The 131,885-nt window shown below is 53.7% G+C and overlaps 12 protein-coding genes, 1 long non-coding RNA gene and 1 pseudogene across 40 annotated transcripts in view; 6 read left to right on the top strand and 8 right to left on the bottom strand.

Annotated features, from left to right (window-relative positions):
- Window positions 1–290: 290 nt before the first annotated feature.
- On the top strand, window positions 291–14,031 carry P4HTM (prolyl 4-hydroxylase, transmembrane). Of its 2 annotated transcripts, none has more exons than XM_045199939.3 (9): window positions 291–644; window positions 824–905; window positions 8,822–9,012; window positions 9,648–9,744; window positions 11,049–11,211; window positions 11,763–11,948; window positions 12,679–12,769; window positions 12,966–13,089; window positions 13,601–14,031. In XM_045199939.3, exons 1-9 carry the CDS (start codon window positions 315–317, stop codon window positions 13,819–13,821), a joined length of 1,485 nt encoding a protein of 494 aa, XP_045055874.2. In that variant the 5' UTR covers window positions 291–314; the 3' UTR covers window positions 13,822–14,031. The 2 variants fall into 2 exon arrangements, with proteins under 2 accessions (XP_045055874.2, XP_071078256.1); XM_071222155.1 differs by having other exon boundaries at window positions 8,822–8,946.
- A 229-nt stretch (window positions 14,032–14,260) lies between these two features.
- Window positions 14,261–21,284, top strand: WDR6 (WD repeat domain 6). Its single transcript, XM_045199796.3, has 7 exons — window positions 14,261–14,431; window positions 17,268–19,749; window positions 19,826–19,909; window positions 20,002–20,118; window positions 20,214–20,332; window positions 20,433–21,035; window positions 21,152–21,284. Exons 1-6 carry the CDS (start codon window positions 14,332–14,334, stop codon window positions 20,891–20,893), a joined length of 3,363 nt encoding a protein of 1,120 aa, XP_045055731.2. The 5' UTR covers window positions 14,261–14,331; the 3' UTR covers window positions 20,894–21,035; window positions 21,152–21,284.
- On the top strand, window positions 14,938–16,244 carry LOC139441098 (uncharacterized). Its single transcript, XR_011651504.1, has 2 exons — window positions 14,938–15,131; window positions 15,162–16,244. It is a non-coding gene; the product is annotated as an uncharacterized lncRNA (long non-coding RNA).
- DALRD3 (DALR anticodon binding domain containing 3) lies at window positions 21,083–26,308 on the bottom strand. 4 transcript variants are annotated; one of them, XM_045199802.2, is made up of 13 exons: window positions 25,698–26,308; window positions 23,913–24,364; window positions 23,540–23,835; window positions 23,160–23,416; window positions 22,994–23,073; window positions 22,781–22,909; window positions 22,366–22,436; window positions 22,220–22,281; window positions 22,020–22,102; window positions 21,753–21,932; window positions 21,566–21,679; window positions 21,400–21,468; window positions 21,083–21,316 (listed from the first exon to the last, which is right to left on the bottom strand). In XM_045199802.2, the coding sequence occupies exons 2-13, from the start codon at window positions 24,075–24,077 to the stop codon at window positions 21,197–21,199; spliced, it is 1,626 nt and encodes a 541-aa protein (XP_045055737.2). In that variant the 5' UTR covers window positions 24,078–24,364; window positions 25,698–26,308; the 3' UTR covers window positions 21,083–21,196. The 4 variants fall into 4 exon arrangements, 3 of the variants coding, with proteins under 3 accessions (XP_045055737.2, XP_024421745.2, XP_024421744.2); XM_024565977.4 differs by lacking the exon at window positions 25,698–26,308 and having other exon boundaries at window positions 21,566–21,653; window positions 23,913–25,568; XM_024565976.3 differs by lacking the exon at window positions 25,698–26,308 and having other exon boundaries at window positions 23,913–25,568.
- A 194-nt stretch (window positions 26,309–26,502) lies between these two features.
- Window positions 26,503–30,866, top strand: NDUFAF3 (NADH:ubiquinone oxidoreductase complex assembly factor 3). 2 transcript variants are annotated; one of them, XR_011651503.1, is made up of 6 exons: window positions 26,503–27,027; window positions 27,131–27,323; window positions 27,466–27,532; window positions 27,643–27,743; window positions 27,823–28,167; window positions 28,745–30,866. XR_011651503.1 is itself a non-coding variant. In XM_024566090.4 (5 exons), the coding sequence occupies exons 1-5, from the start codon at window positions 26,951–26,953 to the stop codon at window positions 27,937–27,939; spliced, it is 555 nt and encodes a 184-aa protein (XP_024421858.1). In that variant the 5' UTR covers window positions 26,503–26,950; the 3' UTR covers window positions 27,940–30,866. The 2 variants fall into 2 exon arrangements, 1 of the variants encoding a protein (XP_024421858.1); XM_024566090.4 differs by having other exon boundaries at window positions 27,823–30,866.
- On the bottom strand, window positions 28,664–33,569 carry IMPDH2 (inosine monophosphate dehydrogenase 2). 2 transcript variants are annotated; one of them, XM_024566087.3, is made up of 15 exons: window positions 33,303–33,569; window positions 32,811–32,859; window positions 32,502–32,603; window positions 32,339–32,413; window positions 31,815–32,021; window positions 31,216–31,303; window positions 30,944–31,143; window positions 30,775–30,865; window positions 30,582–30,677; window positions 30,269–30,340; window positions 29,465–29,608; window positions 29,235–29,379; window positions 29,003–29,146; window positions 28,839–28,922; window positions 28,664–28,738 (listed from the first exon to the last, which is right to left on the bottom strand). In XM_024566087.3, exons 1-15 carry the CDS (start codon window positions 33,398–33,400, stop codon window positions 28,717–28,719), a joined length of 1,617 nt encoding a protein of 538 aa, XP_024421855.3. In that variant the 5' UTR covers window positions 33,401–33,569; the 3' UTR covers window positions 28,664–28,716. The 2 variants fall into 2 exon arrangements, with proteins under 2 accessions (XP_024421855.3, XP_024421857.3); XM_024566089.3 differs by lacking the exon at window positions 30,269–30,340.
- Window positions 33,570–33,689: 120 nt separating this feature from the next.
- On the bottom strand, window positions 33,690–71,234 carry QRICH1 (glutamine rich 1). 9 transcript variants are annotated; one of them, XM_053929589.2, is made up of 12 exons: window positions 71,069–71,234; window positions 69,574–69,633; window positions 66,279–66,504; window positions 60,735–61,064; window positions 51,224–52,273; window positions 45,244–45,421; window positions 44,480–44,634; window positions 42,136–42,250; window positions 36,907–37,015; window positions 36,403–36,554; window positions 35,980–36,070; window positions 33,690–34,632 (listed from the first exon to the last, which is right to left on the bottom strand). In XM_053929589.2, exons 4-12 carry the CDS (start codon window positions 61,041–61,043, stop codon window positions 34,440–34,442), a joined length of 2,352 nt encoding a protein of 783 aa, XP_053785564.1. In that variant the 5' UTR covers window positions 61,044–61,064; window positions 66,279–66,504; window positions 69,574–69,633; window positions 71,069–71,234; the 3' UTR covers window positions 33,690–34,439. The 9 variants fall into 9 exon arrangements, with proteins under 9 accessions (XP_053785564.1, XP_053785565.1, XP_024421503.2 ...); XM_053929590.2 differs by having other exon boundaries at window positions 69,574–69,690; XM_024565735.3 differs by lacking the exon at window positions 71,069–71,234 and adding an exon at window positions 70,269–70,718.
- Window positions 66,347–67,145, top strand: LOC112309768 (large ribosomal subunit protein eL30 pseudogene; annotated as a pseudogene).
- Window positions 71,235–72,376: 1,142 nt separating the features above from the next.
- Window positions 72,377–79,273, bottom strand: QARS1 (glutaminyl-tRNA synthetase 1). Of its 2 annotated transcripts, XM_024566102.3 has the most exons (24): window positions 78,914–79,273; window positions 78,607–78,754; window positions 78,138–78,247; window positions 77,915–77,990; window positions 77,639–77,703; window positions 76,992–77,045; window positions 76,792–76,852; window positions 76,383–76,454; window positions 76,176–76,261; window positions 75,928–76,014; window positions 75,448–75,547; window positions 75,257–75,335; window positions 75,067–75,175; window positions 74,834–74,964; window positions 74,655–74,747; window positions 74,413–74,550; window positions 74,241–74,328; window positions 74,008–74,151; window positions 73,810–73,914; window positions 73,547–73,639; window positions 73,299–73,426; window positions 73,141–73,207; window positions 72,941–73,066; window positions 72,377–72,515 (listed from the first exon to the last, which is right to left on the bottom strand). In XM_024566102.3, exons 1-24 carry the CDS (start codon window positions 79,031–79,033, stop codon window positions 72,465–72,467), a joined length of 2,331 nt encoding a protein of 776 aa, XP_024421870.1. In that variant the 5' UTR covers window positions 79,034–79,273; the 3' UTR covers window positions 72,377–72,464. The 2 variants fall into 2 exon arrangements, with proteins under 2 accessions (XP_024421870.1, XP_024421872.1); XM_024566104.2 differs by lacking the exons at window positions 78,138–78,247; window positions 78,607–78,754; window positions 78,914–79,273 and having other exon boundaries at window positions 77,639–77,725.
- Window positions 79,274–82,079: 2,806 nt separating this feature from the next.
- Window positions 82,080–93,238, bottom strand: USP19 (ubiquitin specific peptidase 19). Of its 13 annotated transcripts, none has more exons than XM_053929595.1 (27): window positions 93,128–93,238; window positions 91,473–91,732; window positions 91,197–91,235; window positions 90,956–91,084; window positions 90,737–90,870; window positions 90,361–90,663; window positions 90,025–90,241; window positions 89,738–89,894; window positions 89,574–89,645; window positions 89,342–89,457; window positions 89,019–89,239; window positions 88,739–88,934; window positions 88,521–88,654; window positions 88,253–88,411; window positions 88,058–88,168; window positions 87,493–87,603; window positions 87,310–87,411; window positions 86,453–86,593; window positions 86,241–86,359; window positions 85,874–86,011; window positions 85,463–85,776; window positions 85,248–85,358; window positions 84,949–85,165; window positions 84,713–84,865; window positions 84,454–84,614; window positions 84,194–84,372; window positions 82,080–82,562 (listed from the first exon to the last, which is right to left on the bottom strand). In XM_053929595.1, exons 2-27 carry the CDS (start codon window positions 91,594–91,596, stop codon window positions 82,446–82,448), a joined length of 3,975 nt encoding a protein of 1,324 aa, XP_053785570.1. In that variant the 5' UTR covers window positions 91,597–91,732; window positions 93,128–93,238; the 3' UTR covers window positions 82,080–82,445. The 13 variants fall into 13 exon arrangements, with proteins under 13 accessions (XP_053785570.1, XP_045055790.2, XP_045055788.2 ...); XM_045199855.2 differs by lacking the exon at window positions 93,128–93,238 and adding an exon at window positions 92,940–93,114 and having other exon boundaries at window positions 89,019–89,233; window positions 90,361–90,660; XM_045199853.3 differs by lacking the exon at window positions 93,128–93,238 and adding an exon at window positions 92,940–93,113 and having other exon boundaries at window positions 90,361–90,660.
- A 255-nt stretch (window positions 93,239–93,493) lies between these two features.
- LAMB2 (laminin subunit beta 2) lies at window positions 93,494–105,077 on the bottom strand. Its single transcript, XM_024565862.3, has 33 exons — window positions 104,984–105,077; window positions 104,821–104,906; window positions 104,530–104,702; window positions 104,305–104,440; window positions 104,150–104,223; window positions 103,561–103,749; window positions 103,405–103,468; window positions 102,965–103,167; window positions 102,749–102,869; window positions 102,228–102,416; window positions 101,850–102,029; window positions 101,618–101,730; window positions 101,280–101,359; window positions 101,062–101,194; window positions 100,729–100,887; window positions 100,525–100,652; window positions 98,685–98,817; window positions 98,307–98,499; window positions 98,084–98,227; window positions 97,640–97,871; window positions 97,393–97,556; window positions 97,089–97,313; window positions 96,785–97,002; window positions 96,577–96,673; window positions 96,116–96,488; window positions 95,836–96,020; window positions 95,526–95,767; window positions 95,097–95,445; window positions 94,559–94,766; window positions 94,340–94,481; window positions 94,078–94,254; window positions 93,827–93,986; window positions 93,494–93,747 (listed from the first exon to the last, which is right to left on the bottom strand). The coding sequence occupies exons 2-33, from the start codon at window positions 104,903–104,905 to the stop codon at window positions 93,611–93,613; spliced, it is 5,406 nt and encodes a 1,801-aa protein (XP_024421630.3). The 5' UTR covers window position 104,906; window positions 104,984–105,077; the 3' UTR covers window positions 93,494–93,610.
- A 1,252-nt stretch (window positions 105,078–106,329) lies between these two features.
- LOC112309774 (laminin subunit beta-2-like) lies at window positions 106,330–121,157 on the bottom strand. The gene is given in 40 exon segments (XM_053929270.1): window positions 106,330–106,463; window positions 106,740–106,834; window positions 107,046–107,215; window positions 107,399–107,504; window positions 107,506–107,544; window positions 107,623–107,812; window positions 108,194–108,332; window positions 108,441–108,605; window positions 108,735–108,991; window positions 109,159–109,322; window positions 109,490–109,871; window positions 110,393–110,489; window positions 111,316–111,536; window positions 111,620–111,862; window positions 112,168–112,331; window positions 112,411–112,642; window positions 112,730–112,761; window positions 112,763–112,871; window positions 112,964–113,156; window positions 113,644–113,764; window positions 114,058–114,091; window positions 114,094–114,178; window positions 114,265–114,277; window positions 114,279–114,421; window positions 114,588–114,734; window positions 114,968–115,124; window positions 115,209–115,288; window positions 115,964–116,076; window positions 116,195–116,374; window positions 116,466–116,654; window positions 116,738–116,858; window positions 116,951–116,995; window positions 116,997–117,150; window positions 117,152–117,247; window positions 117,249–117,538; window positions 118,581–118,822; window positions 118,919–119,008; window positions 119,091–119,205; window positions 119,384–119,594; window positions 121,129–121,157. Coding segments are annotated over 40 exon segments (5,787 nt in total).
- A 23-nt stretch (window positions 121,158–121,180) lies between these two features.
- Window positions 121,181–124,880, bottom strand: CCDC71 (coiled-coil domain containing 71). The gene is made up of 2 exons (XM_024566031.4): window positions 124,792–124,880; window positions 121,181–122,847 (listed from the first exon to the last, which is right to left on the bottom strand). Exon 2 carries the CDS (start codon window positions 122,793–122,795, stop codon window positions 121,347–121,349), a length of 1,449 nt encoding a protein of 482 aa, XP_024421799.2. The 5' UTR covers window positions 122,796–122,847; window positions 124,792–124,880; the 3' UTR covers window positions 121,181–121,346.
- A 3,474-nt stretch (window positions 124,881–128,354) lies between these two features.
- Window positions 128,355–131,885, top strand: part of KLHDC8B (kelch domain containing 8B) — a 4,886-nt gene continuing 1,355 nt past the window's right edge. Inside the window, exons 1-5 of the mRNA XM_053929652.1 lie at window positions 128,355–128,470; window positions 129,397–129,897; window positions 131,000–131,164; window positions 131,511–131,735; window positions 131,829–131,885. The exon at window positions 131,829–131,885 is cut by the window's right edge and continues 45 nt beyond it. Of these exons, the coding sequence (XP_053785627.1) occupies window positions 129,513–129,897; window positions 131,000–131,164; window positions 131,511–131,735; window positions 131,829–131,885 (832 nt within the window). The 5' untranslated portion in view covers window positions 128,355–128,470; window positions 129,397–129,512. The remainder of the gene's footprint in view (window positions 128,471–129,396; window positions 129,898–130,999; window positions 131,165–131,510; window positions 131,736–131,828) is intronic.

Genomic DNA, 131,885 nt, shown 5'->3' on the forward strand with positions numbered 1-131,885 from the left:
CCTTGAATGGTGCTGCTCTTGTTGCATCTACATTGGGGGAAGAGAGGGTCGGCCTCTGCCCTGAACGGTGTGTGCGTCCCCACCTTTTGACAACCCAGCTCAGGAAGACAAACTCCACTGTGGACCGGGGTCTACGGCGCGCAGAGCTACCGGGCGTAGCACTGCCGGCTCCAGGCAGGCTGGCGCAGCATCCCCAGGCACTGTCTACCACTGACCGCAGTGCGCGCAGGCTCGGCAGCGGTTGTCCCGGCGACGGCGCGGCGCGGGCATCCCCGCGGCCCCTCCCCTGGGCGCACGCGCGCGACCTGGGCGCCATGGCTGCCGCGGTGGGCCCGAGGCCTGAAGCCGTGAGGCCGCAGTGGGTACCGCCTGAGCACGACCCTGCCGAGCCTGCGGCCGGGCTGGGCAATTGCGAGGACGCACCGGTCCGGCTGCTGTGCAAACCCCGCGGCATCTGCTCGCGCGCCTACTTCCTCGTGCTGATGGTGTTCGTGCACCTGTACCTGGGCAACGTGCTGGCGCTGCTGCTCTTTGTACACTACAGCAACGGCGACGAAAGCAGCGACCCCGGGCCCCAGCGCCGCGCCCCGGAACCCGAGCCCGCGACAACCTTGGCTCCCCTCACCCGGCTCGAGGGCATCAAGGTGAGGTTCCCCACCCCCTCCCCGCACCTCGCGGCGCTCCGGGCCCAGGGTGCAGCTCCCAGCCAGCGCAGCTCCCTGGCTGCCTCACGCGCACCCCACTCTTTCCCAGGTCAGGGAGCCTTTTCCTTCGGGCCGCGCGGCCTGGCTCCCAAGCTGTCCGATGTGACCCTTTCCCTTAGGTGGGGCACGAGCAGAAGGTCCAGCTGGTCGCCGACAGGCATCACTTCATCCGAACCCTCAGCCTCAAGCCACTGCTCTTCGGTAAGTCCGCTGGAGCTCCCGGGAGGTGTCAGGGGGCTGCTTTGCGGTGGCCGTCTTGAGGCTCATTTGGACTACGTGACTTTTGTTTTGAAAATGGATGCTTTCAGGTAGCTCCCGTTTTTTTCCATCTGGAGGTTTCCCAAAGTGAAGTACCCACCCCCACCTCCATAATAGGGTTGCAGAATGACCTTTCCACACTCCCCTCTCCGACCCCTATTCTCTGTAGCTGATCCTGTGACCCTGAGGCAAGTGTTCACGCGTTTCATTGAAATTCATTGAAACTGTCCGGGGACACTCCTTGTCACCTTTAATGCTGTCACGTTCTAGAATGGGGGAAGGGTGAGAGAAACTGATAACTGGTCCTTGCTGATCTCAGGCCCTGTGATCTGATGAGAAACAGGCTTTCCAGCTGTGGATGAACTGGTGCCCAGAAACCAGCCCCACGGAGGCATCGGCCTTTGCTACCAGCACTGCAATTCTTAGGATGGAGTTGTGTGTTCAGCGGTAGTCATCAAATCCTTGCAAGGCGGCCTCATTTGGAACCAGCATTTTAGCTCATTTCCTGACCTCTTTTGTTATATGTTAGGCTTGGTGTGATTGGTTCATTCAGTTTTTACAACCTGTGTGTGAGGTGGGTGAAAACCCCCTTTACAGGCTAGTGGGTGAGAAGGTGAGGCACAGAAAGCTGCAGTTGCTTGGCCAGGTTCATGCAGGTAGTGGTGACGCTAGGGTTCAGACCCAGGCAGCCTGCTTCTAAAGCCAGCGTGCTAGCTGCGAAGCTCTGAAGTCCTTCCAGGACCACCAGTCCACAACGTGGGGGCCCCCTGACCCATGACTTTGCCCAGGATAGGTTTTCCCAGCCCAGCACTGGATGCCCAGCCTCAGTGACCCACTTACCTGCAGACCCAGACTGTTCCTGGCCACTGGAGGACGGAGTGGGCTCGGAGATTTAAGGAGGGGGCTGGGGACCATCACGGCACTGCATCTGAGCACACACCATTACCCCTGGAGCAGAGGACCCTGCTTGGGGATTATGCCTAGACCCCTGCAAACGATTTCATTTGCATGCTGTCTGAGGGGAATAGGTTATTGACCTTAGCCCTATTGTGGGAGGGGCCCTAAAAGGTTGTTGTTATCATTACTATTGCATGATGTTAAAGTCTGTGTCAAGCACTATTTTAGGCACTGGGGACACAGCATTGACCAAAATAGGAAACAAACAAAAACATTGGAAGCTGACATTCAGATGAGCAGACAGACAATAAATAAACTAATAAATAAATACGCATGGTGTGTCAGATGATAATAAGTGATCACAGACAGGTAAGGCAGAATTTCAAGTGGGGTCGAGACTCTTAATAGGATGGCCAGGGCTGTCCTCCGTGATCAAAGTATTTAAGCAAAGACCTGCAGGCGCTATGGGATCAAACCAGGCTGCAATTCGGGAAAGGGTGATTGAGGCCAAGAGAACAACGCTCACCTCACCCCGTTACCTTGACATGGCCATGACCAGACACCCCTGAGGGGGTCGTGCTTTATCTCCTCAGCCTTCTTGGGATGAGTATATACTCAATTCAGATGTGTCTTCGGTTAAGTGAGCCATGAGGACTTAATTGCCACCCCAACCCCCAAACATGCGTCTTACTGCATCAAAGTCCTGCGAAGCAGAGAATGGGAAACCCAGAACGGAAGTCACCAAGAGTAAATTACGGGAAGCAGAAGAGATGTGACAGAAGGTAAAGTGGCTATGGCTCTGAGATCTATCCGATGGATCTGTTTCTGCAAGTTACAAAGGGCACGATTAGGCGAAGTGGGAAGCTGCAGGAAGAACTTCCCTCCAGACTCTTACATCACCTTTGAGTCTATTGGTGGAAGGTGTCCCAGGTTTTACCCAGAAAGCCCTGGGGCTTGCTGCTTGTGAAATGAGGTGAGACCAGTGCAGACCAGATCACAGACTACAAGATGTCCAGCTGAGAGGGAAACCGCACAGGAGGGAGTGTCCAAGGAGGGGCAGCTCCTGACAGCTGTGGTGTTGGATGAATCCACAGAAGGAAGCCTGCCCCCTAGAAGGAGCAGCGTCTGTCTGTCTTCTGTGCCTGCCCGTCCATCCATCCACTGTCGCCCTAAAGAGTCAGGGAGGCCCAGAGGGGAGTAGGCCTGCTGTTGGCACTGCCACCTCTGCCCTGCTGCTCTTGGCTCCAAGTCTGACCCACCAGCCTCAGGGGCCCAAGATGCCAGAACTCCAAGGGCGGGGGTTCAGGATATAAGCTGGGGTATGGGGGATGGCTGGGTTCTACCCGAGGTGCCTCCATCTCCACGGAAGTGCTCCCCACCACTTGCAGCCTCCCTTTAGGGAACATTTCTTGTTTCCCGCCCTTGTTCCCAGAGACATTGAGCATGTGGGACCCAGGCCACAAAAGTTTCATCCCAATTTCCTGGCAAATGCCTGCTTGACTGTGGTAGGCATTTCCCCAGGGTTTGGACCTCTGTTCGGTGCGGAAGCCAGATGCTGCAGTTCTGAGTCATTGTCACCTCTCTGGGAACATGGCTTTCTTTCACGTGGCTCACTTCTCCCTCCACCCCACCCCACACTCATTTTGTAGCTAAATAGATCAGACCTCATCACTCCCTTCCTTAAAAGTCTCCAAGATTTCCCATTTCACTCCTAAGTCTCATTTGGCGCCCCAGGCCCTCACCTCTCTGACCTCATCTCCTACCCTCCCTGACTTACTCCCTGCTGATTCGTGGACGCCAAGCTCATTGCAGCCTCCGGGCCTTGGTGTGTGCTTTTCCCTCCACCCGCAGGCTCCACCAGGCCTCTGCTCACACATCCCCTCCTCAGAGACCTCTCTTGACCTCAAACTTGTCATAAGGGGTTTACAGGCGCTTAAGAGGTTGCATCCACTTGCGTGCTTTCTCTCAGCACTCAGCATGGTTGAAAACCGTCTTCTGTATTTAATTTGTGTCACTTGTGCCTCTGCCCCTAAAGATGAGCTGCAGGCGTAGGAGGCCGGACTTGTTCTGGCTGTGTGTCCAGCAGCCAGAGTCCTGTCTACCAATCATTACTGGCCAGCTGGAGGGGTTTCCTGGGCACTCAGCCAGTCCAGCACCTGCCTGCTTGCTCAGAGTGGCCTCCACGCCTCCCCCCACCCCGCAGGCACCCTCTTCAAGAACAGCAGGGGGCACTTCCAGTGGGCTAGCAAGAGTTTTAATCTGTTTTTTTCTTCACTGTTTAAGATAAATGAGTGGTTGACACCAGGACACAAAACTGTTTTAAAACCATGACTAGTTTATCATAGGAGTTCTCAATTTATTCTTTTGTGGCTTAAGAAAACAGTTAGGCAGCTACTTAAGACCACTGTGCTCCTGGTAAACACTGGAGGCCCAGAAGTGGGGAAGGACTGTTAGCCTGTCTGTTCGTTCAGGTTTCCAAGCAACTTGAAGCAGTTTTCTGTGTGAACACCTCCCCCGCCCCACCTGCTGTTCCCCGGGCCTGCTGCTTGGCAGAACTAGACCACTAAAGGTCAGGTGGGTGCAACTGAGTCTGTCTAGCTGGGGCCTGACCAGCAGAATCGGGCCCAGGGTACACGTAGCCCAAGGCTTCGTGCCTCCCCTGAAGCGAAGCTTGGGGTGCTGGGGCTTGTAGGCAGTAGCAGGGCATTAGCCAGGCTGTCATCCGAGGTCTAGAAAGGACAAAAAGGTCTTGCCTGCCCAGCACACATAGCCGACAGAGCGGGCCCGCCTTTGGTCTGGGTAGGGCACTACCAGCTCAGGGAGCGGCCCCTAGCCGTGACCATGGAAATGGGCTTCGGCCCTGCTTGAGCAGCTTGTGGGTGAGCCTTGGAGCTTTGCGGGACTCTGACCTGCAAATACCCGTGGGGGTAGCACAAAGAGGGCTCTGTGTCCAGGAGGGCACACAGCCAGCTTGGCTACCACAAAGGCCATGGCTACCAGGGCTCAGGCTCTCGCTGCCTGTGTTAGCCGCTGTTCTGGGCACTGGTGATGGTCCTACCTGTATACAGTCAGCTGCAGATTTTGGTGGCCCGGGCTCCAAGCATAGGCCACGGTTACCAGCAGCTGGGGCCCTGCACCTCCCCACTCAGCACATAGGTCCCTGCATGTCTTCCACGCAGGAGATTGTGCACGCATGTGGCATCCAGCTGCAGCCAGCGTCACAGAGTGGGTGCCAGCTCCGCAGGGGCCAGCGGGCCTGCCCTCAGCACCTCTAGCCGGCAGTCCAGGCCCAAGTCTAAGGGGCCAGAGGATGACCGGTTGCTCGTTCCGGGAGAGCCTAAACTTCACTGTTGAATGGGGTCAGAGGGGCAGGGTGATGAGGGGTGGTGAGGGGAGCCTCTTGAGAGCATCCCGTCTCTTCCACCATTGAACCCTGTTGTCTGAGGCTCTGCCCATGGAATCCTGGACCTGGAGAAGGGCTCTTCTCTTAAATGCCACCCCCCTCCTTAGCAGATTTTTGTTTTAGCAAAGTCCCGAGCTTATTAAAGAGATTTATTTTTTTTTTAGCTCTAACCAGGCATAGCATTTGGGTAGCCTCTCTTTTGTTGGTCTTAGCACCAAGCAGGGGGCTGGAATGAAGGCATGTGTAACGTCCGCTGTGCGCTAGGGGCTCACTGATGTCCCTGGTGCAGAGCCTGTCCAGGACCTCCTTGGAGGAACGGGCCCCCTGCAACTCACAGTCCCTGCAGCTGGCTCGGGGCACTAGTGGGGGGGGGCGGTGAAGGGGGGTAGGAGACTGAGTGAGGCTCCCACCAGGCCACAGGGGTGGGTAGGCGGTGGGGCCATCAGCGCAGGTCCCCCCCACCCCTGCCGGGCTGTGGGCGGCCCCTTTCCCACCAGAGATTCATTTGCCTGATTCCCAGGGGGAGTGACTAGAAAGGGTGGGGTTGAGGGGAGGCAAGAGCAGCCTAGAAGCCGAGCAGAGACAGGGGTGGCCAGGGCAGGAGCCCTAGGAGATGGCCGCCACGCAGAGGCCCTGGCCTGAGGGAAAGCGTCTGCAGTGCGGGATGGCCGGCCAGGGGTAGCCGTAGCAGGCTGCGACGGGAGCACAGCTGGCCTGCACGACCTTACACAGGCTGCGTGTAGATAACCCTGCGGGAAGGGAGCGGGGTGCCCTAGACCACTGGCCGGTCTTGGCACTCCGTGGTTGCTGGGCAACAACACCTGGTCACCTAGCAACAGCCCAGCACAATCGTTTTTTCTGCTTGCTGGAATCTCCACCCTCAGCCCTGCATTCCCCCAGACAACACTACTATCTTCTATCCGCCCCCCACCTCCCCGCTTGCTCCCCTAGCCTGGGCTGCTTTGCCCTTTCCAGCGGCCCCCCCTCCTCCAGCTGGGAGGACAGCTAGTGCCTGGGCGAGGTTGTGGGAGGGGTCCTGCACTCTGGGCCTCCTTTCTCGATCTTGGACTAGAAGAGCCGTGCCCTCCCTCCCACTTGTCCTGAAAGGCCTGCGGGGCACTGCGGTTTCTGGCCAAGGCTGGGGTTGGCAGAGTACTGGGCCCCCATGCTGAGGTTCTGAAAGAGTCCACCCAGTGTAGCTGCTGCTGGCAGGGTCACCCTGGGGCTCTGAGGAGGGCCCTCGCTCTGCCGAAAAGGGACTCAGGGGACTGGTATTCACAGGATAGGTTAGGCTGGGGGAGAGGGGTCAGCCCTGCCATCTCTGGGAGAAAAGGCCACCCAGGGAGCCCTGGCTCCATCTCTTGCCAGGACCCCTTGGGTAGACTGTTTCTACATTTGCTGGAGAGGGGCTCCGAGCGCCCAGCCAAAAGCAGCCTGCTGCTTGCCCAACCTTGACATTTAAGAGCCCTTGATGATTTGTGGGTCCAGACCAAGGCAGCTCACCATGGGTGGTCCTCTGGACACCTGCTCCCCTCTGCCAGGAAAACCCTGACAAAAAATCCTTCGTCTTCCTCCCTGCCCCCATCAGCACTCGGCACTGAGAGGCACCCAGCTGTGGTTAGTGAAGAGCGGCCAGCACAGGTCCTGGCTGAGGAGAGGCCCCACCCTCACCTGGAAGCCTCCCTCCCTTGAGCCCTACCTGTTGAGGCACACCAGGGCAAAGAGGGAGCAGAGGAAGAGGGGGCATCAGGGTGGCAGTCCCTGGCCAGCAGGGGCAGCCAGCTAGCTGGCTGACTGCTGGGTGGCCTCGGCCACTGTGTCATGGTCCAACAAGCTGGGGAGCCACATCTCTGTGGCCAATGTCGTGGCATAGCACTGTGGCTTGGGGGTGGGCATGCCCCTGCCACACTGTCACGTCACAGCACCACCAGTGCACCAGAAGCCACAGCCCTCCAGCCATCTCCTGCTTTCTCTGCCTTGGCCTTAATGGACTGCAGTTGAAGGCTTTAAAAGAAGAGCTGTACCCCCCACCCCAGGGGCTTGGGCCCCCCGGTGGGGCTCCAGCATGCTGGCCTGGGCTGCTGCATTTGCTTAGCATACATGGGGGCCTGTAGAAGTGGGTGGCATCTCCTTTGGGCCTGCGGATTACAGCGCCTAATAAACTGAAGAAACCTGGGCCTGTGCTTTCTTTTCTTTTTCTGGTGTATTTTTTAAGCTACCAGGAGGCAGCTCTGTTCATTGGCAATTTGCTCTGAGTCCTTGTCCTGCAGCGCTGCCCTCTCGGTGGCTGACACAGCCTTTCTGGGTTTGCCGGGGTGGGGGTCTTTGTCCTGTCCCCAGTGCCATTGCATCTGAGTCACCTATCCACGGAGCTCAGTGCGGTCATGAGCTCGGGTTCTGGAGTACCACAGCCTGGGTGGCCCTTTTGTCCTCCTCAGGCTGATGTCTCCGTGCTTGGGGTTCCTTGAGGGGAGGAAGGGCACATTAATGGGGTGTTGCTCACTTTTTAGCGCTAAGCACACAGGTTAAGGACTCGAGGGCAGCATGCCTAGGACAGGACAGAGCCTGCTTCTGAAATGTGAGCTGCAGTGGTTGCTGTTTCAAAACCTCTCCAGTCCTGGCTGAGTGGCCATTTCCCTTCCTCTCGGCAATGGCTGGAACTTCCTGCTGGGAGTGTAGCCCAGAGAAGTAGCAGACCACCCTGCAGGGGTTCTGAGGGTTGCTGGTGGCGGTGGCAGTGGTGACTGTGGCAGTGGTGGCAGCATGGTCTGTTGCTTTTGTGGCCTTCTTGTCCCTGGACTGAGGAAGTCCTCTCTCCCAGAAACACGGGAAGGAAACAAAGCCCGAGCTCCTGTTCTGGAAGTGCCTGTGGGCCTGCGGTGGGGCGTCCAGCCACTGGGACCAAGACCCAGCCTGGCTTGGGGACTTAGAGGCATGGAGCAGGCGTTCAGTTACATTTACTCCCAAAGCAAAGGACACCTGGGGTATCTTCTTAGAGCATACGCCAAACACCTGAGTGGCCCCCACTGACCTCCCGGCAGCTCGGCCCTGGCCAGATGGCCAGCGCCCACTTGTGCAGCAGAATGGAGGGCAAGGACGGGCCTAGAGCACTCAGTGTCTTGCTCTTTGTTTTTATTTGAATAATGCTGGAAAGCAAAAGTGAAAGCAAAAACCAGTCACCATCCTGCACTTTTTAAATATATACCAAGTAAGAAGTGGAGGTCAACCCTCTGCTCTTCAGGTTCGCCCTCTGGCCTTTGCCCTCCCCCCCGCCCCCCACCCAGGTGGGTTAGCCCAGACCCAGATGAGCCCCAGCTTGGCCCCTGGAAACCATGTGCTCTCGGCATCAAAGAGAGAAGCCCCGCATCCCAAATGCTGGCTGGCCTGCAGGACAGCCTGAAGTTGGTGTCACAGTCCAGAGCAGATGGGGAGGGGTGTGTGAAGTTCTCCTGACCTGGTGACCACCAGGGAGTTACCAGGAACCCTGTAGAGAGGAAGGCACAGGGTCCATCCGTGCCCTTGCTTGGTCCTTGGCCTCACGCACCTCCTCTTCTGGCAGAAGTCCCTGGCTTCCTGAGTGATGAGGAGTGCCGGCTCATCATCCACCTGGCACAGATGAAGGGGTTACAGCGCAGCCAGATCCTGCCCACTGAAGAGTACGAGGAGGCGATGGGCACCATGCAGGTCAGCCAGCTGGACCTCTTCCGGCTGCTGGACCAGAACCATGATGGTCGCCTGCAGCTCCGTGAGGTTGGGACTGAAGTAGGCATGGGGGAGGGTTAGGGGGTACAGAATTGTCTTTCTGGTGGCTAGGTCACTTGTCCCGCTCAGCCCTGGCCCCAAGTCGGGTGCCTCCTCACATCAGCATGCCCAAACCCAGGGTTTCCCTTCTTCTCTGGAGAGCTCCTTGTTGCCCTGGGACCCCAGGAGATAGCAGGAGAGTCCTCCTGGGGGTGATGGCATGTATTGCTACAGTTGCTGGGTGCTGTGCCACACCTGTGGTCTGGATTCCTGGCTGCCGTGGCAAGGAGCCCCATGGAACTCATGGTGTATGGGGTGGCGGCTCTGAGAGGCCAGGCGTCTGCACCTCTCTGCATGTCTCTCACCCAGGCTTCCCAGGAGAGGGCTCGGTGGGCTGTGGGGTCCCTTGCCTACACAGAGTGGCCCTGGCCCTCAGGGCTCTCGACTATCTCCCTGGCCTTCCCAGATGCCACCGGACCTCCCTACTTTTCCTCACCAGCTCAGGGACTGTAGGCTTTTCCTGTGTCCTCACCCACGCCCTGTCACCTGAACCCTGAGCCCCGTGGCAATTACTAGGCGCTGTCTGTGCCCTGGTGGCTCTCCATCACTGGGGCCACCCCATGGCGGGCCACCTTGTGCTTTAGGTCCTGGCCCAGACTCGCCTGGGAAGTGGGCGGTGGATGACTCCAGAGAACATTCAGGAGATGTACTCAGCGATGAAGGCTGACCCTGATGGTGACGGTGAGCTCTTACCTCTCTGCGGTCCATCCCCCAGCCAGGGTAGAGCAGCCAGAGGCAAGGAGGTGAGGATCCCGCCTTGCCCTCACCCTCAGGGAAGAGGCTGGAGCCATACCCTCCCATTCCCGTAGGTGACAGTGGAGGGCAGTTCTCTGAGACCCTTTTGACCTCATTAGTTAGAGCCCGAGGTGCGGGAGCCGCAGTTGTGGTGGGCAGAGGGCACAGTGGGTAAAGTGGGAGCAAAGGGGCACAGAGGCCAGCTTGAGCTAGGTCGTTCACCCTGCTCCATCGGCCTCTCTGCAGCCAGGCACAGGGTCCGCCCCAGAAGACTACCTCCGAGTCCGACCAAGGCCTCCCTTGCCTTCCTCTCGCCCACCTGGCGCCATTCTGACCTTCGGGGCCGATGTGGATGGGGGCTGTCATGTAGGCACCCTGCCCCACGCATGTTTAGGCATAACCCTTAGGAGGTTTCTGAAGTAGAAGCATCACTCTCATGCCCAAGTGAAGAAGATACAACAGTCAAACAGGACTTGGAAGAATGACCTTGTAGCTGGTGAACCCAGAGTGAAGAGTCTGTCCGGGACCTGCAGCTAGAGTGGCACCCTGCTGCCTCTGCCCCCGTACAGAGCTGGTGGGGTGTGCCCCATTCTCAGAGAATTCTGGGCCAAAGGGTGGAAAGTGTTTCCTCTGGGGCACACAGAATATATGGACTGAAGAGAGCAGCTTCGGTTCCAGAACCCCAGGAGGGTGGAGCCCCTGCTCCGTGGGTTGGGCAGGAACAGGGGAGCGCTCTGGCTTTCTGTGCCAAGGTCAGCTGGTAACCTGGCAGGCAGGACTGACCAGGCATAGCCATCCAGGATGGGACCTGAGGTCACGAAGAAACTTCTGGAGCCTGGCCTTACCGTACACCCTGTGGTGTGGAAGGCCCTGGACAAAGGCAGCACCGGCTGCTCTCTTCACCCTCCACAGGACCCTGGACGGCCACCACACTCTGTAGAGCCAGGTTGGAGGGCCAAGGACAGTCGGTGCCCCAGGGCCCTGGCCATAGAGTTCAGACCTCCTGTGGAGATCCTGCTCTGGCCAGCCTAGCAGGGGTTGGGCTTCTTCCTTCTGGGGGCCATATCAGGGCTCAAACTGAGGAAGTGAACTTCTCTAGGTCTTCCTGTGACAGAAAGCAGGCTCATTTGACCAGAGTCCAGTTTGGGGACAAGTGCAAAAGGCCCCCCAGGGCAGGTAGGAAAGTGCAGCCTGCTGCGGGGCCTCGCCGTGGGGGCTCCACGGGCACTGACGGTGGGTGCCCCGTGTAGGGGTGCTGAGCCTGCAGGAGTTCTCCGCCATGGACCTTCGGGATTTCCACAAGTACATGCGGAGGCACAAGGCGGAGTCCAGCGAGCTGGTGCGCAACAGCCACCACACGTGGCTCTACCAGGGGGAAGGTGCCCACCACGTCATGCGTTCCATCCGCCAGAGGTGAGCGCCTGAGGCTGTCCTCCCTGGTGCCGGGGCAGAAGGCCCTGCAGGACCCCCACAGAAGCCCTTGGCTGGGCGGAGAGGACAAAATCAATAAGCCAACTCAGGATTAAGTTCCACTTGTTAGACCAGCATTGGGACCCATTGAGAGACAGGCAATTAACAAAAGCAAATCAACCCTAACTGTGCGCAACAGTGTACATCTGGGATTAGAAATAGATTGAATGTTTGTTTTCTGCTAATTAGAGAAATGACCTCTTATCTCCATCCACCGGACCTCCTGCTCCTGAGCAGCCAGGGGTTTTAGATAAACTACCTGGGGGGTGTCCCCCACCCAATTTGGTACAAAGCACATCTTTGCCACCCAGTGGGTGTCTCTGGCAACCAGGGAGAAGGGCTCAGCATGAGTGACCTCTTCCTGCTCCTACAGAACCAGTCTGGTGTGACTTAAGGGGCTTCCGGGGGAGGTGGGCAGGGGCAGGGCTTGTGGCAGCTCCTTCAGGGTGCCACCTTGCATGAGGCCGACCACCCGAATGCCTGCTGCCCACCAGGGTGCTGCGCCTCACCCGCCTGTCACCTGAGATCGTGGAGCTCAGCGAGCCTTTGCAGGTTGTGAGGTACCGAGAGGGAGGCCACTACCATGCCCACGTGGACAGCGGGCCTGTGTACCCGGAGACCATCTGCTCCCACACGAAGCTGGTAGCCAACGAGTCTGTGCCCTTCGAGACATCCTGCCGGCAAGTAACTCTCACCCGAGGGCTGATTTCAACTCCCAGACCAGACACGCCCATGTCTTAAGCCCAGCCCTGCCCTGCGGGCCTGTCCTTGGCCTAGGGCCAGCAGAGCACTGGGCCATCCTGGTCAAGGATACTCCTACCTCTGTCCCCCAGGTTGTTTACCAAGTGTCAGGAAAGGGGTGGCCATCTTGTCTCAGTGGCCAGGCTGAGGTACCCACAGACACTGAGACTGGTCCCCAGGGCTCTGAGGCAATGGACAGGGCAAGGCCGCAACCCAGGTCTTTCTGCCCACGCCCTAGGTGTTGACCCTGCCTCCGCTGCTGGCCGCCTCAGGTCCCTTTAAAGCTGTGTCCCGCTCCTCTGCCAAGGCACGGAGGCAGGTCTCCCCTCTTCCTGTGGCTGCTCTGGCTCAGCCCCTTCTAGTCACAAGCAGTCATTCTGCATGACCTTGCTGCTTCTGCTAGCCTACCTTTCCCAGGTGGCCCTTGGTCAGGGCCATGTAATTTAATTGCACCTGTGAACGTGGCCACAAAAAGCTTGGCGACACACACCAAGACACCAGGTGGAAAGAATGGGCTAAAGACAACTTGGTGCTGACCTGCCCTGTTAGCACTAGTCCCAGCCTGCCCCTCTGGCCCCTGGGGACCTGGGCAGCTTCTCCTGCCTGCAGGTTAAGTCCCTGGGCGTGTCCACAGCTGGGGACGTGCTCAGCAGCCCCCCTGTCTTGCAGCTACATGACAGTGCTGTTTTATTTGAACAACGTCACCGGTGGGGGAGAGACCGTCTTCCCTGTAGCAGACAACAGAACCTACGACGAAATGGTAAGAGCCAACCAGGCTGTTACTTGGGTGGGATGGCAGGGCCTTGGGCAAATGTGGTAATTCCCCTCCAGACCTGGGATGAGGGCCCAAGTGGTCCCCTGGGCACGTCTCTTTGATTTCCCTCTGGCTACCTGGCCTTGGCTCCTGGCCATACAACGGGGGCAGCTTGAAAACCTGACTGCCCTGCCGCCCACAGAGTCTGATTCAGGATGACGTTGACCTCCGTGACACTCGGAGGCATTGTGACAAGGGGAACCTTCGTGTCAAACCCCAGCAGGGCACAGCAGTGTTCTGGTACAACTATCTACCAGATGGGCAAGGTGAGGGCCTTTGGCTCGGCCAGGAGTGCCTTCTGAGGGAAGCCTGCCTTCATCCAGCCCCAACTAGCCCCCTGGTGGGCTGTTTGTGACCATCCTACAAATGGTTTTCTGCGCTCCGAGTGCCTCCCCGAAACCACCCTCAGTGGCTCTGGCAGCCTGCACCTGTGCAGCCTCCCGGGTTATCTCCACCCCAGTGATTCCCTGGTGCCCTAGCCTTCCAGTTGGCTGGGACCAGGGACACATCCCTTACCCATCAAGGCTGGGAACGGGTCTGGGCAGGCTTGGCAACAAGAAAGCTGGTTTCAGAGGGCCAGTGGTGTTGGGAAGGCATTAGTCAGTGAGAGATGCTGAGCTCCTAAGGAGCCCCTTTGGGGCCAGATGTTTGCTACCAAAGGTGTGCACAGCTGGGCCACCCTTGCTGTGCCCTTCGGCTGTATGAGGCCAGGTCAGGTCAGCCCAGCCTAGTTTCTCTCCGGCCCCCTCTCTTGCTCACACCATCCTCCTCTTCTAGGTTGGGTGGGCGACGTGGACGACTACTCGCTGCACGGGGGCTGCCTGGTAACTCGTGGTACTAAGTGGATCGCTAACAACTGGATCAACGTGGACCCCAGCCGAGCGCGGCAGGCGCTGTTCCAGCAGGAGATGGCGCGCCTGGCTCGCGAAGGTGGCGCCGACTCGCAGCCAGAGTGGGCCCTGGACCGGGCCTACCGCGACGCGCGCGTGGAGCTCTGAGGGAAGTGTCGGTCCCGGCTCCCAGCCGCAGGTCGCCCGCCGCCTAAGGTTGGGGACCCTGCAGCCCTCTGTCCAGCTTCAGGCCAAATATCTGGCCGATGTCCTGCCCATCCCTGCCTCCAGCCGCGATTAGGGCACAGCACCAATATTCATGTTATTTATTGTATACAGACTCATGCCGCCCTGTCAAATAAAACCACACGGCTTTGAGCCGCCGGGCCGAAGAGCTCGGGATGGTGGGAGGCGGCGTGGGGACGGGGAGCAGGGAGGCTGCCGGTGGCCCTCGGCGAGCGTCACGTGAGGGGGTGGGGCGATGGCGGCCCGACCAATCGTGAGCTGGATTGCATGGGGCGGAGGGTCGTCATTGGACAGCGGCAGGGGCGAGCTTGGGCTCAGCTACCTGTTGCCAAGGGCGCTGTACACCGGCGGCGCTGCGCGCGGGGAAGGCTCGTCTCGCGAGAGTGCAGCTCCTTTCTTGGTCGTGGCAGCTGCTGCTGCTCAAGGGTCGACATGGACGCTTCGAAGGACTACATTTGGCCGCGGGCAAGCTCGGAGCTCATACTCCTCCCGGTCACGGGTTTGGAGTGCGTGGGGGAACGGCTGTTGGCGGGTGAGGTTTAATTTGAGGCGCGCCCTAGCGGGGAAGCCGAGTGCCCTCCTGGGCGGAGCCAGAGAACAAAGGGATAGCGGGAGGAGGGGGACTGGCGGTGTAGGGAGGCCGGCCCGGAGGTGGGCGGGAGCCCTGGAGATGGCGGGAAAGTGGCCCGGCCGGAGGGGCCCAGGAGACCAAAAACCCCCTTCCCCAAAACCTGATGTGGCTACCGAGGCCCTTCAGAGACTGCATCAGACGTGGAAAGGGCGGGTGGGACCGCGGAAAGGTGTGGGGAAACGCAGTCGTTTAGGAGGCAGGGGAAGGGGAGGAGGAATTGTCCCTTTGATGAGTTGAGCGGGGGTTTGTCTTCTCCCAAGGAGATGGGGAGGGGATGTTGGGAATGAGGCACCCTCAGAAAGTGGGCTGGTCCGGGGTGTATCCTTGGAGGAGGGCGAGGCACCGAAGGCGGGGGTGTGGCCTCCAAGGCAGGTGAGATTTTTGTCCTGAAAGTTGGGGGCGGGGGTGGGGGCGGAAATGAAGAGGCTTCTAACAAGGGTGAGGTCTTTGGAAGGCGGAGGCTAAGATCTCCCTAAGATGGTTGGGATCCAAGAAATTCAATATCCTTGTCCACCTCCACCTTTTCCCAGGGGAGCGGGGTTGGAAAGCACAAACCAGCAAAGGCCTGGGTCCTGAGGCTGCAGAGCTGGGGAGCAGTGAGGTCTGTCTGGAGCCCCAAGTGGCCAGTGAGGTCTGTCTGGAGCCCCAAGTGGCTGCTGCTGCAGAGGTTTAAAAGGGTCTAAGGCAGAGGACTGACTGTCGAGTCTTGAGTGAGCTGCTGCCAACCCCGCGAGAGTAGGGGTGAGATGGGGAGGGGTGCCTAGTTTTGATCCAGTATGGGGGCCCTGGGAGCTTAGGGTTCCTACGGTGAGCTAAACTGAGTCTCCTGGAGGAGGAGAATAGCTAGACAGAAACCTAGAGAAGCACCAGAGTGAACTAGGGGGAGAGCAGGGGTAAGTTTCTAAGGATACTCAGCCCTGAGGAGTTCCAGAGGATAAGCATTCGAAGGCCTTCAGGCTGAGAGAATTTGTCGCTTTTGGAGGGAAGAGGAATTTCTGTGCCGCTGGAGGAGGGTTGGGGTATGGAAGAAGAGACTGGAGAAAATAGCAGAGGCCAGTCAGTTTTAGGTCTCGATCTGATTTTATCTCTTAAGGGCTGTGGGGAGGCCCCACTGAAGTGTTTTAAGCAGGGAAATGGCTCGGGAAATACAGGTTATAAAGCTGTTTAAGTGGATTCACGGCTTCTGTGACTTCCAGTCTGGTTGATTTGGACTTCATACATGGGGCATCTGTACCTTCACTGCCATCCTTTGAAGCCACGCAGCTGTGTGTCTCCCTGATCCCCTCCGTGGCATTCTCTCTAGCCCATCCTTCAGCCCTTCATTTTTTATTTCAACCACATCACCCAAAGATCTTGCTTACCTCGGGTCGTCAAACTTATTTTCTCTGCCAGGGAAGGTTCCCACCCCCTACCCTCACCTGCTTTTCCTTTGGCTAACCACTGCTCATCTTTGGTTCCTCAGCCTGAATAAATGTTCTGTCCTCAAGGTGGCCTCCCCTGGCACTCACCCAGTCTTGCTGGGTCAGAGCAGCTTCTCAGTCTCAGCGCTGTTGACATACTGGGTCAGATCATTCTTTGTGTGAGGGACTGGCTCTGCATTGTGGGGTGCTGAGCAGCACCCCTGGCCTCCACTCCTAGGTGCCAGTAACACAGTTCACAGTTGTGACAATCAGAAATGTCTCCAGACTGCCAAATGTCTCCTGGAGGGGAAATTGCACCCCCCAAAAAACAAAAAACTGAGAACCACTGGAGTAGGCTTTCCCATTTTATATTCTGAGAGCAACCTATATAGCTCTTTCCTGGAACTTACCAAATTACAACAATGTAGGTTACTTGTGTGCTGCTGTTTAGTGTCTGCTTAGTTCATAGAGCAGGGCCTGTGGTTATTCACTGCTCCAGCGTGTACAGTTCATTGTCTGTTTTATAATTGATGTCCAATAAGTATTTACTGAAAGTCTGTAGATTGAGATTGCAGACTAGGAGCGGCATAAGGGACTGTTAGGGTCATGTCCGGTTGAGAAGTGATGTTCTGGGCCAAAGTCAGTGTGGTGGGGATTTGCATGCTGTTTAGGAAATGAAATCCACAGAACCTGGAGGCAGAGAAGATGTGGGAAGTTAAGAGGAATGAGCTGTGGGCTTCCTGGTGTGGGGCTGGGTAATGGGCAGATGGTTAGTATGATGAGCACTGGGAGAACTTGAGGATGAGCTAGTAGAGTGGGAGGTGCCTACAGGGCAGCCAGGAGGCAGCCAAGGGCCATAGGAGCCCTTGCTGCCAAAGTGCAGGCTGCCTCTCCTATTTCTCCCCATCAGTGTTGAACGCGCTCACGTCCTCTGAGGTACAGGGAAGAAGCTCCTGGAAATCGGGTGGGGTTCTGCTGTAGCCTGAAGGTGAAAAGATTGTCTTAGTGGGAAGGCCTCTCATCTGGGGTTAGGAGCTTCGAGAACAATTCATGTGCAGGTAGATGAGGCTAAGAATTTGGGGACTAAAGCTGAGAGGGTTCCCATCTGAAGCCTAAGTTAGGTGGGGCGAGGAGGAGGCTGTGAGTGTGAGGAATTCTCGGCCGGATTAGAATGTCACCACTGAAAGTCCGGCTGAGGCCGAGCCCGTGGTTTCAGGACTGCGGGATTGTCTGTCCTGGTGCACTCATAGCTGCGTGTGGAGAAGCCCCCTGCCCTCCCCTCTTCACAGCTCATCAGTTAGATGGGGGTTCTGATGTGGCTCTTTGCCTCTGTCTAGGTGAGGGGCCGGATGTCCTGGTGTACAGCTTGGATTTTGGTGGGCATCTGCGCATGATGAAGCGAGTACAGAACCTGCTTGGCCACTACCTTATCCATGGGTTCCGAGTGCGACCAGAACCCAGCGGAGACCTTGACTTGGAGGCCATGGTAGCTGTGTTTGGGAGCAAGGGACTCCGAATTGTGAAAATTAGCTGGGGACAGGGCCGCTTCCGGGAGCTCTGGCGCTCTGGCCTGTGGAACATGTCTGACTGGATCTGGGATGCACGTTGGCTCGAGGGGAACATGGCCTTGGCCCTGGGCCACAACTCAGTGGTGTTGTACGACCCTGTGATCGGGTGCCTCCTGCAGGACGTGCCCTGCACAGACAGGTGCACCCTCTCATCTGCCTGTCTGATTGGAGACACCTGGAAGGAGCTGACCATAGTGGCAGGTGCTGTTTCCAACCAGCTTCTGGTCTGGTACCCAGCAGCTGCTTTAATAGACAATAAGCCTGTAGCCCCCGACCGACGGGTCAGCGGGCACGTGGGTGTAATCTTCAGCATGTCATACCTGGAAAGCAAGGGCTTGTTGGCCACAGCTTCAGAAGACCGAAGTGTTCGCATCTGGAAGGTGGGTGACCTGCGGGTGCCTGGGGGTCGGGTGCAGAATATTGGGCACTGCTTTGGGCACAGCGCCCGTGTGTGGCAGGTCAAGCTGCTAGAGAATTACCTGATTAGTGCGGGAGAGGACTGTGTCTGCTTGGTATGGAGCCATGAAGGTGAGATCCTCCAGGCATTTCGTGGCCACCAGGGCCGTGGGATCCGGGCCATAGCGGCCCATGAGAGGCAGGCCTGGGTGATCACTGGGGGTGATGACTCAGGCATCCGGCTGTGGCACCTGAAAGGACGTGGGCACCCAGGCTCGGGGGTCTCAGCTCTCTGCTTCAAGTCCCGTAGCAGGCCAGGTGCCCTCAAGGCTGTGACACTGGCTGGCTCATGGCGAGTGCTGGCAGTGACTGATACAGGGGCCCTGTACCTCTATGACCTCGAGGTCAAGTGCTGGGATCAACTGCTGGAGGACAAGCGCTTCCAGTCCTACTGCCTTCTGGAGGCAGCACCTGGTCCTGAGGGCTTCGGACTCTGTGCCATGGCCAGTGGGGAGGGTTGCATCAAGGTTGTTCCCATCAACACTCCAACTGCAGCCGTGGACCTGACCCTGTTCCACGGGAAGGTACACAGCGTGAGCTGGGCCCTGCGTGGCTATGAGGAGCTCCTGTTGTTGGCCTCAGGCCCTGGTGGCATGGTGGCTTGCCTAGAGGTCACAGCCGCCCCCTCCGGCAAGGCCATCTTTGTCAAGGAACGCTGCCGGTACCTGCTGCCTCCCAGCAAGCAGAGATGGCACACGTGCAGTGCCTTCCTGCCCCCGGGTGACTTCCTGGTGTGCGGAGACCGGCGGGGCTCTGTGCTGCTGTTCCCCTCCAGACCAGCTCTGTTCGAGGATCTTGGGGCTGCAGGAGAGGCTGGGGCTGGGGCTGGAGCCCTGGGAGTGGATAGTGGCGGAGGGGAGGGTGAGACGGCCTTAGCCGAGTGGGGCCCTGTGTCCATCCTTCCTTCCCTGCATGGGAAGCAAGGTGTGACCTCAGTCACCTGTCACGGTGGCTACGTGTACAGTACAGGGCGTGATGGTGCTTACTACCAGCTCTTCGTGCAAGGCAACCAACTGAAGCCAGTCCTAAGGCAGAAGTCCTGCCGAGGCATGAACTGGGTGGCTGGGCTCCGCATGATGGCTGATGGGAATATGGTCATCCTGGGTTTCCATGCCAACGAGTTTGTGGTGTGGAGCCCCCGGTCACACGAGAAGCTGCATATCGTCAACTGTGGTGGAGGGCATCGCTCCTGGGCCTTCTCTGATACTGAGGCAGCTATGGCCTTTGCTTACTTGAAGGATGGGGATGTCATGCTGTACCGGGCTTTGGGTGGCTGCACCCGGCCACACGTGATTCTCCGAGAGAGCCTGCATGGCCGTGAGATCACTTGTGTAAAGCGTGTGGGCACCATCACCCTGGGGCCTGAATTTGAGGTGCCCAGCTTCATGCAGCCTGACCACCTGGAGCCCGGGAGTGAGGGGCCCAGCCTGATTGACATTGTGATCACGTGCAGTGAGGACACGACTGTCTGTGTCCTGGCACTCCCCACAGCCACGGGCTCAGCCCATGCGCTTACAGCTGTTTGTAACCATATCTCCTCGGTGCGTGCAGTGGCTGTATGGGGCGTTGGCACCCCAGGGGGCCCTCAGGATCCTCGGCCAGGCCTGACTGCCCATGTGGTGTCTGCGGGGGGCCGGGCTGAGATGCACTGCTTCAACATCATGGTTACCCTGGACCCCAGCACCCCAAGCCACCTCGCCTGCCATGTCATGCACCTTTCATCTCACCGGCTGGATGAGTACTGGGACCGGCAGCGCAATCGGCACCGGATGGTCAAGGTGGACCCGGAGACCAGGTGATGTGCACTGCCTGGAAGGAGCAGGGGGTGGCGTTGTGCAGGGCTGTGCCTGACAGCTATGTTCTCTCTGCAGGTACATGTGCCTAGCGGTGTGCGAGCTTGGCCCACCTGGCCTTGGCCCCCTTGTGGCTGCAGCCTGTAGTGACGGGGCAGTGAGGTAAGAGCATCAGGGTTTTGGTGGTGGGGGCAGGACAAGGTGCAGGGTTGTTTAGAATGGGTTCTGAGCTGGGCCGCCCTCTGTCCCCCCAGGCTCTTTCTTTTGCAGGACTCTGGGCAGCAGCTGCAGCTCCTGGCTGAAACTTTCCACCACAAACGGTGTGTCCTCAAGGTCCATTCCTTCACACATGAGGCACCCAACCAGCGGAGGTGAGAGGGGCACATGACAGTTCTGCGTGGGTCTGTGGGGCCCCTGTTGCTTTCCATCTCCCTGACTGACCCAGCTGTCTTTTCCTGGCTCCCAGGAGACTGTTTCTGTGCAGTGCAGCCACTGATGGCAGCTTGGCCTTCTGGGATCTCACCACTGTGCTGGACCCTGTCTCCGCTGCCCTGGAACCTCCGGCAGACCCTGGGCTTCCATACCGTGAGTAGCTCGTGTGCAACCGTGGCTGTCCCTCCCTGTCTCCCACTTCACCTTCGCCCACATGGCAGGCTGGGCCCTGACAACCATCTCCTTCCTCCAGGGCTGGGTAATCCCTGCCTGACACTCCAGGCTCACAGCTGTGGTGTCAACAGCCTGCACACCTTGCCTACACGTGAGGGCCACCTTGTGGCGAGTGGCAGTGAAGATGGCTCCCTCCATGTCTTTGTGCTTGCTGTGGAGGTGCCAGAGCTGGAGGAGGCTGGGGGCGCTGCTGAGCTGGTGCCCCAGCTGCGTGTCCTAGAGCAATACTCTGTCCCTTGCGCACATGCTGCCCACGTGACGGGCATCCACGTTCTAAGCCCAAGCCTCATGGTCTCCGCCTCCATCGATCAGCGGCTGACTTTCTGGCGTCTAGGGCACAGGGAGCCCACCTTCATCAACAGTACAGTGTACCACGTACCAGATGTGGCCGACATGGACTGCTGGCCTGTGAGCCCCGAGTTTGGTCACCGCTGTGCTCTTGGGGGCCAGGGACTCGAGGTTTACAATTGGTATGACTGAGGTGTCCCGCGGTGGCCGGCCTGCTGGGTGGGGGGCCTGCCCACAGACAGAGTGGAACAGGAGTGACTGTGCCCGTGCCCAGCGTGCCTCGAGGGGAGGAGGCGGCGGCCGCGGGTTCCTGACTTCAGAGCAGGCATTGCAGGTGAGTAAAGCCTGCCTAGGGTATGCCCCCAGTCTTCACAAGAGAGCAAAGCTTTGTAACAATTTATTTTGGCACCTGGTCTCTTAACAAAAGCTGTGTTTTTGTTTGTTTTACAGTTGATGACTTTGTGAACATTCCCAGATACTGGAACCTCTGTGGCCTTAGATGTAGCTCAGCGGAGGGAGACCCAGCATGGCCAGGCCAGTGTGGAGCACTTCACGCACAGCCCGTAGGAGCTGCAGACGGGCAAACATTTGACCGAACAGGTGTGGTCGAGGCTCCTGGAGGAGAGAAGGGGCCTGCTGGTCTCATCCTTAGCTTCCTTCCCCTGCACCTCCCACACACCCCGTTGCTATGTGCTTACTGTTAGGATGTGTACCCGATTGTAGTATGAGCTGAAATCCATGCTCAGCTGCACCAGAAACTTGCACACCTAGACAGAGACTGAGTCACTGGCCTGTCACTTTGCCCTTATACCCCAGGCCAGAATAAAGAGTGTGCAGTGTCTGTCCCAGTCTTTCCTGCCTCACCGTCTCTGTGTGTGCGGCCATGTGGAGCCCCGGGGCTGTGAGGTCCAGGGCTGCTGTCTGGCTCAGCAGGTCTGGGAAGGGGAGCACGCTGTTGAAGAGCAGCAGCCACTCACCCTGTGGGGAGAAGGCTGCTGAGAGGGCACGTCCGAGCCGCCTGCTGGTGTCCACTGCCGAAAGGGGCACTCACCTCTTCCCGGAGCAGAGAGAAATCCAGGCTGCTCACCGGTGGGAAAGCAGGGTATAGACCTTGTTCCACACTGCGCTTGTAGCCCTCAAAGAGTGTGGCGAGACGGGCGCAATTATACATGACAAAGGTGCCACTCTTGGTCCCCTTGGTGGAAGTGCTGTCAGCCAGAGCCACGAGGAGCTGAAGAACGGCACAGCTGCAGAGAGGGCGGGCAGCCACCACACGGCCTGTTCCCCCATCCCAGTCCTGTGGGGCACCCAGGCTCACCTGCCTCTGCGGGGCCTTGCTCAGCATCTCAAACTTGATGCTCGCCACGGAGAGAACCCTGAAGGTTTCTGTCCAGGCTGGGTCTGAGGGAGCATAGGTCGGTTAGTTGCTCAGGCTCCACGGGCAAGGAACCTGGGCCAGGGGTGCAGATGACCTGCTGCCACCACTGCCCCACACCACAGCCAGTTTCCCAGGCCCACCTTGTGCCAGGTCCTTGCTGTGCTTCAGTGCTGAAGCCTTGCACACCTGCGCATGCCGGAGCCTGCATTTTGAAAAAGAGGGCCAGTGGGTGGAGTCCCAACCTCAGCTATGGTGGCTCAGTGGCTTTCCTCCCAGGCTCACTTACTCGTAGTACTCAGGGGCAGTCAGGGCGCAGGGCACACCGGCTACTTTCACAGGGCCACACACCAGGTGCTTCTGTCAGGAGGAGAGCAGGGGCTCAGCCAGCTGGTGACACCCACCAGCAGCAAAACCCACAAGGAACTGAAACCTGGTGCCGGGACTCCCCCAGGCTGTTACCACCAGGCTTGGCGCCTCCCACTCAAGCCCAGCCCCTCAGGAGACCTATTTCGTGTTCTCCAGGATGTGCCTCCAGACCCCACCACCTCCCAGGACTCCACCTGATGCTTGTTCCCATTCACTAAGCTTAATGAATGTCTCAAGGTCAAGTGTCACCTTCTGCATCAGTCAGCTTGCAGGCCCCTTGATGGGTTTTCAGGTGCCCTCTGAAGTTTGTAGGGGGAGCTCTATCACTAACCTACCTGTCTGAGAGGAGCGTGGTCATCCAGCTTCCACCAGAGAAGGTCCAGCTTCTGTTGCTGGAACTCCTCTTCGTAACTCACCACGTGGACCACCATGCAGCTGTCTGCACCAGCATCTGGGGCTGCAGCCTATAAGGGAAAACAACAGTCACTGCCGGGCACAGGGCACCTCAGTTTGCCAGAGGCCGAGGGGGTGGGATGTCAGTCACTAACCAGGCCTGGGGAGCCGTCCTCAGGCCAATGCTGCACAGCTGCCTGCAGCTCGGCCAGCACGGAGAGCAGATCCTCAGTCACTGCATTGGGAACACAGGCACTGGGGCTAGCCGGGACTACATGAGTCCCCGTCTTCTATCTGGCCCTGCTAGGCTCCAGGTCCTACCCAGACAGTTGTCCAGGTTGGGGTCATAACCAGCTGAGCGTCCCCGTCCTTCCACCAGCTCCTTCAGGCACACACTGCCCAGGACGCGGGGGGACAGGGCTCCCCTGTCACCCGCAGAGGTAAACTCTGCCAGTGCGCGGCTCCACAGGGCTTCCGTTGAGGCTGGCTCCGAGGCAGAGGGCCAGTCCACCCGCAGTTGCTGCAGGAATGTCGACATGTGCGGGTCCCGCACGGCGGGCACTAGGCTCACACTTACCCTGCAAGAGCGAGGGTGACTGTTTTAGCCTGAGGACCGGTACGGTTCACCCCCACTTACCACCTGCAGCGGCCAGTCCCCAAGGGCCACGCTTTCTCCTCTCTAGCCCCACGCGCTCGCTCACCCGTGAACGTGCAAAGCTCGAGCAAGGTGATCAGCCACGAGCACAGCCCGCAGCTGGCACAGGCGGAGTGCACAGGGGGCAGCACGCAGCGATGGGCAGTGCAGTAGGACGCGAGGACCATGAGCTGCAGGCGCAGCGGGCGCGGCATAGGCAGCCACGGAGCCGAGCACGCGCTCGAAGACGACAGACCGCTGCAGTTGGAGCGCCAGGCCCGAGGGTGTTGGCTCGCATCGCAACACCGGGGCCACACCGGGGCCCTGCAGGCCGACCACTGCATGGACCACAGGTTCTGGCACCTGCAGGGAAGCAGGCCAATGAGTGGGCTGCAGTGCTCCGAGCTACCCTTGGCCACACATCCCTTCCCAGCTCCCACCTGTCCATCCTCGAAGCGCGCCTGTAGCGCGCGCCGTGGCGCCAGGAAGTCTCGGGCACGCAGGTGGCGGGCGCGCGTCTCCTTGAACCACACGGGGCCGCCAGCTCCCAGGGCCGCGTTGAGAGCCCCCAGGGTCTCCTCCACCCCAAGGCGCCCAGTCGCCATAGCGACCGGAACCGGAAGCAAAATTTTGGGAGGCTGAACTTCCGGAGGAGCAACTGACCGGGCGGGGTATCCGGTCGCGAGTAGGCAGGTGCACCAGAGGGGAACAGTGGTGACCGCTTTCGACAGACGGCCCCACGGTGGCCCACCTGTGCTGTTTGGTCCGGGTCCGAAACCTCGGGGTTTTCTTGGGCTTAGGGTTGTTTCGCTGTCACCCGCATTAGCAACCAGGAAAAGGATCCTCGCGACCTGGTGGGGCCTCTTTCTCTCCTCATCGAAGGCTTACATCTCTATATTTGTGATAACGTTTCATTTCCGTCATTTTACGCATGACCAAAATGTTAAAAGTTCCAAATGAATTGTCACAAATAGGGCGGCTTACATTAGTGCCACCTTCACGACCTTTTTTAAATTTAAACTCATTTAAAAAGGAATTTGTTTTGAGATTTCAGGTTATTTGCAAGCATTTTCTCCTTTGAGACATGGGTCTTTTATTCCCGATAAACGCCCACTGATACAGAATTACCAGTTTTCTCCCCTTGATTCTTGAGGAATCAGAGCCATTATGATGGCTTCCAGAATTGCCAGGTTTGAAAGCGTTCTCCTTTAACCTGGTGCACTTTAACAGGGATCCATCCCCCTGCTTCCCGGTTTAGGCTCTGCTAGAGCACACTGCTCCTCCGCCAGACAGAAAGCTCTTTTCTTATCCTATGCGGACACCCGAATGTTTTCACTTCAACATAACTTATTTAAATCCTCTTTTCCTCTTTAATGAAATTGAAATTGAAACAGCACCGAGCACTGGGAAAATCGTGATCTCTGCTCTGAAGCAGGGTGAGTGCTCAGCACTCAAGAGGGAACCCTAGGAGCAGAAAAAGTTTGGCAAGGCCCCTTTCTCGGCCAGGGCTTCAAGGACCTCCTGGGAGGCGCCTAAAGAGCACTGGACGGATGCAACATTCCCGATAGCTTATTGGGCGCCTACTCAAAGGGAATGATCCTATCATTCCAAGGAACTTTCCATGTCCTGGCAGGCGTGGGCCTCTAGGACAGCTGTTATCTGGGCTGGCTGGAGACCCAGCCGAGGATTTCAGCTACTCTCGATACTAGAAAAGAGTTGGGGTGGTTTTTCCCCAGGAAGTGAAGGGTTATCTTTAGCAAGCTGCGGGCTGGGGAGGCCCTGTGGGACTCACCGCCATTGCAGCCCTAACCGGCGGGCCTAGGTCTGCCCTCTCTCCCTCACCAGTGCTACCCTGGGTTCCAGAGATGGCCACCGCCCAGACTTTCCCACGTCTAAGGCACCGTAATTTACAGCCTGACGGCGCACCTGAGGGACAGAGATTAGCAGACCCAATGGAACACGTCTGGGGTCAGGGGCTCGCCCACTCCACCTGGACCAGGACGCTGCTCAGGCAGGAGAGCAGGGAACGAAATCCAAGTGCAGCTGAAATGCTCTGGAGACAACAGCTGCTTTTGGGATTCCGTTGCCCGCTGTCCAGCCGTGGCGGTGTGTGTGTGGGGGGTCCCTTGCCCTGGGGCCAGAATAGAACCCCTTCATTTTCAGTCCCAGGAGGCGGACCTAGGAGTAGACGGTGAAATCGAGTCTTGTGGGAATGAGGAGCTCACCTGGGCCCCAAAACAATAGGAGGGACGGTGGGGGCCTCCCCCGGGATCGAGTCCTGTTCCGAATTACACCCGCGGGGTAGGATTAGTCCTGTTGATCTCCTGAAGCTAGAGCCACTGGTGAGGTGACAGTGTCGGGGCGGTCTTGGGGATTCGCCAAGAAGGAAGCGCTCCCGTGAGGCCCGGGAGGAAGTAAACCCGCTCGCCCGCCTCCGGGACACCTCCGCACCCGGAGCCCTTTGTCCGGTGACTACTAGCGCTCGGAGCTCTAGGGGCCCCAATGGGTTCGCACGGCGGCAACAAGACCCCCCAGGAATCCACCGAAACCGCCCTCGTCTGTACCGAGTCTGCCTCCCACCCGCCCGGCCCCGCGGATAGCAGACGCGGCCACGTTCCCCTGAAGCCACGACACGGTCCGGTGCGCGGAGACTCCCGAACCCCGCGCGGGCGCAAGCAACTCTCGCGCCAGTAGGCCTTCTGAATCGGCTCAAGTCAGGAGCGGTGGGACGCGAGCAGAGTGAGCGAAGACAGGGTGCTGCTCCAGCCGCTGTCTAGTTCAACGTCTAGTCCGGTTCTGTCCAATAGCTGCCACCGGAACACCTACAAGTACCCTACTACGGCGTGCCTTCCGCTAGCTCTGGCCGCAGACTGGAGCCATTTTAAAGAGGAGCCACCCGGCCACGCCCCCTCGCTCTCCCAAGAAGCCAATCCACGCGCGGCCACGCCCCGCGGGACTCGCGTCGGCGACGCCAACGGTCGCGCGGGTGACGGTTGAGAAGGGGCGTGATACCTGGGAGAGCGGGGAAACCTGAGCCGCCTGCCCCGCCCTCGCAACCTGACGCCCCAAAACTGGGGTTAGGTGCTTGGAGGCTGGCCCCAGGCCCTCGCCTGGTGTGCGGGAGACGGCCAGGTGCGCGCAGCCCGGCCCCAAGCCCGGGAGACCTTCATAATGGCTGAGAGTCGGGGGCCAGGCCGTGAGTGGGACCCAGGCAATGTCCTGAGGCCGGCCCCGCCACCAGGTGTCTGGCTCCCCCAGGACCGTCTGCGGGGACCCGGGGAGGGGCGGGCCGCAGGTGCAGACATCGGAGCCTTTCTGGGGGACGCAACCTCCCTGGGACAGATGGCACTAGCCGGCTCCCTAGTTCTCCCGCGCTGGGCCGGCCGAGTTGCGCAGCGCCCTCCGGGACGCAGGGGGCGCTGTATCCGCGCTGGGTTGGGCACCCTACCACCCCGCTGACCCTGCGAACCGGTTTGCCATGGCCGTCGCCTTCCTGCTACGGGGCCTGTACCGAGCGCGACCCGAACTCCGCCTTCCGCCCGCGGAGCTGCTGTGGTGAGTCCAGTCCCAGGGTCCCAGCCCGTCCCGCAGCCCACCCTGCCAACCGCTGCGGCTCCGCACTCCCCGTCCCCCAGACCCTGACCGTGCCCTTCCGTAGGGCGCCACGGCGTGGGCACCGCCTCACGCCGTCCGACGACGAGCTATATCAGCGGACACACATCTCTCTGCTGCAACGCGAGGCCCCGCACACCATGTACATCGACAGCTACAGCAGCCGCGGCTTCATGGTCAATGGAAACCGCGTGTTTGGGCCCTGCGCGCTGCTCCCGCGCTCGGTGCTGCAGTGGAATGTGAGCCCTCCCCTTCGGAGAGGAAGCGGAGGGCTAGAGCTCCGGCTTGCCCTCGGCTCTTCCGCGGTCCCGCTGCGGAACAGGCCTACTTGGGGAAAGCTGCGTGAGTTTGTTATCTTTAACTTTCCTCCTCCCCTCACAGGTAGGATCCCACCAGGACATCACGGAAGAAAGCTTCTCTCTCTTCTGGATGCTGGAGCCCCGAATAGGTATTGGAGGAGGGAAGGGCTGAGGTCTTTCGAGCACCGCCGCCAAAGCCACCCCACCCCAGCCTGACAGCAGACCTGGCTCTGAACTAGGTGTGCCCATCCTTCCCTAGAGATCGTCGTGGTGGGCACTGGAGACCGGACCGAGCTGCTGCAGCCCCAGATGCTGCGAGCCATGAGGGAGCGCGGCATCGCTGTGGAAGTGCAGGACACGGTCAGTCCCGGGGCTGGGGAACACTGAGGGGAGTCCGGGCCTAGCCCTAGCTCAGCTGATGCTGGCTCTCTCTTTGCAGCCCAACGCTTGTGCCACTTTCAACTTCCTGTGTCATGAAGGCCGGGTGACGGGAGCTGCTCTCATCCCCCCACGTGGAGGGACTGCGCTCACATATGTGTCCCAAGCTGCAGAGTGAAGTGCCAGGAACTGACCTGACCTTCCCAGTGGGGCCCTGGTGCCTTATGCAGAGTGCAGGGGTTCCCTACGCTTTCACTGGCACTTCCTCTGTGGCACTGTAATGCTTGTCCTGTCTGCCCCCAAATTAATAATTTACTCCACTGCTCCTATTTTGTACTAGGTGTGTTGCCAGCCATGGGCTGCTGACTCTGTGAGCTCTTCGTGGGGGTTGTGAGGAAACCACGGGGTCAGTCACTTTTTTGTCTAGACTACATGGCCAGGAGGGGGGCGTCTATACATGCATTCCAAACTGCAGGTCTGGCTCCTTGCTCCCATGCAGATCGGAGGCGATCTCAGTTCTCCAGGAGGTCCTTTAGAAATCCCAGTTAGAGACATGTATGGGGCTCTCAGTCTGGCCCCATGTGGCCTAGCAGAAGGCCCTGTGGATGTCAGTCCAAAGCTCCATGGACTGTCTCCTGACCCCTCCTAAGAAGCCACAGTCTGCTTACAGAATCTGAGATTGCACCCTTCACCCTTGAGAGCCCCAGCTGGTCTGGGCTGGCTTGTGAGCTGCTGCAGGAGGCACTCTGAATCCAGAACTATTGCCCCTTTCAGGCCATGGGACACTTTTGCCTCAGGGCCTGAGGCTTTCCCCGGAAATAAGGGTGTTGTGTTTGTGTGCATCTGTGATGAGGCAGCTGCCAAGCCCCACCTGCCTGTTGACTCAAAAATCAGGCACCACTTTTTTTTTTTCAAACTTTTATTGAAAAAGCATGGGGTTATGCTATATCCCTTTTCAGAAAAGCCTCTTCTCATACCTGTAGGCAGAAGGACCAGCTGTGAGGTGGGGGCAGCAGAACAGAAGCATGGTGGAGACTCCACCCCAGGGCCACGGGTGGGAAGGAGTTGGTGACTTACGAATGGAGGCTGTGGACACCACCTTCCACCTGAGCTGAGGATGTTCTCTTCTCAAACTTGAGCTCCCCAGAATACATCATGGCTCTGCAAAGGGGCAGATGTCAGATGTCGGCAACCGGCTCTGGATCAGCCCCTCTACCCATGTCTAAGCTCCCCAAGCTTACCTGACTTGGGTCAAACTCTTGGCACCAATGTCCTGACAGGAGTGTTGGATGCCAGCAATCAGGTAGGGGACGAATTTATGGATGGACCCTTTGTCCTGCACAGCCCCAGACACACCTTGGGCCACCTTGATTTTGTCTGCTTCACTGCAGAGACAGGCAAAAGACAAGGTCAAAGCACAAATAAGACCATCAGTGAAGAGTTGGCTTAAGTTAATTGATCTTCCTGTCCCACCTGAAATATCGGTTCTGGCTGCTGAGATGCTTGTCCATGGCGTCAAGAGAGCCCATACCACGGTATTTCTTCAGCCGGATCCCATCGGAGAAGAAGTACTCACCAGGGGCTTCAGTGGTAGCAGCCAAGAGGGAGCCCATCATGACTGTGGACAGATGGAGTGCTGGGGACAGGTCCTGAATGGCAATGGGGAAGGAGTCCCACCAGGCTTCCTAGGTGCTGGGCCTCACCTGTGGAGGCCCCAAGGGCCAAGGCTTTGGCGATATGGCCCACGTTTTGGATTCCTCCATCAGCAATGACAGGAACACCAAAGCGCCGTGCATATTCTGACACCTTATACACTGCGGTTGCTTGGGGCCGCCCACAGGCCAGCACTGTTAAGAGGAGGAGGAATAGATAGGTGAGTGGAGTTGGTGGGGACAGGCAAGGGGCCCTGTGATCACAACTCTGCATCCCAGAGCTGTCAGCTACACCTGCACCAGGACTGCGGCCTGGCTGAGGACAAGTCATGTCTGGGACGGCTGCCCCATCTGCCTTGAACAGTACAAACAGCTGTGATGGCCACCACGCAGCCCTGCATGTGCGCGTGCATGTGTGCGGGGCCCAGGGCAGCCTCAGGCACGTGCAGTCAGCAGCCGGGAAAGCCCCACCCAACTGCTATCAGGTGGGGCAGGGGTTACTGTGCAGTTAGTACCCAGAGGCCCACCCCTTCCTTCCTACGTGGTGGGCAGCTCAGGCAAGATCAGGGAAGTGGTCATGTGGAAGGAAAAGTGTGCTCCAGAGTTGGTCCCTGAGCTGTGCCCTACTACAGGAGATGTGGGCAGAGCAGGACCCACCTGGGGAGGGAAGTCCTGCCCTGGAAGCACACCAGGAAGAAGAGGGAGCTGTGCTCTGGAGCAGCCCCCAAAACCATGGTCTGTCAGTCTGCCCTGCCCACCCATCAGCACCACAAACCCCGGGAGCTACAGCTACAGTCAACCAAGCAGCCGGGCAGTGGGCAGCTGGGCCGGGCCAGTGGGCCGGGCTGGACTTACTATAGCAGCCCGTGACAGTAGAAGGGCATTTGGGGCTGTGGGACTTTATGTCTGGAGGGATCTTGGGAGCTGCTAAATAAAACAAACAGACCAGAGTTTAGAGAGGGCGCAGAGCAGGAGCAAGGGGGCCAGGCTAGGCAGGAAGGAGTGGCAAGTGAGGAGTGACGAGAGCTCGTCTTGCTTCTAGCATGTCACCCGTCCAAGGGGCCTGTTTGGCCCTGGGGCTGCCCCTATTGGAGGACTCCTTGTAGTTCCCATGAGAGCACTTGGCTCCAGGGCACGTGGAGCTAAGGGTCCTGGCAAAGCATCTTACCTTCCTGGGTGATGCAGATGGAGCCGCTGCCCATGCCCACCCGCAGGGCATCTACGCCAGCATCGATGAGATTCTTGGCCTGAGCAGCTGTGACCACTGCAATTAAGAACAGAAAAAGGCTCAGGTGAAAGCCTAGGTGGGAGCTCAGCTTCCCTCCTCCAGCCCATGTCCTCTGTGCCCAGTCTGGCCTCACCATTGCCTCCAATGACTTGGAGGCTGGGGTATTTATCTTTGATGTACTTGATCATGTTAATCTGGAAGATGGAGTTTCCCTGGGAAGAGTCCTGGAACAGGGAGGAAGTCCTGTGAGGTGGGTATGGTGGCAGCCCCTACCACCCCACCATGCTTGTACAGCAGCTCACCAAAACAACTACGTCCACACCAGCCTGGGCTAGCAAGTCCAGGCGGTACTTGTCATCTTCATGAGTGCCAATGGCTGCTCCACACAGCAGCTGCTTCTTGGCATCTTTGGAGGCCAGTGGGTAATCCCGGTTCTTCTTCAGGTCTGTTCTGGCAATGATGGCCACCAGCTCATCATCTTCATTTACAATGGGCAACTTTCCTGAGGGCAGAGCAGGACATCATCAGCATGCTGATCTTTGGTTACAGAACCCTTCCCATGTCCACGACTCACCTTTTTTGCTGCGCTGCAGAATTTCATTCGCTTCCTTTAATGTGATGCCTGCAGGGGCTACCACCAAGTCATCTCTCTTTGTCATGATCTAAGAGGGAGGGAAACTGTGAGGAAGGGCCAATCAGGGACCAGATCTCCCAACAAGACCTGCCCTTAACTCAGGAGTGAGTTTCCAAAGACCATCTTCTTCACATACCTGCACCCAAACCACACCCCTCAAGTGAACCCAACAGTCTCTGCAGCAATGTAATGGCAAGCACAAGAATTGAGTTGAAAGGACAATATGGTAAGACACATGGAGTAGCCTGATACATCGTAAGAATAAAAAGGGCCACACCAGACCAATACAAGAGAATTAAAAAAGGAGGCTGAAGTTGGTCCTTAAGCATTTCCTTCACCCTGGGGGTGGCAAAGAACATGTGTGCTGGCAAACATTTGGGCAGATTGAGAACCTCTGGGTGTGTGTGTCTCAGATCAGAAACTTGGTTAGGTATTCATCTTTCCTGGACAGTGGAGACCATCAAAGATGCCACTTAGGCAACAGAAGGCTCCTTGTCTTTAGCCTGGGTGCTGAAACTTTGCTTTACTAGTGTACCTACCTCTTCCAAAAATCGGTCGTGCTCCTCCTCCTTGAGAAAATCAATGTCCCTGGAGGAGATGATGCCCACCAAGCGGCTTCCCATCCGGCCTGTGTCAGTGATGGGGATACCACAGAAGCCATGCCGGGCTTTGGCTTCAAATACATCCCGTACTCGATCCTTGGGGCTGAGAACCACTGGGTCCGTAATGAATCCCTGCTCATATTTCTGGAAGGGATGACAAGAATGGGCTCTTGATCTGAAGATGGGGGCCTGTGCCAACTTCCCCTTTGACAGTGCCACAGGGCCAAATCACACCAACACCTCAAACCGAGAAAGAGTAGACATGAGTGGGAGGCAGGCACTGTTCACCTGGTCCTCTTCTGTTGCCTTAAGACCCAGGGTCCCAGGCTCTTCTGCTCAGGAACTCAATTCCACAGTGGGGAAAAAAGGACCCTTAATTAGGAGCAAAATAACCACCCCACTCCCACTCCACTTCAGTGCAATCCCCGTGAAATCTTGACCATGATCCTTGCCCTTCTGACCTTCACTTTCCGAACTTCGTTGGCCTGAAATTCAGGTGTACAGTTGTGGTGGATGAAGCCAATACCACCTGTAAGCTGTGGAATAAAAGAATAAGATATGATTATATGCCTCTGGGGAAGAGACTAGGCCCTTGCTTCTGCCCTCATGCCCCATGGTATTCACCGCCATTGCTATGGCCATTCCAGCCTCTGTGACTGTGTCCATGGGTGAGGAAACCAGTGGGGTCTTCAGAGTGATCTTTTTGGTCAGAGCAGAGGTCAGGTCCTAAGCATATAAGGCCAGCTAATGTGAGAAAACACTGCACATAACGTGATGCCAGGTACCCCACAAAACAGGTGCCCTGTATGACCTGCATGCTAGTACAATCATTCCATAGAATCCAACCCAAAGTCCACTCTGGTCAGGTACACCAGGGGACAGCAGCACCTTGCCCAATTTAATGCTAAGGACCCATTCACTGGTCATACTCACCACCTGGTCTGCAGTGAAGTCGATGTACCCGGGGAGAATGAGAAAGTCACTACGGGGGTAGGGGAGCAAATTGGGAGTAAGGTTCAGGCTTAGTACATCCGGAGACTCCATTCCCGTAGATCATTTGGTAAAGCATTTTGGCAGAAAGGGCACTGACCTAGCCCATGTGTCACAGGCAAGGCGGAGCACAAGGTGGAGATAGCGACAGGCCCTTTTCTGCCACCTAGCTGTTATTAGCGCCTCTGACACCCTGACAACTCCATGTGCCCAGAGAAAGGAGTTTCCAGCCTGAAATACCACGCACTACCAAAATGCCGCCTCCCCGTTGCCCCGCTTTATCTGTCAAAGTGAGCCCCGGAGATGGCTGGGGAATTTCCGGAACCTGTCCCTCCTGCCCGAGCCCAAGCGGGCTAAACGGAAGCCCCATCAGGCCTCCCAGCCCAGCGCGCCGCCCCTCCTCGCCCAGGTGAGACCGCTAGGCCCTGCGCGCACTTGTAGGTGAGACCATCCCCGCAGTTGAACAGCTGCTGTGCCGTAAGCCCGTCGTCCGGCACATAGGACGTGCCCCCGCTAATCAGGTAGTCGGCCATGGCCAGTGAGGGGAAAGTAGCGAGCCTCGGAGGACCACGCCGTAGAGGACTCTGCCGTAAGAGGCGCGGCAATGAACGTCCGCTGTAATCAGCAGCCTGCCCAGCGCGTCTGACGTCAGGACGCACCGCGTGTGGGCGGGACCGGTGCCCCTGTGGGGCGGGGTTGGAGGAAGCGCGTGCGCAGAGCACACGCTAGCCGCACAGCATTCCCCCTCCCTCAGGACCTTGGCCTGTTGAAGTCCACTGTTCCGCCAGTCTCCCAAATAAAGAGGCGTTGGTCACTAGCATATTGAAAAGACGTGCTTGTCATTCTTAATAAACAACTAGATTAAGAATACATAAGAGAAACAGAGTGGTATCTTTATATGATACACAAGTGTATGTTACAAGTATTCCATCAGGCACAGGAGCCTCAGTTTAAGGCCTCAATGTTAGGCCAAAAAAAAAAAAAAAAAAAAAAAAAAAAAAGCCATGGTAAAGTTTTTACTTTAACATCTAAAATGTCACTTGTCATAAAGGAAGGTGTGATAGAAATTGTCTTTAATAAACCATAATTGAAGTTCTCATTTTCCTTCCATTAAGATGCTAAGTTTATGTCTGAGCATGAAAGAAAAGACCACTCCCCTGTGGTCAGCAGAGTTGGCCAGTCAGAGTGGGAGCCAGCTGGAGACTCCCTGGAGGGTCCATCCATCATTAATTCCATCTTTCTGGAGGAAGGGAATGGGCCACATTTCTCCTAACAGTCCAGCCCTTTCCCCAGGCCCCAGACAAAAAAAAGAAAAAAGTCAGCCAGCAACTTTCTAGGACACCTGGCTCTCAGGAAACCCAGAGCCCCCATGGGCTGAGGAGTCTGCCGCAGCAGATTTATGACGATGCACAGGGGCCAAAGTTTCCTTTAACATTTTAAACAGAAGCTGTCCGAACGGCTTCATAACTATACCAATAAAAAAGGAAAAGAAAAAATGGAGGCCTCTTCTTTAGTGTGAAAGTCTGTCTGTTTTTTCCTGGATGCTCTCCCTTGCACCATGGCTAAGGGATCTCAGTGAATGGTGCTTGCGTTGGCCACTGCAATGGCCTCCTGAATTTCTCGTATCACCAGGATCCGGGTCAGCATCTGTCCCATCTGCTCTCTGCTGATAGGCTGGACGGAGTACCAGATTGGACTGTTGGGGGCCACCACTGGTTCAGGTGTCAGGTAAAAGGTGTCATTCCGGCCTTTCACACTCTGGGGACTGAAGAATGTCAGTAAAATCTGGTTAAAACCATAACCTCAATCCTCCCACCTGAACCTTCCAGACAGATGTGTCTGCAAAAGTTGGGAAGGCAACAGCCCTGGTACTGAATTCCATGCAGTCAACACATACTATCTCAAACACCAAGGATAGGCTGCCTCTCTTCTGCATGTCCCCCACACACTGCCAGTTGATCCCTCTAACCAGCTGCCCAGAGCTCCCAGGGCTCATATGCTTGAGTCCAGGCATATCCCACTTGGAACCACCCTCCGCCCAGAAGGTCTGTCTCCAAGTCTTTGCTCAAGTTGTTTCCTTTAACCAATCCACTGATAATTCTTCAATTCTACCTGAGGGACTGGGGCCCTTACCTGGGCTTACCCCTCAAACCCCTCAATGTGTGCTGCACCTTTCTTAAGTACTTAACACATGCCATCCTCTCAAGATTTATCAAAGGGTTACTGTGTCCTAGCCCTGCATTAGGTGTTGATGTTAGAGAAATGAGGAAGACCCACCAGTCTCCACCTCCTAGAGCTTACAGGTGAGGGGAGAGGCAGACAGTAATTGAACAGTTACACAAATACACACAAAATGACCAACAGCTGCAGGTACAACAGAGGGAAACTCACTGAGGAAATAGGTAGGGAGTATGAAAATGCTTTCCTGACAAAGCTGTGTTTGAGAACACGGAAGGGTAGAAGCTAACTGCCAAATGGGTAGGGGTGGGGTGGCATGAGGATTGCCCAGGAAAAAAAAGTCTGCTGAGGCCTTGAGAAAGGGAAAGCATGTGCCCTTAAGTGGAGAGGAGCCAGCATAAAGAGCAACACGGACATGAGGTTAGCAATGGGGAGTGAAGGAAAGGCCTAACAAGGCCTAATTAGGATACTGCCTTTGCAGAGTAGAAAAAAAACACTGAAGGTTTCGATTTCAGTAACATGGTAAGACCTACAACACAGAAAGATCATTCGGGCACTGCTGTGAAGATGAGAGCCAAACTTCAGGCACAAAGGGGAACGAAAGCCAGGGAAAGGAGCACTGCTAGACTGATGGTGGTAGTGAGCAAAGGTCAAGCTCAAGAAGATGCTCGGTAATGTGATGGAGGCAGCCTCTCTGTACCTGCCTCCCTCCACCTTCATCCCCTCTCCAGGAAAGGGGACCACCAGGGAGCAGGGACCCCTTTTATACCACAGTGCCAGGCACATCATTTTATAATTTGGTAAAAGCAGTGAGATTGTTTATGTACTTTGCTTTTTTTGGAAGGGTGTTTTTATTACTGCCGGGTACTAGAAAATGCCCGTGCACACAGGTACACACGCACACGTTCACCCACTCAGAATAAAGCCTCCTCACCATTTAAAGAGGTAGAAATCGTAGAGCTTGATAGGACATCTCAGTGGATTCTCTGGATTTTCCGTCTGTTCTGCATACATGTCATCTGTAACTATAAAACACACCCTCACCACCACAGACACGGCACCAGGCTGCTTTAGCTCAGGCCCAGATCTCGAACCTTAGGCTTCCAGCCATCCCAACTGAAAAATATTGGAAGGTGACAGGGTGTGAGGCATGGACAGTGACTATGAAAGGAAAAGGGAGGTATGTCTCCCGGGGCATCTCTGCTTCTTGAAGAGTTAGAAGTTTCTGGCTGAGGAGAAAGGAAAGGAGAATTCCCACCCAGCAAATCCCGATCCCACACTCATCACTAGCCCCTCAGGAACAAGGACACAGCAGGACAAACAGCACTGTTTCTGGGCCCCTGCCTGCTCCTCCTACCTTTCTGGCCAGTCTGGTGTATCCCAAGCGCCTTCAGGTACCGAATACTCGTGCTTTTATCTTTAGGGTTGGAGGGGTTCTTCTTCGTCTGCCGCAAGACCTTGGAGAAGGCCAGCTTCATGTGCTGGTCCACTGTCTTCAATAGGAAGTACCTGCACCGCAAGTGAAGGCAAGGCAAAGGGAGGGGTGCCAGGAGGAGACCACGATTTACCCTCTGCCGTCAGTGCTCTAGAGGAGCCAATGCCCACACTCCCAGGATAGGAGCAGGCCCACACCCAAACACTAGTGGAGAAGCCACATCAAGACTGATGGCAGGCTCGGGCAAGGCTGTCTGCTTTACAGGTCACCAAGTAAAATGCAGCCACCTGGGGCTGAGGGCTTTCAGTAGCCTCCAAACTCTCAAATATGCGTCAAAGGAATTCAGAAGTCTGACTGGATAGTTTCCACCCTCTTCACTGGGCAGATGCCAGCAGTGGCTAAGCATGGAGCCTCTAGAACACTTACTTGGTATTAAAGAACATGAGGGTGGTCAGCAGGGTGGAAGGGGAGTGAGCCCCGAGCTGCTTGCACTCCCACAGCATCTCCTCAGTCACGTGGCTGGGCAGGACATAGCCTAGGAGGAATAGAGTACTGCTACAACAAGAGGATGGCAGGCGTTCCCTCGAAGGTGCAGGACGGGAGGTTTGAGGCACAAGCAGGACCGCACGGGACTACAGGGTTTACCCAGAGAACAATTCCAGGTATGGCAGAAGCACCTGGAAAGCTTGTTGCAACACAAAAGGCTGGGTCCCAACACAAATTTCTGGGGTGGGACATAATGTACACTTCTAATGAGTTACCTAAGCCCATACTTGGAGAACCAATGCCTTACATACTGCTCTTACCTGATGTCAGTTCTTCCTTTAATCCAAGGTTAACATGGGGCAAAAGGGTATAGGCCTCAGGGAGAGTGAAACACCCAAAGTTATAATCCAAACTCAGCCTACTTCTTTGGAAAGAGGAAACAGAGCTCTCATCACATTTTCAAAGGTGTCCAGGGCCCAAAGAACTAACTGGTTTGCATGCTCATTTGCCCTTGTTAAATCTTCTGTCACGTCTTCCATCTCTAGCAAGCAAACCCATTCTCATCCCTTTGGGGTAAAGGGGAGACTGCCACTCTGAACTATTACAGCTGTCCCCCACTGGGCAGGTAGGTTTCCTGTAAGCCCCTGGTCCATGAGCGAACTGAGAGCTGGGCAGGGACAAAGGCAGGTCGTTGGATCACCAAACCCCCCTCATGTGCTCATTCAACAGTCAACAGGCAAATGTTTGTACACCAGGCCCTCAGGGCCTGGTGCGCCAGCAGCTGTGGACACCAGCACTCCTGCAGGAGTCTCGGAATTCTCCAGGCAGGCAGTGACAGTGCCTCTTTTTGAAGCAGAAAGTCCAATACATTCCTCTCCTCTGTTCTTGCCAAAGCTGGCTCGGACTCCAATAGTGCATTTCCATCTCTCTAGGACCGCTCTGCCTCTACTCTTATATTTGTGGTCCAGTGACAATGAGATAAGCTTTCCTGCTCTTAGCCACGTCTGCAGGAAGTGAGTGGCAGAATACAGCCTTCCTCAGGGAAGGCGGGGCCTAGGAGTGGTCCAAGGCATACCATGGCATGCCCTATTTTCTCTGGATTCACTCTGCCACCTGGTGTCACTTCTGGTAGCTTTAATCACTGCTTCTTCCTTTTTTAAAAATTGTCACCGGAGGACATTTTTTTCATTGCTTTTAGAGACAGGAAGGGAGAGGAAGAAATGTCGATTGGTTGTCTTCTGTATGCACCCAGACAAGGAATCACATGTGCCCCGAGAATAGGAAGAAAACCGCAACCTTTTGGTTACAGGCAGCATTCCAACAGACTGAGCCACACTGGCCGGGGCTTTAATCACTTCTAAACACCACAAACTTAATGCATGAAAACTAAAACTCCTGGCATGTGAGAAGGGTGATACATATACAGATATCATGTAAAAGCCTTGTAGTTCTGTTCTGACTACAAGTATCAAAATGACCTATTTTGTTTTTTATATTTTCGGTCCTGCCCACTTTTAAGGCCTAGAAACAATGACCAATTCAGGAGAAAGGAGCACACCTAGCATCCAGAATTTGGGTTTCATACTGAAATACCATTTACCACTTAAAAAAACAGGCTCCATGGAGAATGGACTAATTCCGCAACGGGACAAAAATGCCCAAGATGAGCCTGAAACATTTTGAATACCAGAATTCAAAAAAGGGTTGTGTCAAAAGAACTTAAGGACCAACTTAAAGAAGCTCCAAATGACCACAGATGGGACAATTTGAGCATCAGTAAACTAAACTAAACTTAAAAAAACAAACAAAAAACCCCGCAATATATGAAATCACATTAAATATGTTTAAATTTATTAGCTCACAATGACTGCTAAAGATAAAAAACAAACCCACCTAGCTAATTGGTCACCACCAGGGGAAGGTGGTGAAACCAGTCACACCTGAGACTGTGAAAGCTGCTAAACACAGAAGCAGAAGTGAGCCCTTCCCCTCCATTTTCTATACAATTTGTACTGCCAGGAATTCAAAGGGTTGACAAGGAAAAGTTTGTTTTTCAGCTAATAACGAAGAAGTAGTAACATTAAGTACCACCTTTTACAACTAATAAATTAATGGATCCAGACATTACAGGCATCTGATGAAAATAAATAACCCAAGTATTATGTAACCTTGCCAAAAAGAAAACACACACACACCCACCTCCACCCCACCCCCAATATTTTGAGTCTTTATATGTAACTCCCAATTAACTGTAAACACAGAGGACAGAAGAGTATGTCAAACTATACCATGGGGATATAATCACCAAAATGTAGACGCTGACAATGTAAAAAGCTAGTTTCTTCCATAAATAAATTGCAATAAAAAAAACGAGGAAATTAAAGATTGAAACAAAACATTACAAGGTTTGCCAGCAATTTCACGTGTGGAATTGACACCTTGACCCAAACAAAATTATGACATTTATGAGACAATTAGAAATTCAGAGGATAGAGATTTTGATGACATTATGTAATTATCTTTTAAAAAACTTTATAGTAGCATTGCGGTATGTCAATAATACATATTAAAACATCTATGAGTAAAGAAAGCGTCTGGGATTTACTATAACACAGGAGGGGGAATAAATGGTGCATATATGAAATGAGATTTGCCACGAATAAATAGCAGATATGTGGGAGTGTCATTTATTTTTTCTTTCATATGTGCTTAAAATACCACAATAAAAAGTTTTAAAAAGCATACTCTGCATACCTACACTTAGCTTGAAACTTTGCAAACCATGAAGCAAGGCTAATTAACTCACTCACTCAGGTCTCCATTTTAGAAACAGCCCCTCAGAGAGGGAGACGCCTCCCTTCCAGTGCCCTTAACATTTCCCATTCCCTTGTCTTCGAAGCACTCCCCTAACCATAAATTATTCTGACTATTAATTTGATTATTTGCTGTCTCTCTCTGTTAGACTGTAAGCTCATTATCTATACATCTGGAATACTACCTGCCATAAAGTAGGCACTCAAAAATACTTAACCAATAATTTTCTTGAGGCAGGGACATTTAAGTAACAAACTATGAGTGGTGATAGATGTTAACGAAACTGTTTTCAATGTAAACACAAAGGAGTGTGATTGCTGGATCATAGGTTAAGAAAATGTGTACTTTTGTACAAAAATGCCAAATTGTCTTTGCATTCCCACTAGCAATGAATGAGGGTTATTGTTGCCCTCTATCCAGCATTTGATGATGCCAGTTTTGGATTTCAGCCATTCTAACAGTTGTATGTGGTATCGTATTATTTAAATTTGCAATTTCCTGATGACATAAAATAAGCATCTTTTCATATATTTCTCTTCTACCTGTGTATCTTTAGTGAGACACCTGTCCATCTTTTGCCCATTTATTAACCAGTCTGTTTGATTTCTTACTGTTGAGTGTTAAAGAGTTCTTTGTATATTTTGGACACCAGTCCTTCATCAGATACATGTTTTACAAAGATTTTTCTCCAGTTTGAGGCTCATTTTTTGATTTTCTTAACTGTGTCTTTCACAGCGCAGAAGTTTTTCATTTTAATGACGTCCAACTTACCAATTTTTTTTCATACACCACAGTGCTTTTGGTGTTGTATATAAAAAGTAATGGCCAAACCCAAGGTCACCTAGATTTTCTCCTATGTTACCTGTAGGAGGACTTTTATAATTTTGCATTTTACATTTAGGTCAGTGATTCATCTTGAGTTAGTTTTGTGAAGGGTGTAAGGTCTGTGTCTAGATTCATTTGTTTGCACGTGGACGTCTAGTTGTTCCAGCACCATTTGTTGAAAATGTCCTTTCTTCCTTGAACTCCCTTTGCTCCTTTGTCAAAGGTAAGTTGGTTATATTTTTGTGGCTCTATTTCTGGGCTTTCTATTCTGTTCCATTGATCTATCTGCCTCTTCTTTCACCAAAAACCTGCACACACTGTTTATAGCAGCTTTATTCATAATTGCCAAAACTTCGAAGTTCTTCAATAGGTGAATGGATAAACAAATTGTGGTACAACCATACAATGGAATATTATCAGCAATAAAAATAAATGAGCTATCAAGCCACTAAAAGACATGCAGGAACATTAATGCATATTGCTAAGTGAAAAAAAACAATTTGAAAAGGCCACATACTAAATTCCAACTATGTGACATTGTGGGAAAGTCAAAAACTATGGAGACAGTAAAAGGAGTGCAGTGGTTGCCAGGGATTCAGGGGGAGGGAGAAAGGGATGACAGGTAGAACACACGGATTTTAGGGCAGTGAAGTTTCTATATGATATGGTAATTGTTAATACATGCCATTATACATTTGTCAAAACCCATAAATGTACAACGTAAGGAGTGAACCCTAATGTAAACCATAGGTTTTTAATTAATAATGTACCAACACTGATTTATCAATTATAGTAAGTATACTACACTAATACAAGAAAATAATAGGGAAACACTGGGGGAGGTATATGGGAATTTCTGTACCTCTTGCTGTATTTCTCTGTAAACCTGAAATTGCTCTAAAAAATAAAGTTTATTAAAAAATAAACACCTCAGACATTCTACCACAAAACTCATGTTTTTTCAAACATAGTACTCTGCGCAGGAAGTTACCTACAGATAAAGCAAACATTACATTCTCTACAGGGTGGGGCAAAAATAGGTTTACAATTGTGAGTACACAAAACAGTTTATTCTTATATTATTATTTAGTAATTATTCAATTATTTTAAATAGGAACAACTGTAAACCTACTTTTGCTCCACCCTATATATGTAAAACATTTGTTCAAACACATTAAAAAAAACTCCAATATGTAACATGAGTTACTATTTAACCTACAGATTAAATAGTTAATTCTTAGCTTTTGAAATGACTCTAATTTTAATCAATAAATTTAAATAGGAAAAGAAAAGAGTAATAACTACCCCACGCTCTGAATGCCCATGTTCTGGCCACACCGGGACCATCTGGGTCCTGTGTCTAGTGAGCAAGGCCCCTTCCATATCAGAGCAAGCAGCACAGAGGTTGGTGCTGGTGCCTGGGATTTACAGCATCCTCACCCACATGCTGTATCACAGCCAGCCACACAGGCTGCCAATCCTTTTTAAACCCAGGTGGCAAAGACATCCAAGGACTAGGAAGACTCTTACCAAGTGGAGTGACTCGGGGCTGAACGTCTTTCAGAACTTCATGTAGCCACTCCGTGAATCGAACGTAATAAAGATCGGAGAAAATGTCATCAACCCGTCCATTTTCAAAAAGATACTAAAAGAAAAACAATCAGCCGAAATTGTTGGTGATCTCCTGAGTAAGACTTTCAGGGGAAATAAACATTTTTCTACCAGTTCTATCACCTTTGCTAACCCATTCGGCCCTTACTAACCCTGTATGCCAGGTCAAAGCCATCCAGCACTTCAGTGACACTTCCACAGTACAGAGCAGATCATATGAACAAACTCTCACAACACTCTTAAGAGTTGGGTCAGTGGGCCAGATTTTGTGATGCTACTTCATCCAGTCAAAACGAAAAACCAACCAACCGTGGCTCTGAGACAAGTGGTGCAAGTCCTCTAACTCTGGGGGCTCAGTTCCCATCTGTAAACGAAGATGACTGTGCCTGTTTTCTAGGATTGGGGAGCACATGGAATGACAGCATGTAAACAACTCACTTGGTGCCCAAAGTGACTGGGAAGAAAGAGGAACAAACTGGGAGGCAAACTTTCTCAAGACCAGGCAATAAGGGACTGCCAACCAGCATGTGCAAAATTTTTTCCCGTCTTACTGTGGGATTTTTCTTTTCTTTCTTTTTTTAATGTTGTTTTTTTTAAAAAAAGATTTTATTCATTTATTTAAGAGAGGGGAAGGGAGGGAGAGAGAGGGAGAGAAATATCAATGTGTGGTTGTAATTCTCACGTGCCCCCCCATTGGGGGCCTGGCCTGCAACCCAGGCATGTGCCCTAGGACCAGGAATCAAACCAGCAACCCCTTGATTTGCAGGCCAGCGTTCAATCCACTGAGCCACACCACTGTGGCTCTTGTGAAACATACTGTGGGATGTTTCACAAGAACATCCACAAACTAAGAATGAATTCCACTGTGATGCTTTACCTTAGATGTCCTGAACACCTAACTACAGTTGTATATTCTAACTCAGCTCCTTCAAATAATTATTTTGTTTCAATGCAGGGAACAAGAAGATAAGCTGTACTAAGCTGTATGTTAGCAGCAGACTTTGGGATAAATTACTTTTATGCATACCATGTTTACTTTAACAAAAAGCAAAGTGTTAATGAAGTGTTTCATAATTTTTTTTTGAAAACAAACAAACAACAAAAGTCTCTCAACAGACAGTAAGTGCTGATGAAGATGTGGAGAAAGGGGAACCCTTCTGTACTGCTGACGGGAATGAAGACTGGTGCGTCCACTGTGGAAGGCAGTATGGAGATACCTCAAAAATTAAAAATGGATCTGCCTTCTGATCCAGCAATCCTACTTCTGGGAATATATCTGAAAGAGCTCAAAACATTAACTCAAAAGAACATAACCACCTCTATGTTTATTGCAGTGTTATTTACAATTGCCAGGACATGGAAGCAGCCAAAGTGTGGATCAAACACCTATGGGACATTTACACAATGGAATTCTACTTGGCCATTAAAAAAAAAAAAGGTAAGAAAATTTTACCCTTTGCAACAGTATGGATGAACTTAAGAGAACATTATGCTAAGTGAAATAAGCCAGCCAGAGAAAGACAAATTCTACTCATATGTGGAATCTAATGAACAAACTGAACTAACAAGCAAAATAGAAACAGACTCAAACAGAGCAGGATGACAGCTAAGGAGCAGGGAGAGGTTCAAGGGTAGAGGGATTGAGCAAAAAGGAAAAAGGACTCAAGAATATGGACAACACTGTGGTGCTTGGAGGTAGGGGAAAGGGAGGGGGTTAGAAGGGGAATAAATAGTAATGGGGAAAAAAGGCTCTCAGGTAATATATCAAATATTTTTGGGTATGTTTTTTTTTGCTCTTTTGTTTGTTTCTTTTTACTATACAAAATATTTTAACAGGAGTTCTTCCTTAAGGCAAAATTATGAATAATGTTTATTTCCTTATTTGCTAAAGTGAACATGTAGGTCTTTTACAATTAAAAAAACAAACCCACATTAGCCCTAGCTGGTGTGGCTCAGTGGATTGAGCACTGGCCTGAGAACCAAAGGGCTGCTGGTTTGATTCCCAGTCAAGGCACAGGCCTGGGTTGCAGGCCGGGTCCCCAGTTGTGGGTAAACAAGAGGCAACCACACATCGATGTTTCTCTCCCTCTCTTTCTCCCTCCCTTCCCCTCTAAGAATAAGTATTTTTTTAAAAACCTCATTATACAGTTGAAAGAGAATGTCCTAATTATAACCCCTTGCTTGTCATTTTATTAATTTGAATATCCAGTAAATACCTGATCAGAACACAGATCCAACATGTTCCTGTGAAGTTGTTTCCTACCTTCTGAATGCACAGGAAAATATAGTAGAGTACATCTGGGTCATAGGGTTCACCTTCTCCATTTCGGGCTTCTCGTGTCATTAGACAGAGCCCATAATTCAACTCAGCCACAGCAGAAGAGATGAGATCTTCCTGGAATCGCAGAAGCTGGCGTCCTACAACACAAACCCAAAGGTGAATGGGGGTCCTCACAAACAGTTCTCTCTTTATTGGTCACTCATGTCCCTGAAAGGATGGCTCAGAGCAAACACTGCCCATTGGGGCTGGGATGGAAATGGGCACTGGTATCTGGCCTACTGAGGCAACAACCCTGTATGCTCTATCACATGAAGGGTTTCTTTCCCACCATCTTCCCTCCTCACATACCTTGAAAATTTTTATTAGGGCCATGACATCAAAGAAAAAAAATTCCACCCTCTATAATGTGAGGAAGTATACAAGCATAACGCTAAGGAAGAAGGGCCTTGAGCACTTACTGGTCTCCTCCCAGAAGTTTCCCTGACCAGACCTAAGTCAACTCCAGAAATCTATGTGTATAAAAATGCCCGATCTTGGACAAATTCCACAAACCCTGCTCATCTGCAGCTGGTCAGTCCTGCTTGTTGCTTGTCTTGAATTCTGTTCTGAATTCAGCATACTATTTCAGATGGAGCTCCCAGTCCCCAGAGTCCAGGGACACCACTTTCCTGCCATTCTCTCCTCCTACTGCTCCAGGGTCATTGTATTTTAGACAGAGTCCACCCCCATCCCTCCCAAACACTCACTCCCAATGGGCGCCAGTCTGTTCTGAGCATCCTTCTCTAGCTCAGCATTCTTGGTCTGGGCCCAGTTTTTCCATACTTCAAGCCCTTCTTCTGGCTTCAGAGAATTTGGAAGCAGAAGTTCTGGGGAAGGCTGTGGCTGTGACTGTGGTTCAACTTCAGCAACCTGAACAGTTTGAGCCTATGAGAGAGAAACCATCAAAATGTGTCAATACTCTTTCTTTTAGGCCCTTTGTTTAGCAAAACTGCCAGAAAAACATTACTTGTAGTGCTTTTAATAAATAAAATTCTCTTCTCCTTGTTGTCCTATTTTCAAGAATCTTTGAAATTCTACTCCTTATCCCAGGGATATCAAAGACTAGTACAGCAATTCTCAGCACTGGCTATACTTTAGAATCTCTGATTTAAAAACACCAATACCTGCGTTCTACCTTAGAATCTCTTTTTAAAGAGGCATGATGAGTTTTTTTTAAAACCTTTGCGTGTTGCCCTGGCTGATGTGACTCAGTGGGTTGAGCACTGGCCTGTGAACAAAAAGGTTGCCAGTTTGATTCCCAGGCAGGGCACATGCCTGGGTTGTGGGCCAGGTCCCTGGTTGGGGGTGTGCAAGAGGCAACTGATCAGTATTTTCTCTCACACATCAATGTTTCTCTCCCTTTTCCCCTCCTTTCCCCCCCTCTCTAGAAATGAATAAATAAAATCTTAAAAAAAAAAAAATACCATTCACATGTCAAAAGGCAATTCTAATGTTTAGTCACTGATCAAATATTACTAGCCCAAAGCACTGTGTGTCCAATTATAATAAGCAAATAAGTCACTTAGGGATTTTATTAAAGTGTAGATTCTAATTAAAAGGAAGCATCAATTGGCTGCCTCCTTATGCTGGTGATTGAAACTGCAACCTTTCAAGTTTGCAGGATGATGCTTCAACCAACTGACCCATACCAGCCAGGGCCCTGCATTTCTACTGTAATAAGCTTCCAAGTGAGGGAGCTGGTCTGCAGATCACACTTTTGAGTACTGAGTGTCCAGAGCAGTGACCACTCATCTTGGCTGCACCTTAAGATCATCTAGATAGACTGCTATTAAAAAATACTCACATGTCTAAGCCTTAATCCCCAGAGATTCTGATTTACTTTGTCTAAGGTGAGGGCCTGCTGCTATCAATATTTGTATTTTTTAATGATTGGTGTTTTTTAAGTCCTTACCCAAGGAAATGTTTATTAACCGTTAGCAAGAGAAGAAGGGGGTAGAGAAACATTGATAGGTTGCCTCCCCTATGCATCCTGGCCAGGGATCAAACCCGCTACCTAGTTATGTGCCCTGCCTGGGAATCAAACCCGCAACCTTTTGGTGCATAGAACAATGCTTTAACCAACAAGGCCACCCAGCCAGGGCCTATCAGTGTTTTCAGAAGCTCCTCAGGTTATTCTAAAGTCAAATCACGGTTGAGAATGATGTTTAGAGAAAGAAAAGTACAACAAAGTTCTGTCCCTCTCCCTCCCTGCCACTGTAATGTAAGGGGGGAAGGCTTGAGGATATGTATGACTCCTCTAACTATGTACAAGGTTCTATTTTTTTCATGCTCCATTTCATTAATAGTGCTCTGGCTCATATGGACATTTTCCGAAGACCAGGGGCACTGCTCTAGCTTCCTGCCTCCACAGGAAAAGTGGTTCCATCCTCAATGGGCTGACATCCAAGCCATGAAGACAAAGGGGCAGAGTTTGTCCGTGAGTCTGAATCACAATCCCCATCAGGTGGGACAGACACCAACACAAACCAAGCACAGGTTCTTGGTCTCACACACCTGTCCACATTCTAAACAAATTTCCTTGAGCAATTCTCCCTTCCAGGGCTGAGGAATGTCGAATCATTCAAGTTGAAAGCAAAATCATTTATCCATGACACATAAATTTGCTATCAACAGATAAAAATAAAAACTACCACACTAGCTGTGATAAAACACATTAAACAAGCAGGTAAAGCAAATCCCAGTGCCAGGCCCTTAAATTCTGTCAACCCTGGAGCTCCACTCAAGACACTCTTCTTATTCTTAGTTCAGCTACTGTTCTTGCTGAGTCTCTACTCACTCTCCCAGTTTGGATTTCCACGTCTGGGAAAATGACTGCTAACCTCGTGCCTCCAGCTATGCTAACTACACCCCCCTTAATATACCCAGTGGGTGCTGTGCACCTCTCACAGGGCATCTCACAGCCACCTTGAACTAACATCTACAGAGAGAACTCATCCCTTCCCCATCCAGAACCACTCTCCTCTGAGTACCCGCCTTGTTCAATGGCAACACCATCTATGCAAGCTGGAAATCTGGGAGTCTGACTAGGTAGGTAGGTGGGGCAGTGCTTCTCTGCTGGCTTTTTCGTCAGGCCCCCTTCGGTGTGCACCTCCACCCACTAAATGTAATGTTCCCAAGCATCTTGACAACCAAAATTCTTCCATATGTCCCTCAGTGGGTAGGGACAGTAGTGATCCCACCAAGGTTAAAAACTATTGATGTAAATAGGGCCTTGTACACCGTGGTTTTTGTTGTTGTTTTGTTTTTTCTGTTTATAATGGAGCCCTTGGAGAGTTTAAGCTGGGAAGTGACATATCTTACATTAAAAAAAAAAAATGACGATTCTTGCTCATCTATGGAGAATAGAATGAAAAATAAAAGTGGAAGCAGGTGCTGGTCGCCTGGACTAGCACAGCAGCAGTGATGATAATTTGAGAGAGTTTGAGAAGTTTGGTGGTATAACCAACGCGGCTTGCTGATGAGCTGGCTGTGAGGTTAAGGGAAAGCAGACTCAAGGATGACTCCTGGGTTTCTGACTTAAACAAACAGGTAACAGGCTGACGGTACCACTTCCTAAGATGGGGAAGTTTACAGTAGTGGCAGAGTTTATGCTAATGAAGAGCTGAGAGATCTGCAATTGAATCTAAGGAAATAAGTAGCTGCTGAATGTGTATAAGGGCCCTGAGGGGAAAGGCATGGTCTAGAGACACAGGTCTGTGTGTGTGTCAGATCAACTGTGCAGCGCGGCGGTAAAGATGGGCTGCACACCTGTCTGTCTGGGGTTGAATCCCAACTCTGCAACTTACTAATGGTGGTTTTGGCCTTGTTGTTTAATCTCTCTGTACCTCAGTTTCTTTTGTAAAATGGACGTGGCAGTATATACCTCGTAAGGTTGGTGAGAATTAAATGAGTTAAAATATGTAACATGGAGAAAAATACTGGCGGGTAGTGTCACTGAATATCTTCAGCAGCAGCACCATTACAGAGGTGTGCCGCATGTGGCCCAACAAAAAATTATAATTTACTTAAAACCTTTTTTTTTTGCTCATCAGTTTTCGTTAGTGTTTGTGTATAACTCTACTTCCAGTGTGGCCCAGAGATGCCAAAAGGTTGTACACCCCTGATTCTGAAGGATGTTAAAAAACCATGGCAAAGGACAGGAATTCCCAAAGGAGAAAAGAGGGCTAGTACTGTGCTCTGAGCAATACCAACATGTATGGTTCAGATGGAGGAGGAGGAACCAGCAGTCTCCCAAGAAGGGCAAAGAATCAACAGGCCCTGACTGGTGTGGCTCAGCTGGTTGGACGTCTTCCGGAAAGTGAAAAGGTCACCGGTTCAATTCCTGGTCAGGGCACATGCCTGAGTTGCAGATTCAGCCCCCGTCGGAGTGCATGTGAGAGACAACTGATCAGTGTTTTTCACATTGATGTTTCTCCCCTTCTCCCTCCCTTCCCCTCTCTCGAAAAATAAATAAATAAAGACAGGCAATGAGAGCTTTCATAAAGGGTATGAAGGGGAACAACACTGTCAGCTCTTCTTAGGGTGAACTCACATCACCGCACAATTATCCTCCCTATCTTCCCACGGGCTGTGAGTGCTCCAAGGGCAGAGACTATCTTACTCATCTCTGTAGCCCAGCACAGAGCCTGATAAAGGAGGGGAGAGGAACGTTTGTAGTGCCAATGGATAAACTCATCTTTCCTACCTACATGATAGGCATTCTTCCCAGTTTTTCTTTTTCTGGTAATAATATTTGATAAGTCCCTATTAAGATTTTCCCAAAGGAGACATAGCACTGAAGAACATGCGTCCACTCAACGAAACTCCAGAAAAGATCTCTTGCTGAAGGGCCGAAATGTACAACTTATTCAGAGACTAATGAGCACAAAGAGCCCTGACCTGCAAATTAAACATCAGACCAAGGAGAGCCAAGAAGAGGCCTGATGAGCTCCATGCCTGTGAGCAGAAGCCGAGTACAGAAACCTATTACAAGTCTCCTGGCAGGTCTCTCTTACCTGCGATCAATTCTACATACCAGCTCTTGATTCTTCTTATCACGAGTTTGGATTCTGGAAAAACTGCCCACCACGGAGCATCAGATTAAGATTAAGATCATCTCTTAACTTTGGGAAGACAACCCTGCTGTCCCTGCACTATCTCCTCTCTCACAGCCCCCTTTCATGTTGCCCTAAGCCATGTCTCTTCTTTCCTTCCCTGGCTCTGTACTCATGCTCCTCCATTCTTTTGTCAATGTAAGCTACAAATGAGAAAGCATACACCACTTTGTCCACAAAGATGCCTCTGCTGACTTTTTAACCTAGAATGATTTCTGAATTCTCCATTTTTCCCGGTGTATGTGGCACACAATGCACCCCTGATTGTGCTGCCTCATAACCAGACCACAAACTGCCTGCAACAACGACTCTGTCTTGTTTTACTGCTAGGCCCGACACCTGGGTATTTAACAGTTCCTTAACAAAGTCACCTAAAATAATGTACCGTTGCCTTTATGAAACAACTTGGTCAGCTTTTGCCTAATCAAAATCGTTAGGCCCTGCGTTTCTGAGTGTGGTCCCTGGTCTGCCAACACCTTGTTTGTGGTGGCTCCCTCACATGCATTCCCAGGAGCCCCTGCCCTCTGAGGGCACAGTCTTCAGCACATCCATGAGATCAGAGGTCTTATATCCACTCTAAAGATCTGTTAAATGAGGGACCAGGAAGTTTACTAATAATCTTAAGAGATAATAGCTTTAAGAAGATTAACAATTAGAAAAGATAAAAGGGCTAAGTAATTTTAAAGCCAAATTCCAACAGAGTTCTATTTTTGCTATTTTCTGTAAATCTAAAATATTTCAAAATAAAAAGCTTAAAAAATTTTTTTCAACATAGCTGCCATGACAGAAAATTCCATTAACTGAGGCTTATCTGGACTCTTTTTAAGGAACACTAGCTGGGTTAAGCACGGCTGGTTAGAGCATCATCCCGATATGCCAAGGTTGTGGATTCCATCCTCAGTCAGGGCACATACAAGAATCAACTTATGAATGCAACCTTTGAGGTGGAACAACCAATCGATGTTTTTTTTTCTCTCCCTTCATCTCTCTAAAAGTCAATTAAAACAACAACAACAAAAAAAACACAACTCTTTGGGAAATCCCACTACACAGGAGGCTTGTTCGAGACTCCTAAAAGTGATAAGCCAACCAGCAGGAATTGTAATCTTCTCATTTACCTCCACTGTCCACACATGACAACAAAAGAAGAAAATTCCAACTCCTCTCCACTGAGCCCAGTTCAACGTCTGTTAAATTATTACTGGGGTTCCACCAGATCCTTTCATTTGTGATGCAAAAAGTAGCCCCCGAAACTAGCATAACACTTGGAATGTCCCATTAATCTCTAACCAGAATTTTACCCTTCCTAAAAAGAGATAACAATGAGGCACCCCAGGAAACCTCCAAAGCACGTAGTGGTCAATGGGTACCAGGATAGCACTCCTGCTTGTTGCATAGCTTTATCTGCTGCTTTTGTCCCCCCGCCCCACCCCAAGTAAAATATTAAATACTATAGCACTGCAAAACTAACATCATTATATAAACAACCAGGGGTGCCAGAGGTTGCCAGGCAAGTTCTGTGTTGCACTGGGTCCTCAGGGAGCAGAGTGCCCCACAGATAAGTCTCACTTACTGAACAAGTAACCTGGAGCTGCTGCTGTTGCTGCTGTTGCTGCTGTGGCGGCGGCGGTGGGGGCGTCTGTTCCGGGGGAGTCTGTTGTTGTGGCTGCTGCTGAGGGTCCCATATATGGACAGTCTGAGCTGTATTCTGGTATGTGCCTGCCACAGCCTGCACAGCCACTGGAATGTGGATGTTGCCATTCATGAACTGTGCTGGAAAGAGAGAGTTTGCAAGGGTCTGCACTACCTCTTCATGGGAGTTTTTCACTACAGATGTGGTGCCCACCATCTTCTCCTTGTCATCCTCCAGCTTTACAGCTGCCAAGGCCGTGGGTGAGCCACTGACGTGAACTGCGTTGTAGGCTTCTTGGGGAATGGCAATGTGGGTAATGCTCTGCTGCTGAGGATCTCCCCGGGGCTGGGCAGAGTAAACGGGGATGGTCCAGGTTTCTCCTGTAGGGCTAGTAATGGTCCCAGTGGCACTATACAGGTGGGCACTGTCCACTGTCAGCAAGTCTGGCCTCAAAGATACGTAACTCTGCTGCTGGCCCTGTGGAATGGCCAGCACAGTGGCCACTGGCTGCCCTGAGATGGCATAGGACACAGTGATGGGCATGTCCACTTTGCGCTTCTTCACTGGCTGGAGAACACTGGCTGTGCCAACCCGCCGCTCCCCTTCTCGAGGTGAGCCTTGCTGGGACGGTGGTGGAGAAAGGGCACCCACAGTCTGGATTTGGATCTGCTGACCCCCAGCAAGAGACTGGCCAGCCACCAACTGAGCCTGGATCTGCTGATGTGGGATGTGCTCCTCTGGAATCTCTGCAGCTTGGATCTGTTGGGCTGCCTGCACGTGCTGCACCTGGATCTGGGCTGCCTGCAGCTGCGAGGGGCTGGGGCTCTGCAGAGATGGGGTCTGGATGGAAGGGGCCGCCGGCTGAGGTGCTTGGCCTTGGATCTGCACCTGGACCTGGAAGGGCTGCTCGGCAGGCTGGTGAACGGTAAGCTGCGGGGAGAGCTGCTGAGCCGAAACCTGCTGTGGAGACTGTTGTACCTGCACCTGTACCTGCAGTGACAAGATTCATCAGTGAGTGAACCAGGCGACATTCAGAATCAAGAAATTATCTCAGGCAGGGGACCCTCGGTAATGTGAGGAGGAAGGGCTGCCCTACTCACGGCTTCTGAGGAAGACATAATCCCCAATACCACGTGCAAAATTCACCAGCATCACATTGCATTAAGAGTAACATGTATCCACCTAAGAGCAACAACTACCAACTGGGGCCTATGAAGGAAATACCAGAACTTTTGCTCATTTTCCACTCTTCCTTAAAAATGTGACCTCCTTTGGTTTTGCTTATTGGTATAGTAATACAAGTGTATAATTCAGAAATATGTATATACTTAGATGTTCAAAAAACAGTTTACCCATGGGGGGGCACTAAAGTGTGGGGGCCACTGTTCGCAAAGGTCAGAAGGACAAGTGTGTTCCTTCCACAGGCACTCGATTCCCAACCTCAAGCTCAGAAGCACTCCCACCACAGACAGCAAGTGCAAAACACAGTAGAGAGAAAACTTTTTTTCAATTTATTTTTTCCATCACTGTTTATCCCCCCTAATACCCTCTTCCATGTCCATCCATCCCTGTCCACCCAAAGACAAAACATTTGAAATCTCTTTTAGAAATATCTCCCTCTTTGCTACTAAAATGGAGGCACTGTTGAACGATTCCCTAGAGTGCCTCTTTAAAATAATTCTGAAGTAAAATTGGTTATAATATTCTGTCAGTTTCTGGTAAACAACACTGTAATCTGACATCTGTATACACTACAAAGTGACCACTGCCCAAGTCTAGTTACCATCTCTCGCACACCATTGGGTGCTATCACCCACTTTGTCCTTTTGCCTCCAGTAACCACAAATCTGTTCTCTGTATAGATAAATGTGTTTCTGTTTTGTGTTTGTGTTGTTAGAGTGCTTATTTAAAACATGTTTGTTTTAACAGAGAGGCCATTAATAAAATCCACAAGATCCCTGATGATTTAATCTAAGGAAGGTGACTATATCCTGGATCTCACATTTCTGATAATGCAACTCATCTTATTGATATTACTTCAGCATACAAAACAGCACAAAAAGATGCTATGCCTAACATACACTCTTTAAAAAAAAAAGAAAGCTTTGGCAGCATATGAGATCTTGTTTCCTGGCATATGTCATCATTTGGCTCAAATGAACTCTTATAAAATTCTTTTTTTAATTTCAAAATAAACAAAGAAAGATTTTTTCCCCCCCATCAGACACACATATCTAAATTACTCTCAACACAGGTAGGAATTAGGGAAGAGGAAAACGAAAAGGCAGATGAGGAATTATGTTTATCTAACAACACAGGAGACGTATCACAGAAAATAACTACAGATGGTGCTGGGACATGACCAGTGTGGCTCAGCTGGTTGGGCATCACCCTGCAAAATGAAAGCTCGGGGCACATGCCTGGGGAGCAGGTTGGGTCCCCGGTCAGGGCACGAGTGAAAGGCAACCAACAGATTGATGTTTCTCTCTCACATCAATGTTTCTCTCCCTCCCTTCCTTTTGCTCTCTCTCTAAAAAATAAATAGTTTTTTTAAAAAAAGAAAAATAGCAAGTGTTGGTAAGGATGTAAAGAAATTGCAATCTGCCCCAATGGTATGGTGCAGTGGACTGAGTGTCGGCCTGCGAACCAAAGGGTCACCCAGTTCAATTCCTGATCAGGGCTCATGCCTGGCTTGCAGGCCAGGTACCTGGGTTGGGGGCATGTGAGAGGCAACTGTTTCTCTCTTGCACAATGATGTTTCTCTCCCTCTCTGTCTCATTCCCTTCCCCCCTCTCTAAAAATAAATAAAATCTTAAAAAAAAAAAAAAAGATCGAGAACCAAGATGGCGGCATAGGTAGACACACTGCGCCTCCTCGAACAACCAAAACTGACAGAAAATCTAACGACAAGGAAGTCCGACACCAAGGAAATAAAAAATAAACATTCATCCAGACCAGTAGGAGGGGCGGAGAGGACTTGTGTTGCCGTGGCGGGACCGAGACTGGCAGAGTGTGGGACGAACGGGGTAGGCAGTCTGACCACTAGCAGACCCTGCGGCCCCACATTCGCGCACAGATAAACCCGAGCGAAGCAGACCGCACAGTCCAGGGCTCCAGCGCGAGGAAATAAAGCCTCAAACCTCTGATTGAAAACACCAGTGGGGGTTGGGGCGGCAGCAGGAGAGACTCCCAGCCTCACAGGAGAGGTTATTGGAGAGACCCACAGGGGCCTAGAGCGTGCATAAGCCCACCCACTCGGGAACCAGCACCAGAGGGGCCCAATTTGATTGTGGGTAGCACAGCGAGTGACTGAAATCTGGTGGAGAGTGGAGCTGGCGCCATTACTCCCTCTCGGCCCCTCCCCCACGTACAGTGTCACAGCACAGCGACCAGCTTTACCCAGCTCCGTGAACACCTAAGGCTCCGCCTCTTTAAGTAACAGCGGCGCCAAGACAAAAAAAAAAAATGGCCCAAATGACAGAACACTTCAAAGCTCCAGAAATAATTCAACTAAGCAGCGAACAGATAGCCAACCTATCAGATGCACAAAACACTGGTAATCAAGAAGCTCACAGAATTGGTTGAATTTGGTCGAAAACTAGATGAAAAAATGAAGCCTATGCTAAGAGAGACAAAGGAAAATGTACAAGGGAATCAATAGTGAGGCGAAGGAAACTGGGACTCAAATCAACGGTGTGGACCAGAAGGAAGAAACAAACATCCAACCAGAAAAGAATGAAGAAACAAGAATTCGGAAAAATGAGGAAAGGCTTAGGAACCTCCAGGACATCTTGAAACGTTCCAACATCCGAATTATAGGGGTGCCAGAAGGAGAAGAGGAAAAACAAAAAACTGAAAACTTATTTGAACAAATAATGAAGAAGAACTTCCCTAATCTGGCAAAGGAAATAGAGTTCCAGGAAGTCCAGGAAGCTCAGAGAGTCCCAAAGAAGCTGGACCCAAGGAGGAACACACCAAGGCACATCATAATTACATTAGCCAAGATGAAACAGAAGGAGAGAATCTTAGAAGCAGCAAGAGAAAAGGACACAGTTACCTACAAAGGGGTTCCCATAAGACTGTCAGCTGATTTCTCCAAAGAGACCTTAAAGGCAAGAAGGGGCTGGAAAGAAGTATCTGAAGTCATGAAAGGCAAGGACCTACATCCAAGATTGCTCTATCCAGCAAAGCTATCATTTAGAATTGAAGGGAAGATAAAATGCTTCTCAGATAAGGTCAGGTTAAAGGACTTCAACATCACCAAGCCCTTATTATATGAAATGTTAAAGGGACTTACCTAAGAAAAAGAAGATAAAAAATATGAACAGTAAAAATGACAGCAAACTCATAGTTATTAACAACCATACCTAAAACAAAAACAAAAGCAAACTAAGCAAACAACTAGAACAGGAACAGAACCACAGAAATGGAGCTCACATGGAGGGTTATCAACAGGGGAGTGGGGGGGGGGGGAAGGTACAGAGAATAAGTAGCATAGATGATAGGTGGAAAATAGACAGGGGGAGGGTAAGAATAGTGTAGGAAATGTAGAAGCCAAAGAACTTATAAGTATGACCCATGGACATGAACTATAGGGGGGGAATGTGGGAGGGAGGGGGTAGGCAGGATGGAGTGGAGTGGGGGGGGAATGGGACAACTGTAATAGCATAATCAATAAATATATTAAAAAAAAAGAAAAAGAAAAAAAAAATCTTAAAAAAAAAAAAACATGTTCATCAATCCAAAGTGATGGTCAGGCTGTGAGAGAATAGCTTATTTTAATCCTGTTTTTGGCCACAAACACATGTTTGCAGAATACACCATACTATGAGTGCTGCCTCCCCAAGGCAGAAGCCACAATCACTGTAGAGTACAGGCATGAGACCAGGGATTCTCAAATTAGACACACTGCGTGGAACTAGGACCCAGAAAGGAGCAACAGGAATCACAACCTTCATTTCTCTGGTGAGAGTGGAAGAGTGTGGCATAAACGGAGCAGGATGGCAAACATCCCAATGAAACACTATGGTAGGGTGAGAACCTGTGCCCAGTGATGTGGCTGAAGATCTCTGCTACAGCAGGCTAGCAAGCCTCCAAGACCCGTTCTCTGGCCCTCCCATAAATTCCCTGAGCTAATTACGATCCTTTAGTCAATCCTTTTTCTGAGTAAATGACCTGAGAGGAGGAAATATGTGGCCTTATATTTGTAACTAAAAATTGAAACCAAAATGGATACAGAAAATATTCAATACCATACCAAACTTTGAAGATCATATTTAAGATAGGAGAGAGAGGTATATAGAGGGATACCAGAGATGTGAATTGTATCTGTAACATACATCATTTTAGAAAATTGACTGTGGGAGTGGGTGGCAGGAAGGGCGGAAGAGGGCAAAGGGGGAAAATTGGGATAACTGTTAATAGAATAACAATAATAAAAAATCCTTTAAAAAATTATGTCTTTTTTAAAAAAGGGCAAAAATAGCAAACTGGGAATACTTGTTTATAAATAAATGCTTGTCTGGATACTTTTCAAATGTCTAGGAAGCAACCTGGGCCCTAGGGAGGAATGATACTAATGAGAAGAGAAGGAAGGAAACAGCAGCAGCAGTTTTTATTTATTTACTGAGCGCTTAGTATGTGCCAAGCAATATACTTAGGACTTGGTAATTTATGTAATCTTCAAAGTAACTACAATACCTAAATTCTTTTTATTTCCATGATGTAGATAATGGACTCAACATAGTTAAGACAGTTGCCTAAGATGACGTATCTAGTGTAGCAGAGGCAGGAGAAAGTCATGTTTGTCTAAGGGCCAAGTCTGGCTCCTGATCACCTCGCTCCTCACTCAGCGATTCAACACCACGATGAGGGGTTAGGAACTGACCCAGCACGGAGGGAATGTGTGACAGCAAGAAGAAAGAGAGGAGGAAACATGAAGGTTGGCATGACAAGTGAGGAAGAGTTGTACTTTAAGGCATTGAAGCTTTGAGATCTAGCAACAAAAGAAATGTTAGGAAGTCCCCTTTTCCAAAGCATCCTTCACTTAAATAGGCCAGACTGGCTGGCCAGCCAGCCTTATGTGAAGCCTCAGTTCCTGCCCTGTGGAAGGGCAGAGAAGAAACAAGCAATTCTATAGGGGCTCAGCCAAACCCAATCCCTGGGACTCATCATCAGAGGGCCTTCCCTCTGGTACACACATTTAATTCGATGTATGCTTTAGGAAGTAACCAACTCAGGAGGGCTCTTGAAAAGCAAGTTCCAAATGAACTCCCTTCACTTAGCTCAGGCAGACCTGCCAGCAACAGGAAACTTGGGCTTTTCCTAGAATTCTACACACTGTGAGGGCATTAACATGGAAACTCTTCTTTCTGCCTTCAGAAAGTGCCTCCCTATCTCAAACAAAAATACCCTGTAATTCTGTGAAATAACCAATATATATTTTAGTCATTTCTCTGATCCCGGGCTAGAGATCCTAAAACCTCTGTAATTTCCTAAGTAATAATAAAGGTGCTAGGAGCATTTTGTGTTCTAATGAGGCAACTTTCAGTGGACTCCTGAATGGCTGCTGGTCACCAGAAAGACCAAACCATGATTAGAAGCTTGGTACTTTAAACAGCATTACCCATTCTGTGCAGAGGGAAGAGGGGCTAGAAATTGGGTTATTAATTAATCAATCATACCTGTGTGTTTCAGCTTCCATAAAAATACCAAAAGTATGGGGTTCTGGGAGCTCCTGGGTTGGTGAACTTATCTGTGTGCTGGGAAGGTGGTGCATCCCATCTCCTGTGCTCCAGAGTCTTCAGAACCTCACACTATTTATCTGTATCCTTTAGTATATAATAAACCAATAAATGTGTTTCCCTGATTTCTGTGAGCTGTTCTAGCAAATTACTGAACCCAAGGAGGTATACTGAGAAGTCCAATTTATTTTTATTTTTTATAAAGATTTTATTTATTTATTTTGAGAGAGAGAAGGGAAGGAGAAAGAGAAGGAGAGAAAAAACAATGTGTGGTTGCCTCTTACGCACTCCCAACTGGGAACCTGGCCTGCAAACCAGGCATGTGCCCTGACTGGGAATCAAACTGGTAACCCTTTGGTTCACAGGCCTGTGCGCAATCCACTGTGCTATAACAGTCAGGGCTGAGAACTCCAATTTATAGCTAGGTAGTGACAAGCACAAGCGATAACCTGGGACCTGCAACTGGTGTCTGAACTGGGTGGCAGTCTCATGGGACTGATCCTTAACTTGTACAATCTGACGCTAACTCCAAGTAGACAGTTTCAGAACTGAACTGAATTGTAGGAAAGACAGTTGGTGTTGGAGAATTGGTCTGTGTAGGAAATAACCCACACATTTGGTGGTCAGAAGTGTGAGTATGGTAATAAGAGGGAGTAAAGGAACACAGTTCAATTCAGTTACTCTACTAATTAACCTCTGACATATACCTTTGTCTTCCGGCAATTTGATAAAACTGTTCTAAGCACATAATTACTTTGTCAAATTCTAGGTGCTGGTTGTAGTCTGGCCAGATGAAGTCATGAGAGAAGAGCAAACTCTGGAGTGATGACAAGTGGTTTTTAAAAAGCAATCTAATTTTACCACAGTTTAAAAAAAGCCATCTAGAAAACAGCCTCAATCCTCAAGGTATCAATAGTAAACTTTTGAAATTTTAAATAATAATGTATTTTTTTATTCTCATCAAAAGAGTTAGGTTGAGAGACACCACCACGGGGCAAACAGCATTTAACACTAGAGTGGAGAAGGCAGTTGGGTCAGCCCTTCACTTCAGTGCACATCCATCACCTCTCTAATCTCATCCATTCACTCTACTCAGTGAACTCCAGTTACACTAGCCTTTTTGCCATTTTCAAATAAGCAGGCTCCCATTCTGATTCAGAATGTTCTTTCCTCAGATAACCAACCACATTTGCCAACTCTCTTCAATCTAACTCATATGTCACAAGCACATTGAGGCTTCCCCTGGTCATCTCCAACTCTTCTCCTTTACATTTATCACTATGTAACAAGATTTTTGTTCTGTATCATCTATCTCCCAGTTATAATGTATGCTTCGCCAAGTCAAGGAGCTTTCTGTCTTCTTCACTACTGTACCCAAGCATCTAGCAAAGGGCTTTACACATAAATACAGGATATGTCTGTCTGGGATTAGAGGAAAAGTTAATGATCATTGCCCTATACCCACAAGTTCAAAATATTCCCAAGCAACTCTCTTGTTTTTAATTAGAAAAGTTCATGCTTAATTGGGGGTGGGGGGTGGGGGGGGGAATCCCCCTGGCTGTGTGGTTCAATGGATTGAGTGCTGGCCTGAGAACAAAAGGGTCGCTGGTTCAATTCCCAGTCATGGCAATGCCAGTCCCCAATGCCAGTCCCCAGCGGGGGGCTGAGAGGCAACCACACAGATGTTTCTCTCCCTCTCTCTAAAAATAAATAAAAATCTATAAATCTAAAAGTCTTATCAATAAATAAATAAATAAATAAAGCAAAAATTCAAGCTTTCCTCCTTAAGTAGACCAATCCTCAGCCCAGTTACTATTTTGGCCTTTATTATTCAAGGACCATTATATTCTACATGTTAAAAACCAGTGACATGCCCTGGCTGGTATGGCGTAGTGGACTGAGCTGGGGCCGGCAAACCAAAGGGTTGCTGGTTTGGTTCACCGTCAGGGCACATGCCTGAGTTGCAGGCCAGGTACCCAATAGAGGGTGCGCAAGACGCAACCACACAGTGATGTTTCTCTCCCTCTCTTTCTCCCTCCCTTTCCCTCTAAAAATAAATAAATAAGTAATCTTAAAAAGAAAAAAGAACCCCTGAAGAGAAAAACTTGGTACCATCTCAGCAAATGTATTTTTCTCTCAGTTTTTCCTCTCTCAGTAAGTTTATTATCAATTAGCATTATTTCTAGAGGCTTATACATAGCAAGTGCAGACCTAGAAACCTGTGGGTGACCTGAGTCAGGGAACCATACAACTAGACGTCTAAAATACATCAGCCTTCCCATTTCAAAACGAGTTCCAAATGTCATGCTTTTATTATTGACATGCTTTTAGTAATGAGCCAAGACTAACCCTCCTATTCTCTTGATTGGCTCAGGGTGACAGACCAAAGGGAAACCTCAGTCACTCTCAGCTGTGGAACATCTAAATCCAGCCCAAGACCTCTAATTTCTATGCTGTTCAATTCGCCAACACAAACGGCAAGTATCTGTGGTCTTTTCAGTTTACAGTGGATGCAAATATTTTTAGTCTGCATTAACTATGAAATATGAAAGCCTTTGTGTGAAAGATGATGTTTTAAAAAGTCAGAGTATTTCCCTTAGTGAAAATAACCTCTGACACTGTATAGAGATGTGGTGCTCCTACTAACCCAAACCATGATGGCAAATAAAGTCTATTAAATAGGATGCACCTCAACATTGCCCTTTTACCTGAACCTGCTGTGGCTGTTGAACCTGGATCTGCTGTTCTTGCTGTGTCTGTGGCTGAACACTGGTGGTGACTGGACAGGCAAGTTCAAGCAACGACCCAGCCACTTCGGTGCTGTCTGTGTAAATGCAGTTCCCACCCTGCTGGTAGACCATGGTAGTGGTAGCCGTCTGCTGGAACTCCTGAAGGGCTTCTGGCCCCTTAGAGGCTAGTGAGTCCAGAAACTCCTTCATCCTGTGTTGTGGGACAGACCGTGCCTTTACTCGGATATATTCTTCAAAGGAGATGGTGTTCTCCAGAGAATTATTCATATTGTAGATTCCTTAGGGTTCCTAGTAACAAAATAAATAGAAGTCAAAAATATATTACTGTTTTCCTATCTTGAAATACACAGGCCAATCACACTTGCATCAGAGTGAATAGTAAGGGAAGCTGTATGCATCTGGAATCCAAAGTAAAGTTTTATTATATCACCTTATTTTTTCAATTAATGGCATGTGAAAATTGTTTCCATAAATATTTCTTAAACCAAACTATCACATTGAAGACAAACGAAAGCATGCGTCACAGTACTAGGTGAAACAGGCCAAAACCACACTCTCCACCCAGTGCTTGACCAATCCCATCTTTTCTGCAGAGCCACGCACTGGACAGTAAGACACATGCAAAACTGCTCTGTGACCATCACAGAGAGGATTACTAAGGACGCTCGGAGCAAGGATTCCTACTGACGTGTTCTATTTCCATTGCCAACTATGTCCTATAGGGAAGGGACAGGTATGCCACCTGGCTATGGCAAGATCCAAAAGACAGGGGATGTGTCCTTTTCCACCTCCCATCAGAACCAACCAAATTCCATTTTGCCATATACTGCTCACATTCTTTTGTAACACAGCTTACTGAAAAGCATGGATTTTGGAGCCAGACTGCCTAGGTTCAAATCCTAGCCTGACCTCTCCTTAACTGTGTAATCCTGGACAAGTCAGATAACCTTAGTTTTCTTATGTATCAAATGACAAGTCAGATAACCTTAGTTTTCTTATGTATCAAATGGGGATAAAATACTATTTATTTCACAAAGTTGACATGAGGATTAAATATATGTAAAACTTATTATTATTAAAATAAGTGGGGGAGGGAGTTGAATAATCTCTTAAATAACTAGGTCACTACTAAAATTCAGAAATCAATTCTGTACATTTTCCTTTGGACTATTTACCTTGAGAACCAATCTGCAGGGGTGGCATGACCTGGAGGACAACAATACAATCTATCTGTGGATGGCTGAGCGCTCTGCTGCTTTCATACCGTTCTTTCGGGATCAGTACCTCCAGAACAAAAGCAGCAGCAGGATGCGAGAGTAACACGGTGAGCCTTTCTGCCAAAAGGACTCAGTCAATCTCAAATGTCTGAAAAAGTGATTTGTTTCCTTGAGCCATTATCAGTCTAGTCTCTCACTGCCACACGTTTTGCCTTATGTTACAGATATAAGGTGTTTATCTATCTCATCTCTTCCAACTAGCAGACAAGATTGTGTCCTGGTCCTCTCTGAATAGATGACACATGATAGGTGCTTTGTTGCATTTGGAATTCAACATGGGAGAAGGATAAGTCTTTGCTCCCATAACGTCTATGACTTACAACCATAAATGTTATGCTTTTCCCTAGTAAATGGTTAGTATAAACCTGGAAAAAAAACCCACAGCAAGAGTGAGACCAAAGAAAAAATATGTTACCGCAACTAATTTACTGACACTGGCAACATTTCTGTGGAGTGCTGTGTAAGTATAGCATACAAATTATATTTGGGTGCTTTCAAACACAATAGAATCAGCGATAAATCTTTTATAATGATGTGCACAATATATTATAAATGTATTTCTCCACAAATAAAAAACAACACATATCCTGTCTACAATCAAAATCCCTAGGAAACCCCAAGAACAACACAGTGCGCAAAAAAAAAAAAAAGCATGTACAGGTCAAAAGAGTGCAAGGCAAAGCTGCTGCTGCTGGCCTCTTGTCTTCTGAAATTTAACTCTCGTTTGTCCCTTTTTCACCTCTCTTCTGACCACCTATCTGCCTTGCCCAGCTCTTCCTTTGCTGCTTCAGGGGCTTCGAGTTACCTTCGCCAAGTAGAAAACGAGGTCTGCTGTAAGACTTCAACATTAAGCTATTGATGATGCCCATGGCGCATATGAGGAAGAAGAGCATCAAGGCCAAGCACTCCACCCTTCCGTTACATATTCAGAGCAGGCCACTCCAGTGCAGGTGATCCACAAACTCAACACATCAGCACATGTGTCAAAGCTTCCCTTTGCTGAGAACATCACGACTGAATTTCCTTAAGAATGCACCTCTCACGATAGAGACTCAACAACAGTATGAAGTTTACAACACGTGATTCTAATACTTAATTACATATACCCTCCTGCTCAAAAGGAAAGATTACATGAACAGCAATTAGTAACTAATTCTCTACGTGTTTATACTTATTTCATTTTTTTTACCTCTATTATAGAACAACAATAGAGGTCAGCTGAAATTTACATTTCCCCAAATTTATTTTCTTCAACAATTAGTTGAAGTCTTGTAAAATATTGAGAGACTGCCTGTATTTTGAAGATTGCTTGTGCTGGAATCACAACTACTGGGTCAAAGCAATTTTTTAAAGAAAAAATATAGAGAATCATGCAGCAAAAACATGTCTCAAATCTGAGAGGACAGAAATATGACAAACACAAAGAAACATTCCAAATTAAGTTTATAGAACGAGAACACCTTCATATAAATACTGCTTGGTAAAGGGCAGTCCTTGGAATCTTCCTAGTGACCTTACTTCCTTTCACTTTTTCAAGTTTCAGTAATTCCAGAGGCTTAAGTTTCATCTGAAGTCTGATATTCAGTATAGAGAAGAAATGACCAACTTCTCTTCCTAGAAACAAGCTTTCTTCAGTTTTTAGTGTAGAATTCCACTTTGGTTTTCCGTTTTTGTTTGTTTGGTTTTTTTGGTTTTATTTTTTTGAGGGGGTGAGGAGGAGTAAAACTAATACATCCATTTTCTAAGAAAAATTGTTCAAATACTATAAGAAGGTATAAAATAAGAAGTAAAAACTACTAAGAATGCTTTGACCTCTGGTTCTTGGCCTATGAATTTTAAATAAACACTGATCTACCCTTTAGGAACTGTGAGTTTAGGGCATGAAATTACCTTCCTTTCACCGGCCACTGCAGGTCGCATTTTTGATTCTGTCAGGATCGCTTTCACGGCTTTGAGCCTCTATTTGTGGACTCATTAATCTCAGAGTGTCTCTAGATTTCCCGCTATACAATATAAAGAAATTAAAGTTCCATGCCCTCTATTTTTGACAAACATAAGTGAATATAATTTGTTTAATCTTCTAGTTTTAGAACAAAACATTTCACACCAAATCAAAATCAGAACTTTTTTCTAAATCAAGGTTCCAAAGATGATAAAAACCATTCTGCTCCAAACAAATCCTGCCAGTATTTCTAGAATGCAACCTTCGATAATGTCACTACAAGAACCTCTAGTCTTAATATAAATTTATTCCCTGAGCAGAAGGGCAAAAAAGATGGGTAGTTCATCTCTCAAAACGAATGTAGAAAGGTATCTGCTATAAAGTCTCAAAGTTCATTCTTTTAAGCTTTCATCAAAAAAGGGAAAAGACCAATAGCTTGAAGTAGGAAAAAACCTATAAAACTCGGATGTTGATAAAGGTTCATACATATATGTTCATTATATTCTTTATTCTTGTGAAAACATTTGAAATATTCAATGACAAAAACACCTTTTGGTTAGCAGCTAGCCATGTGTTTTAAGTAGTTTAGACTCCAAGTGTAAAGCCCTCTGCAGTGCCCCAAGCTTACAGCCTACCGTTGGTGGGGCTTCAGGCAGAAGCCATTGTTACCAAAGGCAGTTTTTCTTTCACTACGCCCTAGGAGGTTCCTCACTGACTCTGTAAAGTCAGAGCAAGCTAAGATATATTAACAAATACTGTATTCCATGGAAAACTTTATGAAACATTAATGAAAAAACATTAATGTCAAAGAACACTCCCATCTGTCCATTTATACAGACTAAAACACACACAGCTTCATTTCTTGTCCTTTTATCCTGCTCACTTGGCAGTATCCACCAGACTGACACATCCCAATAACGAAGTACAACAAGTCAGTGTTTGACCTCACACAAATGTACTGCTTAGGAAAGGGGGAGAGGTCTAGAAATATATTGAAATATTTTATACAAACCAGTTAGTAAAGAAAAACAGAAAAAAATAAACAAATTCTCAACAGCAGTGACGGTTTCTTCCTTTGCTTTTATGTTTGGAAAAAGTCTTCCTTTCCATAATATCAGGTCATTTTCCATATACAATTTTTTAAATTTACAGTGTGATTTTAATGTAATGCTTTGATCCCTTTAGTATTTTACATAATGTAAGGTAAATGTCTAATTTTTCCCCCCAAAGCCAAACAACTTGTCCCTTTATCATTTATTGAACTACTGAAACAACTTTGCCACTGACTTGAAATGCCACTGTCATTACATATCAAATTCATATAAAGATGTTCTGGCTCCTAAGCTTTTACTGTGATCCCACAGATCTTTCTATAATACAGTAGGTTTTTATAAAAAGGATGTTAGTACCTGGGAGATTCTTGCTGCCCCACCCAACACAAAATCAGTTTAAAATATATGTAATATACATATATATTTTTTTATTTATGTAAATATATTTCACTCTTTGCAAGAAAAGGGAACAAACACAATTGCATTTGTATATTCCCATACCATTTAATTATGTACATAAGAAAAAACAGCTGGCAAAAAAAAAATGCATCTAAATGCTAATAGTTTTGCCTGGATGGTGGAATCACAGAGGACTTAAATTTCTTCTTGTTTAACATGCTCCTGTGTTAAATTTTTTTAATACAAATTTTCCACAATTTGTATTAAACAAAAATTAAAAAGTAAATTTTCTTGCATAATGGTTATATCGCAATAACAGTAACAGACAAACAATTCTGGTCGATCATAGCATGATTTTCCCTCAAAAATCTCAAACTCAAAGACAACACCATCAAGCACCAGAAGCCTGCATAACAACAAAGATTGTTAAGTTCTTCAAGGTGCTGTTTTTAAGACGCACAAGGCTCAGCCTTTTAACAGAAAAAGAGAAATGGAAAAAACTCAATGAATCAACTCTCTATAACCCCAAGAGAAACAATATTCTTTTTTTCTTATTTTAAAGACTGTATTTATTTTTAGAGAGAGGAAAAGGGAGGGAAAAAGAGAGGGATAGATAAACATCGTGTGAGAGAAACACCTGGCCCGCAACCCAGGCCACTGCCCCGCAACCCAGGCCACTGCCCCGATCAAGAATTGAACTAGTGACGATTCGTTTCACAGGCCAGCGCTCAATCCACTGAGCCACACAAACCGGAGAAACAAACAGGATTCTTAACTAGCTCCAAGTCAAAAGACTTGGTGAGGAGCAGTAAATATTAATTCAAGTACTTACAAAAAACAAAGCTGGAGGGATAGTTGAGTACTCCCAATAAAGAGATGAGGAAAACACTCCAGGGCTAGATGGAGTGTGAGGGGTCTGTAAACAATCATCTGCTTCTGAATACTTCCAGAATAGCTACTTTGCAAAACAATAAACAGACAGCTTTCTCACTCCCAGGCTGTTTTGGTGAATGCTCTTGATTGGGGGCCATCCTACACCCAAGGCAGGAAGATGGTGGCTGCAAAGAAGAAAAAAAGTCACTGGAATAGATCTACTCTAGGTTCCAACTTGTTATGAAAAGTGGAAATTATGTGCTGGGATACAAAGACTCTGAACATGATCAGACAAGGCAAAGTGAAACTGGTCATCCTTGCCAACAACTGCCCAGTGTTGAGAAAATCTGAAATAGAACTATGCCATGTTGGCCAAGTCTGGTGTACATCACCACAGTGGCAAATATATTGAATGGGGCACAGCGCATGGAAAATACTACAGAGTATGCACACTGGCTATCACTGATCCAGGTGATTATGGTATCTTTAGAAGCATGCCAGAACAGACTGGTAAAAATTAAATCATGCAGAATTTTTCTTCAATAAAACTGGCCATAGCTTGGTTTAAACAATGAACAAAAGAAAAATAAAAATAAACTCCCCAATAAACAGACAAACCAGTCCACCAACAGACCCAAGAAATCGGCTCTTTTATGCATACTTTGATCGCTAGTATTTCCACCAGTCCGTCCTCTGTTAGAGCTTAGCATAGTGCCTGACACAGCAGGCCCTCAAATATGAATGTTATCATTTTATTACATTATCACTAGAACACAAGATAGTATCACGAACAAAGGTTACTCCAAAGCAGCAATCTATTACATTTCTATTGGTCTGTTTGCTAATTTCTTTTTCTATTTAGATACTAAGGGAAGACTTAAGTACTCAGCAGAATCATCCTTTCTTGGGTCCACTCAAATCTGATCCCTCTCCCTGACCCCACACAGCTCTGCAGAATGGCTCTTGAATATGTGATGGACTAGAAGATACTGGGAACTGCCTCAAAGCCCTGCCTCTTCCTATTTCCCCAACAGTCATGCTCTTGGGCCCCTCTCACAGCTCATGGTTTACATCTACTCTAGCAATGACTCTTCATAGCTTAGGAAGTCTAGTTTGAAGAACACACTCACTTGGAAAAAAAGTAAATTTCCATTTTAAGAGGATGCAGTCACATTTGTACTAATAAACATAAGGAGTCATTTCAAGGAAGCGAATTGGGAGACTTATTTATCTTCTTAAAGATATCAACCTACTACAGGGTTTGTGATAGAAATTATCCCATTGGGCTATTCATCTGCCCCATACCTATACTAGAGGAGGTCTTGATTTAGGGGCATTTTCACTATGGTTCTATTTTTGGACAACACACTTTCAAGTGGGAACTTAAATTACAGCCCTACCAAAGATTGATGGGCTACAAATTGGCACAATCATTTGCAATATCTAGTAAAGTTAAAAAGATCCACTCCATATGACCCAGCAATTCTATCCCTAGATATATAGAACACACATATATACAAAGGTACCTGTACTAGAATAATAGCATTGTTATTAATAGCACCAAACTGGAAGGAATCTAGATGTCTATCAATAGTAGAATGGGTAAATAATGAATTATACCTGCATACAACGTGGAAGAATTTCACAAACACAATGCTAAAAAAAGACACAAAATACAGCATGATTCCATTTACATAAAATTCAAAAGCAAACGAAGTCATGTTGTTGAGAGATACTAAGTGGTAAAGGTAAAAAGAAATATAGAGAACACGATAATTACAGAAGTCAGAAAAGTAACTGTCTCTAGGATGTGAGAAGCTGTGATCAGAAAGGCACCCATTCAGGGGTGTTGGCATTGCTTTCTATCTTAAAGAAGTGGTAGTTAGCCCTGGCTGGTGTGGCTCAGTGGATTGAGTGCTGGCCTTAGAACCAGGGATCGCTGGTTCGATTCCTAGTCAGGGCACATGCCTGCATTGCGGGCTGGGTCCCTGGTTGGGTGTGCATGAGAGACAACCACACACTGGTGTTTCTTTCCTTCTCTTTCTCCCTTCCTTCCCCTTTCTCTGAAAATAAACAAATTAAAAAACAAAAAAAACAAAGACGTGGTAGTTAGACAGTGGTTCACTTTATAATTTTTCACTAAATTGTGTACAGGTCATCCAAATTTATATAGATAGATATTTCACAAATTCTTAGGGAAAAAAAGAGCTCTCTGACACAACCACAGCCCACCATCTCTACCTACAGTTTTGACCAAAAGATACTTCTTTCTCCCTTTCAGCAAAGCAAGAGGTTAACCTATTGCATCTTGCAGCCACAATCAGAAATCACCATCCAGTACAACACTTAGGGAAAAAATCAAATGAAGCATCTAAGTGAAGGCTGGAGAGGACTTAAAACATCTGAAACAAAATGTGGCGCAGCTAAATACAAAGTAAGAGAAAAGAACAGGTGCTCATGCACACCTCATTCCGAGGCTGAGTAATTAAAAAAAAATCACAAATAAAGGGCGACCATTTAAAAAGTAGACAAACAAGAAGCATGGCACATCAAAGACAACTCACAACTGATTAAATTAAAAGAAAGCATGCAAGCTTGAAGGGAGAAATCCCTGATCCTGAAGCTGTCATGTGGAGGGCAGCCACACCCAAAGCCACTGATTTTGGTTACCTTTTTTGGAGCAACTCAAATGTACAAGAAAATTCAACCACTATTTCATCTTTTGTTTGAAATGGCAACATAAGCTGGAAAGGGGATGTGGAAAAGCAGAGGTTCAAGGAGGGGTACACAAATTATTCATCAGAGGACGGGAAGTAGGACATCTGATACGTAAATATTAGTTGACGAGCTTACAAAAAATAACATTATCTACAAACACCAACTTAAAAGGTGCATCTCAAACGTAATAACTAAAACCCAAAGCTATTTCAGAACAAGCAGGCCTGAGAGACATATTAAAAATTTAAGTGTATCCTACATAAAGTTGACTGCTTTAGTATGAACCATTTAGATCCTCAGGAAGCTGATGCCTCTTCATGCTAAAAGCCTGAAAGTCGCACAGACTTACATTTTACCAGGGAAATGTAGCAAACTGTGGCTGGATTCAAAGATGCAGTTCTCCCACATCTTCAATTTTCCAGCACCTAATTTCTGACATAGAGCACCCCAAATGATTGGCAGGGATTCGTAATGTTTCAATATTACCAGGAAAAAACTGCACACATATTTCCAGCATATGAACGATTTTAACTCACCAGTCACCATGTTGCATGTATTTCTGCTGCTTGTCCTGAGTTCTTAAGACTTGTAACATTCTGAAGAAGATAGAACAAAGAAGTTCCTTCCATCCTCAGCCTCTTTTTAAATTTTAACTGTCCTTAAAATAATACAGTGTATTAGAAAGAACTACCCCCATCATTAGCTTCTTTTTACTTAAAACTAACATAAACTACAGAATATTCTTAGAGAAAGAAGTGTGGATTTCTCTTAAGACAAACCTGAAACTCTCCTAGTATGAGAACACAGCACTAGGGTTAAAATTTTTTAAAAAGGACTGAAAACAACTGAAATCTGTATCAAAAGTAAGTCTTGCAGTGATACCCAGCCAGATTTTAGAAATTTCTTCTGATGGGCATTTTTGGAACTACAAAAGGCGGCAAAGTACTGATTTTCAGGGTGTTCGATTTTGTTCTGGGCAACTTTTTGGCTGACCAATAGCGGGCCCTTAGTCTAAGAGTACAAGTCCCTCCCACCCACAAAGACGGGCTGCATTTAAGGATTTAATTAAAGTGGAATTTCAGAGCAGGGATCGTTTCACTTTGTCCACACAAGAGGATCCCCTTCCGGAGCGCACAGAGGTGACGTGTATGAATTGCGCTTATGGAAAAATTACTTTTTGATGACACGAAAGCAGGTAACGCTGAAAGAGAGCCTTCCGGAACTACCTTACCTCTGCAGCACAAAGCAGCAGAGCAAGATGAGAAAACTCCAGGGGGCTCGCAGCCCTCAGACCAACAGGATTGGGTTTCAGAACCAGGGCCGCACTCTCTCCAAAAACCCATACCGCACACTTGGGCCTCCCGTCACCGCATTATTCAAGAACGAGCAATATCGCCCGCCTCGCAGCGGAGTGAGGCCGCTAGTTAAACCGCAAAACCGGTCGGCTTTTCGCAAGCGGTCAGGGGACGTCACCAGAGCAGGAAGGACCCAACCCGCAACCTTCCTCACACTGCCAGCCTCCCGCCCGCCGCTTCTCCGCGCAGCACGGGTGTTTTGCGCGCTCTCGCGGAGGCGCCGCCACCCAACAGCAGGGCACGCGTCCCGAAGCCGGGGGTCGCGGGGGCGCGCGCACCCAGAAAGCCGTTCTTGCCCCCAGGCCGCAGTTCCAGAAACGGAGAGATCCGGGGCGGGGGCGCGCACGCCGGCGGGCACGCGCACCTGGAGAGGCGCACGGCGCGCGCGCTCCCGCGCACATAAACAGGCCCGGCCGCGCGCGAGCACCGGGGCGCGTTCGCGCGCCGCGCCCACCCGATCCTCCTCCGCTCCTCCCCCACCCGAGGGGCGGGGGCGCGCGAGCCTAGGGACATTCTCCGCTCCGGGGCCGCCCCAAGGTCTCCGGGGCCCAGCAGCAACAGAAGCAGCAGCAGCAGCAGCAGCAGCCCGCCCGCCCCCGCCCGCCGTTGTGTGGGGTGGGCCCGCTGTCTCAGGCCCTCAGCCTCGCCACACCCCTGTCCCCACTGGAGCCCTCACCCGGCGACGTCGTCGCCGCCGCCACCGCCGCCGTTCTACCCGCCGGCCCCGCTGCACCGCTTGGGGGCCCGGTTCTGCCGTCGCAGCTCCAAGACCGACAGGATTTTCCCCTCACAGCTCCCTGGGCGCCATCTTACATTCAACCCTCATAGCCAATGGGTGCCGAATGCCCCTCTCGCGAGAACCCGAGCGTCGGGTCCCGCGAGAGTTGAGGCAACCTCCTGGCTAGACTTAAAGGGAACGCTTCTGCCAAAGAGGTAGGCCTGGCCTCTGGCTGCAGTAGCGGCGTGAAGAGGGGAATAGGGCGGAGCACCCAGCCCTCGAACGCCCCTTCGTGCGGGGCGGAGCCAGGGACAGAGTTTGGCGTAGTCTTCGAGTCTGGGCAGGCTGGGGCTCGAAGCTTGCTCTGTAGCCGCCTTCTGACGCCTGCCCAGGCCTCCTTAGGTCGCGCAGGCCCACGCGGGGCGGGGCTCGGACTCTACTTTAAGGTGGCCCCCCACAGCTCCTGAGCTAGCCATGGTGCTCCAGCCGCGTCCCACCTGGGACGTCACGGGATACTTTCCTCTCCTTGTCCTTAGCATCTGGGACCCTCCCTCCCCACCTATCTTCTGCCTTTCTAATCAGCCTTCCGCAGCCCAGTCCACCTTAAAGCGGGCCTCTGGTAGCCCGGTGTTTGTATACAGGGAAAATGTGGAGGGTTGTTAAAGCTGCAGACACACTCAGACCTCAGCAGTAGCCCACAGTGCCTTAGAGAGCAACCAGCCTTCCATACTCTCTCTTAAAAAGGCCTCTGGATCTTTGCCCTTGTTCCTCCTGCCCTGGCAAACTATCCGTCATCCTTTGAGGTTCCCCTCAGGAGTCGCTTCCTGAGAGTAGTCTTCTGAAGCCCAGGCTGAGCCAGGAAAGTCCTGCAACCTCATGGAGGCCCCAAGGAAACCTCTCCTGCACACTGCCTGGTCATTGTCTTCCTCTTCTCCCTGAGCCTGGCGCAGAGTGGGCACTCAATCATTTGCTGAATGATTGGACAGGGAGCTTGGCCTCTCCATCTACCTATGCACCCAGGCAGACACAAACTTTGCAGAACCCTCTGGCGCAGGGCTCCTAACAGTGGAGCTGCACCCCATGGCCCACTGCCATTCCCTCTGACCAGATGCAGAAGATGTCCATTCAGGCCCAGGCCCCTGCCCTTGAGCACCAAGAAGTGCACGGGTGGTTGTGTGCAGTGCATCCTTCCCCCACCCCCACCCCTCGGCATGTCTCTAAGACCCTCAGGTGCTCGGAGTGCAAATAGGTAACAGACTCTGGGGGTAGGGGGGATTTAGATGTTCTTTATTGACATGGAGTGTGGGTGCCCCTAGCCTCCAGAAGGATGAGGTGAGTCCATGGGGCTTCCAGCTCACACCTTTCCTGGGTCCTCTTTCAGTGTGACGGTCCGGTTGAAGACAAGCTGGAGGGCAGAGAGGGAAGAATGACCACCAAACCAAAATTGGGCCAGAAGGCCCTGGGTGGATCTCACTATGGATACCCCACCCCGACCCTGACCTCATTCATCCCAGAGGGGCTGAGGGTCAGGAGACTTGAGTTCTCAATAAATTTACGACTCTGGGTGAGCGAATGGATGGCTCTGGGCCTCCATTTTATAAGGATTATAACAGCCCCTATGCCTGCTTCCTTCTTTGAGGAGTAGGAAAGGCAGAGTCCATACAAAATTTTGTGCATGGACTTAATCTCTGAGCCTGTTTCCTCACCAGTAGAACATGAACCCCCACCTCAAGTGGGGAAGATTAACTAAGGGAATGTAGGCAAAGCGCTTGGCACAGTGAATAGAAGCCATCATCATTGCAGAAGAGCCAGGTGGGTGAATTCAGGCACCTGTCCCTGGTGGCTGTCTGAATCCACGGAGAAGTAGCCGAGCCGTTCAAACTGGAACTTGTCGAAGGGCTTTGCCAGAGCCACAGAACAATCCACTAGCGCCGCCTCCACCACTTGTAGTGATGCCTATGGGCAGGGAACTCAGATGGGCACCCAGTCAGGGAGGCCCCCCCCACCCGCCCTGTACCCCATGAGCCTACCAGGTTCAGGTCACTTAAGAATCCACCAGGCACCTCAGCAGGATCCTCAGGGTTCTTGTGCTGGAATCTGCAACCAGAGCAAAGATCAGATTCCAGATGGCAGCCACAGCAGGTAGTACCCATCTTCTACCTGTCCCACCCCTCGTCTGTTCACTCACAGTCGCTCATAGAGGCGAATCTCACACGTCAGAGGCTGTGACACCCAGTGAATAAAGGCCTTGGGCTTGTCTCCAGCATCTGCCCTTCTGCAGGTCACCTCCAGGCTTTCCACACAGCCACTAGGGCCCTGTTAGTCAAGGGGAAGAGGCCTGCAGTGAGACTTTGGGACCACCACCAGGACTGCAGCCTGCACCCAGATCCTTACCCCAGCAGGCGCTGCTGTGGGAAGGTTGCAGCTGGCTCTCACCTTCACGACTCGCTGCAGCTCGATGACATAGCCTGTATGCCTCAAGCCCACAGGCTGGCCCCTTGCCAGGCGCTTATAGCCAGGCTCTGGTTCCTAGAGGTAGGAAAGAAGGTAGCCACAAGAGGCTGCAAGGGTCAGAAAGGTATAAAAGGTTTTTCTCCCCCACCCCGATGCTGGGCAGGGGTTGGTTCATCTGAAGCAGGAAGCAGAATTCTTCAGAACCGGGCTAAGCAGCAAACAGGAACCTCCACCCTCCCATTCACCTCCTTGAAGTCAGTCCTCTCAATGAAGACAGTGGATCCAAAGGGAACCTGATGGAAGCCCTTGGTCTCATCAGCTGGAAAGTTGGGCACCCGGATGTCCAAAGACTACAGCAAGAAATGGGTGTCTGAGTCCCACTAGGCACTGGAGTACCCACACACCCCACACCAGCACAGACACACACACTGAGGCAGACCCACCTTGGCAGCAGGAAAGTTGGTGATGATGACCTGTAATGGCTCCAGCACAGCCATGGCCCGTGGGGCTGTGTCATTCAGTACATCACGCACGCAGGCTTCTAGCAGATGTGGCTCCATTGTGGTCTGTGCTACTGTCACCCCCACCTAAGAGGAAAGGGCAGCATCAGTCATAGCTACAACCACCGACTGCCATGCCCAATCCCAACCTGTCCACCCAGCCCAGTGGGCCATACCCGAGCACAGAAGTTGTTGATGGCCTCAGGTGGGAAGCCCCGCCGTCGTAGGGCTGTGAGCGTGAAGAGCCGTGGGTCATCCCAGTCCCTGTGGGCAAGGAGGTTGTGAGACCTTTGGCAGCACTTGCCAGTAATACCACCAACCTTTGAAGAGCCAAACAACTACACCTACCGCACAGCGCCAGCTGCCACAAGCTGGAGAATCTTCCTCTTAGAGACAACTGCATAGTGCAGGTTGAGACGGCCATATTCCCACTGCACAGGACAATAGACGTCCAGAGCATTGCACAGCCAGAAGTAGGAAGAGCGTCTGGGGTAGGAGGGTACAGTCAGGACCTCAGACCAAGGAGAGACCACAGGAAGGGCTGCTGGAATCCCACTGGCCCTACCGCCCCATGGGCCCAGCTCCCTCACCGGGCCTGGAATTCCTTGGTGCAGAGTGAGTGGGTGATGTGCTCGATGGAGTCACAGAGGCAGTGCGTGTAGTCATAAGTGGGGTAGATGCACCTGCAGGGCATAGGTAGTGGGCCCCACCATCCAGCCCCATTCTGTCCTACCCATGGTCCACCAACCCACCTCATGCTCAAACCCACCAGGTGTCCCCTGTGCGGTGGTGTGGTGTATACTTCACTCGATAGGCCACAGGGTCCATCTTGCCATCCTCCATCACTAACTTCATCCGCAGCGTGGCCTCGCCCTCTGAAAACTTGCCCTTGCGCATTGCCTGAGGGGAGCAAGGGCTCAGGCTGCCTCTCAGCACGAGGGCATCTTTCTCATCCTTGTTATCCTGGCCTACGCAGACCCACCTGCCCCTCCGAAACCCTACCTCGAACAATAGCAGTGACTCCTCTATGGGACGGTCTCTCCAGGGCGATGGCAGAGAGTTGTGGCCTTTGAGCTCCTCTCCTCGCTGGTGGCACACATAGGCCTGGCCCCTATGGGGAAGGAGTGTGAGTGCCGAGTATGGCTGTTTCCCGGTCAGCCTGCCTGGCTCCACATCGTGGCCCCGGCCTCACCTGCAGATGAGCTCTATAGCCCAGGCATACAGCTGGTCAAAATAGTCAGAGGCATATGTCACCTTGTAAGGTGTGTAACCTGAGGCAAAATGACACATAGTATGAGCAATCAGGGACACCCAATGACAGGCCACAGCCCAAGGAGAGGCCCACTGACCACCAGCTCTGTCCAGGCCTTGCTCAGCCCATACCCAGCCAGGCCACCATGTCGCAGATAGCAGTGAAGAACTTTGCTTCCTCTTTCTCAGGGTTGGTGTCATCGAAGCGCAGAAAACAGATCCCATTGTTGGCCTAGGAGAGTCGCAGAGTCTGTGAGCCCCCCACGATCAGCTCATCACACTGGAACATTCTCACACCTCCCATGTCAGAATTGGAAACGTCTTCAAGAGTTTCACTAATCTTCCTTTATCCTGATGCCCTAAACGAGGCACCTCTTATTCCAATTTTGTATAAGACAGGTTGCACTGGGCATTCCCTCAAATTTGAACTCACTGCCTCACCTCAGGGCTTTTTACTGATGAGCCCAGTGGATTCCTAGGTATCTGACACACACGTGGTTCCCCTCCATGGCCTGTCTGCTCTGGGCAGGTTATAGGATGGCAGGGAAGGTTTCCAGTCATGGGAGCAGCAAGTGGTCATCCTGCTTGCCAGACTCCCAGACACATACTCACCTTGGCATAGCCAAAGTTGAAATTGATGGCTTTGGCATGTCCAATATGCAGGATTCCATTGGGTTCTGGCGGGAACCGGGTACGTACCTGAGATGAGGGGAATGGGAGCAGGGGAATTAGGTCAAAGCTCAGACTACCCTAAAGGAACAGATGCTGTTTCCCAGAGAGGCAGGGAGCAACATGCAGGCAGCTCCAGCCCCCAGGAAAATGCTGACGGCACTAGTGTGCCTGGACATACTCCCACACACCTGTCCCCCAGTGATCTCCAGGTGCTGCTTCAGTAGATCCATGGTATGTGGAGTGGTTACATAGCCTGGGGTCTTGTAGTTCTCACCTGCCAGGACCAGAGTGAGCCTGAGGACCAGGCTGCAGGCCACAGCTCCCCACCCTCGGAGCCTGGCTGCAAGAGTTGCTATCAAAATCCAGCCCTCCTCAGTTTTGCCCTGCCTGCTTACCAGGCTTGTGGAACTTCAGTGCCTCCCCTCGGAGCTGCTCCATCAGAGATAGGGTCTGGCCAGCAACCTCACCTGCAGAGAAGAGACCAAGTAAAGCTTATCCTCTGAACACAGCTGCCACATCCAGCGTGGGGAGGTGCCTGTTGGAACTACTAGGGAGGCCCGTAACCAAAACAGAACCTAACAGGCCCCTCTTCCCCCAACCCCAAAGACTGGATACACAGCCAGACTTCTCAGGCCTCCTCAGGCCAGTCTCCCCAGAAAGAGAACAAAGGAAGCACCAGGACTTCCAGTCTTACAGCAGAAGGCAGGGTGTTGTGCAAGACATGGCCTGAGGGGACAAGGCCCCATTGGATGGACAGCCCGGAAGTCAGGGAGTTGAATGTGACAGGAGTCTCAAGCCTCTCACCATTCTCCACCACATCCTTGGTTGTCCTCCGGTCTGTTTCTTCCAGCCGAGCCTTTGCCATCTGAGAAAGGCCCAGAGGTTGGGTCAGGGTCTGTTTTGGGTAGGGTCTTGGGACCACTGGGGTCAGATACTCCCTTCCCCAGCCTAAAGTCTCACCCTATACCACCTCAACCCCAGGGACCCAGGAGATACTCAGCTACCTTGGGCTTCTTCTCTAGATCAGCCTCCGTCTTGGGACCCAGAAGGTGCAGGACCTGAGCAGAGACCGTAGTTGGGCCTGGGAAAGGAGTGTTTTCCTTCCAGGATCCTCTAATTGACCCCACCCACCTACCTAAGGACTTCCTGGCCTGTCTACCAGAACCACCTTGAAAAACCTACCTAGCCCATCCCACCTCTGCTCCTCACATGGTTCTGCTGACCTCAATCGCTCTTTGCCACCTGAGGGTCCATACTGGTCTCAGGTAACAAAAACTGCCATTTAGAGAAGAACCATGGGCCCAGCAGCAAGATATGCAATCTATCTCAGCCACTTTGGGACTCTATGCCAGCACCCTAAATGAAGATGCTCATCTTCAAATGAGATGAAAGCAACCCCTATTTACAAGGAGAGTGAAACTGAAGGAAACTGAAGTTCAGAGTAAAGTGACTCACCCCAAATTAGGTTCAACCCAGAGGCCCAAGTTGTTCACTGCCCACCCAGGTGCTGCCTCCTCCACACCGGGCTCTACTATTCATCAGCAGAATAGGGGCCGGGTCTCTTCCCCCTGACCCCTATTTACCCCTCAGTGGACTCTAGACCCTGTCCATGGCAGGGTCTTTGCCTGCTTCAGCTCAAGGAGTTACCCACCTGCATGTCCACTTCATGTTTGATCATTTTGCCATCTGCCCACTTGAGCACAGCCCGCGCCTCTCCTAGAAACGTGGGCACAAGGAGCTGCAGAAAGGCAAAAAAGGGCACTTCCCACCCTCTTTCCCAAGAAAAGGTCCTGCCTGATCTCAGGAATCAGAGCCTGGGCACTTTTTTAAAGTGCTCCTGCTCTTCCCCCGCCTCCCTCCCACGGTGCCCAGAAGAGAACACACGACCAGGGAGAACAGCACAGACCCCTCCCCAGGCCCTGCTCACCCATCAGCAGGCCCATGTTGAAATGATAACGCTCTACCAAAAGCTGGGGCCGGTGGCGATTTATGGCAACCTCCACCTGTAGGAAACCAAACCATATGGATCAGGAAAGTGTCCTTCAGAACTAACTACACCCTCACCCTGGGTATTCCTGGGTGGAGGAGCTGAGCCAGTCCTTCTTAGGGTCAGAACTAAGGAAGCAACCGATGCCTGGGGAAGGACTCACAGCCTCCTCAATTTGCTCTGGAGTCACAGTGATGCCCACACCACATTCCTGCTCAAAGTCCACGGTGTCGATGGGGTCCAGGGGGTGACTTCTCACATACTCAAGGGCAGCTGAGAAAGGAGAGCAATGAGTTTGTGTCATCTAAGCTCCAAGAAGTAAATAGATAGCGCCCTAATGCTATGAAATCCCAATTATAGCTTGGCCTTCTGGAAGTTCCGCTTTGTACCACCTGAGAGCAGTCCTGGGGCCACAGGAAAGCAGCGTGTGTTCTGAGGAAGGCTCTGCCGCAGACCTACACTGTTCCCCAAGCGCACAGAAAGCCACCCTCTCCATCCCTCAGCGCCGGGCCTGACTTAGAGAGAAGTGCAGAACTAGGCATCTAGAGAGACACTGGGGGGCTCGACAGAAAGGGGTCTTGACCTAGGATTGGAGCTGGAGGTGGAAGTCGCAGGACAGGCGGGGGTCTCACCGCTCAGCTGGGACTCGGTGTGGATCTTCTTATTGGCTATGTAGCTCACAAGGAAAGAGAGACGCCGGGGATCCCTGAGTCGGGAGGCCAAGCCATACAGCAGGGTCCCAGTAGCCTTGTCGATGGTGGAGCCCAGAGTCTGCTGTGCCTGGGGTCAGAGGTCAGAGGGGTCAGGAGAGAAGCCCCGCCGCCAGTGAGAAAGGAATACGGGAGACAAGCTGGGTAGATCGGAATCGGGACCAGGACCGGCCCGCAGCTGCGGGGGAGCACAATCGGCATCCCGGGCCAAAGGCAGAAGGGTTCGCACCTGGATGGCCGCCTCGCGCAGCTGACCGCTCAGAGCGGTGTTCTTAAGCGTCTCGCGCGCCTTGTGCTCGCTCAGGCCTAGGCCGGTAAAGAGTGACAGAGAGTCGACAGTCGCCATCATAGAGACTGCGGAAACCGAAAGAAAACTTCGGCTCCAATCAGCACGTTAGCCCACTGACCAATAGGAGAGCGAAGCCGCCAGGGAGAGCCAATGATGTCCTTCCTTGGAGAGAGAGGGCGGGACTCGCCAAGGTGGTCGGCGCCATTTAAATAGCAGAGGCGTGCGACCAAACCAACCTTTCCGGGCGCTTCATTTCCGTCTCCGCGTTACTGGTCACTTGAAGGGGTAGGAGGCTGCTGGACTTTAGGCAGGAGGCAGACGCAGGCGTGGCCCTTTATTCTTCGGATTTTCTTCTTACACCCTGGAAACTTTGGGACCATCCCAGTCTGTTCTCGGGAGCAAATGTGAGTCCCTGTTGCGTTTCTTAAATCTCAGCTTTGGAGTTCTCACGGAAATATTTGAGCAAAATGAAGCCCTGGAAATCCTGTTAAGACTCCAGCGCAGAGACCGTGGGGAATAGCCCATCAAAGGGCCCCATCAAGGGCCCCGCTCACCTAGACACACCTGGCCAGGAGAAAGGAGGGACCTCACATAAGTTCTGTGATGATTTGCTTAAAATCTCTTGGCACACTTACCCTCCCTTATCAAAGCATGCAAATGTCGTGAAAGCCACAAACAAATTAGACCTTGAAATCCATCTACAGGCAGTTGACGAGATACTTTATTGAAGTTGGGATACGATAGGGAAGAGATAGTGTCTCCATGATGATGGCTGTTGTGCTTGGGGGTACCTCCATACTCTCTTGACTGTTTTGTTTGTGGAACTGGAGCTGCTGGTGGGGGGTGGTAAGGATATCCCCAAATTTGGAATTGGAACTCAGGTTTTTGGAGGCCTTAGTGTTGCTAATACGCCTGGACCTTCAAGGACTGGAAAGGATCCAGGCTACAGTATATAACCATATTGTGTCCTGCTTTGTGGCCATATCCCACTAATGACCAGGTTCCATTTCCGGGCCTACATCTGGGTCCCACATGATAACCAAAGGCCAGGTTCCCAGGGCCACACACTGCATCAGCATCCAGGTCCTGTGTCTTAGGGCTTCCCACCTGTCCATGGCCCCACAGCCCCTTGGCCCCAACCTGATGCCAAGCCAAGGTTAGGCTGCAGACATTGAGCAGGGGATGCATTGTGGTGGTTCCACAAATGGGCACCAAGAAGCAGAGCCACCGCCTCATCAGCCCTGTGCTGAGTTCACAGCTGCTGACGCCTAGCTGACCACAAAGGTGCCTATGATAAGCAGAATGACTGCCACTGTCACTGCCTCCTCTTTACCTGATACCATCAAAGTATTTATTATAGCACTATCTTGAATCCTGTAGGTCTGGTGATAGCCCCCCACAACCCTCCCCTGACTTCAGGGGAGCTACCCTGTGGTCCCTGTGGCTCCATGTTATCTGATCAGGCAGTAGCCCTACCAATGCTACCAAGAACACCAAAGGTGGCAATGACAGGCCAGCCAGTTGTCTGCAGCCCTATGACTTGGACAGAGCAGAACCATGAAGGTGCACAGGCACAGCCCAGGGGACTGGCTTGCTTGCATGAGCTCTTGTCACTACTTCCAGGAAAATCAATGAGAAGATAACCGAGGAGAAAAGCCAGGCAGCAGTCAGTAAGGCCCAGCTGTGGCCTGAAAAGAGGCAGGGTCCAGAAGCCAGGCCTATGGACAGGTCCCTGCAGTGTAGGCTAATAATGAACATAGAAGCAGTAGAGGCCACAGTGTTGGTGTCCACAGCAGCCTTCTACAGATGCCACAGAAGGGCAATGTGGTTGAGGGGCAGACAGAACTCCTTGATCAGCGCATCCAGCACATGTAGACCACTGGGGCCAACACGTGGGGCTGCACACCGTGTACCACCAGCACAGCCCCGTCACAGCCCATGCCTAGCAGGCCCTCCAACGGTAGGATGGCACCAGCCTCCAGCCTGGCAACTCCACCCTTTCTGCAGGGTCTCACACCCAGCTCTCCAGGCCCCTCTCCAAGGCCATCAACCCCACGTGGCCTGTGTGTTGTTGTCCCCACAGGAAAAAGCCAACACTAGTCACTGGCTGGCTTTCTCCAGGAGCTCTCTCTGCTCAGTGCCACCCTTAATTAACTCCAGCCAAGGCTGAGGGGCACTAACTAGCTGGGCCTACATGATGAGTTTTTGTTTTTTCTTTTTTTTGCAAGACTACCCCACAGGCTTGGAGGTGGGGATGGATCAACAGGACTGCCTGGACCCCATCCCACCTCTGCCCGCCTTACACTCTTCCCAGCACATCTGAACACCTGCCTCACAAGTACCTTTGCTCCCCAGCTCCCTTTAGCTGGGATGCCCTCCCTACCCATAAGAATTGGAGAGGAAGGGACAGCATTAACCACAAAGAGGCAAGGAGGCTTCTCACAAGATTTGCCTTGCTCTAAGCTGTGTGTGTACAAGGTCACAAAGACCCCGAGGCTGGGCCAAGCCTGCAGACTTACTGCGGGTGAACAGCCTGGGTCACCCGCAGGAGCCAGGTGTCAGGAGCCAAGGTCGAAGAAATGGACTCCTTCTCTCCCTCTCACAGGAAGTCAGCCAGAATTAGCTTTGTTCTTTCTGCTTGTCCTCCTTTTGGAGCAGTGTCTCCTTCCCCATAGGTTTTTCCTGTGTTCCCCCTTGAGGGATCCAGGTGGTATGCAAACTAGCAAAGACAGACCTGAGACTGGGAAAGGAGGAGGAAGATCTCTCCTAGGGCCTCCTGTTCTCCAAGTCCCCCCTGACCTGTCTGCCAGCTTCTGGAGCTCCTGGGGTACTCCTCCACCCTGTAAGTGTGAGGTACTGACAGTGATGCCAACCACAGCCACCTCCACATGACACTCAGGACCAGTGGGATCAAAGGGCAGCAGGCAGGCCCCAGAGACCTGATGGTTCAGGGGGCTGCATGACCCACAAGGCCCGAGGCGAGGACCTACCATCTCTCCTCCGACCAGACTGCTTTCAGGGTCTGTAACACACAGACACGCAGCACACACACCTCGGATGGTGGGAAAGGGAGGTGGCCACAGCACCTGGTGCATCAGTCATTAAGTCTGCGTATTTATCATTTATTTTTAAAATATATTTAAACAGCAGCAATCACTTCCAAAATGCAAAAAAAAAAAATTACAATTTTTAGAATAAAATTATAATGTTTATAATGCGAATCAGAAAGAATTGAAGGTACAACTGAGAATCAAATCACCCAGCACTGAGGGTGACTGGAAAAGCCAAGGACCACTGGTTGGGAGTTCAAGCTGACAAGAGGTCCCAACCTGTAAGGTTCCCACCCTCAAATCGCACCCCCAACTCCCCACTGATGAAGCCAGTGCCTCTGGGTTAGAGAAGGAGAAGCGGCAAAGAGCTGGCCCTCTGTGGGGGACCCCCAAGCCCAGTTCCCCCACCAGCCAGGGACCTGCTAATCGACCTCCTCCATGTTGCTGTAGGTGGGGGCTGGGCGGTCCACAGGGGGGACGAAGCGTTCAGGGGCTGTCCGCGTGGGGGCCACCTCGGGGGCCTGGCCAGGGCCTAGTCCCTGCAACAGAATATGAGGACAGGGGTTGGGGGCTGCTCAGTATGCTGCCTGGCATCCCAGGGGTGCTGGCTTGGAGCTCCAGCACCCAAGGGAGGACCCCAAGGCAGGCGCAGACAGCAGCGGCATTGAGACAGAGAGACGAGATCAGGCCTGAACAGTCTCGCTTTATTAACACTTTAAATACAGGAAGCTGCTTTGGCAGGGCTAAGCCCCAGGCCAAGGGTCAGAGCAGTAGGATGAATAGACAGACAACTAGAAGGACACCCACCCTAGGATGCCCTGCCCCTGCAGGAGCCACAGACCCCATTTTCTCCCTCCGGATGCACACACTGAGGCCCAAACCCGAAGTTGGTCCCCCACAGAGGCAGGCATGCCTGGTGGGCAGGCAGACGGGCCAGCTCACAGCAGCTGTCTGCAGGCGAGCTCATCTCCAGCGATTCTGGGACACCAGAGGATAGAACACGTTGAGCACGAGGGCCACCAAAGCTGCCACGGTGCCCAAAACAAAGTACCGGAGGCAGCCCTCATCTGGTGTGGTAGGGCCACGTGGCGGGGGGCCCACCCAGTCTTGGGGCCCCCAGGGACCCAGGGGCGCAGTCCCCTCAGGTACTGGCTCCTCCTCGGCCTCCAGCTCCTGCCAAATCCGGGAAGCCTACAGTGTGCGGAAATGGCCATCAGCACCCAGAGTGGCAGGGGGGCACCCAGTGTCCCTGAGACCCTGACCGTGACAGCCCTACCCAAGGTGACTGGCACTAAACCCCTACATCCCAGGTTAAGCAGCAGGGAGGTGAGCCAAGTGGGCCATTCGCAGGGGTGTCTAGACTGACAGCACCAGGGTAGACGAATCTTGACAACATTTTGGCTTTAAGAAGATTCCTAATCAACATGCAACTTCCTGTGGCAACGTGGGGCTAGCTAGTCAGTGTTTTAGCCCAGGCCTCCCACAGAGTGGACTGGCTCATGGAAGACAGAGCTGCCCACCCCTCCCACTGCTGTCCAGTTCCTGACCACTGTCTTCTGTGGGGATTTCTGAGTCTGAGTGCAGAGGGCTCACGGCAGGAGAGGACAGCGAGGAAGAGACTAATACGGAAAGGAGGTGCAGCTATGCCCACCAACCAGGCCTATGGCACCCCATGGAAGTAAAAGGGACAGAAGACACCAAAGGCTCAGCAGACAGACGCTCACCTCAGAGAGGGCGACAGCCACTCTAGGCCATGGCCAGCCTGGATAGGCCTTGTCCTGAGTGCACATCAGAACATCAGAACACAGGGACAATCACAAGTGAATGTTTATGGGCTGGCATGTGGGTAGAATGCAGAGGAAAGCTGGGAGGCTGTTAAGTACAGACCATTCATGGCACTGTACCCAGTGAGGTTCAGAGCAGATACTCGGCCTGTGCCAAGTGGGTGCCGATGTGCATGCCAATGGCAGCGTGTTGGTGTATGTGTACCTAAGTGTCCCTACCACAAGGCAATCCTTCTAGTTGAGGCTTTATATATATGGGAACTCTGTCTGAGACTCACAGATTGCAAGGCTGCAGAGTCCTGTGGCTGGAGGAGAGGAAGCTGTGCCCAATGCCCTCCCAGCTGTGAGTCAGGCCCCACTAGCCTGCAGAACTCCCCACGCCTCACCTGGCTGGCAGCAGCCTCAGCTGCAGGGCCTAGGTCGGGGTGGTGCTCAGAGTGACCTGCCCGCGGGGGCCTCTCCACAGGAGAGTTCCGCCGGCGGTAGAAGAGTACATAGGCATAACGTGTCACGACCTGGCTCTCGTCTACCGTTGTCACCGTGCTGTCATCGAATAAGCGCCAGCCTATGGCAAGGTAGAAAGAGTGTGAGAATAACCTACACCACCCCCCCTACCACCTGTCCTGCTGGCTGCATGTGCTCTCACCCACGTCGCTGCGCTGGCTGCTGCGGTCACTGGGCAGGCGTGCGCACGCGGTGTAGTGGCCGCCGATCATGCCTCCATAGTGGTTGATGACGGCATACAGGTCGTAGCTGGGCAGCTGCTCCTCTTTCTGACCGATGCAGAACTTGCTCAGGTCCAGGTTCCTGTAGTCCCAACCAGAGAGTGAGAGAGTCAACAGGTGCCCAAGATGCCTACCTTGGCCTGCATGCCCTGTGTCCAGTTGCCAGGGCCCTTCACTCACCGGACAGGGAACTCCACCAAGTCATTGATCTTGTCACGCCAGATGAAACTGCGGAAGGAGAAGCGCTTGAGCTGGACGATGAGCACGTTTGGCAGGCGCCACAAAAGCAGCTGCTTGGAGGCCTCACGGTGTTGTTTGCACTGCGGGCAGTACCTGAGAGGGAACGGAGCTGGGGTCAGAAGCGGCAGATCTCCGCCCCATGCCACCCTACTACCTGCCCGCTGCCCCATCCTCACCAAGCCTCCTCGGGGGCCAGCACTTCAGGCCGGGTGAAGAGGTTGAGGCACTGGTCCAGAGTGAAGTGGCCAGCGCGGGCGGCCTCACCGGCAGAGCCGGGATCCTCGGCACATTCTAGCTCCTTGGAGGCTACCAACACAAACTCCTGCAGGCGCTCGTTGTTCCTCCAGACAAGAGCCAGGCTGCAGTCGTCTCCCAGCTCCAGTGGGGTGTCTCCTGAAGATGGGCAGGGATGGGGGTCAGCCATAGAGAGTGGCCAGCCCACCCCACCGGCGGCCCCCTGCCCCACTTCAGACACCTTTATCCTCTAGCCGCTGCTCTCGGTTGGATGCATCGATTTTATAGATAAAGAACTGGGGTGTGTGGGAATTCATGGCTTCACTTGGGTGTTGGTACCCAGGCACAGCAGCTAGGAGAGAACACGACGGTTAGAGCTCCCCCGCCCAGCAGAACTAAACGAGCTTTCCCCGACCTGCTGTCCCCAGGCAGCAGAGCCTTTCACCAGACTCTCACCTTCAGGCCGGGATACCCTCTCACCAGCTGGCAGGGAGCCGACTTCAATGGGCCCACTGGCCAGCATCTCAGGAGAAACTCCACTGGTGCTGGGCATAGGGCCCCGATCAGGGGTTGCCCATACCCGGGGGACACCTGTGTCCCCCTCAGCCACAGGGGTCACCAACTGGAGCTCAGGCGGCTGAATGGGGTCCCTCTCACTGTCCCCAGCCTCCAGGGAGCTAGTGGAGTGCAACATGGTACAGCCAGGGCCTTGAGACTCCAAGGCCATGCGACCAGGCTGGAAAGGTGGCTGGAACACGCTCACAGAATACCTGGCAACAGGCAGCAAAGCAAATGAGAACCCTGATGAGCCCATCTAGCACCTCTGCCCCCTACCTACCTATCCTAATTCAACCACCGGGCACTTACCGGGCATAGCCTTCTAGCAACTGAGCAAGACGGGCATAAGTGAGGCGTGAGGCAGGTACACTGACCAGAAACGGGTAGCCAATGTTCTCAGGGCGGCAGAGGCCCTTGTGGTCAGGCCAGTGGGTTTTCTGGCAGAGCCTGGAGGAGAGGGGGAAGTAAGGACAGGGCCTTAGCCCCATGGGCCTCCCATGTTGCAGTGCTAGGAGCAAGCCTCTGGCCTTGGAAAATGGGTACACCAGCCCTGCCATCCCCAGGGACCTGGTAGAGTGGGGGTGCCGAGTGGAGAGTTAACACATATTTGGGGGGGAGGCAGGGTGGTGAGTGGCAGGTGGGAAGGAGGGTTGGGGCAGACCGCAGGGGTCCTCACTGGTTGCAGTAGCCCACACGGTAGCACCGAGTGCAGCGCTTCAGCTTCTCATCCTCGGACTGCTGCTTCCGCTGGCAGGCTGCACACTTGGAGATGGGGATGCTGGGCACCTGGGGGCGCTAGGGCAGGTTGTCTGGCTCAGCAAGGCCAGGCCAGGCAGGAAGGCCCCACTACCACCAGGGCACTGTACCATCGGGTTGACCCCCACTCACCTGCTGCACCTCTAGCACCACCACCCGCTCCTTAGCCAACTCGGGGGATAACAGCTCAAAGCAGAGAAGCGTGTCGGATGGGGACACAGTGTCCAGTGAGTGGGAGGGCAGGAACACACGGTGGAAACGATTCTTAATCACCTGAGACAGAGAACACACAGGTCCTATGTGAGGACAAGCCCTTCCACTAGCCCTGCCCCAGAGTATAGAAAGAAGGCCTGGCTCTGATCCTGGGTCTATGGGGGAAGTAGGGATTGTGGCCCAAAAGAAGCATAGGCCTCTGCTGGCACCAGCCTCAGTGCCAATGGACTAAGGAGCCTGGTGCTTCAGAGTCTGAACCATACCACATGGAGGGTCTCTACCCTGCTCTCCACTTGTGGGGCCCTGCTGAGACTGCACCATGGTTATCATGGGGGGCCACATTGCAGGGGGCTCCTCTCTACCTCTAGCCCTCTGAGAAGAAGAGCACTGTCAGGCTGGAAGCTAAGGACCTTTGGGGAAGACCAGGACAGGTATCTGGGATAATACGAAGGAGCAGCAGATGGAAGGAGAACCAGAGCTGGAGGAAGGATAGTCCTGCAGCTCAAGCTCCTTGTTTGGAAAGGGAAAAGCAGCTGGGGGTCACTACCAAAATGGGGAGCACACCCTGATGATGGCTGGGAACTCAGGGCACCTCTAGTACACGGCCCAAACGCCTGGTGTCAACCATGCCTCACCAGTGACATACCACCTGTTCTTATGCAGTCACGTACACAGTCACGTGTCCACATACAGATGCCAATGACTGTTCCCAAGGCTCTGCATGCTGTGAGTACACGTGTCCACATGCTTAAGAACCTGGGGATGGACAGACATACCTCAGCCAGACGCAGGTTCTCTGGCTTCACATGGACACTCTGAGAGAGGGAGTCCAACACTTCGCTTGCAGTGGAGTTCTCTTTGCTGACGCTCACCAGGAACTGTGGTGAAAAGGACAGAGTCCATGGGGCAGGTGGCCCAGGGTCCCTGGGACAGCACAGAAGAAGGAATTTACTCCTCACCTTGATGGGCTTGCTGTGGGGCTCCCGGGCGAAATAGAAAATGGGGAGAACCTTTTGCTTCTGTGGCAAGGGCACAGGCAGGTAGAGGAACGGGTCAAAAGTGATGGAGACCTGCGGATGTACAGGTGACACTGGGTGGCCGCACAGGGAGCGGAGGGCAGGCCCTCAGATGGATCTTAGGGCCTCACAGCCAGCAACAAAGTCTCAGGACACTGGACAGACCAGGAGGGCCACCAGGAGAGAAAAAACTCTCCTTCTGGCCCTTGAGGCCCAGCCCAGGCTACTCACTTTGTCAGTGTGCCCTTCCCTTGCTCCCCTGTTTGCCTTTTCAGTCCTACCCCTGCCCCTCCCCACAGGTGTCTTTGAGCCCAAACATCACTTCTACCTCAGCCAGGAACCCTACCCTGCCAACCTCAGCAGCCCACACAGGGGCCCAAGCATCCCATCAGCTTCCTTGCCCAAACCGTTCCCCACAGCACCTAAAGAGGCACATGCCTCTGACCTCAATTTGACCAGGCTAGCTAAGCCAAGCAAGGGGGTGTCTCTCTAGGGGCGCCCAGTATACCTTGGCACACACAGGACACACCAGCTTCGACTTGTACTGGCCCTGAAACAGGTCCACGATGAAAGAGTCATTCCTCATCTTGTGTCTCTGCCATGCTTCCTCAGCCACCACCTGAGGGGCAGAGTGGTGAGGACCGAGGGCAACTGGAGGCTGGGATGTGCATGAAACATGGTCTCCACTGCCCCCACCCCTGACCTCATCGGGCCGCCCATCAGAGTCCACGGTCTCTGTGTAGGGCTTGTTCTGAATGCGGTTCAGGTCCTCGTGCAGCCCATCCAGCAGGAAAGCCATGAACTCCTGGGCGTCGTGCTGTGCATAGCCTGTGAACTGGCTGGCCTTGCTCGCCACGATGGCCTGGATGAAAAGATAAGGTATGAGCATGGAGCCCCGGCACCCACCGTGCACCCAACTGGCTGGCCTGCCCCACCCTCTGCAGCGAAGGGAGGAAAAGGCCACAGATCACCTTCAACTTGGAAGGCTGGAAGGCATGGTGGGTGCCCTTCCACAGTGCCCGGAGCAGCACGGCAAAGCCGATGGCTAGTCGTCCACCTGTTCCCAGTGGGTTGTTATAGTTGATTTCGGTCTCAAAGGAGCGGTCTAGGGACAGCAGCCAAACAGAAGTGTGAGCAGGAGAAGGCATTCCCTGCACCCACAGCCCGGGGCGCCAGGACCTGCTCTCACCATGGAAGAAGTCCCGGAGCTCCCGAGTGTTGGACAGAGACTGGATGACGCTGTTCATGAAGCAGGTGTTGCCCAGATTGACAAGGCCAGTGAAACCCGGCAGACACACTTTCTTCTCTTCCTCCTCCTCTTCCTCCACGCTATCTCCACTCACGGGGCTGTGGGGCATTGGAGGCACCATACATGTGGGCTTGGGCTGTGGGAACAAGGGGGGCATGAGACAGCGGCCCTGAGATTCTCCAGCCTCCACCCCTGGCTCTTCCCACCCTAGGATTCTCACCGAGGCCAAGTGTGTCTCTGGCTTTGGGGCTACATGCTCCACGGGGGTGCGGGCTGCCACCCCGTCCAGCCCTGTATCCTCAGATCGAGCCTTGGGTTTCTCCTTCTCCACACCCCTGGCTTCCTCCTGGCCTGTCAGGGTGTGCGGGGCACCTCCCGGTGGGGCTGAATCCAGAGGGGTTGGACCTGTCGGCACGGCAACCTTTGCACCACCCACTGCACCTTAAAAAGGGGGAACGAGGGGGCTGGTGGTTAGCAGCATGTGGCAAGGGGTGGGGATCCCAGTCATGCAGGCTGATCAATGAAGGAAGCTCGTGTGCAGACCTCGTGCAGCTGGGGCCTCCAGGCCCCCCCAGCGCTGACTCTGCCGCTTCCGGAGGCAGATGTCAATGCGAGAGGCTGTGAAGCAGAAGGTACACTGCTCTGGCTCAATCAGGTTCCTGCAGGAAAAGACTGAACTCAGAAACTTAGGTGGAGTGGGTGCCTGGCTAGATGGGCCAGGGAGATGGAGCCCAGGGTGCGACAGACACTGCAGTGGGAGCCGGGCACCACCCACCTGAGCTTCACCTGCCAACGGAAGATGGTGTGGGGCCCGCAGCCCAGGTGCAGTCTCAAGAAGTTCCCATCCCTGTGAAGGCACAGCGGGGAAGGAGGAAGGGCATGAGACACACTGTCCTGCCCAATGCACACTGTCTGCCCCATCGCTTGAGACCCACCCACCTGGTCTGGAAAATAAGCGTGAAGTCCTGTTCGCGGAAGAGCACTCGAGAGGTGTCCCTGCGGATCTCCTTCACGTACACGTGCACCACCACTGAGTCAGGCCCCTTCTCATACGAGTCATTCTTGACAAATGCCAGGTTCACCATGGACTCGGGCTCTACATTGAGACCACAGCTCAGCGCCACCTCGAGCAGGTTCCTGTCCGTTACTATTCCGCTCCCTGACCGCCCACCAATTGCGCAGCCCGACCTAGGGCTCTACCTGCCCACCCCAAGCCCCATCTTTACCATCCACCAAGGACACAGCGTCTGCTGCCAGTGCCATCTCCTCTTTGGAACGGTCACCTTTCTCAGGGTCTCTGCTCCGGGTCATGGCTGGAGAGACTGGGTCATTCCTGGGGGACACTGCCTTCTCTCCTGCCAAAAGTGCTCGATTCTCCTCCGAGCCCGGAAGGCAGGTCTGGGAGTTCAGCAGTGGTACCCGGAGCTGTTCCTCAGCCTCAGCCTATTCACAGCAAGTTTGTGGGCATGATCAGCCCTGGGTCAGCCAGGCAGGTGCCCCCCCAACTGCAGCCCATACCCTTCCCCCATCTTTCAACTCCCACGCAGGCACTCCATGCTCACCTGGACAGCTGGCTCAGCCAGGAAGGCGGGGGCATCGCCCCGGGGTCCAGGGCCATCTCTGGACCCTTCACCCTCTGGCCCTCTTCGGAGATGCACAGCCCTCTTGGCACTGGGCCCTGCCTGGGCCCCGGGACCAGCCCCTGCCCCTACCTCACCACGGCCCTGGGCCCGCTTCTGGTTTCGGGCCTCCTGCTTTGCCCGGCGAGGCTCAGGGCCTGGCTCCAGGGCAACGGGAGGTGATTCCTGCCCATTCTCCTGGCACTGCAGCCCTGGCACCAACTCCTGTGTCCCTAGAGATTTCTTCTGCCAAAAACACAGCAGTCAGGCCCTGTCACCTACATTGGGTATCCCTACCCCACCCTGCTCTTGAACTTACCAGGAGAGAGGGCCATGTGAGCTGAGGCACCTTCTTGGGCAGTGCCAGCTGCAGGAGGCCACCTTTGCGACCCTGCACTTTGGCGCAAGAACTCTCTATCTCAGCATAGAAAACACCACCCCACTGCTGACCACCTGGAGATAGAGTGGGACAGTGAGCTGGGGTGGGGTACATCAGCAGATTCGGGCGTATTGCTGGGCTCAGACAAGACAGACATACCTGGAAGCCGCACCACACAGTCTGTGTCTGTGAAAGCAGCATCCACCTCTTCCAGCCGCAGGGGACCCGTTCCCACGTGCAGCTTGACAATCACCTCATCTGCACTCTGCCTCCAATCAAGCAACAGCTCTGTAGGGAGAGTGCCAATAACACTGTGAGGGTCTCCAGATGAAAGCTATGCCCCCTGTGCCCTCTCTCTTCCCCTAGTACTCTAGCACCCCAGAGCCTACTCACTACTCACCCTCTTTGGTCTGCTCCTCCCGAGAAGTGGACGCTGATCCTATCAACACAACAAGGAAAGAACAGGGAACCGATGAAGATGAGGCAGCCTCCAAGTCCTCACCACCCCACCAAGCACCATTTTTAGGATCTCAGCCAAGTACCCAGACCTCAAAGCTGAAACTCTACACATCCCGCCACAGGCCCTTCCCTCAGCACCAGACCAACCCCCAGCCTGTATGCCCAACAGGAAGAGAGGAGGAGAAGGCCATGCGCGCTCTGGGAATGCCGTTACCACCTCTCCTAGGGTCTCCATCCTTACTCTCCTGGTTTGCTCGATCCTTCTGCTTCTTCTTACTGGTGGCCTCCTCCAGTCCTGGGGGCCCTCTCCTCGGGCCCATAGCACTGGCCCCACCAGACATCTTGAGCCGCTTGGTCGACAGCCAGAGTGCCCCGGGGTCGGCAATGGCGTCTGGGTCAGGGCTACGGCGCTTTCTTCCCGGCCCAGCTATCTTGGCAATTCTTTGTGACCAAATTCTCCAGCAAGGAAGTGACAGCCTAAGGGGAAGGGACCAGAGATCACTATCAAGGCCCAACAATTTTCTCCTTGGTTATAGCCAGGGCTCGACAACCGGGGATATTTCTAACCCTACAGAGCAGTATCTCTCTACCACCTGATGTGGCTCTGGACACTCTCAGACTACTCTGAAGGGGCAATAAATCATGCATGCAACCCCTTCTGACTGAGTCCCATAGATGCCGGCTATACAGATCTGCAAAGAGGGAAGTTTCAATGAGACACCAGGTCAAGGCAGCCATGGCCTGGGACCAGACTCCTCTACCAATCTGGAGAGGTGCCAAGGCTCCAACCCACAGGGCGCTCACTTTTCCTTCACTCTCGCTGGCTGCTTAGTCACCACCTGAGAAGTAGAAGGTGGAGGAGGAAGGCAGGACAGAAAGAGACTATCGAGCAGGAGGAGGACCAGGCTCTGTGGCTGAAGAGACCCAGCCCAGGTGCTGCCACTGCCCAGGCAAGGTTCTGGCATTGAGGCACCCCACCTGCCACCTGCCAGCTCCCAGCCTCCTCTGAACCTGCTCCCATACACTGCTTGGATTTTTCTTCCCTATGTCCCAAGAGATTCCTCTCCCCTGCTGTTGTCCCAAGCAGAACAGCCTGCAAAAGCTGGAGTGAAAAAGGTATCCAGATGTCACATTACCCCTTCAGCAGCAATCTTGCCCCAGAGCCACGGCAGGGCGGGCAGCCAGTATGAGGCTGAAACAGATATCATCCCCTTCCTTCTCAGGTCCACTCACTCATCAGTGGAGCCAGAGAGACTGTCTACCCAGTTTCCCACAGACCCACCAGTGAATTCTGGGCCGTTTCTCCATCCAAAACTGAGAAAAGGTGGGGAAGAACTGTGCATCCAGGCCCCCCGGTTGACTCAAACAGGGCCGGAGACAGTAGCGGGACAGGACTAGCTCTGTTCCCCAGGGCGAATATAGGGGCTGATAACCTTCTGTGGGTCAGATGTGTGCCTGGTGGGCTGAATCTTTAATGACGAAAAGTCCAGAGCCAGGGAGCGGACACCCTCCACCTCTATGTACCTAGGCCCTTAGCAGAAGGTCGCGTCCCTCCCCACGCCGGCCAGTAGGGCTGCGCCGGGTCACTGCCCGCAGACGAGCGCCCCAGCCGGGCTGCAACCCAGCTCCAGTCTCCGAACCCTGGGCCCGCCACCGCCTCCTCCAGGAAGCCGCCCTCGCTCGCCTTTCTGAAGCGGGAGGCCTGCACCGGGAGTAGCGTAACTGCCCCGCCTGCATCGGTGGGCCCCGCACTCTGCGAGGCTCCAGGAGCGGGGGCTGGCACAGGCCGTGACCTTGAACAGGACGCCACGGGCCCGCGTCGCGCCCTCCCTGCTCCGGCCAAACACGCGAGTAGCGGCCCGCCCCACTCACCGAGCAAGGCCGCCGCTGCCAGCCCTCTTCGGGCCCTGGCAACCCGCTCTCGGTTCCGGTTCCGGCGTCAGGTCGGTTCCGGTTCCGGCGCGCCCCTCCCCCGTCCCGGCGCCCCCGCCCCCGCCTCAGCTGCTTGTTTTGTTGTTTCGACTTCTAGGTACAGCCGCGGAGGGCTGAGCGCGGAGTTGGTGACGCACTTCCTGCGGGAGTGGGCACGCGGTTACAGGCCGCTCCGGGGCGGCCCGAACGGAGGAGGCGGGGCTCCGGTGCTTGGGCTTCGCCCGCCTGGGCCCTGCTGGCTGGTTGCCTTCTCGAGGTTCCGCCCAGAGACCCCGCCCTCCCCAAATCAGAGTCCAGGCAACACAATAGGGATTCACACCGGTTTATTGGGGGTCTTGAAGGCTAGGAACTGTTCCGTGCGTGGAGAGGAACTCATGAGGGCCGGGACTGGGGACCGGGGACTGGGGTAGGCTTGGGCAAGGGTCACTGGCAGGTGTTGTAGATCTGGACCTGCAAGTTGATGTCTTGAAGTACGCTGCGCATCCTGGCCTCCAGCCCATCCAGCTGGGCTGCTTTGCCCTCCAGCGCACGTTCGTTCTCCTCATAGGTGCCCTCCAGCTCTAAGAGGGGCAGGTCTCAGCTAAAGGGTTCCACTCCCACAGTCCCAGAGCTCTGGTGCCTACCCACCCTGATCCTCACCTTGCAGCCGCTGCAGCTTGTCCTGAGCCGCCTGCAACAAGCTCCGAGCCTCATCCCGCAGTTGCTCTGCCCGTGCCTGCGCCGCCAGCACACCCTGGGCCTTACGCTCAGCCAGGGCCTTGACTGTCTGGTATTGGTCGCCCAGTTGGCCCTGAAGCAGCTGGGGATGTAGAGGGCAGGGTTAGTGTGGTGGCCCAGCGGAGGCCCAACCTCTACCCTCACCCCCTCTAGCTGGCTCTGCTTCAACATACCTGCTCAGCTTCTCTGGCACGACCCTGGGCACTGCTTGCTGTTTCTTCAGCACTAGAGGCTGCCAGACTATTCCCTGCTCGTTTCAATTTCAGAGCCTCCAGGAGACCATCCAGTTGCTGAGCCCGCTCGCCTGCTGAGCTCAGTGCCTGCTCTGCACCTGTCATCCTCTCCTGCACCTGCCATGGGTGGGGGCCTAGGGTTAAACAGGTCTATGAGGCACGCCCATAACCTTGCCCCACTGATGTCCCAGAGAAACCACACCTGGTGTAGGGTCTGCTCTGTGTCTCGTGTGTCGACTACTGCCCCCTGGATAGCACCCTGAGCAGCACCCTGTGCCCGCTGGGCCTCCTCTAGAGCCGCCTGTACTGTCTCTGCCTTCTGTTTCTCACCTTCAGCCCGGCTCCTGGGGAAGAGAAGAAATCAGGGCCTGAGAGTATTAGGACCAGGTGCTAAGGGTGCGGGTCAGGGTTGGGGTCAGACCGTGCCCGCTGTGCATCCTGTAGTAGCTGTTCCGCCCGATGCACATCTCCCACAGTGCGCGCTAGGATCGTGTCCACGTCTGCCAGGCTCCGGACCCGCTCTGCGATCTCGCCAGCCAGGTGCTGGATCTGCTCAGGTGATGCTGGGATGGAGAGCTCTAGCACCCGTGTGGCCACCATCTCAATGCTATCGGGATCAGCCCCCTCCTCTATGGGGACACAATCAAAGGCTTAGAGACACATTCCCCAGCATGGGTATGGGGACACAGTCTTGGGGTATGGTCTCAGGACTGCATATGGGGTATGGGTTTGTTAATAGGCATAATAAGGATGTAACCACAAGGGCAGGGTCTATATGTGGGGCACAGACTCATGGTCATGGCCTTGAGGACCACAAATAGGCAAGGGCCCAGGGGCCAGACATGGGGTCATAAACACAGATCCAGTATAATCCCTGACCCAAGTATGAACCGAGGGACATGTATGAACACAGACACAGGGGAAACAATCACATGGCCTGGGCCACAAGGGAGGCTCACGGCTCAGGAAGTCCTTCACACTCTGGATAAGTTCCCGCAGTTCCTGGTTGGCCTGCTCCACCTGTCCCCTGGAAGCATTAGCCTTGTCCAGGGCTGCCTGGGCCCGCTGCTGTGCCTCGCCTGCCTGCCGACGGGTCTCTGCCACCTGGCTGAGGATGCCACCACCTTCTGCCAGTGCCCGCTGCAGTTCTGTCTGTGTGTGCCGGGCCCGACCCAGTGCCAGGTCCGCCATGGCTACTGCCCCATTGCAGCTGAGGCCCCCACAGCGGGGCTGCCCATCGTCATCCCGGCAGCCGGCACCCCCACAAGGGCTCGTAGCACAGGGTGCATCCCCCGGAGCCCCACACACCTGCCAGGCACAGAACGAGTCAGAGACCCTGTAGAAGGAGCAGCAACCCCCACGTGTCCCACCTTACGCTTGTGTCTCACCAGTTCATTTATGCCTGTCAGGCTCAGGTTGTGGGTACGGGCAGAGAGATCTCCCAGTGCCCGCTGGTTGGCCATGTGCTTGCGGTTAAAGTCCTCCCTCTGGGTACCCATCAGCAACTCTGTCCGGTGCCGGGTGTCTGCTGAGTTGCTCACAGGGCTGGGCACCGCCAGGGCTGACATGTTGGCACGACGTTCTGCCTCTGCAGACAGGCTGTGTGCATGGCGGATGCTGTCGTAGGCACCTATGTTGGGCAGAGACAGTCAGCTGAAGATCAACCCTGGCCTCCTTCATAGTTGGCCAACAACTCACCCAGGAAGTTTGAATGCTTCAGCAGGTCCAGATGCTGGTCCAGCTGCCTCAGTGTGAGATTAAGGGCAAGCCCGTCTCGCTCCAGACTGCTTAGTGCATGGTTGGCATTGTAGTTCTCATCCTGCACATCTGTCAGCTCTGCCTCCAGCTGGGTCAGATGCTCAGTGGCCTCCCCAATTTGACGCCTGTACCAGAAGGGAGGGAGGTGTTTGTAGAGGCTTCAGTCCTGGTGCATTGGGCCTCTGCCCCTTCCCATCATGTATCTCAGGCCCATCCGCACCGCAGCTCCTCTGTAGCCTCTACAAGCTGTGCAGTGGAGGCAGCTGAGATGTTGCGGGCATGCACAATCCCCTGCACAGTGCCCAGCTTCTCCTGTATGCGCCAGAAACTGCTTTCAAAGGCACCCAGCACACCCGTCTGCTGCAGCTCCTGCGCCTTCTGCTCCAGGCGCCGTGTACGGGCAGCTAAGTCCTGCACCACTCGGTCCCAGTCCCCAAAACATGCATGGCAGGGGTGGCAGGCAGGAAAGACACCCGAGAAGCCCCGGGCACACTGGTCACAGCGCACTCCAGATACACCTGGGCGGCAGCTGCAGTGACCCGTAGCACGATGACACTGAGGCGTGTCTATTCCATGAGGGTCACAGTCACAGGCTGCAGGAAAGGGTAGACCACAGAATTAGGTGCCAGTGGGGAATCCTGGGAAGTCCCCCATCCGCCCCAACCCAGCTGGCTCCCTCACCACGGCACTGCAACCCCGGCTCTCCCCAGTGAAGCTCCTGGCACTCAGAGCAGGTTCGCCCACCGAAGCCCGCATGGCAGTGGCACTGCCCCGTGAACTAGAGTGGGAACAGGACAGAGGTCAGAGCCCCAATCAGAGGCTGAGCCCTCAAGACTTGAGGCAGACAGCTAGTCCCATCTACCCAGGGATCCACAGGAGGATCCCATACCTCGTTGCAGGTGGGGCCTCTGGCTCGACTTGGGTGGCAGGCACAGGGCTGGCAGCCGTGACCACTGGTAAGATTCCAGAAGTTGGGGGCACAGCGGTCACAGCTAAGGCCCTGGACATTGGGCAGGCACGGGCACTGCCCGCTGCTTGGGTCACAGTTGCACCGGTCAGCGGATGGGCACTGGCGGGGATCCGTGCCCAGCAGGTTGCATGTGCAGCCTGTGACAGCCACAATGAACACAGTGATCAAGGGAAGCCTGAGCAATGGACTCCCACCCCAGCCATCCCTCTCGTCCCACACTCACGGTGACAGCTCTGTCGGGCAGCTTGCCCGTGGAAGCCAGGCTTGCAGTGGGCACAGCGTGGCCCCTCTGTGTGGTGTAAGCAGCGCAGGCATTGCCCCGTGTGGGGATCACAGGCATCAGGGTCCGTGGGGTCAATGTTCCCACTGCACTCGCATGGTTGGCACTGGCCACCTGGCCTTGATGGGTCCCCAAAGTACCCGGGAGCACAAGCTTCACACCGCAGCCCTGCCCACAGTCAGGGGAAGGCATGAGTGTTTGGTCCAGCTGCCTCGCCCTGCCCCCACACCTGTACCTGGCCCCTCACCCGTGTAGCCTGCCCTGCAGTGGCACATGATCTGCTGGGAGTACCCATCCCGATGGCAAGAAGTGGCAAAGTGCCGCTGGCTCCCAGGGCCTTCGGGGCAGGGGCAGGGCCGGCACTGGCCCCCGTGTGGCAGCCGAGGGTCCCCATGGAAGCCTGCAATGCACCTGCATGGAGAGGCAGGAATATACTATGTCATCCTGAGCAGCTTGCCCCCCAACCAACCCACTCAGAGCTGCTCCAGGCTTACCTTTCACAGTGCTCACCCCCGGTGTGATCACGGCAGCCCAGGCAAGCGCCAGTGTGGGTGTCGCATTCATCCGCATGCCCATTGCAGACACATGGCCGGCAGCTAGGGAATCCCCACTGCCCACGCTGGCAGCGGTCGCAGCGAAGTCCAAAGGCACCAGATCGGCAGGGGCACTGCCCACTGATCCCTTCACATAGGCCGCTGAGCGAGCCCTCAGGGCTGCACTGGCAGGCTGGAGGCAAGGCAGAGGCTGAGCCAGGGAGGGGTTTCAGAGGACAGGGTGGGTAGGATCAGGGTGGGAAGGTCAGAGAATGGCAGGGGACTTCAAGTGACCCAGGGCTGAAAGTATGAGTTCCGATGCAGAGTCAGAGGAAGGAAGAAGGAGAGCCAGAAAGGGGAGGCTGAGCAGTTCTGGGAAGGAGGGAAGAAGGGGAAGGGAAGTACCTTGACAGCCTGTGGGGCCAAAGCCATAGTAGCCAGGGGCACAGAGGTCACAGCGGCGCCCGACCACTGCAGGTTTGCACAGGCACTGACCGCCATGAGGGTTGCACTCAGAACTCAGCGAGCCCTGGGGGTCACACTGGCAGGCTGCGGGGAGTGGGTGTGGGACCAAGTCAGGCTAGGCCCCCACATGTGTGCCCCGCCAACCCTCACCCCAGACACTCACGCAGGGCGCCATCATAGAGCAGCGCTGACAGGCTGATGAGAAGCGGGGCACAGGCCTCAGAGGGAGGGGTTTTGCTGGGCACCAGACCCTCCTCGTGGCAGCGGTAGTGTTCGAAAGTGGCCCGGCGCTCCAGGGCAGCAGCGTCACCCCCGCTAAACATCTCCAGCACAAGGACACGAGGCAGCAGCACCAGCTGAAGAGATGAGCAGGGAAGAGTGAGGTTCAGACCAGAGGCCATGTTGCTACAGTCAGGTTACTTAGTGTAGCACCACCATTGGCTGCCCCCTTCGTCACAGACTCCTCCTACCCAGCCACCACTGTAGGTTCATCCCACAGGCCCTGCCATGTAGGTCGGTGTGGGGAGAAGGGACTGTTCACCGAGTCAACGAGCAGGCTGGGTCCGGAGTAGGGGGCCTCGGGCTGGGCAGCTCCCCCTGTTCTCAACAGCTTCAGGTGCAGCTTGTAGGAGACACCAGGCTCCAGGCAGACAGGTCTGGGAAGCACCATGTATCTGCACAGAGGGGAAGATAGGCACAGGAGTCCCATCGTCCCTGGAGCCTTCATCCTGGCTTCCCACCCACCCACGCAGCAACCAAACCATTGGCCAGGCCAACAGATAGCCAGGCAGAGAATCTACACAGAAGACTCCCGCATATCTCCCTCACTGGGGTCACCCCCTGTGCACACCAGACTCACGAAAAGCACTCCACACAACCTGGCGACCCCACAGACTTCTCAGGCATAAATACTAGCCAATTTTCCCTCAATGGCCTCTTCGCACTTCCTCTGACCTTGACCTCCAACTGCATCACCTCCCCACTCTCTCCCTACCCCTCTCCTAGGTCATTCCCATCAGCTTGAAAACCAGGCTGGAGTTCTTTCACACCCCCTGAAAAACATCTGCGCTCAGTCCCTTGAGTCTCCAGCTCGCCAATGCCAGTCTTTGCTCTCCTGCCCGACGAATTCCTGAAATCTGACTGTACTCGCTGTCTCCCCCCTCTAGCCTCCCACTCCAGTGGTGCTTTTGCCCCAACATGCCATGGCGACAGTCTGTGCCAAGGTCACCAATGACCTCCACATCGACAAAGTTGGCGGCCACTTCTCTATCTTATCTGCTCCAGCACTCAGCAGTGAGCAGTTAGGAGATCAGGGCACCTTCCTTCCTGAGACCCGCTTGTCTTCTCTGGGACCCTGTCCACAGTCCTGATTTCACCCTGCTCCCCAGATTCTCCTTCCCTACAGCCCTAACACCAAAGTACCCCAAAGCCTCATTTTGGTCTTCCTTCATTTCTCTGGTTGTTTCATCTAGACTCACCTCTTAGTGACAACTTCCAAAATGATATCTCCAACTTGAGCCCTCCCAGCAGTTCCGGATGCAGAAATCCAACCATCCCTGGGCCTCCCCCCATGTCTGAGGTCTCAGAACTGCTCCTCCCTGTGTCTCCGCCTCAGTAGACAACCCCACCCCCATCTGGATGCCCAAACCAAAAACTCCTCTAGGGTCACCTTGCCACCTCCCATCCCCTCCCCACATGGTTAAGCCATCAGCTCTGCCACTTGAACCCTCTGGAAACCTCCTCTTCTTGCCACCTCCATGGCTGTACCTCTGTGTAACCGCTGTCTCTCAGCCAACCCCTATAGCCTCCAGTCAGCCTCCAGCTTTCCCCGTGGCCCCTTTAAGTCTATTCTCCTCTCAGCACTAGAGGGATCTTTGTTTTAAACACAAGTCACAGTTGGCAAAATGTCTATAATGGGCACAGCCAGGTTTGTTACAGTATTCTCTGTACTCCTGGGTATGTTTGAATATTTACATGATAAAAAGTTTACAAAGAAGTAAAGTGGTGAAAAAAGATACAGGAAGCAAACACTAGCCAAAACGTAATAAAACGGTAATCAGACCGGTCACATCGCTGCTCAGAGCTCTGACGGCCTCCCTTCCCCCTGCGGGCGTTCCCTACAGCAGTGCCAGATGGCTTCCCATGAGTTCTTGCCTTGGCCCCTGGAACTTAGACCTCAGAGAGAGCAGGACCTCTTCTCTCTCATTCCTTCCTCTGCCCAGCGCCATGCCCAACAGTACCTGGCCAACAGCACTCAGGAAGAGGCACTTGAAGGAAGGGACAAGTAAATGAGGGGGCGGCGTCTTCCAAGGACCCTTCTGGGGTCTTAGGGCTGACCTACAACCTCCCACCGTTGTAGGCGCTGCCATTTGGGCCCTCACCTGGCGTCCGATTGCAGAGTCCCCGAGATGCGGTCGTCCTTGGGCAACACGTGCCCGCATGGGCCGCGGGCAGACACAGGCCCTGGGCGCTGCACGGTCAGTTCTATCTCTGCCCATTGCTCAGGGACCTGGGAGAACGAGATGGTGAAGGAAATGCTCCCACACCAGAAGGTTAGCTCTGGCTTAGGTGTCATGGGGGCTGACCTGGGGCTCCAAGCGCAGCAGCAAGTCATAGTCCATGGCTCTTGGAACAGAGGTCACCAGGAACTCCAGTGCCTGGCCTTCCTGCAGCCTAACAAAGCCCGGGCCTGTCCAGGTCGGAGTTCCCCCGGGGCTTGCCAGGCGCTCCACCACATCAAGCACCTGGGAGGACAGGTGGCTGTGGGTGGGGGCTCAGCCAAAGCACACCCCTTCCACCACAGCCTGTCCGAAGACCCTCCAGCTGAGGCCCTGCCCAAGGCCAGACACCCTCCCTACACAAGGCACTGCCCATCACCCCACCTTCCCATGCCCTGCCCTCCAACACCAATCCCCTACTTGGCCTCGGGTGTCCTCAGCCTCAAACGTTAGGTGGTCAAGGAAGGGCCGGAAGTAGCCAGGCTGGACCTGATCACAGCGTCGCCCCACCATGTGCTGGCGGCAGTGGCACTCACCCGTGGCTTCACTGCATCTGTGGAGTGCAGTTATTAAAGCAAGACCCCATCATGCCCAGAATCTTTCCCCACCCCTCCTGGAGCCTCGTATACAGCACTCACTGCGGATCCAAGGCACCACCCACGTCGCAGTCACACGGGCGGCAGCCGAGCAGGTCGTGGCTCAGGCCCCAGTGGCCAGGCTTGGGGGAGAAGAGCTTGGTGGGGACCACAAACAGACCCCCTCGCCACCCAGTGGTAAATCTGACGATGGCTCTCAGCCTCTACCATCCCTGGTTGAAAAGTGGATCCCACCCTTGGCCTCCCAGACCTGCCTCTTGGCCAGGACTGGGCCCTAAGCTCTCAGCACCCACCCAGTGGGATGTGGACCCCACTGCCAGCCCCATGCTCTGAGGGGAAGTGCTGGACCCTGAGCCCCGCCCCGCCCCCTCCAGTCGCACCAGGCAGCGATTGCAGCCATGTCCCGCCACTAGACGCTTGCAGAAACAGGTTCCACTCTTGGGGTCACAAGGGGTGCCCCCAGGCACTGTGCCCCGTGCATCACACTGACACCCTGCAGGGGAAGGAGGCCCGTCAGCACTTCGGGGAGCCGCAGCGTGCTCGTTTTCAGTGGGGTCAAGACTAAGAGGTCAAGAGTTAAGGACAGCACAAGTTAGGGCAGGAAGGACGTACGCTGGCAGCCTACAGGGTCACTGGCACTGAGCCCAAAGTAGCCATCACGGCATTGCTGGCAGCGAGAGCCCACCACATGTTCTTTGCAGCGACACTGGCCCGAGACAAGCCCTAGTGCAGGGTCGTCGTGGGGATCACAGCGACCACCGTCTTGGGAACCCATGGGGTCACAATCACAGGCTGAGGGCAAAAAGAGGTGCAAGGTCACCCTATACCAACTGGCCCCAGCTCCAGTCATCTTCCAATCCCCCTCAGATTCCCAGTCTGGCTCTACCCTGTGCCCCCCACCCCAAATCCCTGCAGCCTGAGCACCAGTCTGGCCCCCAGCTCCCACCCCAGGCCCAGCACCCCCTCTCCCATGCCCAATCCCAGCCTCACCACGGCACACGGCTGGATCCCGAAGGTCCTTGGTTGGGTCACGGTAGAAGAAGGGCCGGCAGAGTTCACAGCGGCGCCCAGCTGTGTTATGCTGACATCCATCACACACGCCTCCACTCACGTTGCCAGATGCCAGGTACATGGCCATGTCAAAGTGACAGCTGTGCGTGTGCCCGTGGCACTCGCACTCTGTGGGGGGAGAATGCAGGGCAAAGGCCTCTTGAGGGGCCATGTCCCATGGGTAAGGGGCATAGGGGGCCCTAGTGCCACCTTAGGTCCCTACCACAGGCCAGAGTTTGTGAATGGGAGCTCAGGAACTTTAAGGCTTCAGCACTATACTGGATCCCCACCCAGAGCAGATTGTCAAGGAGGACTGAGGGTGTCCCTCAGGGGCATCCAGGCCTGGACACCGTTTGGACACAGCCTGGGTGTCCAGGGCTTGGCCATCCAGCCCTAGGTTCTACTCAGGGCAGAGCCAGGCCACAGGGTTCTGGGGCCCTGGGGGCTAGGGCTTCACTCACTCTTGCAGGCATGGCTGTGGCTGTCCTCAGCTGGATGCCAGGGCAGGTCGTGATAGAAATCGCGACACTTCTCACAGTTGAGGCCGCGAGTATTGTGCTTGCACACGCAGGCCCCATGAACCTAGGAGGGTGGGCAGGCACGTGGTCAGCGCTGTCCATCCACGCCTGCTCCTGCCCCTGCCCCCTGCCATGTGCCAGCCACCTGAAGCCCCTCACCATGCCCTCCGCATGAGCTGGTGCGCCTGGGGCGGGTGCACACTGTGAGGCATGTCCGTAGCAAAAGCAGTTGCCACGCACAACCAGCTCGTAGAGAGCATAATAGTACTTCTCTCGGATCTCCCGCCGTGGGTCCAACAGGTTGTCTCCCAGCGTGTGCAGCCGTGTCAAGTTCACCCGCAGGTTGGTGATCTTTAGCAGGTCTAGGGGTTGGGGAGAAAGGCTCGGGGGTCAGCTGACTGGGCAGGCTTTTGCTGCCCCAGACCCACCCAGGGGCTGCAGCTGCCAAGGTCACCTTGGGAGACCTCCTGTCTACTACTATGTGAGCTAAATTGGACTTGGCACCTGCCTTAGGAAGCACCCAAAATAGCTACCGAGGCCCCAGACAGTCACCCTCTGGACTCTGGGACTGTGCCAGGCCCGAAGGATGGAGCACTCACTCTGGATCCGTGGGCTATAAGGGTCTGGGATAGGAATGGCAGGGTCCAGCACACGATAGATGACCTGGAGGGGCATGGAGCCATTAGAGACGCTGGGCCCTGCCCTCAGGCCTGTCAACCCCCCTTCCTGCACCAAGTCCAGATCCCAGGCCTCACCTCCCCTTCAGTGGACGGCTCGATCTCTGAGTAGCGTGACTCACAGACTACGTCATCCCAGTGCTGTGGGGGGGCCAGTGGGACTCCTGGGAAGTCAGCCCCACAGTCATAGGAGAAATATCGGTACACATGCCAGGTGCGTCCAAAGTCTGCTGAGCGCTCCACCAGCATGGCGGCAGGGCGAAACGTCTGGGTGGGGGGCACGGCTGATCAGAGGGCGCCAGGACCCAAGCCCAGCCCAGGCCCATCAAGAGCTCTGCTCAGCAGGGGTCTGCCCGCAAGCAGCTCACAGACAGGTGGGGATGACCAGTGGAAGCCAAGCAATGATCAGGGAGCCACTTCTGGGGGGAGGCTCAGGGATCATGGGGCCCAAGGAGGCAGTGCCTGACCCGGCCTGGGATGAGGGCAGCATGTGCAAAGGCCTGGAGGCGGAAGGCAATGGAAGGTGTGGGAGATGAAGGAGCCTCCCATGTGGCCAGAGAACAGCATATGAGCTCAGGGGGGCTGGGCTAAGGAAGCTGGGACTCAGTTCAGGGGCTAGGGGGAGCCAAGCAGGGGGATTCGAGCAGGCTCCCAGACATGCTGGCACCTTGAAGGTCATAATGAGGTGCGTGAAATGGAACTCAGCCTCCAAGTCCAGCTGGATGGTGACCACAGGGACACCTGGGGCAGGAGTCGGAGGTCAGGGGCTTGAGGCTATTGGTGGGCAGCCCTGCTCACCCCAAGTCCCACCCATGGCCTCACCATTCTCTGACTGCCACCAGGCTGCCCGGCGCTGTGGGGCAAAGCTGGTCACTACATTCTGGATGCGATGGCTGTTTGGGTTGTTTCTAGCAGAGAAGGGGTGCCGGGAGTCACACAGGAAGCACTTTTTCTCATCCTGGGTTGGATCAGGGTCAGGGTCAGGGCCTCAGCCAGTGCCAGTCCCACACTGACTCAGCTCCCCACCCCACTGGCAGCCAGCAGCACCTGCAGGTGACTGACGATGCAGTAGGGCTGGGGGCCATGCAAGCCACAGGTGGATGAGGCGGTCAGTCTGTCAGCTCGGCCCACCAGCAGGTCACCCGTGGCGGGGTAGCAGCTTCCCTGAGCACAGCCTGGCACATCTGGGGCTGGGGCCTGGGCCAGGGACGTGGCCAGCACTGGGAACAGTGGGTCAGGCAGTTCCACTGTGCTCCCCATTGGGTAGCCCCAGGGCCAGCTACCCCAGCACCCACCATCACATCCCAAAACCCCCAGGCCTTCACCAGGCCCTCTCACCACTCAGCAGCAGGCCCACGCAGAGCTCCCAGGGCCCAGGCTGTCCTCTCAGGTCCTTCCCTCCTTCCCCTGCGGCCCACCCCATCCTAAGAGGAGGGGAATCGGGGATGAGAGATCTGGGGGACGTGCCCACCCACCCCCTCCCTTGAGATACCATGCTGACCCTGCTCGTGTGGGTCCTCGGCTGAGTCCCCACTCAGTCCCCTGTCCGGCAGTCCGTCCACTTGGCTGAGAGTCTGGCGACTTTGAGCGAAGTTGGGAACCATGGCAGGAAGGAAAGCATGGAGTGGATCGCAGGCAGGAATGCAACATTGTGCAGAGGTCCCCTCCCTGCTCTGAAAAAGACCCTCAGTCTAGAAACCCGATTCAGGTCAGCTCAGCTGCAAATCTTTATTGTGTCCTGATGCCCAGACCTCTGCAGAGCAAGGGGAATGTAGTGGGTTTGGAGCTTTAGGCAACCATAGTTAGGGGTGCACCAAGTAGGGGCCATGACATAAGGAAAAGCTAGGAATCTGATCTTTGAGACTTCAAATGGCCCATGGAACATAGCCTTTGTTCCAAGGGTCACTGGTGCTGTGGTAGTCAACAGCAGCTAGGCATTCAGACCCAGGGTGCTGGGGTGGGGCAGGGTCAAGCCCCCCATTCAGGGATGCAGAAAGCTTTATGACACCAGCCCAAGATGAAGGTAAGGGGAGAGACAGAGAAAGGCCACCCCCCACCCGAGGCACGATTCCAGGGGTCTTCGTCTCCACTAGTCACCAAAGCAAGTAGGCATGAGAAGTACAGTCTCAGTATGAAAACAGGTGCTGGGCAGCCGACAACAGACCAAAGGAGAAGCAGGGAGCAGATCCAGATCTCATGGCTCTTTATCTGCTCCAGACCTTCTGGCCTGCCGGGAGTGCCAAGTCCCGGCTGGAATGCGCGCTGCCGGAGCTCTTGCCCCACCCAGGCTCCTGGGACTGAGGCTGGGACGACAGCTCCACGGTCTGGTCCGAGGGCTAGGTCAGGCTGGCTCTGAGGGGCTGGGTGGAGAGTACCTGGAGTCGTGGGCCCAGGGAATAAGGCTGGGGTTCTTCAGGGGAATCACTAGGCTTTACAACGAGAGTCTGGGCAGGAGGTCAGTTAATTTGCTGGACTTTCAGGGTCGCTGGTAGTTACTCCAGTTATCTGGAGTAGGGGTCTCTGGTCACCCTTGGGGTCATGTAGTTAACCTGAGGGGGCTCAGAGATACTAAAGGTGACTCAGAATTTCACATCTCTCAGAGATAAGGATCTTATCAGGGTCTGGGATACTACATGGCCTCGGGGAATTTTACATGATCTCTCTGGTTTCTCAAGGTTAGAGGGCAACTGGAGGACATCATAGGGTCACATGAGCGTTATTCAGGGTTTGCAGGCACTCAGTGGGGTCTGTGGTCTCTCAAAGTCAGGAGATTCCTGGGTCACTCTGGGGTCGCTGAGTCACCCAGGCCATCTCGGAGCCCCTCTGTGTGGCATCCATAGACAGCGGTCAGCAGGTGGCACATGCACTGGCCCACAGCTGCAGGTGCTCAAGCAGCTCTGCTGCCTGCTTCTCCAGGGTCCACATTGTGGCCGCCCTCTTGCCCAAGGTCTGCTCATTCTGCACCAGGCGGCGCTCCAACCCTGGAGATAAGTTGTCCGAGCCAGGCTCTGACCGCTGGCCCTAGTCTCTGACTCTGGTCCTCATCTCTGCCACAACCCTGACTCTAACCCCATCCCCAAATCAGCTCTAACCCAAATCCACATTTGACCTCCTTTCACTCCAGCCCTGACCCCTGGATGAATGCGGACCTGACCTGGACCCAGCCCCGGTCCTCTCACACAGCCCTGTCCTGACTCTGACCCTCCCTCCCGTCCCTGAGCCCCACCACACCCGCCCCACGGTGGCTGGCCACACACCCTGCAGACGGCTCCAGCTGTTCTGCACCTGCTTCCGCAGCTCTTGGGCCTCAGCTCGCGTCTGCTGCACCCGCTCTCCTGCAACTCTGCCACACCTAAGTGGGCCACCTGAAACTCCTGAAGCAGGACCGGACCTGAAACCCCACCCTACCTAGACCCAACACATTGCTGCCTAAGGTTCCTGGAAAGCAGGGAGTTGTAGAGCTTAGACCCTACCTCGGCGCAGCATAGCCCAGGCCCGGCTTTCATCCCACTTCACACTGTTCCAGAGGGTCCCTGAGACCTCGGTGTCCACGGTCCCCTTCTCACCTCGCCTGGCCCTCAGCCAAGCCCATGGCATGTGCTGAACGCTCTTCTGCCTGCTGGGCCTGCCGCTGACTCAGGGCCAAGCGGTTCCTGAGAGCCACAGCTGCACTGGACAGAAGCCCAGGGGTCACAGCCACTGCCAGTGTTATCCAGGCCAGGTGCCCTGCCATCTGGGGCAAAGGTTAGGGGATCACAGGGTGGTCACAGCAGGGCAGCAACTAGGTAAAGTGTTCACATGGTCAGGGTGTTGAGTAGCATCATGGTATCACAGTGGGTCAAGGAACTCGGGGGGAAAATGGGACCACAGCGGCCCCACTGAACAAGAGGTGCAGGGAGCTGAGGGTACGGTGGGCTGTCAACTCCTGTACACTGGCCTCCAGGCCTCTGAGTATCTGCTTTGACGCCTGCAGCCCTTGCTCTGCAGCCCTTGCATCAGTTCCTGCCTCAGCTAGCAACCCGAACACCCAGAGCTTGGTCCTGGGCCCTGGCTGTGCCCTCCCTGAAAGGTACGGATGATCAGGAGGCATCCCTTCCTCTGCACCCTCTGACCTCTGCCTCTAGCCTCCTGGCCCTGCACCTGGTCTACTGTGCCTGATCAAGGACACCTCCAGCTTTGGGCAGCTCCTGGCCTCCAGCGTCCGGGGAAGGGAGGGCACTCTGGATCTGATCCAGCAGGAGGGCCATGCCAGCTGCCCTGCCCTGGGGGAGGGGCACAGCCAGCCCACGCCACGCCACCAGCTCCACACTCATAGCATCCGCACCTTCCTCTGTGGAGGTAGGGATGTTGGATGTGAACTCTGACCCCTGACCCTAACATCTTACTGACTCTGCCTCTGACATGATGACATGGTAGCTGGAGGCTTATAAGGGACAATTATTACATTTTCAGGAATTTGTGAACCAGTTGTTACATGGTAGGTAGACTGTACTCAGCTATGGCGGGGCTACTTCCACTGTGGAAACGGACACACACTATCAGTTCCCCAATCCCCAGCCAGCTGTCACACATCTACCAGCACACTAATCCCCCACCTGAGCCCTGGTCAGGCCTTCTGAGTGGCCTCATCCTGGGAGGAGTGTCACAGCAGGGGCCTGAATGCCCACCAGCCAGCCCTCAGCTGGGAACAGACACACAAGCAGACTCGTGCCCAAAAGGAAACACTGGATCTTATGCACTGTTGCTTGCACAGGGGCTGTGGAGGCCATACCCCAGGGCCCCCTGGCTCGATGCCACATCTCTCTAGCCTGGATTCCCGTGGAGCTTGCTGTGGCTTGGATCTCCTGCAGCTGGGAGGGGCAGGTCAGATGTGAAATATGTCTCTTGTAACCTGATGGCCAAGCTGTGACTCTGTGTCCCCTCCATGGCTCCCGTCCATGGCCCCTATAGCTCTGTACCAGTTACTGATGCTGCTCCAAGGCTGCGATCACTATGTCCGGGCTGTAAGAGGCATTACGGGAGATGACCAGAGCCCACTGGGCAGTGGGCAGGGGCCCAGGGCAAGCGGGAACAACAGAGGGTACAGGAACACAGGCCAGCCCAGGGCCCCGGCCCCTGCATTCCTGCAAACAAGATGGGGGATCCAGAATACACATCTTAATTCCTCTATTGCTCTACACCCAGGTCTACACCTAGGAGAGAGTCCTTGCCTTGTCAACCCCCACCCCCCAGTGATCCATATCTCCACCCACCACTCCGGCTTTGACCAGGAGCCTCAGAAACTGTGGGTGCAGCATCTGGACCCTGTCCACCAGCCCCTTTAGTTTCAGCTTCCACATAGCTATCCTTGTAGGCTGGCCTGTCCCCCACAGAAGCTGCTCTGTGCATCGCCGGGCCTCTCGGGCCTGACCCAGGATGCTGTCTGGTCCTCCAAGTGAGGCCACAGTCTGGGCTCTGAGCATGGCCTCCTAGGAAAGCAGGGCCACCGAGGAGGCTTGGGCTTCAGCATCTGCAGAAGATGGGAGGGATGGATAGAGAGGTGGCTTAGGGCTCACTGTCTGGGGCAGCCTCTAGGTCCCCCATACATGTAAGCAATGGCACCTGGTCCCTTCCTCCTGACCAAGCCTAGCCCCTGCCCTCACTTGCCTGTCCACCTACCTGCCCTTCTGGCCTCACCTTGGACTCCTATGGCCCTCTTGGGTGAGGCCAAGCCCTTGAGAGAGTCTAGCTCCCAGGATAATTCTTCCAGACGTTCACACTGTCCCCTAACCCGTGACTTGCTTTCTGCCACAACCTGTCCTGGAGCCCACCCCATCTGGGCCAGTTCAGTCATTGCCCTCCTGTGGGGAGATGGTGTGTCAGCATGGCTGGAGATGTCTCTCCTCCATGATTCCTCACTGAAGAAAACCCAACTCAGAACTCAGACAGGCCAATCTGGGGCCCTCTGAACCCCTGACCCTGGGAAGCTAGCTGGAGGCCTTTTCCCTGCGGACCCCAGGCCCCTTGCCTGAGTCCAGCTATCCACTCTGTAAGTTGCTGCAGGATCCCCACAGTGGGTGAAGGAGATTCCAGGAGCGTCTGTGCCTGCTGCAGGACTGCCTCCAGGGCCTGCTGGCGTCCACCCTGGTCCCTAACACCCCAGCCAGGAGTCCCCTGGTATAGGGCAGCTGCCTCCTGGGCCACAGCTTCCAGCTGCAGCTGGAGCAAAACCAGGTGTTGGTCCCAGGAGGTAAAACAGGCAGGGCAGGTCGTGCAGTGTGGGAAGCCACCTCTGGAGCCACAGGCACATGCCTGGCACTTCGGCCCCAAGATGTCCTCTCTGCAGAGGCAGGCACCTGTGTACAGGTCACAGCCGGGTGAGATGGAGCCCTGTGGGTCGCAGGCACAAGCTGTAGAGGAGAGAAAGGGTCTGGGCAGGGTGCAGGCAGTGCCCGCTTTTGCCTTGCCTCCCAAAGAGAAGGAAAAAGCCCAAAGGAGGAGAATGGCCCTGTGAGAGTGTGAGGGTGCACACCAGCCCTCGACCAAGCCACTGTTCAGAATTGCCACGGCACTGCCATCACCCTGGCCAGAGCAGCCCTCTGTGTGGCAGCCCTTGGGCAGGAAAACAGCACAGAGACACAGGGGCTCTGCAGCCCGGTCAGGGGCCAGCTGCAGTCCGGGCCTGGCAGGGTGGTCAGGGAAGAGCCACCCAATGTGTCCTCTCTGCGGGTGTGCCTACCACACCTGGTTTTGCCAACACTGCTCCCCTACAGCTGTCATCGTGAGTACTTCTTGAGGTTTCAGAGCAAACAGCAGTAAACATTCTGCAATCTCCCTCAGGAAACCCCACTGTCCCCTGCTACTCTACACGGAGTGGCTCCTTCAGGGCAGCCTCGGCCCTGGTGGCGGGTCATGCGAGTGCCCCTCTCACCTCTGCACTCCTGCTCTGGGTCACCCCAGTACCCATCCTGATACTGGGAGCACGTGTGGCCCCCAAATCCTGCCCAGCAGGGGCATTGACCTGTGACCTGGGGGGAGAGTGTGCAGACTGTCAGCGGGAATGAAGAACCTCCCCTGGAAGAGGGAGAGGATTTGACTGCTCAGAGGCAGCATCTGCACTGCTGAGAGCACACGAGCACGCTGTCTCCCCGTCTGCCCTGCCCCTGCTGCAGGCAGCACCTACACCTGCCTTGGCTGAGGGCGTCTCCCTTCCTGCTTCCTCTGGCCCGACCCCCTTGGCCAGCCTCGCCTCCCACAGACCCTCTGGGTTCTCAACTCCTGACCTGCTGCCCTTTGCTCTTCTGTGTCCTGAATTGAACTCCCCACTGTGTCCAGACCCTCACCCCCTGCCTCCTTCACCTAACTGCCACACTCTCCTCCCTAAAGGCACAAGGACACACTTCAGGCCTCATGTCACCAATGGCTGACCACTACCCTCCTGGGAACACGGGCTTCCCATGGCCATCCCTCTCTGCTGCACCAGCTCTCCCCCTGAACCCTTTGCCCGCCTCTCACTCAGCTTCCTTCCCAGCCCTCCACACCCTCAGCTCCCCCCGACCCACGCTCATTCTTCTTGACCCACTCACAAGGGTGACCCACGCACTAATGCAGGGCTGCACATAGGGTCAGGCACACGCAGGCTCATGTCTGGTCTCCCCGGGCCTGTTCACGAGCTCATCGTTAACATCACACAAGCACATAGATTCACACAGCTGCTTGCAGCCACACGTACCTCAGTGCTGGTGGTTCCGTGAACACTCACACCAGCCATAAGTTACACCCTGTCATGAGCTCACACACATCCACTCACACCTGACCACAGCCACGTGCTACATGCAACACAGGTTCACTCACTGGGTGACACGCTGGATGCAGAGAGTGGTGCGCATGGCAGCTGCAGGGCTCACACCCCTGAAGTCCCCCTAGGTTCCAGAAGAGGGGGACACAGAGGCTGCAGTCCTGCCCTAGTGTGTGGGGGCAGCATGGGCACTGCCTGCTGAGCTGGTTGCAGAAGCAGGCTTCAGCCCCAGATGGGCACCTCGAAGGGATGGTGTCCCAGGGATCACAGCTGCAGCCTGAGGAGAGGAAGGGTGTGGCAGGGACAGAGGAAAGATAACCCACCTACCACCCTAGGATGCCTCCACGCACCCCACCACACACTCATGCCAGCCCCCTGGGCGCAAGGCACTGCCGTGGAAGCCAGGCCTGCAGTGGGCGCAGCCAGGGCCATGTCTGTGGTGCAGACATCTCTGGCAGTGCCCACTGTTGGGGTCACAGGCAGTGGGGTCCCGGGGGTCAATGTTGTTGTTACATTGGCAGGGCCAGCACAGACTCCTTCTGGGGTCCCCTCCTGGCCGAGGGCACCCAAAGTAGCCCGAGGAACAGCGGTCACAGTGGGGCCCTGGAGGGATTGGGGTACGTGTAGTTGTCTCAGGTTCCTTGCGGACTACAGGTCCCTCATACCCAACCAGAAAGTCCATGGCTTAGCCCAGAGGGCCGAAGACACAATAGTTACATTAAGGCCCACCTCCTGGCTTACAAGCTCCAGGTCTGTAATTCCTCCCATTTGACCCTCACTCCTTCCATGGGAACCCCTTGAGGAGAGGTGCCTGGCTTGCAGCTTAACATACAGGTGGCCCTGGCAAAGATTTGCCTCATGAACAGATGAGAAGGGCCACAGGTTTGTCACTGCCAGCCATGCCTCACCTGCATAGCCAGGTGCACAGAGGCACAGGACACGTCCACTTGCACTGTCCATATGGCAGGAAGTCCCATGATAGAGGCCAGAGCTAGGGGGCCCAGGACAGAGGCAGGGCCAACACCGCTGGCCTGAGCCCAGGGTGGGGTCTCCGCAGTAGCCATCCAAGCACCTGGGGGAAACAGCACATGGAATGGGGCCTGGCCCACGCATCCTAATTCCCACCCAACGCTTCCAGGCCCAGCACTCACCTCTCACAGTGCCGGCCTGTCGTGGCTCTGTGGCAGGCCTGGCAGACGCCTGTAAGTGGGTGGCACAGCTCAGCATGCCCATTGCAGACACAGGGCTGGCAGTGTGGGAAGCCCCACTGGTCGGGGAGGCAGCGGTCACAGCGATGACGAGCAAGGGGCGCCCGGCATGTGCACTGCCCGCTCACAGGGTTACAGATGGCACTGGTGGCACCCTTGGAATGCCAGCGGCACTCTGTGGGGAATGACAGGACGATCAAACCATGCAGAGAAAGGAGGTGGCTGGTCTCAGACCTCACACCCACTGGCCCCAAAAGCTCACCACTGCAGCCGGTGGGACCCAAGCCACATGTTCTGCACACAGTGGTCACAGGTATGACCAATGATGTTAGGGCGGCAGGGGCACTGCCCACCCATCAGGGTGCACTCAGTACTCAGCAAACCCTGGGGGTGGCACTCACATGCTGGCAAGAGAAAGGGCAAGATCAGATGAATCTCATGGTGCCTCCTCTGACCCCTCTCCTGCAGCCCCGTCTAGCCACAGACACACACTTGTGGAGGTCACCCCCATGAAGCAGGGCCGAGATGCTGCAGAGGAGGTGGGCACAGGCCTCGGGCATGGCGCCGGGCAGGCCCGTCCTCACTGCCTCCATGCAGCCTGCCTTGCGGAGCTCCTGCAAGCGCCCTGTGGCCTCAGGGTCCACAGGTCTCAGCCCAGGCAGCTCCTTCACCCTTGGAAGGAGTGCAACCTGGCAGGAGGGTGGAGGGCAGCAGGCAGCAGACACCAACACAGCCCTGTGCACTAACATCCACTACCCACTGCCCTTCCTTGCACAGGCCCTCATAGCCCTTCCGGCCCCTTTCCAGTTTCTCCTTCCTCTCCAGTAGCCCCAATATAGTCTGGGTCAAGCCCCCCTCCACTCAGAATTTTTGCAGCAGGGCCCCGTCAGTCCCCGACAGTCCATTTACCCCACATCTCTTTTCTGCTCGAGTCCTTTCATGGTTCCCCACTATCCCTCTGCTGGTCCGCAAGTTCCAGTGACGTCTGGTGCCTGCCTGTTCTCACCTCCTGTCCTCAGAATGTGATTTCCCCACCTGATCCTCCTTCCTACACTCTCCACCTGCCTCAGTCCTTTAGGTGCAGTTCCAGGCCTCCGTGACCCCGTCCCTCAGCCCAGATTGTCTGCTGTACCTTGTGCCTCCCCCAGAGGTGGGGTGGAGCCCCTAGAATCTCACCGAACCCGGAAAGATGATGCCTCCCTCAGGCCTCCGGCCCGCTTTGGTCCGCCACAGGCGCAGGGTCACGGAGTAATGTGCTCCCGGTTCAAAGCAGAAAGGTATGGATAGAACCACAGCTCTGTAGGGAGTGGGGAGAGCATAAAGGGTGGGATAAGGAGGTCAGGATCAAGTGGTCCCAGTAGTGACCCATTTCTGTTTTTAGTGATTGGGTCCAACATGTCATCATACGACCAATGGAAAAAGAACAGCTTCTTAAATCTTGCTCTATTTTAAATTAAGCACCTGTTTCGATTGTTCTAGACATGATGATGTTCCATACTGGACATTTTCCACCTTGGCTGGGTGTTGTGTCCAATGTGTTGGGAGCACAATAGGGTCTCGGTATCAGGGGCATCACAGTGTCCTGCCTACCTGTGTGCATGGGTCAAGGTGGCCTGGAAGAGTGCTCCGAGGGCAGCAGGTGGGCACAGTGAGTTTTGCTGGGCAGAGATTGGGCACAAACACTGACTAATGCCTGTCAGTCTTTAGATGCCTAGGGTCAGGGGTCAGCAGTCATAGAACTGTCCCTACCCACCACCCAGCACCACCATCCACCTGCCTGGCACCCATGCCACTGACCTGGGTCTCATAGCAGGACAATGGCATACTCCAGGGCACGAGGCACTGTGGGAGCCAGCAGAGAGAGGCCAGCCCCACTGACTACACGTGCAAAGTCTAAGCCAGTCTGCAGTGTGAAGCCAGCTCCCAGATGCAGGGACACGGGTTCCTCTGGGGCCTGGATATGACACATAGACGCCCAGGCCCAGGCCACTCCAGGACCTAGAACCCTCAGGACTCAGGTTTCCTTCCCCCGAGACTCCAGAGACTCAAATCCCCAGGGCCAGGGTCCCTATTAAGGCCCTAGTGACTGGTGACTTTACCCTGCTCCTCTGATGCCTCACTGTGAGTGGCTGGTGGCTGTAGCAGGCTCACCTGATAGGGTGGAGGGCACATCAAGGGTCACGCTGTCTCTGAAGTCGGGTCTGGAGCCAGTGAGGGGAGCTCCCTGAGGCTTGTGTACAGTGGGAAGGAGCAGGCCAGGGGGCTCCCTGGGGGCAAGTGGGGTATCAGTGTCCTCCAACATTCTGGACCTGTCCTCTCCCACATGATCCTGGGAATGTGGACTAAGACACCAAACCTCTGACCGTGCTGATGGCCCCACCTTACTAACCTTGCCCAGCCTCTTCTTCCAACTAGCTCTCTCTGGATATTCCCTCCCTCCTCCAAACCCCAAGGTCTGAGTCTTTATTTCCTCCTGCCCCTGCTCCTCCTGGACATTCACAGGCAGCTGAGGGTCAGCTGTCTGGAGGCTCTGGCCGAGCTTGGCTTCAGCAGTGGCCTGGTCAAGGGCAGTGCAGAAGTACCGAGATTGGAGTTCATGGAAGCGATGGCCGTGGAGATGGGGGTGGCACAGACATACATCCTCCCCTGCAGAACACCTGGGTGAGTGTGGGGGTGGGGAGGGGACAGAATCAACACCCAATTCTTGCCACTTGAGCCCACTCCCAGGCTCTGCCTTGTACCTGTTGCTGTAGGCACCCCCAAAGTCACAGTCACAGGGCCTGCAGCCTAGAGAGTCATTGCTCAGACCCCAGAACTCGGGCTGCAAGAGACAAGGGAGGGTGGAGGAAGGACAGCTCGATCTGGACAGGGTTAGGGTTAGGGTGAGGGTTAGGGTTAGGTGCCTGGGAGGTCATTTACAGAACTGCCTGTTGCAGGAGGAAGGGGGCTGAGGAGAGGGCTGGAATGCTCCTCTGCCTGTGGCTGCGAAGGGGCGAGGGGACCCCGGTGTACTCCTGCTTCATGGAGGGGAGGTAAAAAGAAAGAAGATGAGGACACAGCTCTGGCTGGTGTGGCTCAGTGGATTGCAAACCGAAAAAGATTGCTGCTTTGATTCCCAGTCAGGACACATGCCTGGGCTGTGGGTCAGGTACCTAGTTAGGGGTGCGCAAGAGGCAGATGATGGATGTTTCTCTCCCTCTCTTTCTCCTTCCCTTCCCCTCTCTCTAAAAATAAATAAAATCTTAATATTTTATCTTAATATCTTAACATTTTATTTATTTATTTTTAGAAAGAGGGGAAGGGAAGGAGAGAGGCAGAGAAACATCACTGTGCAAAAGAGATACAGATGGTGACCAGGTGACCAGGTCAGGAAGTGGCACCACCCCATGTGCAAGGCTCAGTCTGCAGTCACGCTGTATTTAGTCTTATTCTTGTCAGCTTCCAGAAGCTCAGTGCCCAAGATCAAGGTCAAATCAAAAGGTCGGTCAAGACTCACCAGACAATGGCTGCAGTCCTGTCCAGAGACAAAGCGTTTGCAGTGACAAGCACCGCTGGACAGATCACAGGCATGAATGCCAGGGACTCGGCCCCTGGGGCCGCACCTGCAGGCTGAGGTGCAAGGCTCTCAGGATGCTAATGGGACCGCTGCAGGGGTGTGCGGGTGCATGTGTTGTTATTAGGGCAGAGCAAGGACATGGGGGTGGGGTCCACTCTTAGGGTCACTCACGCTGGCAGCCTTCTGAGTGGGTAAGGCTCAGGCCATAGTGACCCGGCCGGCAGGAGTCACAGCGTTGGCCCCAGATGTTTACTTTGCAGCGACACTGCCCAGAGAGGAGGCCGTGGGTCTCATCTGTGTGGGCATCACACAATCCCCTTTCCAGGGCACCCACAGGGTCACAGTCACAGGCTGGGTCAGGAGTCAGAGTGAGGACAGAGTTAGGTCAGAGGTCACCATGGAGGGGAAGGGTCGGTGAGGTGAGTTGGGGTTGGAGGCTCATGTTTGCAGGAGTGAGGGTAACGGGGATCTTCCTGGGGGTCTCGGTGGAAGAAGGGCCAGCAGAGCTCACAGCGGCGCCCAGCTGTGTTGTGTTGACACGCATCACACATACCTTTGTTCATGTTGCCAGAAGCCAGGTAGAGGGCCATGTCAAAGTGACAGCTGTGGGTGTGCCCGTGGCACTGGCACTCTGGGGCAGAACAAGGAAGGAGGATGTAGAGTCAGGTTCCCCCTTGGCCAGTGTGGCCAAGACGGGTAGGGTGTGGTACCTACTCCGGCAGGCATGGGGGTGCCCAAGCTCTGCTGGGTGCCATGGGTGGTCCTGGTGCAGGTCCCCGCAGCGCTCACAGTGGGCACCTGCTGTGTGATGGCGGCAGACGCAAAGGCCACGCACCTGGCAGAAAGGAGGGCAAGGCGAGTCTGCCCCAGTCCCCCAGCAAGCTTGCCTACCCCACCAGCCGCAGATGCCCCTCCTCCGGCGCTCACCATGCCTTCCACATTGGCTGGCGCCCCAGGCGCAGGTCTGCACTCAAGAGGCGTGGCCATGGCACAGGCAGCTGCCTCTGGCCACAAGCTCATAGAGGGCATAGTAGTAGAAGGGGTGTCCCTTGAGGCCTCCCAGGGGCCTGTCACCCAGGTTGTGCAGTTCGGAGAAGTTCACACGGAGGTTAGTCACATGCAGGAGCACTAGAGACAGATTGTGAGGCCTCAGGTGCTCTGCTTGTCATTCTGCTATGGCTGGAATTTGGGCAAGGAATGGGGGGCTGTCTCTCTCCTCTCTGTATCATTGCAGCCAGCTCCCCCAGCACCCCTACTGTGGGACTTCCCTGTCCCCGTTCCCCTGGGAATACCATTTGAGGATGACCACAGCCTAATGGTGGTAATTCCATCTCTGCACTGCTCCAGCCCTGGTATCCTTCCCGAGCTGAGGCATGCACACCCCACTGCCTCCTGGATGCCCCATTCTGGCATCTCTAGACATCTGAAACCTGCTTCCCCAATGCGGTAAAAGATTCCATCCCCGGCCCATCATCCAAACCACATAGGGCATTGGTTTGCTTGTTTATCCACCATCTTTCTCACTTTTATGTCAGCGTCAAGAAGATGGTGACCTTGTCTATCTGCTCCCCACCGAAAGTGGCTCGGAAGAGGCTGACACAGAGCGGGGTGCGTGTTAAACGTGCACATGGACAGAGAGGTAGGTCTGTGGCTCCTCTTTCCGCTCCACAGCTTAAGTCTAGCGACCTGGCCAAGGCTACCTTCTCTCTCTCCTTTGGAAGGCTTCCTCTTTCTCCTGATCAAAGGAGTGGGGACCTAGCATGGAAGTTCGGGATGGGTAGTTGGTAATAACCACAGTCAAGGTGGGTGGAGAGTGTAGAGAAAAAGCTAGTTTGGGGTTTGTCCTCCTGCTGCGTACTCGCCTGGCCTGGCTCTGGGACACCTTGTAGGATGATGATTGTGTCTCTTTTGTCCTTTATTTAACAAGAATTCTGATTTACAATGTCACCCCAAGACACCCTGGTGCCACCTAGAGGCAGCTGCAGGGATATAGGGTGCCAATTAAGGCCAGGATGATGGAGAGGGAGGGCAATCACGGGCATGGGGGTGGGGGTGGGGGTGGGGGGGTGGGGGTGGGGGACATGATAGGGGCAGTGATGGAGGCTCCCGAAGTGGAGAGTTATGAGACATAGTGATAGGAGCAGAGATGTGGGGGCCGGTTTTGGGGACTGGTGCAGACAGCGGTGATAGGGACCACAATGGGGACCCACACATGAATTCAGTGACAGGGCAGATGGCGGAAATTCCTACCCATGCCAGTCCCCACACAATGGGCACTGGTATGGGGAACAGTGCTGGGACAGGAGTGAGGCCCTTAACAGGGACCCCCAACAGAGCACTATGATGCAGCAGGGCCGGGGAACAAGGCTGGGGACCAAGCTGCTTACCTAACACCCTGCCTCACTGTGGCACACACCCAGGCAGGACCTCGCCTCCCCCCAGTTTTTGGCTGCTCTGATACACAGGGACTCCAGGACTGGCTGGGAGAGTTACCCTGAATCTTGGGGTCATTTGGGTTCTCCACCAGGATGGCTGGGTCCAGAACTTTGAAAATCACCTGAGGAAGAAGCAAGCCTGAGCCTCTGGCTTCACTCCAGGGCCCAAACCCCCTTCCTCTGGGCCTGACCTTGTCCTCAGTGGGAGGCTCAATGTCTGAGTAATGCTGATCAGAGACGAGGTCACCGACTCTGTGGCCAGGGGCAAGAGGGATCCCAGGAAAGAGGCGTGAGCAGTTGTGGGCAAAGTATTGGTACACGTGCCAGGAGCAGCCATGGTCCACTGACCGCTCGAGGTTCAGAGCTGCTGGGCAAGAACGTCTGGGGTGGGGGAGGGGTCCTTGGGTTACCAGGGGTAAGCATCTCTGGTGGCCACCGGGACAGGAGGTGCACAGCAAGCTTTCAGGCTGGGTCACCTTGAAAGTCATGACGAGGTGGGTAAAGTAGAAGGCACTCTCTAGGTCTAGCTGGATGGTGACGTTCTCAACACCTGTAACCACAAGGGCTGGCCAGTGACCAGCCCCTGACCTCAGACCCCAAACCCACACACAAAGGTACACCAGCACCCTCACCACTCTCAGCTCGCCACCAGGTCTTGCTGCCAGTGGGTCCACTTGGGGAGATCACATTCTCAATGCCATGGCCACCACGGTCCCAAGAGTCACAAAAGAAGCAATCTTCAGCATCCTAGCAGTGCCCAAGGAGACAGACTAGGCAGGAGGTGCACGATTGCACCCCCCCCCCCCAAAAAAAAAAAAAACTTAACAGCACAGACCTCTCCTATAGCCCCCAGCAATGACGTGAATTCCCACAGGGCCCAGGAGAACCCAGAAACACCACAGTTAAAGGCCTCCCCCTCCCCCACCTGGAAGTGACTGACAGTGCAGTAGGGCTCAGGGCTGTGGAGTCCACAGGTGGACGAGGCATGAAGATTCTGGGCACGGCCAATAAGCAGGTGGCCGATGGGTGGGTAGCAGCTGCCAAATGAGCAGCCGGGTGGGAAAAGTGTGTCTGGCATCTCCTGGGCAATTGTTCTGTGAGCCTGGACTGGGAAGGATAGGGTCTGAGTAGAGATCCTAGGGGACCCCCTCTAACCTCACCCCACCCCATCAGGAGGCTTGGAGACTTCTTGCCCTCTGAACAGCTCTCGGGAAAACAGCTAACTTCTCACCCATTAATGGTGGCAAAAGCAGCAGCATCAACAGAACTGAAAGGAGGGGGCCTAGCCTAGCTGGGGGTCCAGTGCGGTGGGAGCTGGGATCAGGCCTGCGAGAGAGGATGCAGGGTGGGTCCCAAGCTGGGCCACCCTTGAGGAGCTGAGTGTAGCCCTCAGGTCATTCCCCATACTCACAAGGCAGATGGAAGCAGGGTTGTCAGAGGCAATATGCATGCAGTGCTGTGGGACCACCATGCAGCTGGGAGCAAGGGGGTCCCCAGAGCCAGAAAAACCAAGGGAATCCCCACCCAGAGGAAGGATATTAGTAACGGCCACCAGATGCAGAAAGGTGGGAGGGGACACCAAGAAGCACTCAAGAGCTTCTCTGCAGGTTCTCCGTCTGCAGCAACCAGGGCTAGTGGGGCCAGAGTTCAGACTAACCCACAGAGACAGAAAAGATCTGATTCTCATTCAAATGAGGTTCCCACCCCTAGTCCTGAAAGGCTGTGCATCTCCATGGGCTTCTGGGGAATGTGTCCCCCTCCCTGCCAGCTCCAGCCACTGCCTTTCAGGCTGGGCAGCCAGCAAAAGACTGGCAGATGGGCAGGGAGCTAGTTTTGTTCAGGGCTCAAAGCCCAGCCCCCTCTCTGAAGCAGGAAGAACTGATAATACCTGAAATGTACAGGCCCCTGATAGGAGGCATGAGGTTGGACTTGGGAACAAATGGAGCACATGGAACCCAAGCAGAAAGCACTGTTGATGGATACAACCTGGAGAGGCTCCTGGCTCAACTGCCACAGTATCCCACCCACCCAAGGAAAAAATTTCTAAGTCAAGTGAGGGCAGATTCTGTGCCCTACAACCCAGGGCTCTCAACTCTGACTCTACCCAACTCCTTGTTAATTGGAAAAGTCAAGGCTAGTCACTCTCTTTTGGAAGGAGGGAGGAGAGGCAAAAGTATGTCAGCCACTTCAGGGCAGACGGGCCCAGGCAAAGTCCCAAGGCTTCAGCCAAAGCAGACTGGAAGACAAGGCCAGGGTGTCTGCATCGCCCCTGGGGAGCAGTATCACAAAACCCCCTTCCCTGGCCTACAAACCTGCAGGGTGCAAGGTTCCCCACAGCCACTTATTGTCCTATCTGAATAATAAACCAGGGCAGCCCAAAGGGGAGGTGTCCCACCTAAGTGGCTCTGCCCCTGCCCCAGGAGCTGCCTCTTACACATCTAGAGAGGGCAGGACATCCAGAGGGGCCTGGAAGCCCATCCCTTCCCAGACTTCCCATCACTCATATTGACGGCCTGCCCTAGGCTACCAGCACTCTCTCTCGCAGCCCTGTTCCTATATGCTCATGCTGGCTTATCGCAGCCACACACACACACGGAGACCATGGACAGTAGGCAAGGAGACTGGAAGATGGAAAGGTATAAAACGTGATAGATGAAACAGTGAACATACAAGTTGAAGAGTAACAAGTCACAGTGCATTGCGCCATGAGAAACACCCCCCCCCCCACCCACCTCCCCCCTCAACCCCACATCCTCCAGTCTTTGAAAGGAGGCTGGTGGCTGCCAGGGCCCTGGAGAGGCACCCAGAGTCCATGGGCATTGCACACTGTGCCACTGACAACACAGACAGTTGGGCTCAGTTTCCCGAAACATTGCTATGTGAGGGAATCAGGGTACTGAGTATGGCAGCAACGGCTGCAGCCGTATTACAGGGGATAGGTTCACATGGAGGATACGTTGAGCCTGCAGCCGCACCTCATCATCTGAGAACCGCCTGTCCACCTTGATGGCCTGGAATTTCAGTAGCTTTGCTGTTCCAGAACCTAGACATGCCTTAGGGGAACGGGGCCCAAGTCGTGATCTCTTCTGGGGAACATCTTTAGCCTCTTCAGCCCTTTTCCTCTTCTGCCCCACAGTCTCAGGGTGGCTTTTCTGGCCTTGCCTTGCAGTCCTGGCCTGAACAGACCCTTTCGGCCTGCCCCTGCCCCTGGGCTGGGTCCGAGCCACTTTGGCCCACATTGCTTTGGCCTTGGCCTTGGCCTGCATTGCCTTGGCCTTGGCCTTGGCCCGCAATGCCTTGGCTTTGGCCTTGGCCCTAGCCTGCACTGCCTTGGCCTTGGCCTTGGCCCGCAATGCCTTGGCCTTGGCCTTGGCCTTGATCTGTGCTGCCTTGGCCTTGGCCCTGGCACGAGCTGCCTTAGCTTTTTCCCGGGCCTTTGCCACCTTGGCCTGTGCACAAGCCACTTTGGCTAGTGTTTTAGCTGCCTTGGCCTGGGCTATTTTAATGCTCAAGGCAGAGACACCTTTCATTCGTGAGCCACTGAGGGATCCAGTAGTTTTACAGGTCTTTCTCTGAGGCCCAGTGCTTTCTTGGGGTCCAGCCCTGGGGCCTCTGCGAATCAGACACTTAGGACCCTTGCTTGTGGCTTTTCTGGGAACTTTGGGCTGGGGGTTCCCCAGCCCCTTCGCTGAACCTTTCCGCAGCTTCAGGGAAGAGTCCGCAAGGGAGAGTTGCAGGGACTGTGTCTTGTGCTTGGTACCCAAACAGGGCATGGGAGTCTTGAGTGGGACCAGCGCCTCAAGGACAACGGAGAGCCGCATGGCAGGGTAGACACCTGGGTAGAGGTGGGCGGGGAAGCCCATTGCCGTACCCCGGGCACGGCTGGCACTTGACTGCTTCAGGGAGCTCAGTAGCAAGTTGGTGGTAGCATGCTTGGCAAGGGCTGGTGTGGATGCTTTGGCCAGCCTGCCAGACAGTGGCATGGGAAGCAGCGTGGCCCGGCCTGCAGGCAGCCGCATAGCAGTTCGGGGAGCACTAGCTGGAGGTGATGTAGTAGCTGGGGTGGGGGCACGAGCTTGCAGCTTCGTCTGGCTTGGGGGTTTGGCTGTGCATGAACTATAGCCATAGACATCACCACTGCGCAGGATGGTAGGCTGGAAACCATCATCCCGTAGGCCCTGCAGAAAGGCCACAAGCTGGGCCTCTGTGGCACTGAGATCCTGGCTCATGGGGTTAAAGACAAGTAGCGCCTCCTCCAGGGCCTTCTTCCCTGCCGTGGAAATCCGCGACCAAGAGTGTACAGCCTTCTCCTCCACATGCTGCACCACCACGCTCATGGCATTAGGTACTGCAGATCTGCCTGGGCAGCCGCAAACCAGCGCTTGGCACCTCCAAGGCAAGAGGAAAAGAGTCAATAAGAATGGCATTGAGAAAGGGGTCAGGGCAGGTAGACAGGTCTTGCACGCTCCGTAACATCCACTGACAGAGAGGCCTGACCAGAGCAAGCTACTCCTTGAGGCAAAACGCTGTTCTGACCTACCATGGTGGTGGGGTAGAGGTTGGGGAGAGGACCCATGCGGAGCAAAGGCAGCTTCTCCAGGATATAGGCCCACAAGCTCATCGGAGTCATCCAACCTGTTGTCATGTCCCTGGAAAGATCTGGGCTTGGCTAGGTCATTTTAATTCGATTCTGTATTCTCTGAGACCAGAAATCTAGTATTAGACTCAACCCTGGGAACACAAGTGAATATCTCTGTCCTCAAGGGGTCCTATACAGAAGGCAAGAAATACCATCAAGGTTCTTGGGAGTGCACACTGGCACCCAGCTTCGCTTGCCATGAGTCAGGAAAGAATTCTTGGGAGAGGCAACACCTAGCAGGGACTTGAGTGGTAACAGGAAAGGATCAGATGGAAATGGAAAAGGGGAACAGCCTATGCAAAGACTCCGAAGTGAGAAAGACACACTTGATGTGACTGGAGTCTGTGGTCAGGGCTGAAAGATCTAGTTGGAAAAAACAGGTGAAAGTAGAGTAACACAAACCTTAAATGCTCCTTGAATGCTGGCTGAAGGGTCCAGACTTACACCCAATATCCATGCCTATCCCTGTTCCTAAAGATGCTGCTATTCAGGTGCCCATGGGTGAATCTCCCTGACCGCCAGAAGTTCTGCTTTCAGAGTTCCCAGATAGACCATCTGGAGGTTCAATTCCTAGCTCTAGAGTCATGGAGACTAACCAGACTCTCCTTCAACAGAACCTTAAAAGATGATGAGTAGTAGGTAGTAATGACACAGCTCTAGACAATCAGGCAGCTTTGGGGCCAGGAAGCCACATCAAGAGCCCAAGATCTAATAATGAGATCAAAGGGCTTCAAGGATAGTCAGTAAGGTGGACAGTAGAAATGTGAGCTGTTCTAACCAGGGCTTGGAGGGCCAACCTTGGTACAGCCCAGATGGAGCTGTCTGGAAACACCCAAGTTGTCCCAGGCTTCTCTGAAGAAGCTGTAGGCTGTGGCTCATGTCTAATATCTAATGCCCCGCCCAGCAATGAGGGCCCAGAGGCAGCTCCTCATCTACACTGGAAGCATTAAAAGATCAGCTGGGATCAGGCAGTCCCTGAGGCCAGGGGAGCGTCTGTGCAGCTACTGCCTAGTATCCTAATGGAGCAGATAGTTTTCAGAATCCCCTAAAGGGAGTGCCCTGGGGCTCTTTGTTTGGAAACATCCTCAGATCCTCAGGTGTCTCAGGCACTTTCCCTCTCCAGAGGCCATTCTCCAAGCACAATTCTTGCACGTGGCTTTAGTTATTTTATTTTTCTTTTCCCAGGGGGTGTAGTTCCCCGGGCTTTGAACTGTAGAACAGGTAAGGGTTCAGATACCGGCACGGATACTAGGGAAGAACGGGGTGCTCTTTTGCCCAAGTCGGTATGAACCCTTCAGAAGGGTCTTCTGAGCTTTCCATGAAGCTCTGGAAACCGGCTGCAGCCCGGCCCCCCAATTCCCTTCATTATGTGCCCCAGGAACCGGCAGGGAAAGTTGATGATGGGGGACGGGAGAGGCCCCATCCAAGCGGACCCCAGGCAGGGTATTCAGGGATGGGAATCCAAGTCCCTGCGGCCCGAACCGCGGTTAGGAGTGGGGCGGGTCTCAAGAGGGAGCAAGATGCACAGGGCGTCCGGATCAGCCCGACGGGCCGCGCAGCCCCAGGGTGGGGTCGTTGGGCATGGGTTGGGGGTGGGTTGAGGGTCTCGGCTAGGCCGGTTGCCCGGCCCGTCCGCCCTAACGTCTCGCGGACAGCCCCTCCGCGGCGCGGCTAGGCCCATGGCCCCAACCTACCGGCGCCGCCGCGGGGACCCAGGACGCACCTCTGCGCCGCCTCCGCTGCTCCAACATGGCCGCCCGCTGCGCACCGGAAGTGCGCTGCGCTTCCGCTTCCGGGACCTGGCCCGCCCTAGTGACCCTTGACCCCCTAGACCCCGTTTCCCCCAAAGTTGGGGGGCAGGATAGGTGGGTACCTGGGAGGGCTTCCTGGAGGAAGTAGCAGCGGGGACCGTTCTAAACTCATCCGGGCTTATGCAGGAGTCTGAGGAGCAGAGGCGCTCTTGGACGTGGCCCCCGGCAGGACTGCACTGGAGCCCATCCAGGACTGGATTATGGGCCTGACTCCCATCCTCTTTGAGGGGACTGGTGCTGCAGCAACATGTGGGAGGGACTCCTGGCAAGATCTAAGCTATCCTTAACCGTCTGAATCTCCCGCGGGCACTCACAAGGCCTGCTTTGGTCTCAGGCGCCTGGGCAGAGAGCAAAAGAGGAGTGCCCCATGCCTGGGAGTGTTTCAGGGAGCCTCTTCGTTCGGTAGCACTGGTACCTCCTCTATGGGCAGTAGGCCCTCCTCTCTTCCTGAGAATGGAACCCACCGCAAGTGTCATGAAAGGCTGGTGTGCACACTTGTGCTACACACAAGCCCACAGCTGGGCACATACAATCTGAGGGTCCCAGCATGCCAGTGTACGCAAGAGGGTGCTGGATGCTTCGTTTGGGGACTGGTTAATAGCACTCCTATCTCCCCATCTTATTCCAGGATCCTAAGGCTGCTATACATTTCCCTGCCCATACAGAGGGGTCTTGACACCCCTAAAGAGAAATACTCACCCTAGCCTAGGCCTCATCTGGTGCCCCTGAGGCAATAATGGTGGGGCCTTCAGTGCCTTGAAGTGTAGCCAAGGTGTCCAGCAGGAAATGCAAACTCTCCTGCTCATTGGGGGTCAGTGTTTCTAGCCCTTCGTCCTGGTAGAGAGAAGGGAAGGGTGGGGTCCTAAGGGCCAAGGTCTCAGGGGGTGCACTCAGAAGTCCCATCTTAGTGTTCCCAGTCCTCAGCTGTGGGTGAGTCCTGTCTCTACCCCATCAATGGTTGAGGATTAGTTGTTTACTCTTAGGACCAATCCAGCTTCACCTTTTGCCCCAGTTACATTCCACAGCTTCTTAAAAGCCAGCAGTGTTGGCCCCCTGTGTGCATTTGGGGCCCAGATTTTATAAACAGAAGCCATTTCCTTAAAGGAGCAGAGCACATCCTCCAGGTATAGCAGAATCCTAGTTGTGTCCTAGAAAAGGGACCCCTCTCTGGTGATGTCCAGCCCAGAGGTCAGTGGGAAATGGAGGACTGGGCAGGGGTGGAGTAAGTCTATCCCAAGATGGTGTCCCTTCTAGACATTAGAACCAGAGGGGATAATAAGGGTTAGAGGTGAGGGTCATGAGGTACCTAGCTCCAAGGGGAGGCTGATCCTTCTGCCTCTTGGTGCCCGATATGTCCCAGATGGAACTCTCTGGGAGCATTCATCAGAGAAAAGTCTGACTTGAACTGGACTTTGGCAGATGTGACCCTATAGGTGTAACTGGGATCCACCTAGGGAAGAGTTTGGGAGAGACAATAGGGCCATCCCAAAATCCAACCCTTGCTCACCATTTGGCATCTTTTATAGCACTGAGTGATGGACCCTGGGCCCCTCTTCACCTGGGCAGAGGGATCTGGTGGGGCTGTAGATGCGAGTGAGGGGCCACCCCCGATGGGAGTCTGTATGCCAAGGAGAAAAACCAGGGCCAGATCTTGAGGAGCCACTTCTTAGGGAATTAATAGGAAGCAAGGCCTACAAAACTCAGAGGGAGGTAGGAGAGCAGCAGGAGGAAGTCAAAGTCACAGGGTTGAAACTTTAAAGATGCCAGCAACATTTCAGCTGAGACAAAGACCCCTAAGTTTTAGCTAGATGGTGTTCCATGGTGACTGTGGCAAGGACAATTTGGGGGGAGCCCTGGCAGCAGACATAAGGTGGCAGCTACCAAGGTTGTGGAACCCATGAGAATAGATGGCTTCAAGGGTTTGACTGGAGGGGAGGAAGAAGAGACGGGAGGGACTTGGGGTGTACTGGGAGTTATCTAAAGGGGCAAAGTGGAGTGGGAGAATGGAAGCCTTCCAGCCAGGATCTGTAACTGACTTTGGCACCACCATTTTCAGGCAGGTTCTCCAACTCCAACTACCAGTCCCTGAAAGTGGCTGAAGACTTTCTGTGGTCATGGACAAGACTCTACCCACACTCTGGGCAGGCCAGAAGTCAGGCAGACCAGGCAATTAATGCCCCCAAGTAGCTGTCACCCCATGACTGATGGAGATCTGCAAATGAGGACCTCAGCAACCCTTGCTGGGGGTGGGGGGTAGATAATGTGAGGTGCATGATCTACACTGGCTCCCAGAGTCCCCAGCAGGATTTGGTCCCAGTTGCCCACAGCGATAACTTGCTTGATGATACACCCTTTATTGGCTGCCTCCCCTCTCCTTGCCACTCCTCTCTGCTGGTGCTTCCTGGCCTCACCTCCCACATTAACTGTATACACTTGCAACTTTGTCTTCAGCCATGCTTCTAGGGAAAGTGAGACAGACACTCTCCACGAAAGAGGGACAGGATAGTAGCAAGCACACACAACCACAGGACCGCTTCTACAGGTAACCATTGACCTGTACGAATGGGCTGCTAGTTCCCAGACTTAGCCAATACGCTTGAATGCTTGGAAGATGGGTCAGGGTCTGGGTCTGAGGTGGGTAGTCCTTTGTCACTCCATCTTGCTCTTGCTTGACCCCAGAGGTGGCTAGAGGCAGGGCCAGGGCCCTGAAGATGGACAGTCACAAAACGACGGGTTTCAGAATAGCCCAGGACTGAGGCGCTCCCTACAGAATAAGGCCAAAGTGGCCTGCCTGGAAGGTCTCCTGGCTTCTGACTCTTCAAGCTTACACCCTGCTCAGAGCTACACCACCCCCCACAACCCAAATATTCTTCCCCACTCAGGCCTGTGGAGAGGCCTGCCAGTACTGAGGACAGCACTGTCTGCTTCCCCAACCCCTGCTAGCCTCTGTCTCTACCATAGACCTATTCTGTGCCCTGCTCTGTGCCTGGGGCAGGGCGATTCAGACGTCAACCCACCGTAGGCCTAGGCCACTCCCCAAGTGGCCTCCAGGGGGCGCCGCCTCGAATCTGCGATTGGGCTCCTCCAAGTTCAGTAGCAGTGGGTGGGCACCCGCACCCAAAGCCCGGGGATCTGCTGGCTCAACCCACCCCGCCCCCGTTCGCAGACGCTCGCGAGCTGGGTCCGGCTCAGAACGGCCCCCCCACCATACACGTGCGTGCTGCTCACTGCTGTTTCATTTCTCCCCCCGCCCAAGGTGGGACCCTCAATTCTGGGAAGGGCCGGTGTCCCTGTGTCCATCTCTCTGTTCAGCCGTTGGCATGTGACCACGGGTCGGCGCACCGTGCTCCAGCCATGGCAGGTGCAGAGTTAAAGCGAGTGTTACGGGGGGAGGTTTTCCCGAGTTGGGAGGGGGGAAGAGGGGCGGACCCCGTCCAGCCCCGCCCCGCGCCAGAGCCGAGCTGGAGCCCCGCGGGCGCCCGGCCTCAGCCCCAGCCAGAGCCGGCACCAGCGGAGCCGGAACGGCGGACCCCGCGCCCCGGCGGCCCGGGAGCCCTGGCCGGTGAGTCCCGCGGGAACCGCGCTCAGGGGAAGTTTGGGGCGCCGGGAGTAGAACCCCAAGCTTACTCATCTGGACCCGCCCCCTGCCCTCCCGCAAGCTGGAAGTTTGGGGCTGGGAAGTCCTCGCGCCAGGGCTCCCAGGAGTGTGGCCCCCGCCGGAAAGAATGGGCTGGGAAACTTGGGGATTTGCTGTGAGGGGACCAAGAAGTCTAGCTACCCATTCCTGCTGGAAAATCCCTGGACTCTGGGATCCTACAGTCTGGGGCTCATGGGATCCCCAAATAATCCTTCTCACGCATTATGGACACCAAAGAGGCTGGCCTGTGTGGACCTGTCATGGGCAAACCTCTGTGAGGGTAGACCTCAAAGGGAAAATGTGGGACCCTGACATCCAGCCCCTCCCCCTCTAGTCCCAAACGCCCTGATCTTGGCCTTTTGGTGGTGGGACTAGATAAACCAGTGGCTCCCAGAGGGATTGTAAGTGTGCACTGGAGTCTGGTCCCTGGTAATTGGGTGGGAGACGCTGATGTCTACCCAGGGCTCAATGGAAGCCAGTACTGGGAGGGTACAGTAGGACTCCACTCATGCAGAGCACCAGGGTGAGAACAGTTGAGGGGAAGGAAAGCTGGGAGGGTGGAGAGCCCTATCCCAGTCACCTTACCTTTTGTCTAGACCTAGATAGGACCAGGCAGCCCTTAGGTGAGGGCAGGGCGTGGGAAGGGGGAGTTGGCTGGCTGGCTGGGAGTCACCCTCCTTCCCACTCCAGGAGGGCCTCCACAGTGGTGTGCTGGCCAGCCGGGGCGAGTCCTCCTCCTGCCTTTCCCACCAGTGATTTGGAGCTATCCCTGCCCTCAGCTATAGGCTGCTCCTCTCTACCCTGAGAGCCCATCAGTGGCCCTGACCCTCTGTTTCCCCTCTCTCCTTCAGGCGAAGGCAAGTTCCCTGGACTGGTCACACGTGCCCTGTACCCCTGTTAGAGTCAGGATGAGGCTTTCATCAGGGAGGCCTGCAGCCTGAGCAGATAGCATGGCCTGCCCCTGGAGATGAACACCATGGCCACAGGAGGTAGCCGGGCCTTTGCTTGGCAGGTGCTCCCACCCATGCCCACCTGCCGGGTGTATGGCACAGTGGCATACCAAGATGGACACCTGCTAGTGTTGGGGGGCTGTGGCCAGGCTGGACTGCCCCTGGACACTGCTGAGACACTGGACATGGCCTCACATACCTGGTTGGCACTGGCACCCCTGCCCACTGCCCGGGCCGGCGCCGCTGCCGTGGTGCTGGGCAAGCAGGTGCTAGTGGTGGGGGGTGTGGATGAGGGCCAGAGCCCTGTCGCTGCTGTGGAGGCCTTCCTGGCTGATGAGGGCCGCTGGGAGCGTCGCGCCACCCTCCCTCAGGCAGCCATGGGCATTGCGACTGTGGAGAGAGGTGAGTGGCCTCCCAAAGAAGGTCCCTCAGGTGCCCCAACACCCTTCATTCTTCTCTCACTTGGTCCCTTACCCTCAGAGATTGGACAAGAGCTGTAAATTTTGCCTGGATGCCTTGGACATGGCTTTGCCTCCTATACCCTCCCCTCCCTAGCTCTGAGCTGGGTTAGCCCAAGCCTTCACTGCCTTGTCCAGCTGCTAGGTGGGAAGCAGAGCCCAGGCTGGCCCCTAGCATGAAGGGAGGACCCACCACTTCCCTGGCCCATCCATTCCTCTCCTCTCAGAGACAAGGAGGGGCGGCCCAGTGACTCGTGGTTGTTATAGGGTGGGGGAAGGGAGGAGAGCAGGACCTTGGCTTGGAGCCCAACAGGTGCTTAGATTGTTCCCCACACACACATCAGGGAGCCTGAGGTGGACAAAGGCCAACCTGGCTGGGGACAGTTGCCATGGAAAGTCCCCAGTGGGGAAGCTCCCAGCTGACTGGCCTGTCTCTTAAGGTCTCCTGACATGCCTCCAGCTGACCCTGAGGGTGTAACAGGGCAAGAACCTACTCTAGTGCAAAGGTGGGCTACAGAGGTGCCGGCAGGGCTCAGGGGCAGAAGGCTTGTGGTCAACACCCCTATCTTGCAGGCCCAAGCCCCTCTCACAGCCACGGAGCTGATCCCCAGAGTCCCTCCCCAGTCTGAGCTCCATGCTGAGTGGGTCCGCATATGCCCTCCACCCCTGGCTCAAACCATCCTCCAACCCCCTTCCTGGGGGTGGGGGGGTGGGGGGGGACCCCCCATCCAGTGGCCTCCAGGTCTGACCAGGTCTGGTTCTGCTTGGATGCCCGAGTTGGTTGCCATAGCGTCTCCAGGGAGACAGAGACAGATTATAATTAGATCTGCTGCCTCCTGCTCTTCACTTGGAGGGGTCCTGGCCAGAGGAGGAATCCTAGTTCTCCCTGCCCCCACTCCAGGCAGGCAGGAGGGTTTCTGCTACTTGTAGGGAGGGTACCAAAAACGGGTGGGTCCCCCACTACCCCCTGACCTGGCAAGGGCAGCTATCAGGGTGGGGTGCCTGGAGAGGCCAAGGTACTGTCTGAACCACTCCTTTCTATGCAGATGGTATGGTGTATGCTCTGGGGGGAATGGGCTCTGACACAGCCCCCCAGGCCCAGGTTCGGGTGTACGAGCCCCGCCGGGACTGCTGGCTTTCGCTACCTTCTATGCCCACACCTTGCTACGGGGCCTCCACTTTCCTGCACGGGAACAAGATCTATGTCCTGGGTAAGGGCCTAGGGGATGTGGGAAAAGGACTCGAAGTCCAGAAGCACCTATCCCTGTGAGTTAACTAGGATCAGGCTTAGTTTGGGATGGCGGAACAAGAGAAGCTTTGTTGGGGGTGAGCCAGGCTTGCTCTGAGGCTCGGACCTTTGGTGGCCCTGCGGGAACTGGGAAAACAAAACCCCAGTGCCTGAGAATCTGAGGGGTGGGTGATCCATGTTCTGGTGTTGTGCACATAGCTGGGTATGGGTGGCTGGAGTGGGCGGCGGTGAAGGCTCAGCAACCTGGTGGAGGAGGAGGCTGCCAGGTGGCCCAGGCTTCCTCCCAGGTACCTCAATTCCATTGGCAGGGGGCCGCCAGGGCAAGCTCCCAGTGACTGCTTTTGAGGCCTTTGATCTGGAGGCTCGCACCTGGACCCGGCACCCAAGCCTCCCCAGCCGCCGGGCGTTTGCTGGCTGCGCCATGGCCGAAGGCAGCTTCTTTAGCTTGGGTGGCCTGCAGCAGCCTGGGCCTCACAATTTCTACTCCCGCCCACACTTTGTCAACACTGTGGAGATGTTCGACCTGGAGCATGGTGAGCAGTGACTGTCCTGGGCTGTCCTTCCGTTCTCCATGGGATGGAGAGGCACAATGTCAAGGGCCAGATCTGACCTTCCGTCTCCTGCAGGGTCCTGGACCAAGCTGCCCCGTGGCCTGCGCATGAGGGATAAGAGGGCTGACTTTG

Source organism: Desmodus rotundus, chromosome 8 (assembly GCF_022682495.2).
Source record: "Desmodus rotundus isolate HL8 chromosome 8, HLdesRot8A.1, whole genome shotgun sequence".
NCBI lineage: Eukaryota > Metazoa > Chordata > Mammalia > Chiroptera > Phyllostomidae > Desmodus > Desmodus rotundus.

What these genes read in the sequence shown, in the direction of transcription:
- P4HTM (XM_045199939.3), top strand. Translation starts at nt 315, where the DNA reads ATGGCTGCCGCGGTGGGCCCGAGGCCTGAAGCCGTGAGGCCGCAGTGG. An exon ending in CCCGGCTCGAGGGCATCAAG is followed by an intron (nt 645 to 823) that starts GTGAGGTTCCCC and finishes CCTTTCCCTTAG; the next exon opens with GTGGGGCACGAGCAGAAGGT. An exon ending in GTCGCCTGCAGCTCCGTGAG is followed by an intron (nt 9,013 to 9,647) that starts GTTGGGACTGAA and finishes CTTGTGCTTTAG; the next exon opens with GTCCTGGCCCAGACTCGCCT.
- WDR6 (XM_045199796.3), top strand. Translation starts at nt 14,332, where the DNA reads ATGGACGCTTCGAAGGACTACATTTGGCCGCGGGCAAGCTCGGAGCTC. An exon ending in GGGGGAACGGCTGTTGGCGG is followed by an intron (nt 14,432 to 17,267) that starts GTGAGGTTTAAT and finishes GCCTCTGTCTAG; the next exon opens with GTGAGGGGCCGGATGTCCTG. An exon ending in TGTAGTGACGGGGCAGTGAG is followed by an intron (nt 19,910 to 20,001) that starts GTAAGAGCATCA and finishes CTGTCCCCCCAG; the next exon opens with GCTCTTTCTTTTGCAGGACT.
- DALRD3 (XM_045199802.2), bottom strand. Translation starts at nt 24,077, where the DNA reads ATGGCGACTGGGCGCCTTGGGGTGGAGGAGACCCTGGGGGCTCTCAAC. An exon ending in ACTGCCCCTGAGTACTACGA is followed by an intron (nt 22,282 to 22,365) that starts GTAAGTGAGCCT and finishes TTCAAAATGCAG; the next exon opens with GCTCCGGCATGCGCAGGTGT. An exon ending in CAGCAAGGACCTGGCACAAG is followed by an intron (nt 22,103 to 22,219) that starts GTGGGCCTGGGA and finishes ATGCTCCCTCAG; the next exon opens with ACCCAGCCTGGACAGAAACC.
- NDUFAF3 (XM_024566090.4), top strand. Translation starts at nt 26,951, where the DNA reads ATGGCCGTCGCCTTCCTGCTACGGGGCCTGTACCGAGCGCGACCCGAA. An exon ending in CCGCCCGCGGAGCTGCTGTG is followed by an intron (nt 27,028 to 27,130) that starts GTGAGTCCAGTC and finishes GCCCTTCCGTAG; the next exon opens with GGCGCCACGGCGTGGGCACC. An exon ending in GCTCGGTGCTGCAGTGGAAT is followed by an intron (nt 27,324 to 27,465) that starts GTGAGCCCTCCC and finishes CTCCCCTCACAG; the next exon opens with GTAGGATCCCACCAGGACAT.
- IMPDH2 (XM_024566087.3), bottom strand. Translation starts at nt 33,400, where the DNA reads ATGGCCGACTACCTGATTAGCGGGGGCACGTCCTATGTGCCGGACGAC. An exon ending in AGCCAGAACCGATATTTCAG is followed by an intron (nt 29,147 to 29,234) that starts GTGGGACAGGAA and finishes CTGTCTCTGCAG; the next exon opens with TGAAGCAGACAAAATCAAGG. An exon ending in AAGAGTTTGACCCAAGTCAG is followed by an intron (nt 28,923 to 29,002) that starts GTAAGCTTGGGG and finishes GCCCCTTTGCAG; the next exon opens with AGCCATGATGTATTCTGGGG.
- QRICH1 (XM_053929586.2), bottom strand. Translation starts at nt 61,043, where the DNA reads ATGAATAATTCTCTGGAGAACACCATCTCCTTTGAAGAATATATCCGA. An exon ending in ACACCAGACTGGCCAGAAAG is followed by an intron (nt 36,071 to 36,402) that starts GTAGGAGGAGCA and finishes TGTGTTTTATAG; the next exon opens with TTACAGATGACATGTATGCA. An exon ending in GATTTCTACCTCTTTAAATG is followed by an intron (nt 34,633 to 35,979) that starts GTGAGGAGGCTT and finishes GACATTCTTCAG; the next exon opens with TCCCCAGAGTGTGAAAGGCC.
- QARS1 (XM_024566102.3), bottom strand. Translation starts at nt 79,033, where the DNA reads ATGATGGCGACTGTCGACTCTCTGTCACTCTTTACCGGCCTAGGCCTG. An exon ending in CGACATGGTGGCCTGGCTGG is followed by an intron (nt 75,336 to 75,447) that starts GTATGGGCTGAG and finishes ATTTTGCCTCAG; the next exon opens with GTTACACACCTTACAAGGTG. An exon ending in AGCTGCAGCGAGTCGTGAAG is followed by an intron (nt 73,427 to 73,546) that starts GTGAGAGCCAGC and finishes CTTGACTAACAG; the next exon opens with GGCCCTAGTGGCTGTGTGGA.
- USP19 (XM_045199847.3), bottom strand. Translation starts at nt 92,992, where the DNA reads ATGCAGGCGGGGCAGTTACGCTACTCCCGGTGCAGGCCTCCCGCTTCA. An exon ending in CAGAGACACACTTGGCCTCG is followed by an intron (nt 88,935 to 89,018) that starts GTGAGAATCCTA and finishes TTGTTCCCACAG; the next exon opens with CCCAAGCCCACATGTATGGT. An exon ending in CAGCCAGCGCAGCGACGTGG is followed by an intron (nt 84,373 to 84,453) that starts GTGAGAGCACAT and finishes ACCTTGCCATAG; the next exon opens with GCTGGCGCTTATTCGATGAC.
- LAMB2 (XM_024565862.3), bottom strand. Translation starts at nt 104,905, where the DNA reads ATGGGGTGGGCCGCAGGGGAAGGAGGGAAGGACCTGAGAGGACAGCCT. An exon ending in CGTGGGCCTGCTGCTGAGTG is followed by an intron (nt 104,703 to 104,820) that starts GTGAGAGGGCCT and finishes CACTGTTCCCAG; the next exon opens with TGCTGGCCACGTCCCTGGCC. An exon ending in CAGAGCAGACCCTACACCAG is followed by an intron (nt 94,255 to 94,339) that starts GTGTGGTTTCTC and finishes CACCCATGGCAG; the next exon opens with GTGCAGGAGAGGATGACAGG.
- CCDC71 (XM_024566031.4), bottom strand. Translation starts at nt 122,795, where the DNA reads ATGAGCGTGGTGGTGCAGCATGTGGAGGAGAAGGCTGTACACTCTTGG.